Source organism: Uloborus diversus, chromosome 2 (assembly GCF_026930045.1).
Source record: "Uloborus diversus isolate 005 chromosome 2, Udiv.v.3.1, whole genome shotgun sequence".
Classification (NCBI taxonomy): Eukaryota; Metazoa; Arthropoda; class Arachnida; order Araneae; family Uloboridae; genus Uloborus; species Uloborus diversus.
In genome coordinates, this window is record NC_072732.1 from 104,652,710 (window position 1) to 104,788,106 (window position 135,397).

General features: G+C 32.6%; 3 protein-coding genes across 4 annotated transcripts; 2 read left to right on the forward strand and 1 right to left on the reverse strand.

Annotated features, from left to right (window-relative positions):
- The first annotated feature begins 12,823 nt into the window (after positions 1-12,823).
- Positions 12,824-91,322, forward strand: LOC129217210 (splicing factor 3B subunit 3-like). 2 transcript variants are annotated; one of them, XM_054851478.1, is made up of 27 exons: positions 12,824-12,858; positions 13,043-13,340; positions 18,176-18,252; positions 28,733-28,826; positions 29,037-29,209; positions 29,335-29,476; positions 35,949-36,061; positions 36,184-36,246; positions 36,360-36,434; positions 36,785-36,888; positions 38,574-38,835; positions 39,369-39,441; positions 39,521-39,672; positions 41,922-42,077; positions 42,386-42,541; positions 52,052-52,189; positions 52,269-52,391; positions 52,467-52,621; positions 55,055-55,229; positions 60,272-60,477; positions 61,312-61,594; positions 65,347-65,559; positions 82,712-82,810; positions 83,703-83,846; positions 88,934-89,038; positions 90,676-90,771; positions 90,998-91,322. In XM_054851478.1, the coding sequence occupies exons 2-27, from the start codon at positions 13,115-13,117 to the stop codon at positions 91,040-91,042; spliced, it is 3,648 nt and encodes a 1,215-aa protein (XP_054707453.1). In that variant the 5' UTR covers positions 12,824-12,858; positions 13,043-13,114; the 3' UTR covers positions 91,043-91,322. The 2 variants fall into 2 exon arrangements, with proteins under 2 accessions (XP_054707453.1, XP_054707454.1); XM_054851479.1 differs by lacking the exons at positions 12,824-12,858; positions 13,043-13,340; positions 18,176-18,252 and adding an exon at positions 21,294-21,356.
- A 13,579-nt stretch (positions 91,323-104,901) lies between these two features.
- LOC129217211 (delta(3,5)-Delta(2,4)-dienoyl-CoA isomerase, mitochondrial-like) lies at positions 104,902-106,193 on the reverse strand. The gene has a single exon (XM_054851480.1). It carries the CDS (start codon positions 106,099-106,101, stop codon positions 105,169-105,171), a length of 933 nt encoding a protein of 310 aa, XP_054707455.1. The 5' UTR covers positions 106,102-106,193; the 3' UTR covers positions 104,902-105,168.
- Positions 106,194-106,978: 785 nt separating this feature from the next.
- LOC129235312 (pre-mRNA-splicing factor ATP-dependent RNA helicase PRP16-like) lies at positions 106,979-119,425 on the forward strand. Its single transcript, XM_054869048.1, has 2 exons — positions 106,979-107,243; positions 115,109-119,425. The coding sequence occupies exon 2, from the start codon at positions 115,152-115,154 to the stop codon at positions 118,713-118,715; it is 3,564 nt and encodes a 1,187-aa protein (XP_054725023.1). The 5' UTR covers positions 106,979-107,243; positions 115,109-115,151; the 3' UTR covers positions 118,716-119,425.
- Positions 119,426-135,397: the final 15,972 nt, after the last annotated feature.

Consider the following 135,397-nt stretch of genomic DNA (forward strand, 5'->3'; position numbering starts at 1 on the left):
GCTATAATTTACATGGATATTTTTATTTGAAAAAAAGTTATTCAATGTTTTATGTGATTTTTAGCAGTTTTTAGTACTTTTTACACCACAGAACTCGAACCAGTTGCGCCAAAAAAATTTTTTTATACTTAAATACAGGAAATGTATTTTTAAGTATGATGAAAAAAGGGTTTTTGCAGAGAGTGAGTTTTGTATTTTTTATCATTTAAAAAAAAAAAAAATTATTTCGCATTTTTTCCTCGGTTTAATTTTTTCTAAACTCATCCCGCAAAAAATATAAAGGCCTTTTTATGAAATTTAACTATGTAATAGTAAATCCATTTCACCTACTTTTGAAAAAAAAAGGTTTTCAAAAATGCGCAATAGTTATTTTTTGAGCAGTCACGATTACTAATTGTTCTCACTTGACTGTCCTTGATGTTGTGGTTCCTTTTTCAGTTTGGATCAGGGGCCTCTGCAGCCACACCGCCCACCGGCCTCCGGTCCTGAGCACTGTCCCCCGGTAGCCGCTTCTCCTGGTCGGTGACGTCCATGTCCTACACACACGTACGCTCATACACACGCATTATTACGCACATACACACTCCCAAACACAAGCCGTTACACATATACACACACGCCTAAGTGCATATACACACAGGTCTACGCACACACACAAGCCTACACATGCAGCACGGACGTGCTCCTGCACACACATACCCAACTATGCACAAATAACCCCAGGAGGAAGGGCAGGCTTAGGAGGACAGGAGTCGTTTCTAGAAACAATAAGTCCATAATGAGTAGGGTCCTGTCGTGATTGCGGAAAACATAATTTGAATTCAAAATTTCAGAATTCAAATTAATTTCATTCTTTTCTTTAATTGTTCTTTTTTTTTTTTCTATTTTAGGGCCCCCTCTCTCCCTGCACATGAACGTTATTTACAATTTTTTTTTAAATGCAGAGCACTGCAAGACTTCCAAGTACAGCCGCAGTTTTGTCAATCTTCAATTTAGGATGGTTATTACGTCATGGAAATGACATCATGGCCACGCGATCCAACTGCAGCACTTGCTTTTGCCTCTTTTTTATTTCCATTTAGGAATTTAATTCATTACCTGTCCCCCCTCCCACCAAGACGCTTTATTGTTAGCATTTAACGGTACATATTTGTGCATTTGATTCAATAAAATCAATGAGGGTTTTTTTTTTGAACACTGTACGGGGCTCAGGAATTTTTTTTTTTTTTTGGGGGGGGGGAGGGTGCTTTTTTATTTAAATATACAAAGCGAGCGATTTTTTGCATGGTCTTTTTTTTATACACTTGGAAAAAGATTTGTTAATTGCCATCAGAGGAAAAGATATGCATATATCGTGTATAGATAGATCAATAGATAAATATAGAGGTCGCCATAGGTGGATAGTCAGTAAGAGATGGATAGGCCCGTATTTACAGAGCTTCAACGGGTGATCAATGTCCCCCCCCCCCCCCCCCCACTTTGAGAAAAAGAAAGCATATTCTCATAAAAGAGGACGTGCTTTTTGTTATTTTCCGAAAAAATGGGCATTGAGAGTACACCTCCGAGCACCTCTCTCCTTTGGGGCTGTTTGCATAGAAAGGCAACCCAGCTAGTCGCCGCAGCTGGCTGTCTTTTTATATATTTGGAGAATAGTTTTAAAATTCCGAAGAGACGGGAAATCGCAACTCCAACGAACTATAGGGGGCACTGCAGTCACTGTCTAATGGCGGACGAAAAAACTAAAACAAACGCACGTGGTAACGAAGAAAATGCTAATAAGTCTAGTAAATTGTGTTCGTATGCATGATTTTTTCGCTTTATTCTTTTTAAATTAATTTTTAAAGTCTTGTGGATATTCTGGCCCACGTAGAAAGAAATGAGAATTCAAGAAGCATTACTAAAATGTCAAACATTAATGCAAACTACGTAGTTCTTAGTTCTAAGCAGCCATTTCCACGATGTTGAATTCGATATTTATCAATTCTTGATAAAACTAAATAATAATTGTGGCTTGACAAGAGTTATTTCTCTCAAATTCCCGAATCCGTTAATTTAAAATTTTTTCTGTTTCGATGTTTCTAATTTCTGAGTTACGATTTAATTATGTCATGTTATGCAAATCATCAACAAAATTCTCACGGAAATATGGTAGTAATTTTCTTTTCAGTTTGAATGACCATTATTTCTTTTAACTTATCGAATTCTGTAATGTTACTACCATTTTTTATTCCACTCATGATAAAAATTAAAAATGGTTTAACTAAAAACGCGAAATCTCGCCAAGGTTACTTTGTTCGCACAATACTAAAACTATAATCCTAAACAACTTTGGCGAATTAAAGGAATAAAGTAAATTCTTTCTCGGACATTTTTCATTTTGTTCTACGATAATATATTCAAGAAAATATTTTGCATACTGTCCATTCCAACTGAATGCTGCTGTAAAATATGATTAGTTAAAGTAATTTAAGATTAAAAAAACAAAAAACCATATTCTTACAAATTCATACAAAACAATAAAAATTTTTACCTTGTATAACGTTATCCGTTTGTTAATCCAGAGTTTTCGCTTTAACCATTTCTCAATCAACTCACATTTTAGAAGGAAATCAGGAAAACTAACATTATTCTGAGAAGTTCGAGAATACTACTAAGGGACGATACAATTTCTGTATCGGAAAGCTACAGAAATCGAACTAAGACACATCGATTGCGCGAATAAATACTCAGAACAAACTGCCTGTGTTTACGTCAACAGACACACATGGAACGCAACTTGGCAAAGTTTTAGTTTTTCCGGCAGTTTTGTAAATCACCGCAAGGTAGCGTATTAGAGCGCTGGAGTTGCGAATAGGCTTTTTTGATAAGTTGTGTTCACATTTTAGCTGAAGAAAAATGATTATTTCCCATCAGAAGGGGGGGGGGAGGGGTTATGGATTTTTTTATTCAACGTACTTCTTTTTAAATTCTTTGCACTATAACTAAATTTTTACAGAAAATGTGGTATTTTATCGTCACCAACAAGTTAGGCTAATCTTTACAAGTAACCGACTCGCTCCTCTGGCGCCACCAACAATGCAACTCGCATCACGTTATGACGTAATTAATGAATGGCCACTAAGCAATACAAGAATCCAAATTATGAAAAAAATAATCAAATTCTGCTAGGCCAAGCTTAAAATATGAAAAAGAAGAGGCAACCATATCTATAAAAACAATTAGAAAAATAATGATTCATATTAGCTTAATGACTAGCAGAAGATAGTACTATCTTCTGCTAGTACATTCTGATAGTATCTATTCTACTTGTCTGCTACTTCTTCTTCTTCTTCTTCTTCTTCACGGCGTTTGCACGCAAAAAGATAGGCGATATGGAAACAGATTCCTTCCACCCCAATTCACACAGTTCGCACAAACTACGAATAATCCACTTTGGCGAGAGAAAAGAGAGGAGGACCAAACATCCCACCTCTTTAGACGCATCTACGGAACATCTTGACACGGCCCTCCCTGGGACTCTAGCCCTCCCGTAAGAAGGGATCGCTAGAACGTCAGGATGGAAAACATCGTCATGAGAGAAATTTTTAGTGTTCAAGATAGAGATGATACGTTGTCTGTTTAAGGAGTTATCTGGGCAAGTTCACATTAGATGTTCGAAGTCCTCTATAATACAACAAGTAGTACATAGAGGGGAACTTTCTTTGCTTTAGTTAGAACTGATTTACATAGTATTCTATTTAGTTTGACTTCGCTGTACCTGTTAGTTATCCATTTAGGTTTAATTCTGAGGGAGGGAATGAGCTTTTTGTATTTATTATAATACTTTGAATTGTTCCATATTGTGTCTCTTTCTTTGTAGAATTCACTTGTTAAATAATTTTGTAAATCTCTCCAGGAACAGATGGGGATCATAGGTGTATTGTCGTTTTGTTCTGCCTCTTTGGCGAGTGAATCTGCAATTTCGTTGTCTAAGATTTCCTTATGACCTGGTATCCAAATTAAGGAGATCTCTTGATTTTCAGCCATTTTCTTAAGGTGCGTCCTGGTATTTTTAACTAGAAGATCATCTTGCCTGTTTTCATTTTGGAGGGCTTTAACTGCACTTTGAGAATCTCTGAGTAAAATAATAGGTTTGTTTCTTTTTGGGAAAAATTTAGCGAAGTACCAGATTGCTGCAAGTTCAGCAGTAAAAATAGATGCTAGGGGGAGAATTTGTAACTTTCGATGAATATCTTCTTTTAAGTTAACGATTGAGAAGGCTGTTCTAGATTTCTTTGAGCCATCTGTGGCCCAAAACTCCTTATCTCTATTGGAATGCTTGAATTTGTGGAAAGACTGCTTAATTTCTTCTATGATAGTAGAGGTCTGAAAAGTGAAGTCGTCGATACTATATTTAATTTTACATTTGTTATTTATCGAGTAGGGGTTTTCTTTACAAAGTCAGTTGTCTTCGATTTTAAGGTTTCTGATCAAATTCATTATATGTTTGTAAATTTCCTTTTCAGCTTTGTCAGTCTTCCAGTTTTTCCAATTGTCCCACTTGCTTCTGTAGTTTTTATTCCTCTTAAAGTATTGTTTTATATGAAAAACGACAGCTTTTTGTTTTGATCTGATTTTGATGGTGTCAATTTGAGTGATTTCTCTAATAAGATCATTAGGGGCAAAGGTGTTGACGCCCAAGGCTTTTCTGATAATTGTGTGCTCTAGAGTGTTAATTTTTGTGGAGTTCTTCTTGGTATTGTTTAATCGAATGTGGCTGCCATAGTTAGATTGAGCAATAGCGGTTTGTTTAATGATTTGGATAGTATTTTTGGTGTTGATGCCGTTAAACCTGTTTGTTATCCATTTGATGATATTGGAGGTTTTGAAAAAAAATTTTCCTAAAGAAAGGGTATGAGCATTCCATTTAAAATTATTTTGATAAACAATATCTAGGATCTTGTGGTCGGGGCTCCATTTTATCTCAGAACCTTGCATGTAGAATTTATCAGTGTTTTTGGAGTTTGATGGAGTGAAATCAATAATGACGGTTTTGTCAACTGAAATTTGTAATTTATTTTCTCTGAACCAACTTTCCAGATTTTCCATCGTGTTGTTGAGCTTTTGGTCTGCCTCTTGTTTATTTTTTCCAGTGACAACAAAAGAAAAATCATCGGCATACATAGCCAAATATATTAGCATCGGGAATGTAATCAACTAGGTCCGTGAAGTAGCAGTTGAATAAAAAGGGAGAAAGAATGGTCCCCTGGGGCAGGCCGCAGTTTGTAAATTTATATGTAGATTGTACTCCTCTCCAACACACAAAATCTTTTCTATTATGAAGGAAGTTTTGTATCCAACGGATAATAAGGGGGTCGAGACTTAGGGTGATTAATTTTCTTATTAGCTGTGGAATCCAGATGTTGTCGAATGCTCCCTTGATGTCTGTAGATAAGACGTAGATGTGTCTTCTTTTTTTTCTGTTTTCTCTTAATATACTAAAAAAATCGAAATGGTACTCATCGGCTCCTCTTTCTTTGATGAAACCATAAAAGGAGTTTGGAAATTTTTTTTTATCATTTGCCCAACTGTTTAATCTGTTTTGGATGATCTTTTCAAGAATTTTACACGTATTTTGGGTTAAAGAAATGGGTCTGTAACTTGTAATTTTGGACGGGTCTTTATTTTGCTTTCTAACTTGGATAATTTTAGTGGCTTTCCAAATTTTTGGGACAATACCTTCTTTAATACTTCTATTGAAAATAGAGGCAAGTTTGTCAATGCATACAATTGGGATATTTTTCAGTGTTCTTGAAGAAATTCCATCAGTCCCAGGTGATTTATTTTTTGAAGATCTAATGGTAGCAATAATTTCTTCGGTTCCAATGTTATGAGATAAGGTAAGGAACTTATAGGATGGGGATGAATTTACCCAAACAATTGAGTCATCTTCATTTTTTCTAGTTGAAAAATATGTGATAAAAAGATCTGCCTGGTCTTTAGCATTCATTAGTTTGTGGCCTTCGTTTTCAATGATTAAGTTGCTGTTGACGATATCTTTAGTTGTTAGGTATTTAATTTTGTTGAAATTTAAGTATAAATTTTTTGGACTGTTAATGTTGAAATTAATTTTTTTCCAGAATTCCTTTTGAGATTTTTTAACAATTTTTTTAAATATGGCTGTGGCTTTTTTGAAATTAATCCAGTCCTCCAGTTTTTGTGTTCTTTTCGCAAGCTTTCTGTATTTGTCTCTCTCTTTCTTTTTTTTGGCGCATTGAAGGTTCCACCACTCATTTTTGTAGTTTGTACAGTAATTGACAGTATTAGAAGCGGAGGTAATAACGTTTTTGATCGCGTTGTTAAAATTGTTTAGGTCAAGATTCAAATTCTGGATTGGACTGGAACAACTGGAAGGGGCGTCAATTTGACTGTCTACAAGAGCTGGATTCTGATTTCCAAATTTTTGCATTAGGTCTCTTGATACATAATCCCAATTTATGTAACTTTTTTTTTGTTGGTGTTGATGCTCATGTTACCTTTTATTAAAATCGGGTAGTGGTCACTAGTTCCTGATTCTTCAATCCTTGACCATATGAAATTAGTCGCGGAGGTATTATGAGTAAGAGTTATAGTCCTGGCCCCACAATGTAGTCCCGTAAAAATTTTTAGGTCCAGAGATTTTCTCTTTAGAATCTTGATCTTTAGGTGTTCTAATGTGAGAATATCTTGGGTAGACATGTTGAATCCTGCGCGAAATAATTTTACAGGTCATCAAAGATAGCAGCCATTTTGGTCCACTTGCTCATTACGTTTTTCGCAACGGGCGTACCTACAAATTTATTTTTAGTTTTGAACTGCAGTTTTTGGAGTTAAGGAAGTCAATTAATGTATTAATTATGTCATAAAATCCGGTCTAGCTGTTTCTTCAATTTTACGTGGAGATATCACCGACATTTGTTGTTGAATATTCTAGTTACTAAAAAGGGTACAAAAATTAAAAAATACTCCAAAATGCTCATTTTAAACTCCTGTTTATCACATACATGTTTCTTCAACAACACAATAAACGAAAAATACAAGATTAGTTACTTTTAAAAAAGGTTACGATCTGTTTTTGCATTGCATGTTATTGCACTACGACGAACGTCTGTATCATTTGATGCCGCAGCCACTCTTTTGAGCAATTTTTATCAGCCCAGTCAATGTGTGGAAAAATTTGTAGATCTGCATCTTCTCTTGAGTTATTCTAATTAAGCTCTTCAATGATGTGTCTCAAATCTCCTATGAAAAGTATTGCAGATTGCTTCTTCATTAACTTTTAAACCACTAGCAATAGCTGAAAATGTAGCATTTTTGACCTTTCTTCTATTTCCTTGCGTGCTAGTTACTGTAAATTTTCCTTATTTGATACTGAAGACCAAAATTTTTCTACCTGCATAGGTACTAGTGTTTTTCTGTCAATTACAGCAATGTTGTTCTGCCCTTAGTTGATTCTCTTCTCATATTTTCGAATTATTTCACAACATGCTGCAAATAACTATCGAACACAGGATGAAGTTCATGAAAAGAGCATACAGGAATGAATCCGTGCAGAACATTGATGATAACTTCGCCAAAAGTTTTCTTTATTTGGCGGACTTGTGACATGAAATATATAACGAGGGCAGTTTTTATTGGGGATACTTTGCTAAATAAAATATGTTCTGGGAACGGATATTTCTGCAATCTAGCCTGGTAGGTGAATCACCACCGCCAGGGGCGTGCACGGGGGGGGGGATAAGAGAAACCTGTTTACCCGGGCCTGAGCCTGAAGGGGGCCTATTATTTTTAAAACTAGGGATGAAATATGTGCTTAAACAATATGGAAGGGCGGCCTAAACATTTGTGGGAATTTGTGACGGGCCCCAAATTTTCTGTGCACGCCCCTGACCATCACATAATGTGTTCGTTGGAAACAGGTCATGAGCTAAAATATTTTTAATGCATTCTCCCCTTTCTTTCGCTATTTCCATGTCTCTGTACCCTTGTTAAAGTTGATTCTTCCCTATTAGCTTAGAAGTGATATTTTATGAAGAACTGTGTGCCTCAAAGCATGGTAGGTTGACTTTGGAAAGTAAATCAGACAATTTTTGAAACAAAATGTATCCAATCTAAACTGGCGGTACTCTTCTGATCAATGATTCATGATGCTGAGCAGGCGAATCTTGACACTACCATTCACAAGTTGTTTAGTGAGAAAGCTGTAAAGTTGCTCTGTTTCAGAAATATCATAGGGATTTACATGTTGATGGATAAAATCAACAAGTCTTTTCACATTTTCATCAAAATACTGGCTACGATTGCCTATAAAAATAAGGATGCGGGACACTCTCACAGTGATCCATTAAATGAGAACTAGTAAGACCACGAATGCCTGCTCTGCCATTTCTCCGGCACTTTTCTGTGACCGTTGAATCGTTTGTTCCAATTTCATCTCTGGCTTCACAGCATTGAATTTTAACAACAAATTTACCTTGAATGAATTTTTCTTACAATTAGGGACACTCATTTTCTAGCGCCCTTATCCTCTCTACGTACCATGTTTCATATAGTAGATAAATGATGCAATCAAATGCATGAAAGACTGGAAACAGTAATTCAACAGTTTGAACGTATAATTTGTAATTTTCTTCGCGATCAGCAATAATCAAGTGTTTTACAAGTGATACCAGTGAACGAAACACTTCCCAACACTTGCACAGTTCTGATTTGTCACTACATCCTTTAACAAAAACTCGATCTCTGTTTTCAAGCTTTCAATATTTGTGCGTAGCGATTGAATCATTATTTGACTTTTTTCCTCATCCATTGAGCCAAAAGAGCATCCTGAACCGTCTTTACTCGCTTAGCAGAACTTCTCTTGTAGTCTAAAATCAACACCTTATAATGATTTTCTCAAGATTATCAATGATTTTCTGCAGTCTTCACAGCCTCTTGTGAGCTAAAAGCAGCAGCAAGTACTTTTGGAGATAAATGACTAAAAAAAACCAACAAAGGGTCATTCTTTCTTTTGGAAGCACAGAAAAGAATCCTTTCATTATACGTTGTTACGAGAAATAGTTTTGTTTCATTTATAAAAACCAATGCATTTTCATCTACATTGAGCATTAAGCATCAACTCTTTTATTTCTGAAAGAATAAATCCATGCCCAGCATTTAACAGAGGCTTTAATATTTCATTTGCCTTTTTAAACAGTTCAAATTTTGAGGATAGATGTTGCGCAGACTGTGTATTGGTTTCTCGCTCATACTTTCGAATATAAGAACTTATACAGTTTGGATGTGCATATGAATTCGCAGCAGAAACATTCATATCGCTGTTAAGATCTGCTACTCTGTCAAAAACTTCGTCTTGATTTGGACCTAATTCAGTACTTTCTGATTTTTCTAAAATATTGTTTTCACTTTCAAAATAACTTGTCTGCGCATTTTTTTCTACCATTTTTTTTAGCGTTTTTCCTCTCGTGTATTTCTTATAGCACTAGTTGCTGCAATGACACACTATATTTTCTTGCCGCGTTTTTCAATATTGCGTCTTTGCGTATTTCAGCAGCTTCCCGAACTCGTTTTTGGTCGAAGAACATAATTTTTCTCTTGATTCCTTTTGACAAACTACATATTCGTTTGTTAAAACTGTCTTCAAGATGTCTTCAATTGCCTACCAAAACTTTCTGAACTCAGTTTAGAAATATCAGCCATTGCTAAAATGGTTATTGTCACAGAAAAACATGAAACAAAAAGTTTTTGGAACTGTGGAACATTTTTACTCGAAAACAATTACTTTGACAGCAGACGATAAATAACCTTGAACAGCGTGGACCGAGGGGGGGGGGAATCCCTGTAGCCGCTGGTGTTAACATGAATGCAAATTTTAATACAGTAGCTTATGCATATGAAAGGGCTGTTTTGATCAAAAAATCCCCTTCATAAGGTATTTTTGATCAAAAAATCCCTTTATAAGGTATTTTTGATCAAAAAATCCCCTTCATAAGGTATTTTTGATCAAAAAATCTCCTTCAGAAGGTATTTTCAATCAAAGAATCCCCTTCAGAATAATATTTTTGATCGAAAAAATCCATTCAGAAGGTTTTTTTTAAATCAAAAAACCCCCCTTTAGAAGATATTTTTGACCAAAAAAACCCCTACAGAAGATATTGCTGGCTACGCTGGTGACCTTGAAAAATATTGTTTTACACAAAAGTTTTTACACTTTAAAATCGTTTGGTTTTATTAAGAGTTATTAATTTTTGTACACTTTTAAGTAACTAGAATGTTAAACAAAAAACGTTAGAGATTCCTCACTTAAAAATTGTAGAAAAAGCCAGAGCGGTTTTTATGACATAACTATTACATTAATTGACTTTCTAAGGCCCAAAAATTTCAGTTCAAAACTAAAAATAAATTTATAGGTACGCACGTTGCGAAAAACGTAATGAGCAAGTGAACCAAAATGGCCGCTATCTTTGATGGCCTGTAAAATTATTTCGCGCAGGATTCAACATGTCTACCCAAGATATTCTCACATTAGAACACCTACAGATCAAGATTCTAAAGAGAAAATCTCTGGACCTAAAAATTTTTACGGGCATACATTGTGGGGCCTGGAATATTAAGTCTAAAATCCCATCGTCGATGCCTTTGTTAATTCTAGTGGGAATTTTATCATTTAATAACACTAGATTAGATTCAATAACCCAGTTTGATGGTTTTCTTCCACTTGGGCTAGTGAGACGATCCCCAAATGTGCGGCTCCTGGCATTAAAGTCTCCAGTGAAGATGGAGTTCACAGCAACTAATTTGTTCAATTCATTGAGAGTTTCCAGACTGATTATCCCGTGAGGTCTATAACAGTTAATGATGTTAAAATCAAAGTTGTTAACGTGAACCCGAGTGGTGAGGGATTCAAATCCCGGGATGTTATTATTGATGCGGTAGGATGGGAGTTCGTTTTTAATAAAGGTACATATTCCCCCTCCTTTATGAGGAAATGGGCGTTCTTTGGAGTATGACGAGTAACCCCTCAAGTTGGGGAGTTTCGAATCGGGAGTCCAGGTTTCCTGTAAGCATATTATGGAAGGGGAAATCCAGGCAATCAAAAATTTTAGGAAGTCTAAATTGGCTAGCATACCTCTAATATTCCAGCTAAGAATGAAGTTAGACATAGTAGAGAAAAAAAAAAAAAAAAAAAAAAAACCTTAATTACAAGTTATGTTTTCCTCTAAAGAATCTTGGGACTCCGGAAGAGGGTTGATTTGAAAAGGATTATCAGCTGGGGAGATATGTTTATCAACAAGATTTTTTAATTGGAAGATTTCAATTTTAAGTTTCTCGATTTCTATGTTCTTAGATATGCAGTTGTTGCAAAATTGTGAGCAAGATTGAGATTGATTCGTAATCAAAATTTTTAGTTTATCAATTTCAACTTTCAGATCATCAATTTGCTTATCTTTATTCTTAAGCTTATTTTCCAAGTTCTTAACAATATCGAGGACACTGTTGTCGCTGCTGCTAATAGTAACCTTAGGGGGAGGGGCGTCTTGCTTGCGAGCGACACTGGCCCACGTTTTATTTTCTTCTGACGGCTTCCTGTTGATAGAGACAGATTTTTCTTGGGCTTTTGATTTGTAGATTGGGCAGCTTTTGTCGGTTGCTATGTGACTTTCGCCACATCTAAAACATTTCGGTGTTTTATCACAGGTTTCGTGATTATCCCCACACACTCTGCACTTTTTTTTTGCTTTTGCAGTTGTTTTGTTGATGGCCTATGCCCATACAGTTATAGCATATTTTAGGCTTTTCAATGTAATTATTTGTTCTAAAAATTAGCCTTCCTATTTTATAGCTCTGTCTATTTGTTTTCCCTATTTCCTTAACCAGTATTACTGGAATAGGATCTTCTGATCCTTTTCTGTTAAATCTTATAATTTGTGAAACAAAGATCCCTTCTGTTTTCAAAGCATTTGCTATGTAATCTAATGGAATTTCCGTGTCAATATTCTTGACGATGTATTTGCTGCTTATAGTTTCCTCAATTAGTCTGATGCTAACTCCAGTGTTGACCAGAGATTTTATTTTCGTAACTTTGATAACTGTATTGATATTTGCAGTAGAGATAATTAAATTGTTTTCCCCCGTTAAATTAATTTCATCTTCCTTAGTGGTTATTTTTTCTAATTCTTCATTTAATTCTTTAGTTTTGTTAGAAGGGATTTTGTCTGTTAAGCCTGATATTATTATTTTAATTTTATCACAGCCCGTTTTCAAAGCATGTTTAGCTTTTTCAATAGCATTAGCACTGGATTCATATACTTTTTCGTCTTTGCGACGTTCCTTGTCTTTGCCGGTTATGTTAGGGGTCTCGGCTTTCCTTTTACTGGTCATAGTTCAAAAAGAGAAACAAAAACATACCCAACACTGTTGGAATAATCACAACTTGTGAGGAACCGCAAAATAAACCTGAAGAAAATCCTTCGCAAGGCAGTAAAGAAAAGCATCAGCTTCCGCGCTACACGTTCAACCGAAGGTCACCTTGAACCTCAGACCAAAAATACGTAAATACCACACACAAAATCTGTTTCCGTGTTCAAAATCAAATGGCTATCTATTCACACACTTACAGTTCTTAAATGTCCAAAGTGGAGGTACTTCTTGTCTGCTACTTAGCAGACAAATAGGTTTCGTTTTCTATCCTATTTACCAGCGTCACCTACAGCGCCCCTAGTTGCTCGCAAGACTTCCTTTGTTCTGCTTTTAGCAGTACTCTATGTTTTATAATAATTTAACTGATAACTATAACCGCTGTCCCGTTGAATTATTGTTAACTGAAAACTTTTTAAACAGGTGCGTTTTGTAAACATATTTGATAATTATATTATTTATTCTTTAATCTGAGAGGCTACAATTTAGATGCATGATTTTTAATCTCTTATCTAATACAGGCTGAAGTTTTTTCTATTTGATTAAGCTTCAAATGTGTGACTGCAATTTTCTCTAATTCGTGTTTTCTTCTTTCCGTGTTCATTAGGTTTTATTGTGTTTCTGGAAGTATTCCCAGCCATGTTTTGATCTCTTTTCCTACTTACAATCGTAAATCGCTATGTTTTTATACAATCTGACTCTTCAGCGTGCTACCGGCATTACTCATGCCGTGCATGGTAATTTCGCCGGCACGAAACAGCAAGAAATCGCTGTTTCAAGAGGGAAAATACTGGAACTGTTGCGGCCTGATCCAAGTACTGGGAAAGTGCATACTTTGTTAACTGTAGAGATATTTGGTGTAATTCGCTCTATGATGGGTTTTCGACTCACTGGTGGAACTAAAGGTATGAATGTTCTGCATTTTATCTTTGTTTTCGCCATTCTTGTTTATTATTACTTAATGAATTTCACTTGTACCTGGTTTTGCAAATAACTTGTTCGTTGAAATTTCCTATTTCAATAACATTAAGTTACTATTCAAAGCTGCATATTGTCAACTATCATGAAATCAAACCCGTCATTTCAAAGTTTTCCAGGGGGGGGGATGAAGGGTATGAATTCAATCCCTCTTACTAGATAAGTGCATCAAAATGCACTCATAAATGCAATTACATTATATTTTTCAAATCTGAGAGGGGAGGGGCTCAATTGATCCTCCGCCCCCCTGAATGACAGAACTGCATGGAATCTGCTCAAAATCAAACCCATCAGTTTCAGGCATCCAGGGCTCGATTCAGATCAAATTGGGTTTGCTTCGCGGGCCCTTCACAAAATTCTATGTTGCAAAGACCGCCACTTCACAAAACTTCATTTCAGTATTTAGACTTTTTATGAGATAATAATCCAAAACATAGATCTGTTCAATGAACCCGGTCTTCAGAAAAATGACTGTATGGTCAGATGACCTTATAGCAGGTAACTTTCCACTCCTTTATGATGTTCTGGGACTAACCAGTACCCATAAGAAGATTAATACCCCTTTTTCTCCGAAAACAGGAGCCTTTCAAGTCAAAGCTTATGAAAGTTTTTGTTTACATTCATGCATGAAATTCCAGCAAAAAACAGAAGAAAAAAAATATTTCTCCTTTTACACAGTACCTTGCTTAATCAGTTTGTATGGGAGAGGAATCTATATATAAATGAATGTTTGTCTGTATGTCATCCATGAACTCAAAAACTACCCGGCAGATTTGGCTGAAACTTTCACTGTTTGTTATTTTTGGTACTGGGAATGTTTATAGACCAGTTCGAAAAAAATCCGATCGATAGTTCCTTTTTTATTCCAATTTAAGTCACAATCCATTGGATAAATACCAATAAAATTATCGGCTGCAGAAATTAATTCGCGTGAAAGATCTCATTGATAAGAAGTTAGCTGTTGCCATTTTTCTTGAGTTTGAACAAGTAAATTCTTTCCTTATTGTTTTATGGCTTTTCATGCAACGGGGGGATTTAAAACTTTTTCTATTAGATATTTTTAGCGATTGATTGATCTTGCAAACTGCGTGAGTACAAAATTTGAGTATAGTCACGGCTTCACTTGATACCTGGACCAATTATTATGAAAATTGCTATATATATGCATTTTTCCACGGAGAAGGTGCATAATATGCTCATTGAAGCCACTCGCCACCAGGTCGCACTGCAGAGTAGCAACTTCTGCCCCGTTCAACCGATTGTCATGAAAATCAGTATAATGATGTATTTTTTTGTTGGCGTAGCAACGTGCGTCGGGTACAGCTAGTTCATTATAAAAAATACTCTCCTGCAACTTAATGGTATCCCCCCTCCCTTATTTATAGGGCAAGTTCACTTATATTCGCACTACTCATTAATTTAACTTAGAATTATATACTATGTGAAGGTTTAAAATACGACATTAAAATGTCATTGTAAATTCAGACTCCCCAATAGCGGACACTCCCCGTTAACGGACAAAAACTTTGGTCCTGACGGTGTCCGCTATTGGGTGGTTTGATTGTATAATATATCAACATAACTGCAATTTGAAATTTTGACCTACTGGTGAGGCCATGGTAGCCTGATTGGTAAGGCATTGGACTCGGGACTGGAGGGTCTCGGGTTCGATCCTCACTGGTCGAAGACCCACCGTCGTCATTAATGGTGACTGGGCGACGTTAAATATGCTCGTGGTCACAATGTCCTCCAAGTGAAACGATGCCTCTGGGGGTGCCAGACCAGGAAGTTATTCGCCTCTTGGCCTGGTTCTAAATTGTCTCTCGAACTGTCCATAGATGGCACCACCATCTATTGTGTTGTCTTTGTGCTGTCCTGGAAAAACAAAATCCTGGAAACATTGTGGATTAATAGAGGTATAAGCTTCCCTAGTGGAATAGCAGAAACCTCAATCTGTGTGTGTGAAAGAAAAGAAAGAAAGAAAGACCTACTGTTTTCACTTTTCATGGAATTGCCCTATGGCTGTAATACAACGATTCCCAACCTGTGGTTTGTGAACCCCTGTGGGTTCGCGAGAGGTACAAAGGGGGTTCGCGAAAATAATATTGTAATGGTGGAAATTTTACATGTTTGTTTGAGATGATGTCTGAAGTTCAAGCGGTTTTTTTTGTTCATCATTGGTTTGTCTCTGGCACATTCCTCTCTCTCTTTACATAAAAATATTTGCCTGCTTGCTGAAATATTTTGCATCTAAACATTAAGTCTGTCATTAAAAGGCGTAAGTTCTACGGTTTTCATTGATAATGGTAGAATTGAAGCCATGTTGAAAAAGTTCCACTTCTGAATGCAATGTATTCAGATGAAAGAATATGAATGCTTTGGATTTCTCAGAAATTCAGAGCAATTCGATTAAGCCTGGTGGAAACATTACATAGACCATATACAAGTGTCTGAAGCATCAATTAGTTAATTTCGATATTTTGTTTCTTCGCTATTTGCATGTGATAAAGTGCTATCTCACTTCTCTTGTTGTGAAATGGGATCATGCTGTTATTTGTTACCATAATTTTCACACTAATAGACCACAATTTACTTCTAGCGCTATAGCCAAAAAAGAGAAGAAATGGCTAGCAGCTTAGAAAAACTACTGGGGGAGAGGGGGTTGGGTGAAAAATAAATTTTTATTAACATTTTCCTGTGTGAAACTTGCGAGTGTGAGGTACACAGTAAAAAATATCAATGGAATTAAACCTTGCAACTTAATTTGCACTGCACATATGCAATAAAGAGATTCATGAAATTTATTCAGGAAATTTCACTTGTAAGAAATTAGCTTAAAAATGTATTTGTTGGGGAAAAAATACTTCTAATGTAATAATTTTAGTTAATTATAAGCGTTTCTATTTCTTTTCAATATGCATATTTTATTCTGCACTTTTAGTGTATATTACCGTAAATATTTGAGCCGAACTATAAGCTTCTTTATTCCACAAAATATCTTATCTTAAGGTTTTTTTTTTTCAAACTTGACTGAAGCTCAGCAAATTATAATATTTTTGGGAATTTATTATTATTATTTTTTTAAATTAATTTTTCTGCTAGAATTTTAGTTCCGAGAAATGTTTGAACTTCTATCTTTTGCAATTATGTTTTTCTTCTTGTTAGACACAAAAACATTATCCAAATTTTCAATTGTGTGCTTAGCATCTCTCTCTCTCTCTTTTTTTTTTTTTTTTGCTTTTTACTTATTACTTACTGCATAAGGGGTTCGCCAACTTCTTTCAGATATTGGAACAAGTTTGCAAGGGGGAAAAGGTTGGGAACTGCTACTTTAAAAGGTCAATAACATTTGCATACATTTAAACTATAGCTTAAACAATAAGTGAAAAATAGACTTATAAACTGAAAAAGGAATCTCCTATTGCAAACTGAGTACACAATTATGCAAGCAAAGCATGCAAACTTATTGACTGCAACAGATCTAACTAGGTTACACCTAAAAACTTGGGACAGGAGGATAATAGTGTAGATTTCAGTAAGTACGGTGGATCTAAAAATCAGTAATGTAGGATCTGAAGCAGTAGCTAACATGGATCTAAAAATCAGATTTCAACATGTTAAATTTCAGTTACCTTTGAAGGAGTTTGATGTTATTGGAAGGGAGGAAAGCAATGAGAATGTCTAAAAATAGATTTTGCACTTATTAATCTAAAATGTGTGCATCTATCTACTTTCAGTTAATCATCAGCAATTTTTTTTTCTTTTTAAAATGAAATACTGCAGGTGCGGATAAGCCACTCAAGGATAATAGGGAGTTTGCTGTATGTAGGGAAATTTTATGCTTTTTTTGTCAATAAATAAATAAATTCATGAGTACAAATTAAAATCCTTGGTAAAGAAATGGGAACATTTTAGAAAATTATTTTGTTTTCCGATTGAAGTTTTCTATAAAAAATAAATATTCACAATTAAAATTTATTTAACTTAAGTTACGGTTAAGGCTTTTAGAATGTGGTTAAATGGTGGGCTACCAATTGAAAATCCCTAGCAGGTGCCTTGAGTATACTTAATTTTCCATTGGGGGGAGAGGAGGGGGTTAGAAATCAACTTCGCATGCAAAGTACAATTGTACCTTACCGAAGGGTTCTAAATATCTCAGACCTCTTGTTGCTTCCCCCCCTAACCCCCTTCAAATCAAAACCCTAGGTTCATTACTGTATAGATTATTTCTTAAATGAAATTTTAACATAATTTATCTAAAAAAAAATTTAGTTAGCAAAAAGTGGTGATTAAATAAAAAGGATCAGTCTTCCTTTTTTATAATTTTAATTATTTTTTTGAAAATACATGAATAGTTCTCATAAAGAATGAATTGTTTAAGACTAAATGCAAGTAAAATATTTGTGTGTTAAAACAGAAAAGTGAAATAAAAAGTTATATAATTAACAAGCATATAGAAGAATGAGCTAGTGCTGTGCTTAATGCATAATAATTTTACAAATTGTTTATTTTAAGAAAAATGAATGTGTTATGAAGGGTCTTGTGTATTTGAAACAGTGATAATGAAACAGCGTTTCTAAACTTTTAGACTTAAGTTCTAAGTGAATTCTTGAATTAAAATAACTTACAAATTCAATAGTGAAAGACTATTATCTGCTTTATTTCAGTCAAAAGTAAGATACATTTGTAAAATGAACATGTAAATCTAAAATCTCTGTGTTTGTTTATAGCTGTTTCATATATGTATTTTTATTTTACTCAGATTATCTTGTAATTGGGTCTGATTCAGGAAGAATTGTGATTCTGGAGTATAATGCACAAAAAAATGTGTTTGAAAAGGTAGGTGTTCTTAGTTTGACATTTTTTGATTAATTTTTATGACAAAATTTTTTTTTGAAGGGGAATTCCCTACACTACACGATTTAAGCAATGATTTTGTTCCTCTTCAAAAGTCAAAAGTAATATGCTCACTTTCACAAAAAAACTTCTCAAAACTCTTTCATTCTTTTCTTTTATCACAAATAATTAAATGGTTTGCCTCACCACACACTTGCAATGCACATTGATACATGATAATGATACATTCATGTATCATGATAATGATACATTCCTTTGTGTGATAATACTCGGTCTTCTTAGCATTGTTGTATCGAGTTTTTAATGTAATGTGACGGTATAATATTATAAATCTGCTAAACCTTAATGTAAGCATTAAAATTTTAATGTATGGCATTTCGTTTTTTTGTTGAATAGAAAGAACTTCATTAATGAGTGCTAAAAATAAAATGGTTGTTGGGTGCATTTTGCAGCCAAATAATTAATTTTTATGCCCAGGTTTTCAACAACATCAGACCTAGAGGAAATCTTTGAATTGTCAAATAGTGCAGAAGTTCCAACTTTAGGGTTTGAATCTGAGCTGCCGGATAAAAAACTGCAGCACTAACAACTAGAGTAAATGAAGGGCCAAATTCAATGCCTGAAATTTTTGATTGCATCAATAAAGGTGCGGATTAGCGGTCGCCCCTTGTCAATTGGCTACCAACAATGTCGGGGGGGGGGGGGGTTATAACCACCCCCCCTTTAAACCTACAACAGTATTTGAATGATTGCTCGAAAAAATAAAAAAACTTGATTGAATCCATAAGAAGTGGATACAGGGGGGGGGGAGAGTCATGCCCCCAAATTAAAGTCAGGGAAATACTTTGTTATCTGTTTTAATGTTCATTGCATTTCAATTGTGAAAATGACTGCTTGAAAAAAAAGAAAGAAAAGCCGGACCAAAACCATAATAAGAAACAGTAAATAATATTCAGATTCTTTTTTATTATTTTTTTGGGGGGGGGGGGCAGGGGGAAGGTACTAACTGTCACTTTTCTATTTATAGTATGTGCATTTGAAATATGTAGACAGTAAAATAGCTTTTTTTTTGAGAGTTCGTCTGCGGCGCCATGTTCAGGAGTCAGTATAATGAAAAGTAGCTAAGAAGTGTCTAACGCCCGATCGCTTTTTATGCAACAAATTTAATCAAGGATAGTTATTGTAAAACTTTATATAAAGCTGCAGGCATTGCTTCAATCAATAAAAGGTTTGAGCGTGTAAATGTTTTTTTATGTGAAGTTTCTGTAGATTATAATTTCTTTCTGTGGGAATTTTTAAATAGTTTTGTTTTTAGATGCGCTGTCTTTATTTTTAAATGTGCTGTAAGCAGTTAATTAATTTAAATCAGTGTTTTGGGTTTAGTATTGTGCAAGAAATGTAAAATTTGAGCATTGTGTTAGCGCAAAACATCATTATACAAAGGTTTTCGAAAACTAGCCCACCATATTAAATTGGAAACCCTTTTGAAAAAAGCCTCGTTTGTTAGAAAAGAACTACACTTATAACAAAAACAATGAAGCGTTTGGGTGACAAAGCAGAGTGCTGTCTCTTTTTTTGGAAAGTTGAAAAAACTGATAAACCCAAAACCGATGGAAACATATCTGGAGTTCCTGTATCAAACTCTGAGACACCATCGTCAACCTCTGATTTTCTACAATTGGAATTAATCAGTCGGTGAGTAATTTATCAAGTTCGAATTATATTTATTGAATATTTAGTTTTTAATTAGACTTTCGTGGCATTTTTTACTAATATTTTAAATGATGTTTTACTTTTATTTTAACCCGTAACAGGGGATGTGAAAAAGTAGGACATAACAGGAGACGTGACGTCTCAGAGACCGCTCTACTTTCAATTTTTTTTTTAAATTGTGTCATTGAGATACATTCCTGTAATTTTCCTTAAGTGCCCTTTGCACTTTCATTAGCACATAAAAAAATATTTTTGAATTCTGAATTAAAATATACCTTTTCTGAGGACATTTTACTAGAGCCTTAAGATTTTTCACGAAAATTCATATGCTGCAGTAAATAATTTACTGCTCGTAATGAAAAATGAATCTGTCACTTCTTAAGGATTTTGTTTTAATTGTTTAATATATACAGAACATTTTAGTGCAAGAAAATTGATTATATCACGTTACGGAAAAAATTTCCCAGTCCTTTAACTATTAGTATTTCTAGTCGTAATTCCAAGAATAATTCGGCCCTCATTATCCCTAAAACATCATTGCATATTTTTTGTGAACATTTCAAACAACTCCCAACCTCAACAAGAATATTTTGCATTTCTTTCACATAACGCGGATAAGATTAAGGAACCCCTATTTCCGCGGTTCGCCATGTCTACTATTGCTAAAAATTGTAACAGTGAAGAGGAGGTGCAGTCTCACAGACCACTTCTAAAGAATGCAATGAAATTTAAACCAGATGCACTTGCCAAAAGATGCTGATAAGCAAGGGGGAGGTTCAAGATCACAAAACAAAAAGCTATTGGGAAAACCATTCAATCGGACTGAAAATGAAACAATGCTGGTGGTATGAACTTTTGAGCGCTCTGTGAGACCGCACCTCCCCTGTTAAGAGTTAAGTGATGTTATTCTTCTGCATATAAGATGGGTGTGTTGAGTATCATGCAAATTTATAATCTAAAGTGGATATGTGTCGAGTATTATGCAAATATTTTGGGGGTTTTGTGATCCAAAATTTCTAAAAACTTTGAGTTGTCGGTTCTGAAAATTTTAGGTTTACATTACAAAACTGAAAAGTTATTGGGTGAGTGCAAAAGTTCGTGTGGAGTTGCAATAGATGGCGTTAGAACGGGCGTAACGTGTTGTCATTAATACCACTACCTACGTAAGTCAGATCGTTGGAAAGGTGACATGTGCAGCTTTCATTCCAATCACAATAATTTGTGCAGATACAAACTGTTTTGAGAAAGATTACTTTTAAAATGAGTGTTGATAAAGTGCATTTACGGCATGTTATGCTTTACGAGTAATTGGGTCTGATTCAGGAAGAATTGTGATTCTGGAGTATAATGCACAAAAAAATGTGTTTGAAAAGGTAGGTGTTCTTAGTTTGACATTTTTTGATTAATTTTTATGACAAAATTTTTTTTTGAAGGGGAATTCCCTACACTACACGATTTAAGCAATGATTTTGTTCCTCTTCAAAAGTCAAAAGTAATATGCTCACTTTCACAAAAAAACTTCTCAAAACTCTTTCATTCTTTTCTTTTATCACAAATAATTAAATGGTTTGCCTCACCACACACTTGCAATGCACATTGATACATGATAATGATACATTCATGTATCATGATAATGATACATTCCTTTGTGTGATAATACTCGGTCTTCTTAGCATTGTTGTATCGAGTTTTTAATGTAATGTGACGGTATAATATTATAAATCTGCTAAACCTTAATGTAAGCATTAAAATTTTAATGTATGGCATTTCGTTTTTTTGTTGAATAGAAAGAACTTCATTAATGAGTGCTAAAAATAAAATGGTTGTTGGGTGCATTTTGCAGCCAAATAATTAATTTTTATGCCCAGGTTTTCAACAACATCAGACCTAGAGGAAATCTTTGAATTGTCAAATAGTGCAGAAGTTCCAACTTTAGGGTTTGAATCTGAGCTGCCGGATAAAAAACTGCAGCACTAACAACTAGAGTAAATGAAGGGCCAAATTCAATGCCTGAAATTTTTGATTGCATCAATAAAGGTGCGGATTAGCGGTCGCCCCTTGTCAATTGGCTACCAACAATGTCGGGGGGGGGGGGGTTATAACCACCCCCCCTTTAAACCTACAACAGTATTTGAATGATTGCTCGAAAAAATAAAAAAACTTGATTGAATCCATAAGAAGTGGATACAGGGGGGGGGGGAGAGTCATGCCCCCAAATTAAAGTCAGGGAAATACTTTGTTATCTGTTTTAATGTTCATTGCATTTCAATTGTGAAAATGACTGCTTGAAAAAAAAGAAAGAAAAGCCGGACCAAAACCATAATAAGAAACAGTAAATAATATTCAGATTCTTTTTTATTATTTTTTTGGGGGGGGGGCAGGGGGAAGGTACTAACTGTCACTTTTCTATTTATAGTATGTGCATTTGAAATATGTAGACAGTAAAATAGCTTTTTTTTTGAGAGTTCGTCTGCGGCGCCATGTTCAGGAGTCAGTATAATGAAAAGTAGCTAAGAAGTGTCTAACGCCCGATCGCTTTTTATGCAACAAATTTAATCAAGGATAGTTATTGTAAAACTTTATATAAAGCTGCAGGCATTGCTTCAATCAATAAAAGGTTTGAGCGTGTAAATGTTTTTTTATGTGAAGTTTCTGTAGATTATAATTTCTTTCTGTGGGAATTTTTAAATAGTTTTGTTTTTAGATGCGCTGTCTTTATTTTTAAATGTGCTGTAAGCAGTTAATTAATTTAAATCAGTGTTTTGGGTTTAGTATTGTGCAAGAAATGTAAAATTTGAGCATTGTGTTAGCGCAAAACATCATTATACAAAGGTTTTCGAAAACTAGCCCACCATATTAAATTGGAAACCCTTTTGAAAAAAGCCTCGTTTGTTAGAAAAGAACTACACTTATAACAAAAACAATGAAGCGTTTGGGTGACAAAGCAGAGTGCTGTCTCTTTTTTTGGAAAGTTGAAAAAACTGATAAACCCAAAACCGATGGAAACATATCTGGAGTTCCTGTATCAAACTCTGAGACACCATCGTCAACCTCTGATTTTCTACAATTGGAATTAATCAGTCGGTGAGTAATTTATCAAGTTCGAATTATATTTATTGAATATTTAGTTTTTAATTAGACTTTCGTGGCATTTTTTACTAATATTTTAAATGATGTTTTACTTTTATTTTAACCCGTAACAGGGGATGTGAAAAAGTAGGACATAACAGGAGACGTGACGTCTCAGAGACCGCTCTACTTTCAATTTTTTTTTTAAATTGTGTCATTGAGATACATTCCTGTAATTTTCCTTAAGTGCCCTTTGCACTTTCATTAGCACATAAAAAAATATTTTTGAATTCTGAATTAAAATATACCTTTTCTGAGGACATTTTACTAGAGCCTTAAGATTTTTCACGAAAATTCATATGCTGCAGTAAATAATTTACTGCTCGTAATGAAAAATGAATCTGTCACTTCTTAAGGATTTTGTTTTAATTGTTTAATATATACAGAACATTTTAGTGCAAGAAAATTGATTATATCACGTTACGGAAAAAATTTCCCAGTCCTTTAACTATTAGTATTTCTAGTCGTAATTCCAAGAATAATTCGGCCCTCATTATCCCTAAAACATCATTGCATATTTTTTGTGAACATTTCAAACAACTCCCAACCTCAACAAGAATATTTTGCATTTCTTTCACATAACGCGGATAAGATTAAGGAACCCCTATTTCCGCGGTTCGCCATGTCTACTATTGCTAAAAATTGTAACAGTGAAGAGGAGGTGCAGTCTCACAGACCACTTCTAAAGAATGCAATGAAATTTAAACCAGATGCACTTGCCAAAAGATGCTGATAAGCAAGGGGGAGGTTCAAGATCACAAAACAAAAAGCTATTGGGAAAACCATTCAATCGGACTGAAAATGAAACAATGCTGGTGGTATGAACTTTTGAGCGCTCTGTGAGACCGCACCTCCCCTGTTAAGAGTTAAGTGATGTTATTCTTCTGCATATAAGATGGGTGTGTTGAGTATCATGCAAATTTATAATCTAAAGTGGATATGTGTCGAGTATTATGCAAATATTTTGGGGGTTTTGTGATCCAAAATTTCTAAAAACTTTGAGTTGTCGGTTCTGAAAATTTTAGGTTTACATTACAAAACTGAAAAGTTATTGGGTGAGTGCAAAAGTTCGTGTGGAGTTGCAATAGATGGCGTTAGAACGGGCGTAACGTGTTGTCATTAATACCACTACCTACGTAAGTCAGATCGTTGGAAAGGTGACATGTGCAGCTTTCATTCCAATCACAATAATTTGTGCAGATACAAACTGCTTCGAGAAAGATTACTTTTAAAATGAGTGTTGATAAAGTGCATTTACGGCATGTTATGCTTTACGAGTTTCGGAAGGGAATAAACATTGCAGCAGCCGTAAAAAACATTGAAGACGTTTATCAAGATCAAGCACCAGCTAAACGAACTGTGGAAAAATGGTTCGCAAAACTTCGTTGCGGAGATTTTAAGCTAGAAGACGAGCCACGCTCAGGTCGACCTTCCGACATTGATGACGACGTTTTGCGTTCTTTAGTTCAGAATACTCCGCGAATTTCAACAGAGGAAGTTGCTACAGCACTTAACGTTGACCGATCAACCTCTTTTCGGCGTTTAAAAAAAATTGGATTTGATTTAAAGCTCGATATATGGGTGCCATATTTGTTGACCGAGAGTAACAAAATCCAGCGAATTTCTGCTGCCGTATCTTTACTCGGGCGGCTCAAAAACGAGCCGTTTTTGGATTGATTAGTGACGGGCGATGAAAAATGGGTCCTGTACAACAACGTTCAGCGCAAAAGCACATGGAAACAGGCAGGTGAACATGGTGACGCAATGGCAAAGGCCAGTTTGCACCCGATGAAGGTGATGCTCTGTGTTTGGTGGGATTGCAAGGGTATAATTTATTTTGAGTTTCTCCCCGCCGGCCAAACGATTGATTCGGACAAGTACTGTCGTCAATTAACTAATCTGAACCGAGAAATCAAACAGAAACGTCCGAGTTTGTCAAATCGCAAAGGCGTAGTCTTTCATCATAACGCTAGACCACACGTTTCAAGACAGACGCTACGCAAACTGAACAGCCTGAAATGGGATGTCCTAACTCATCCACCGTATTCTCCTGATATCGCACCATCGGATTATCACTTATTCCGGTCATTGCAAAATCATTTAAATGGAAAAAACTTGACTCTTTGAATGCCTTACAAAACGTCGTGTCTTCGTTCTTCGAATCTAAACCACACAGTTTTTATGATCGGGGCATCCGTATGCTGCCAGAACGTTGGAAGAAGATTATAGACAACGATGGAGAATATATCATTGATTGAATAAAGAGTTTTGCTTGCCTAATCACTGTATGACTTTCTTTCACAAACTCCGCACGAACTTTTGCACTCACCCAATATTTTAAAAGAAAACTTTTAAAATGATTGTTATCAATGATTTTTGTAAGCATATTTGAAGAGCTTTTATGATTTCAATGATTTTTGTATGTATATTTGAGAGTTTTTATAGGGGTGGGAGTTTGTAGAAGAAAGTTCTTGAGCCTGACCCCCCCCCCCCCCCCTCCCTCTAAAACGAAAACCTTTATCCGCCCCTTAACCATACTAAGACAAAATATGTAATGTGTCAAAAAGGGAACTTTCTTTGAAGTATCCCTACAAAAGGTACCATCTTCGATTTTGCTGATTTTCTCTTGTGGCATCGCAGCTCACTATAGTTCTAGTTTTTTTTCTGTAAAACTGTTTAGTTTTCTGAAAAATTACAGCATTTAAAAAAACTCCCCCCCCCCATGTTTTTCCTGCTTTTGTCAAAAACATGTCAACCCTATTGAAAGGTATTAGTCAAAGTTGATCCCTCAATGTTCCAAAATTTTGTAGAATAATATTGAATATTAGATTTTTATTGTTATCAAAATTATGCAAATGAATTCTTAAATTAGGAAGAAATTTTTGTACTGAAATCTTTTTTTTACTTTATCCTTCTGATTGCCTTAATAAAAAGGACATAATACTAGTCTTTGTTAACAGTAATTTTATTAATTGCATATGAAATTTTTGCATAACTCCTGATATTTTTTACAGAATTCAAATTTAATCGTTGCCAAATTAATCTTTTTTGTATCAACATAATTACTGCTTACTGGAGCCGAAGACTCTTCTTGTAGCTACCATAAATTGTAAATGGCTAACAAAGCTTTTTGTATTAGTAGCCATTAGCTACCTACCAAAGAAAAATCCCAGCCTACAGCATTCTGCATCAAACCATTCTTTCCCCACTCATGCTTTTGTCATACCACTTCTGCAGTGATTTCTATGATTTTTAAAGCTTTTCCTTAAAGTTCACAAATGTTCCAAAATGCTATGATTTGTGCAAAAAATGTGAGACCTCATTGATTGAAATTTTACTTTCATTTTAATGGCAGTTCATATAATTCCAATTGAATAAAAGGTAGAAATTATAGTAAATTATATATATAAAGGGATTTGAACTTAAAATAATGTGAATTCAATGCTTGGATAAATATTATGAAATATGTAAGCTTTAAAATATTTTGATATTACCAGTGGCATTCCTACCATAGGTGTCGTCACATGGGGTGGTAATTTGTGCCCCCCCCCCCCCCGAAACATCAAGTTCATACAATTTTTGGGAACTCATTCATATAGTGTGAGGATAGTACATATAAAGAGTAGTAAAATGTGAATGCATTTTATTTAAAATTTGTTTTAAACCCCTCAACCCAAAATTGTGCTCAAATTTCAGTGAAATTTGATAAATAAAATATAATTTAATGTCTATTGGCTTAAATTTTTCAAAATTTAAGTATCTTTATTTTTTTCCCCATAAACATTTAAATACATTTTGGGTGTCATCTATGGTGAACCGCCCTCGATGTATTGTATTTATTCTGACTTGGGGGGGGGGGGGGTGTATTCAAAAAGGCTGTGGAATGTGATGATCCTCAACTTGTATTGTGGTGGGAGCTAGTCACGCTATTGTTATAGCCTTTTCTCCCAACTACTCAATCAGGGAAGTTCAAGTAGACAGGGCAAAATATACTTGTGTTTGTAATTTCTTGTTTCATTTTATCTGTGAAATGCATTTTTGTAAAAGATATTACCCTGATGGAAACAAATTGAATTGCATGTGAAATGCATGGAAATAGAAAATATATTAATTTTTTGCTGTTGAAAGTGCCATAAGAGTAATCTTTGCATTGCTTTCCATTTCCTTTCTGTTTTGAAAGTACAGTACACCCTCATTTTATGCTGGGGTTACGTTCCACGGAAATGCTGCTTAAATCAAATCCGCGTAAATTGAGACCTAATACTAGTGTTAAAATAGGGGTTTGGATCCATAGATAACAAAATACTTCATTCTAGTGATGACTAATTGTGCAATAATTTTAATGTGTACTAATCGACTTTTATGCACAACATGCAAAAAGAAAAGTTCGTGTTCTGTTTATAAAGAGGAGCTCTCTATGGTAGTCTTTTGGCAGTCATTAAGAATTTTTCTCTGTAATTCTTTGCAGAGCATTAATGCATCCATGATCACTTGTGTCATTTCCATGATAGAATCTTCCTTCACCAACAAATCAGAAATATCATTTCTATTGTCTAGGAATGGCTCAAAATTTTCAATGTCGATGTTTTTGGTTTTGTGTCACCGATGTCGGTATCCTTGTTAGTTTTGGCCTCCTTTGTCACTCCTAAAAGCTTTTCTTCCAATGACTTCTGAACTGTATGAGTTTAATAACTTTACATCTAGAAAGAGCTCTGGAACAGATGTTATAAAATGTCTACAATGACCCTTTTATCTGTTTGCATCAGGTTTTGCCGATTTATATGAGTCGATCACGATAGATATCCGATCTTTATTTTGAAAATATGATATTTGATATTTTCGATATTTATTTTTTCAACTATGGTATTTTCAATATAAAAATTGTGTTACTCATAGTTATTGATCATTTATTGTTCAAGATAACCAAAGGTTATGTACTATATTTTATAATGCATTAATACATCATTCACATAACAAAGTAATATAATATTCTTTTTTTACTTATATTTTATATTCATAAAATTATAAGTGATGTAACAATTTTAATTCACATTAAGGGTGCCTAATTACATATTAAACATTGGTCATAGAAAAAGAAAATGGCTTAAAACTGCACACAGGCTAATGCATATGTTTTATTTCTGAACCATATATAACTGTGTATAAGTAGCTTACGGAAGAAAAATAAGTAAAACAGCTAAAGCTAAATTAAGTCCATTAAAACTGATTAAAAGGTAAAATGAAATATTAGACATAAATAATGAACTAAACCTTAATTTTAAGTCTATATATTGTAATAATACAAAAAAAAAGAGTGATTTGAGTATGCATTTACTATTTTGAGTTGATCGAAAATACCGTACATTTTTGATATTTTCAAACCCTGGTTTGCAGTGTCCTATCTGCGTAAAGTAAAATAAAAGTGTCTAATCTTAAACCACGTAAAAAAAAGCTGGTGTAAAACGAGGGTTTACTGTATCAGTTAAAATATGACTGGCTGTAAAAACATGAAATTGTCAGCATTTGCTAATACTTTTAACTCATGAAAACAAAAAAAAAAACCTAGTAAATAAACTGGTTGGAATTATGTTTCATATTTAAAATAAAATTTTTCACTAAGGTGCATCTGGAAACATTTGGAAAAAGTGGTTGTCGTCGTATTGTTCCTGGTCAGTATTTAGCTATTGAACCTAAAGGTCGAGCTGTTATGATTGGTGAGTGTTTGAGAATACTTTCTCTTCTTTCTTTTTGGCCATAATTTGCATGTTTTATTAAATATTTCATATTGATGTCAAAAAAAGAAATTGAAAAATATTAATGCATTAGTAAAATTCTGATTAGATTAACCAATGAATTTACAGCCAAATTGTTTTCAGTGGATCTTTGCTATGTTTCATGTATGTATAATGTATATTTTCCTTTAGGTGCTGTTGAAAAACAAAAGCTGGTTTACATTTTGAATCGTGATGCTGCTGCACGTCTTACTATATCATCGCCTTTAGAAGCTCACAAATCAAATACATTAGTCTACCATATGGTGGGTGTAGATGTTGGTTTTGATAACCCTGTTTTTGCATGCTTGGAAATGGATTATGAGGTATGTATCAATCAAATGTTTATCAGTCATAAGCCTAATGCAATGAGTTATACTTCAATTTCATCTCAAATTATCAATCTATTGTTTAATTTATTATTTATTTTGCTTTTTTTTTTTTAAATTAGGAAGCAGATAATGATCCAACTGGAGAAGCAACTATTTCAACACAGCAAACTCTTACATTTTATGAACTTGATTTGGGTTCAAATCATGTTGTCAGAAAATATTCTGAACCATTAGAAGAACATGGAAATTTTTTGATATCTGGTATTTGTTATTTATTAGTTAATATTAGTTATAAATAGTTTTATTTTGACTTCTGTTAACAAAATTTATGTGTGTGTGTGTCTTTTTTTTATATTTTGAGTCATAACTTTTTAGGTAATTTTAATTAGTGATTAGGAATTTTATTTTTCGATCTAACTATTTACAGAAGCATTTTCTTTTTTTGAAGATTAATGTGAAGATTTAAATGTTACTTATATATTTTTCTGAAGCCAGTGCCGTTCTCCCACCCCCTTTCCATCAGTTAAGGCATTTTATTTAACTAGAGAAAAATGGTTTCTTACATGATGGATATCTGGTAAATTACAGCATAGTGTATTGCAACTTCATTGTTTTGAAGACAACCCCAGTGACAGAATCATTGCTACTACATGGCAGAATTAATTCTCCTGCAAAAGATTTTTATTTTGGAAGGAAGTCATATCTTTTTAGAGCTATTATATTCACACAAAGCAAAAAGATTGTTCCTCAAAGTTTTTTTTTTTTTTTTTTAATCTTTTTTCTGCAGTTGGTAAGGTCTGGTGGGGTAAATAAATCCAGGTTTTTCAACTTAAGTAAATAATAAGTTCAAGAATTTCTTTTAAAAATTCATTTTTTTTTTTTGTTAACATTACTTTAATAATGAACATCTTGCACTGAATTTTCAGAAGAAAAAAAAATATTTAAATAGCTTTTCTTTTTCATAAGTGTTAATGACCTGGTGTGGGGTAAAGTGGTTATAGTGAAATAAAACTGATCTAAAACAATCGTAAATAACCATTAATATTTTCAATGCTTAACAAACAAGTTCTTTTGAAGAAATTAACTAAATTTAAATAAATTGCAATTTTTTTATGATCAACCATGGTCAAAAATTGGTTCACCAAAAATTCAACCGTGTTTCACACCTGAATTTCATCAATATCATAGGGGAGCAGGGTTGGGATTTTGACGTCAAAAACATCAAAAACCTGTCAAAAGCTCAAATACAGCCGTTATTGACATTTTTTAAACATATGAATAATATTAAACCTTGTCCTCAAACATGATTTCATCATAATTTATTTTTCTTATCATTTATGTAAAATAAAAATTAAATTAAAAAAATTCATTGAAATAAAATTGATTCCTTAAAATTAATTTGTATGCTGCAAAAATAATTAAACATTAAAACTTAAATCCAGTTTTTAAAGTAGTTCTGTTTAAATTTTTTATTAACTAATAATTAGTTACAAGTAATTTTATCTATCAAAAAATCTTTCTATATAATTACTTACGTATTATCCTTTTTCTTTTGAGTTAAAGCAAAACTAAAAGCAGGCAATGATTAATTATAAGTCAGCTAATTATTTTTAATGTTTTTTTTTTCTTTTATAAATCTAGAAGTTAAAAAAGGTTTCTTTTGTTGAAGAAAATGAATGTCTTCCATCAAAAGGTGCGAGTCTTAAAAGAGTTCATCCCCAGCAAAATTATATAGATAACTATGTTATAAAAACTACTCTTAACACAAAAAATGATAGCTTTTTAAGATGAATCAGCATCATGTCCAGGAAATTAGTTCTCGGTTCAGAATGTCTCTGCAACAATAAGGTTTGAAAGGTCTAAGAAAACCTAATATTTCTGTCAAATTCGTGCAACTAATGGTGCATTTACATTCAAGCTCATGTTGTTCAGCATTTATTGAGAGGATTTTCTCTAGTTTTGGATTGATCCATTCTAAACTCAGAAATAAACTTGGTATGCAAAAGGCTACAAAACTGGTATGTTTCTACCGCATACTCCAAGGGAAAAAATATTTAAAATGAGACTAAATAAAGTAAGTGACAGTTAAATAAAGATATCGATTTTATTAAGTCTGATAGTTTAATAGTATATTAGATAAATGAACTATCTCCTTATAGCATTGAAAAATTAAAGAAATTAATAATAAATAAACTTGGTATGCAAAAGGCTACAAAACTGGTATTTTTCCACTGCATGATCCAAGGGAAAAAATATTTAAAATAAGACTAAGTAAAATAAGTGACAGTTAAATAAAGATATCGATTTTATTAAGTCTGTTAGTTTGAAAGTATACTAGATAAATGACAATCTTCTTACAGCATTGGAAAATTAAAGAAATAATTTGACATTAAGTTTAATTTTATCTATTTATAATTACCTTCTATTCTATTATTATAATAACTCTTTCCAATTTATTTCTCTTTTTTTTCTACAGACGAGCAGCCTGTTGAATTAAAATTATGCTTGGGGTTGTTTACATATCACATTACTTTAGAATTCTGAAACTCCAAAAATGTAATTTAGTGCCTGAAATCAAAAACAATAAAACTCTGATGAATTTTTTTATGTATTTTTGCCATCAAAATCAAACTTAGGCAGGTTATGGACAGAAATTTAGGTTTTTGACAATTTTGTCAAAAACCATGTCAAAAAGGGAGTTTTGACATGACAGTAAAAACCGAGGTTAAAACCGGATAAAACCTCCGACTGTCAAAAACTTGCCAACCCTGGGAAGATGTGATAATTTTTATTTCTTTAGGGATATATTCAAGATAGCGACTGAATAATGTATAATTATCTAAGTTACATAATAAGAAAATGTTACACTCAAATCAAGTTCCGAAAAAATATTACTTCATTAAAAAACAAAAGGGAAAAAATGATCAAGCTTTATCTATTTATTCAATGTACGAGCAATACTTCTAGTTCTAAGTTTCTAATTTTTACTGATATTTAACAGATTTTTTTTTTGGAGAGGGGAAGGGGGTGGCTTAAATTATTCTACTAGAATAAAACGAAAGCTGTTGACAGAGCTGATTGCAGAAAAAAAAATTTCCATGTTTTTTTTAAAAATAAAATAGGAGTACAATCTTGCTTTAATTCAATCAATATGCTATATCAAATTCAAACTCAGTTGTATTTAATTCAGTTTACCTTGAAAACAGTAAATCGTTAGTCAACTTAATATTTAACTGATATTTGCCTTATAAGTAAAGATAAAATGATTTTAAATGGATGATATATGTTAAGCTTAACCTATGACCACTTTATCCCATTTTACTTAAGTTGTTCCAAAATATTACCTTAATTGAATCCAGCTTATCTGATTATACTGACTTGTTCTTGAGACTATTGGGAAGCTGTCTGCACAACCAATCTGCTAAAAATTTTAATAAACAAAATTTTACAAAGAAGTTAAAAGAGGTGTTCATATTTTAAAATGTTTCATAAGTAAACATAAATGTCTTTTATTTTTTTTTTATTTTCACAAATTAAAATATTGCCTGTATTAAAATTTGTAGTTAAAACTTAATTCCTAGTTGTTAAAATCTGAAATAAAAAAATTACCCTCATTCTTTCATTGATTTCGAATTTATAGCTTTTTATTTGATTTATGACCACTTTCCTCCATCAGACCCTAGCGATAAAGATTGGAAAAATTTTCTAATTGCCACATTTTTGTAAACCAAAAAAAGAAAAAAACAAGCTTTCAAAAACTGTTACTAAAATATAAAAAGGCATCAGTTTAAATTAAGATTAATTTTATGTAACTAGTTAATGGCATTACACTTGATTTCAATTATAACAAAACCTGATTTGATGAGAACCCAGATTTAACGAGGAAACCAGAGATACATGGTTAGTCAGGGGTCTGGCCAGAGGATATTTGGGTCCGTTAACGGACCCTTCACAAAAATCCGATCAACCAAAACGAACCTTTCACAAAATCCCGATCAAACAATTCACAAAATTCGGATCAAACAAAACGGACCCTTCACAAAATTCTGATAAACAAGATCGGATCTGTCACAAATTGTTGATTGAAAGAGCAAATCTGAAAGCAAAATAACTCATATTTCTGTATATAAGCCAATAATTTTTGGAACCTTTTTTTAAGTCAAATTAGAGGGATCAGCTTATACAAAATCGGCTAATTTTGAGAAAAAAAAAATCGGCACTCTTGCGATGCTCCTGCAAGGGATAAATAATTGCTACTGCCAAATAAATATAATGATTGTTTTGTAGTAAGTTACTGCCCTAAACCTCCTGATGGAATAACTGAGCTGGAGGTGTATTTTATAATGGTTGTTTGTTTTATCACAGCTAATTAGCAGCGGTGTTGTTGTAAACTTTTCTGAAATGGCATTGGTAAGCACTTTTCTCCGCTCATGATTTAATAAACAATAATAATATATATCTGCGAAATGAACTTAGAACTGCAAAGGGATAGTAAGGGTGTGGAAAAAATATGATCGCTTCGATTAGAAAATATTCTCATCATTTTGCCAGCTTGTCAATATTTGCATTTTTAGGGTGAGGTGCGATGTTTAATTGTTATTTTGGAAGAAAATTATATGGGTTTTGGTTTTTCAATGCTAACGAAGGATGATTAACTCTCTTTTAATTACCGTTTTTTTTTTTTTTTTCTTGTCTACATTTTGAAAAATGCAATCTTTTAACATCCGATAAGAGAATAATATTTCGTTCTTTTTTCAAGCTAACTTCGCTTTATTAGGATGCAAATAAATGAAAAGTCTCTTTATTTCTGTTATAACTCTCATTTCAAGTTTTTAAAGCAAAATTCCATTTCCTGTTATGAGTCAAAAATTAAAATGCTGAATAGATGGTTTTCTTTTTTTTTTTTTGCGTCAACTGTGCCCACAGATATTAATGAAATGTTTATATGTTTATCATAGGACTCTTAAATGAATTTTAAGATAATTTTATCAAAAATATTTCTTTTACAAGCTGTTTTTATGCTTTTGATGCCTTCACTTTGAGAATTGCGATCTCTTTGCATCCGCTATGGGAATCCGATTTTTCGAATTTCTGATTATTATTACGCTTTGTTAAGAGGTAAACAATTAAATTTTTTTTATTTTTGTTAAAATCACGGAATTTATAAGTTTTAAACGAAATTCTGTGCTTTTTAAGAGTGTCTTGGGTCAAAAAGTTGAATGCTGAACCCTATTCTGAATTTTATTTTATTTATTTATATTTTTGTTACAATTATTTTAAATACTGTACAGAAATATATCTAGTATAATTTAACATAATGTAGAATGGTAGATAAATATTGATACTTGAAAGAGCGATGACCCCCCCCCCTGCCAAATGTCAGAAAAAAAATCCAGAATGATTTTCTCGACATAGAAGAGGAAAACACTCAACTTTAAGTTTAATTGATGCAGTTTGTGCCATCTCTAAGTTCTAAAATTTCGTTTTAACAAAAAAAAAAAAAATTTTTTTTTTTTTTTTTTTTTTTTTTGCGAAATTTTTTGATTTTTCATAAAATTATTTGATTTTTCACAAAAAACGGACCTTGTGATAAATCCTGGACAGACCCCTGGGTTAGTACAATGTTAAATCTATGGGAGCCCAACTCACTTTTAACAAGCAACATTTCTGTGACCCATAGAATTTCAGTTGACTTTCAGCTCAGCTTGTACCTTTTCTTTTTTTTTTTTGGGTATATTTTCTTCAATATTCCAAAGTCAAACAAAAGTCATGAATCCTGAAAACAAGTGGTGGCATCAATTTTTTTTAATTAGTGGAGTAGTGAAGTATTTAAATATGATATATATATATATATATATATATATATATATATGTGTATTTACTCAAAAACAATGACACAAGAAACACATTCAGACAGTTCAAAGCAAATTACCTAACTGCTTTGGTGCTGTACAGAGATTTAAAAAAAGAAGAGAAAAGGCAACTGTGATAAATTTTTTGGATTTTTTTCCATGAACTCGCTTTTTACAAGTACTCGGTTATAACGAGCAAATATTGCAGTCCCTTTGTGCTCGTTATAAGGGTGTTTGACAGTACCATCATTCAATAACACATTTTGGAATGGGGGAAATGAAAACTGGGTAGCTAACAAATACCGATATTTTTAGTCTCCACTTTTATATTTTAACTCTGTGAACCAAGTGGATAACGCCATGAACCAACCACTAATCTTGATCATAAGCAGTATGTTGAAATATATTATCTTGTTTCATCCTTGTCAGGAATCTGAATTTTTCTTTCTTTATGTTTTAATATTTTTCCACTATAAAGGGCAAGGGAAGGTAACACCCTGGGAAGATAAAGGGCAGAATCTGCAATTTTTTTTTTTTTTTTTTTGCATTTTTGTCTTCTATTGTACTTTAGCTCACCGGAATTTTCTGTTAGATTTACGCTGAAGGGTTTAGTTGAAACATTTACTTTTAGTAGAAATATTAATTAGTGAGAATCTTGAACTACCAAATTTCAGTTAACTGGGCAAAGCAATTTAAACATTTGTCAGCGTCTTACTTATTTGATACTTTAAAAAATAATTAGTGTTGCTAATTGTTATATGTTGTGTGTGTTATAAAAGTTATTGTTTATGGTTCCTTATCCCTTTAAACGAGATGTTTCTTAGAACTATTTATTTTGATTTGTTAAAGAAAAAAAATGTTTAGTTTACCTTGTTTTCTAGTACCTGGAGGCACTGATGGCCCAAGCGGAGTTCTAATATGCTCAGAAAATTATATTACTTATAAAAATTTTGGAGATCAGCCTGATATCAGATGTCCTATTCCCAGACGCAGAGTATGTAATAGCAATTACGTGTTTCATATTAACTATTTGTATCTGCCTTCTTTTATGTTTTCATTAAACGTATGCTACATATTTATCAAAAGTTCATTTATTAAAATTTATATTTATTTCAGAATGATTTAGATGATCCAGAAAGGGGTATGATTTTTGTATGCAGTGCAACTCATAAAACAAGAGTAAGAATTAAACAATCTTTAACATTATTTTATGTGTATATTCATTGCTATTTTTCAAGTTATAACTTTTAGAAAAAATAATGGGGCTACACTATTGTTTTTCCCCTTTTCAGAGTATGTTTTTTTTCCTTGCACAAACAGAACAAGGAGACATTTTCAAAATAACATTAGAAACTGATGAAGACATGGTAAGTTTTTCTTTTGATTTATCTATTATATATTTTGTATTTCATTGCTAAAGTGTCTTTATGTGCTGCAAATAATAGTTAGCTAGAAAAAAACTCAAGCTATAAAATAGTTTTGTGTTTTGAACAAAGCTTGCAACTCAATGAAATGTTCGTTAATTTGTTCTAAAGACTAGCTACTAAATAATAATTATTCAAAGTAACTATTCATAAGAATAGTTGTGTAGCCTTTAGCAACTATTTTTGTAGTTTTTCAGCATTTGCCTTTAAATTATTTTGTTACATAATAGAAATGAAAATATAATTTTTGTTGCAGTGATTTTTAATAAAACTAATTTTGTGCTTCCCTACAGGTTACTGAGATAAAATTAAAGTATTTTGACACTGTAGCTGTGGCATCATCTCTATGCGTTCTGAAAACTGGTTTTCTATTTGTAGCTTCTGAATTTGGCAATCAGTAAGTATATTAAGTGTAATACAATTTTGTTTTGTGCTTCTCGCAAGGTTCCCGCAGGTCCTTGAAAGTGCTTTATTTCAGTGGCCTGTTACAATGGGCCCTTTTAAATGCTTAATTTTGAACTAAAATTCTTAATTTTTTTGACAAGATATTTGATTTTTTAAATCTTTAAAAAAGAGAAGAATTGCTCCATTTTTCATAATAATCTCTCTCTTTTTTCAAAGCTGATTGCCGATTTCTTTCTCTGAAATTTGCAGGGATGAGATTTTTCCGTAATTCTGGCTTTCTTTAGGCTTTTAAAACCTTTCCTCCTTTTTTGCCTCTTTCAGTCCTCATAGCACTCTTTTTTTTTTCTCAAAAATTTGAAAAGATTCCAATTTTTATTTTTCGGTCCCAGTTTTCTTATTCTTTCTATTTTCCTCTCTTCTAATCTTCATCTTCCGTGACATCTGACAAAAACGTATGCTTAGGAAGTATGCCAACGATGTCAAACAAGAGCTGCACCGAAAGTTGCATGCCTTGTTTGAGATTTCAATCTTTTCAAATCATTTCTTTGAAACATTCAATCCTGCAATAAGCTTAAATAATGCATTTTTGCTCTTAATATTTGTTTAGGCTGTTGTCCTATTTTTTTCATTTCATTTTATGAAAATTTATATGTTTTGTTTTTAAATTTGCCAATTTGTAACTAAGATCTCCCCGAGTACTAAGTATAAAACCCAATAACACATAAACAATCAAAATGTTATGATTTAATAATCACTCTAGTTAGAGGAAAAAAAAAAACGATATTCTGCTGAAAAATATTTGGTATTTGGCTTGAAGTACTGACTGAAGATTGAGCTATTAAGCCAAATTACACTACTTGTTACATTCCAAATATATATATATATATATATATGTGTATGTATATGTACAGGGTAGTCATAATTAAATGACCCTGCTTTAAAGCTGTCTAACGACAAAACTATTGCTCAGAAATTAACGAATTTTTTTTGTGGAGCATAATGAAGGGTTTTGTTTGTGTAAATAAAAAAGTTCAACATTTTGCCGAAAAAGAACGTTTTTAATAAGCTGTACATTTATTAGAAATTTACTATAGTTTAAACATTTTTAACTATCATGCTAAAACCCACTCTACTTGATGACCATTATCTTCAGCTACCTTCTGAAATCGAGAGATAATAATTTCTGCAATTAATCACAGTGTGTTTTAGGAAATGCTAAAAGAACATGTAGTGAATTATTATTATTATTTTTTTAACAGGTAAAGTTCTGGGATTATAATGATTTACAAAATGTTTCAAATACCTCCAAAGCTTCAAGTCATATGAATTAAGATTTGGGGATAAGAAAAGCAGCTGATATCGAGAGTGTTTGCTGATTACACGCTCCTCTGCGAAGTAACTTGTGAGGCCGTCTTTAACACGCTGGATAATGAGTAAAAGAACCGAATCTGGTGAAAAAGATGAAAAAAGTGGGAAAGTCTAAATAATGAAGCAGGGGCGAGTGTGTATTTCATTAAAAGCGCCCTCTGGTGGCAAAATTTTTAACTCACTCAAACAAAGTTACATCCCTACGTAAAGCTCTGAGCAATAGCTTTTTGGCTGGACAGCATTGAGCAATATCGTTTAATTATGGCCGCCCTGTATATACATATTCTCATGTGTACATTTTTTCTATAGTTATTTATACCAGATTGCTCACTTGGGTGATGATGATAATGAACCCGAATTCAGCAGCGCCATGCCCCTTGAAGAAGGAGACACATTTTTCTTTGGCCCGAGGACATTAAAAAATTTAGTTCTTGTGGATGAATTAGAAAGTTTATCCCCAATTATGCACTGCCAAATAGCCGATTTGGCAAATGAAGATACCCCACAATTATATGTTTCTTGTGGAAGAGGACCAAGATCTACTTTACGTGTTTTGAGACATGGCTTGGAAGTGAGTGGCAAAGAAATTCAACATTTATAAAATAAAATAGAGTGCATTTTAATAAATCATTAAATTATTGTTTTAATAATTAATTTTAGACTGATTAATTATTAAATTAGTATTTTTGGTATTAACGATAGAGTTAATTCCTGGAATAAAGTGCAAACATATATACACAAAAAATGATATGCAGTTGTGTGTGTACGCAATGCAACTGGATTGAGCAGGATACTTATAAAAGTTAATTCTTGGTTTATGGATAACTTTTTGTTACTGTTTCTGGGATTAATTTTCAAAACTTCTTATTTAATGTGTTACTACTGTAATGCCTTAGAATTTCTGAAAGCTTTTACACATATGTTTTTATCCTCCTGTTTGTTCATGTTTTTCTTACTTCTTCAGTGAGCTTGAATAGTTCTAAAAAGCCTTGCAAATATGAATTTAGTTCTTTTGAAACTACACAATGTTCTTATTGTTGCTTCCCAAATCATGATTAGTTTGCTTTTTAATTTTTTAAATTATTTTTCTTTTTTAAATGCTAGGTTTCTGAAATGGCTGTATCTGAACTTCCTGGTAACCCCAATGCTGTTTGGACTGTTAAACGAAAATCGGATGGTAAGAGAAGCGTCCATTCTTAAAATTTTTTGACTCGATAATCTTTACTTTTGAATTGAGTTTGAATATTTCTTTTTAGATGAATTCGATGCATTTATTATTGTATCTTTCGTTAATGCTACCCTGGTTCTATCCATTGGAGACACAGTTGAAGAAGTCACAGATTCTGGTTTCTTAGGTACTACTCCCACATTAGCCTGTGCTCAAATTGGAGATGATGCTTTAGTTCAAGTATGAAATAAATTTTTATTATAAAAGTTATTTTTACTGCAAAGAATTAAAGCTTTTCCATTTTTGTAAGAAATGTGTAAAGACTCTGTATTTTGATTGTGTATAAACAAATAGTGGTTGTTAAACCAAAGTTAACTCATGAAACTTTTTTTTGAAACCTTTTGAAACAATTCTAGATTTAACCTCTATTTAATTATCATTTTCTTAGCCTCTATCTATTTTTCAGAGAAGATGTGACACGAACTCATTTGCTCTCGCCACAGTTTAACTCATTATAGGCTCAACATAATCATCATTTACCATTTTGTGTCTTTGTTGCATTTATACAGAAAGTTTTAAGCTGTATTCATACTGACAAAGTTTCTTCAGTATTTGCACAGCCAAAAAAAAAAGTGTAAAAGATGTCAGAGACATTTCTTTACATTTTAGATATTCCTGTGTTTTAGTTTTATTCATACAAGAAATCAGGGGGGGGGGGGGGGTAGGGTTTATTCATACAATTGCAAATCTAATTACATATAATATCAAGATAATAATCTCCAGTAGCCTTACCCTAGTGGCAAGCTTTTTTAAATTGTTTTGATGATTCCAAATTTTATTATTATATTTCTCTCTTAAGCAAGCATTCTAGCCCCAAATTGTGATGCCACTAAAAACTTATTTGAGCATGGTGAAGACAAATATAGATTTTGCTTAATTATTTGAATTTTGCATACCTAGATTCATACTTTTTTGCTAAAAATATTTTACAACTTTTGTAAATTTTTCACTTAGTAGCTACTCCACTTTTAACTTTTAGAATTGAATTTCATGGATTACTTTTTGCCCTATCTTGAGGCCTTAGAATTGAATACAATAAGTTGCCACACAGCACATGAAAAGTGATGGGGTTTTTCCTTTACTTGGGCTCCAGTCTGGGGAACTTGGGTGAAAGGCAGCAATCTAGCACATCACATTGTTCTTTTCATAGGTTACCAAAACCTATGGTAACAGAAGCAGCACGATGCTGTTACGTGCTTCACAGATTCCCGAGAAAGTCTGCAAACTATTTCTTAGTTGGTGAAAAAAAAATCTAAAATTTCTTAAGACAAAAAGATCTCATCTTTCAACTAAAGAAAATTTGCCTCACATTTTCAGGGATATACTCCACAGGTTGCAAGCTTGCATGTACTTGTATTAGCATCTAATTTTTAAACATTCCTTGGTGCTAATTTAGATTTTATGATTGGTCTTTTATTGGTTTACCTTGCAGACCAGACTGCTGAAAATGTTTCTGCTGCCAAACTAGAACCTCTGCCAATAATTTGGGGCTTTCACTCTGACAACCTAGGCTTGATGTCTCACAGGGAAAAAACCCATTTCTTCTCGAGCTGTCTGGTGACCCTAAGGCTTTACATTAAAAGGTAGAGAGATGGTAGGGGAAGGTATTTAATTCAGTAACATTTTGGATAAACGCATTCTTAAAACTAAGTGGATATAGAAGTTTGGCTAGTGGCCAAAACAAGTTTTCTCCCTTCTAGGAACAGTGTAGGGTGTGAGAACAAGAATAAAGAAGTGGTATAAAAAAGATAAAGACATATTTTCCAACAAGGTAAACATATTTGGAGTTATAAAGATAAGTATGAAAACTAGTTAAATTCTTATTTTGTTTATCTTGCTTTAATTTTAAAAAAGGTCTCAGTTGCTTACAAAAAGATTTTTTTCCTGTATTAAAAGTAAACATATAAGTTGGAACCTTTAATTGTTCAAAGTAGTATTTTATACTAAGTTGATTTTTGGACGGTATTTTGATGAAATTTAAAATACTAATATCTCACTGCCAGATCAAGTGTCACTTTGTATGTATTGAATCTAAAGCATTTTAGTCAAATGTGGTTGTCTTAAGCAGGTTTGGTATTTGTGACTTATCAAGATTTAGCAATTATGTGATAGTTTGCATCTGAAACATAAATTTAAATAAATTGCAAAATCAAATTTTATTTATAACAATTACTAAGTAATCTTTAGTTATTAAGATTTTATAAAGTAGTAAAATAAAATACTGATATGAAAATAGTAATATGTGAAAAAATATGTATAAAAATTACCTGATAGTTTTACAACCCTGATCCCTGCATTCCTCCCACACACAAATCTGCTGTTAAACTTTAAGAGTAATAACATTTTATTGATAATGTGTTATTAATTGTACAGTCTCCCCATTCATCATTATAAAAACTATTTTTCTTTTTTCTTATTCTATTTTTTAGATTTATCCAGATGGTATTCGTCACATTAGAGCAGACAAGCGAGTTAATGAATGGAGAACATCTGAAAAGAAAACAATATCTAAATGTACAGTTAATCAGCGACAAGTTGTTATAGCTTTGACTGGGGGAGAGTTGGTTTATTTTGAAATGGATCCAGTATGTCAAATTTTATTTTCATTGCTTTCATATGTGTACATATAAAAAATCCTTTTTTTCTTTTTGCTATTACGTTCTTTTCAACACAATTTAGTTAGTTAAAAAAATAAATTTTTTTGACTTTTTTTCTGTGCTTCTGATGGTGAATTTTCCAACTAGCATTGATAACACATATTTCATATTAGACTAGGCTTAATTTGTTCAGCTTTTCTGAAATAGAATTTACCTATTAAAAAAAAAAAAAAAATGTGATGACTTATTGAATTGATGGTAGTTGAGTAACACAATCATTTTCTCTGAATTTATAGTCTGGACAGCTCAACGAGTACAGTGACCGTAAAGTGATGGATGCTGATGTGATATGTATGGCTTTAGCTAGTGTACCCAGTGGAGAGCAAAGAGCTCGTTTCTTGGCTGTTGGTTTAGCAGACAAGAGAGTTCGCATCATTTCACTGGACCCAGCAGTATGCATGACCTTTATTACTTTCATACATATTAATATTATAAGTATTTTTCTTGGCAGGCAAAAAACTGATCATAGAATGCAAGTAAAAATTCCAAATATCCTCTGCTTTAAATTCATTAAAATATTAAATATTTTTATTTGTGACATTTCAGGTGTATTCCAAAATATCTTCTCAAACTTGTATTAATTCAATATTACATTGTAACCCTGATTTAATGATTGTCAAGGGATTGGACAAATTTATCGTTAAATCGAGAAGCATAGGCATTCAATGCTGTCAAATACAGACCCGTGAAATGTATCATTAAATTGAAAAATATCTTTAAATCAGGTATCTTTGAGTCCAAGCTATACTGTATATGAAAATTACCTAAAACATCCAAATTAATGAAAATGTTTCAAAATTGAAATAAATATTTTAAAGTGCAACATTTTAGTAGTGCCTCAATATAATCTGTGTTACATAAAATTTATGTTTTAAAATCTTAAATAATAAAGAAAACACAATATTTACATTCCTTTTTGCATTATTTTCTAATCTCATGTTTCTTCAATTATCTACTATGTCAGGCCGAGGAGTCAGTCACCTTTCTCACCTTTAGTCACCTTTTGAAAATTTGGTTACTTTTAGTCACCTTTTGCAACTTTTGTCACCTTTCTCACCTTTCTTGAAATGTCTTACGATTTTTTTTTGAATAATTAAATCCTTGAAAAGTATGTAAATGTTAACAGTGAAATTAATTAAAAAAGTAGCATTAAATATGCCCCCCCCCCCCCCCCCCCCCCCCCCCCCCCCCCCCCCCCCCGCTTCACCTTGTTGTTGTTTAAGAAAAATAGCTATGCTACCGGAAAATCCGGGATTTTTTTTTTTTTTTTATTGTTTGCAATTGCACCCTATGAGCAGAACCAGTCTTTCTATCCCCCTTCGATCGTCAGAGGCATTTTCCTCAAGTCTCGTCTAAACGCCATTTTGTTTCCTATCATGTTTCTGGCCATAGAGTGTTGTTCGACTAGAGTTCAGCTGTGCAATTTGTTTCTACACACTTTGTTGAGTGAGTGGTCATCGAATGCAAGTTGTCTTCCGTGTTTATCAAATGACATCATCTGAAGTCATGGAATCTCACACTCATCTCTAGCCAGGCGCGTTAAGTGCTTGTTTTACTTTTACTGACTTCAAAAGTCGCGACTAAGCAGCCACAAGTGGTTCGATTTGAAAAAGGGGTGATGGGTTAAAGAGGCGTGCCTCGATGTCTTCTTTGATCACGGAATAGTGAAAAGTTTGAGTTTGTATTTATAATGTCACTTTGTGTTTGCACAGAAATGGTTAGTTTGGGTTTTATTTTTGCTGCGCAAGTGCAAAATGAACTTGGTCTGTATAAACATTTCTTAACATTTCCTTTTTTGGTGCGTCTCGGAGAATCCTCCGAATTTTTTTTCTTTTTATGTTTCAATGCTTTATATGGCTAGTTCCAGTAAAATTAAAGCTTTTAAAAGCAAATGCTAGCCAAAAGCTTTATTTTATGCAACGGCGAGATTGATTTTATTAAAGTACGGTTTTAACATGGTTTGGTAATGTAATGATTTGGTTCTTCCACATTCATTTCAAAAAGCTGCTGATTTTATAATCGAGAGATTTTATAAATGGTGGTTAGTGTTCATTTATTTATTGAATTGGAACAAAAAAACTGCTGTAAACCTATTTGGAACAAAATGCACTACGACAGTATTTTTGATAAATGCGATATTATTTTCCTAGATTTAACCCTTCAAGCGGCCGTGACGTAAAATTCCTTCACCCAGCGATGTATTGAAGAGCGGCCGTGTCGAAAAATTTGGCCTTGAATATTCTGCTTCGAGAACGGCTGCGGCGTAAAATTCTATGGAAGAATATTCATGGCGAAATTTTTCGACACGGCCGCTCTTCGATACATCGCTGGGTGAAGGAATTTTACGTCACGGCCGCTTGAAGGGTTAATAAGGAATAAATTTATGTTTTTTAAAAAAAAAGAAAAGAAATTAAAAAAAAACAGCCAACCAACGAGTCCTGATTGAGAAAAAAAAAAAAAAAAGTACCCTCACATCGTTATCTTTATCACCCCTATTTTGATCAAATCAGAAGAGACCATGACAGCATTCCTGCTTATTTTTCATTCCTAAGCCTGATAAGTTGGGGATTGCAAATTGACTAGGACCAGTCTAGCTGCGCCCAGAGCCTGTTGCTGGTCGTCACTTTTGTATTTGTAATTATTAATAACTTGATTTAACACTACATTTTTTACCTCCCATGGATATGTCATGGAATATTTTCAGAGCTTGCTAAAAAAATAAAAAATAAATAAAACAAGAAAGAAAAAATCATGAACATTTTCAGGCATATGAAATGATATTTTCATCATTTTATTTTTGCATTGAAAGTACAATTATCGTTTTGTTAAAGTCTGATTTTTCAAATTGGTTTTCTCAGTTATTCTCTACTGTCAAGACTTTCGATTTAATATTTATGCTTTGTATTTACTAAGAAAAAAGAAAGAATGCTGATAATTTTTCAACAAGCTAAAATAAAGAGAAAAAAACAATGCTAAAAATGTGATTGAATAACATAAATTATATATATATATATATATATATATATATATATATATATATATATATATATATATATATATATATATATATATATATATATATATATATATATATATAATAAGCTTACTTTACACTGAAAGTTTTTTGAAAATGTCTTAAAATTTTTATTTTACTACTTCTAGCCCTAAATTATTCATTTCCAAAATTGTAAAGAAATCTTTACAAGAAATATATAGGCTATTTTGGTAAAAGTCAGTAAAAAGGGATAGTCCTTTTCTGTTGTTTGAGTTCTTAACAAATTGCTTTTGGCCACCTTTTAGTTACTTTTTTGTCACCTTTTGGTCACCTTTGTTTTCAAATTTGTCACCTTTCTCACTTTTTTCAAAGGCCATCAGCAGTCCTCGGCCTGTATGTTCAGTGTAATACTCCTGTACAGAAGTCAGTTTCATATTGAATTTATTTATTTCATGTGATGCTTATCTATTATTTAAGCATCACATAATTTGTTATTTTTTTAAAAGAAAAATCAGCTTTATATTTTTGAATCACTTTTATGCTTCATTCAAGAAGGAAACCCCAACGAAAGAGGGGGGGGGGGGCAGGCAGACACATGTTTGGCACAATTGCAAATATTACCTTTTTGTTTGTAGTTGAAATTACCATGTACTTGCCATCCTTAGCAAAAATTATCATAGAAACTATTGTCAAGTGTAACAATTTAAAACATCATCATAGTTGTTTTTGAATACATGGAATATTTAATTCAATCTAAAAGAAAAAAGTTTTTTTTTCTTCCATTTCTTGAAAGAGGCAATTTAATTAAAGTATTACATTATCTTTTCTGAACACAGTAACCCCTTATTATATTGCACTTCTGGGGAGACAATAAAAGATGTGATATTTCCAAAACCGCGATATACCTAGGTGGTTAAAAATATTGACTAAACTAACTTTCAAGAACCTGATATATGCACCTACAATAAATGTGATTTATTCTTACATGAGAATAAATTGCTTTTTTATTTAAAAAAATAAATATTCAAATGGTTTTTTAGTGAAATAATTCCAGCGCATAAAACTGATCAGTATAAGTCAGTAGTCTTCATCTTGGTCAGTATTTGTCAATTTTTTAAAAATTTAATCAGTAAAGTCAGTATTTGTTTGCAAATTTGCCCAAGAATTCATTTTAAGAGAAATATCTGGCAGTTGTATTTTTCCTGCTTTTCTTATAAACTTTATAAAATGTCAAAAAACTGAGACATTGCCAATACTGCAACCAAATTTTGCAATTGTGTAAATTTTGAAGAGAATTTAATGTTAGCTTCCTTTTAGTCTACTCTCCACAAATATTTTTGAGAAAGAAGAAAATGGGTCTGTAGTAAAAAAGTTCATAAAAAGAAATACTTGTCAAATAAATAACTAAGTTAATGAATACTGCAAAGTAAAAATTTGAAAGTAAGGTACTGGGATGGGGAAATGTGTCTCTAATGGTCTGTCTGATCGCCCCTCCTTCCATTGAAAAACCTTTCTTGTTCAAAAAATGTTGGTGAGGGAGCATCATCCCCCCCCCCCCCCATGGCTCAAAAATAAAACATAAGTACTGATGCGGAAAATTGAAAGATCTAAGTCTTTGACTAACAGGGAGATTTGTTTTGAACAAACTGATTTCAAAATAGTTTGACGTATGAAAAATATTTCTCAAATTTGGATATTTTTTGGGTATTTTTTGAGAAAATTTAAAATATTTAAGCATTAATATAAATGCTGATTTAAATCCTTTATTTAAGAATTAACCATGCTAAAAGTAATTTTTTGTTGCAAATATTTACAGCGAGTAGGCATGTGTTTTTTTTTCTTTCTAACAAATGATGATTGATATGTATCTTTACGCAATAAATGTTTAAATTGCTATGAAATTCATTTTTGTTTTGGCAATGATTAAAAAGGATAATCAAGAATTCAGTTGAAAAAAATTTAGTAAATTTTCCAGAAAAACTCGTTTTTACTAAAAAGCTTTTCAGACTTCCTTTTTAGGCTGTTAAGTTTCTTTCTCTCTCTCAATCTCTCTTTGTCAACTTCTTTTTCAAACATAAATGCTAAAAGCTTTTTGAAGCATATACATCTTTTTTCACGATAACAAATATATACAGCTTTTTTTTTCAATTAAAAAATGAACAGCGCTAAGTGTACCATTTATAAATACTTTACCCTCCTCTCTTGTTCTTGATTTTAAAAAATTTTAAAGTAATTTTATACTGATTTTAAAAGAAAAAGTAATGGGAGAACTACTAAAAAGATAGTCTAACAACCAGTTTTTTTTTTTTTTTTTTTTCAGAAGCCATGTTGCACTTAATATGTCTTTAAACTGAATAATAATTTGTCTGGCATCTAAAAAAATTTTCCCCGACTTTTAACTTTTAAAATTTTTTGTAGGTCTGCTCATCATCATATAGAAATTATGTATACTAAACTTACAACTTTTTTTCCGAATTTTATTTTAGGTTTACATTACAAATTAGGTGTTGCCGTACATTACAAATAAAATAAGCATTCACTTTACAACGCTTAATATTGCTGATTATTGTTTTAAACTTTGTCAGTATTTTAAATAAACCATTAGTATTTAATCAGCATTTAATAAATTTTGGTCACTAAAGTCGGTATTTTTGACCTTCCAAACAGTTTTATCCCCTGATACTTTCTCTTTAATTAAGTACATAAATGCCTGAGTAATCTTTGGAAGTAGTAAAATTAATGGCTTTACATATTTAACTAAAATAAAGCCCAAGTATCATAGAAAAATTACTGTAATTTTTTATGCACTACAGTCCCATTGCTCCCATTCACAATATTTTTATATGTATTGTGTGTATAATTTTCCTATTTGTGTCTAAAGTGTAAGGTAAGATGAAGATAATATCAGAGCAATAAGGTATACATGACAACTACATTGTGTAAAACTTTGAGATGAGAAAAAATTTGTTATGTTTAAATTGTTATCTTTATTTGCTGCCTTTAACTTTCATCATAAGTTCGTGCAGTATAAGTGAACTTACTTTCTTTATGTGAAAAAACATTGCTGATTAGTAATCAAAACAATCTTCCAAATGTGCTCTGGGTTTCACTAAAATACATTTTAAACTAAAAATTAACAGGTTTCAGTATACAATTTATAGATTTTTTTTTTTCACTTTGTATTTACTGATATCAGAAAGCTTGAAATTGTGGTTTTCCAGTGAGTTTTCAAAGAAAAAAAATACGAATGAAATATTACTTTTAATCATTTAACTAGCCTGCATGCCCGGCATTGCACAGGCTACTTAAAAAATGAAAGAGCTGTTCAATTGATGTTTTTGTATTATTCTGACATCAGTTTCTAAAGCGCTAAGGAGTAAATAGTTACGCGTAATGCAAGGTTTGCAAAACACCAGTAGAGCATATTTTTGGCAAAAACCTCTTTAACGTTAATCATATTTATCAATAATACAAGTTATGAGTATTTTCAATTAGCACAAAAGATGAAAATATATGCATTCTCAACTATAATATGTGCTCACTTTAAACTGAATTAAATCTGATAGAATATATCTGAAATATTTATGTACAATTACAATCAGCTTTTTACATAAAATGACACACACTTTTTTTGTTGATTACGTGGAACTAAAGCACCAAGACTTATTAAATACCAATAAGCATTAATTTAATATCAAGCCATCAGATTCCATTTAAGCTTTAGTTAAAATCCTTAAAAACAATCTTTTTTGTTCAACTCTTTTTCACTTAAAGAAATCCAAACAATCTTAATTTAACGTGTTCTTTTAACGATACAAACTGTATTGCAAAAATCGAAATAGGAAGGAAAAAGAGATTTATTACAATTCGAAAACTCACCCATGTGACGGAAAAAAGTCCAACAAAATAAACATAATTAGTCGCACATCCTAAATGTACCCAAATATGAGGCCGGTGAATGATAAACTTACACTTCAATCAATAAACATTACTAAAGAAACATTTTTCATATGCTGAAAAGAGTTAAGAACGTTGAATGTGAAAAAATAAGAAAGGACAGACGATAAATGTCCGAATAGAGCAACCAATTTTAAACTAATTAAAAATGAAATTCTAGATGGAAACGTTGTTTTAAGATTTGGACAGCAACCAAAAAAATCTCTTTTGACACAATTATTAGAATTTTATTTGCTCACCCATATGCAAAATGGCAACAGGAAAGAAATAAAAATTCCTGAATAGCGTTATGTTAATTAACGTTTTAATTATTATCTCTGCTAATTAAAGTCGTACAATTATGAGATTGGTCCTATTGTTTTCTTTGGAAAATTTCGAATTGATCGGTATCTCGTTTGACTCCCGATTCGCAGTGGTTCTCGAGAAGATCGATCTTCAGACAGACAGACAGACGGACGCGAACAGATTTTAATATTATAGTGGATAACATTTTAACCAGTTGCAAGATCTTTTAATTTATTTTCCTAGTTACGAAAATTTTTTATTCATTACTCACTAAATATAAAGACTAAACTCACATCTTTCAGTCAAAATTTACCAAATAAGCTTTATATTATGTTGCTGCACATTACAAATAAAGCTAGCATCTATTTCACTAAGTATGATACTCTTTTTTGTTACGCAAAAGTTTGTTAAGTTTTTAAAATTTTAGTCAGTATTTGGCCAGTATTTTATAAATTTTGGTCAGTAAAGTCAGTATTTTTGACCTTCCAAACAGTTTATTCTCTGCAATTCAAACAATTATAATTGAAAGTGCAGCAAATTTAGAAGAATGAAATGCATCCCTGTTTTACTGACTAAAAAGGCAAAGTAAAGAAATTTCTTGAGAAATATAAGGTTTCTCTTGCTTAACACTAGAAAGACGGAAGCGGTCATTTTGGCCGCAAACGATTTTCAAATGCTCATATTTGCTGCGTTTAATTACCAAACTCTTTTTCCTTCATTGACTTTTCCTAACTATTTATTAAGATCTTACAACAGTAATTTTTTTCCCTTTAGGATTATTATTATAGTCGTTATAAATGTTTATACCTAGAAAGACGGACTACGGTCATTTTGACCGCTAAATGAACCTTTCTTTATGCATCCGTTTTTCTTCCTTTTTCTCTTATCAGTTGTGTGTACTATGGACTATTGTTACTTGTCAGGGTGAGTAATGTTCTTTTGAGCTTGAGTAGTACCTGCTGGTCAGGTTTAATTCTTTGAACTGTTAGGAAAATGCGAAACACCTGCTGGTTGCATGGTTTCAGTTTTCTGCTATCTGCACAGGGGGCAAAGTTGAGAAAGGTAAATTTGAAAAGCATGTGACTGGACACGTGAAATTACTTTGGGTCTAAAAAGAAGTAAATATAAACAGGTGAATTCCAAAAATGTTTGCTGGAATTGTTTTGTGCCCCAAAACATGAGTTTTGCTTGAAGCATCGACGTTTATTTTCTTCGGTGATAATGAAGTGCTCAGTCACATAATTATCTTCATGATGTTGAGAAGAACCGTTGACAAGCAAAACTTATAGGAACATTAACTCCTGAAACTGTTGCAGATTTATATCTAAAACAGATTATGGTTCGAATGGACAGTCTGACTTATCTGAAGAGAACTATATTCCTAGCGATGAGAATAGTTTGCTTTCATGAGATTATTGCGAATATTTTTCGGAGCCTAGATTTGCAGAAAAGGATTGTTCTTCTGAGTCAGAATCAGAAGAAACCACGCTAATGAAAACTGATGCTCAAAATATAAAAAGTAGTGAAAGAAAAAGGAAAAAGGGTCCGACGCTGAAAAAAGGGGAACATTTCAAAAACAAAACTCCTATTTCTCCAATTTCCTCCAAGTCACCTCCACTGATCAATTTTGCTGCATATAAATAAGTATCTACTCCAGGAAAAAAAAAATAGTGTGAAATCAAGAAATGCGGAAATAAAGCTACAAGCATTTGTTCTAATTGCCAAAAAAAAAAAAACTGTTAATGGCTAATTTACAGGTGACGCGATAACATAAGTATTTCGAAATACTGTAAAAAATAGTAATGCACTGTATCTTGCGATATTAAGATATTTTTTAAACCAAACACATGCATGGTTGATTATAGTACTTGTTAGTTATTACATGCTAAGAAAATTTCCTCTTTTTTGTACAAATTTGCTCTTTCTCAATGCTAATTGTGTAAAGCATGTGCATTTCACTTGATCGAACATAAAATTAAAAAAAAAAAAGAAAAAAAAGCTGTCTTGAGATTTATTTGCAGACTATATTACGATTAAATTGTTAAATTAAACTCAGATATGATGAAACAAATCTTTTCTACGGTTAAAAATCCCGAAAGGAGGAAATTTCCAATCTTTTATGTATGGCGGTCAAAGTGACCGCTGCTCGTCTTTCTAGGTATACGCAAAATGCCGTCTTTCTAGTGTTAAATGAACTAAAATTTAGAACAAAATTTTATAACCTTTCATGTTTCAGGCGACAGTTGAAAAGCTCAATATATTTTAATGAGGTATCAAACGAGGCGCAATATATCAAGGGGATACTGTACTAATATTCTTTTTAGATCATAAAAATAATCTGAAAATTTGAATTTATATTAATGTGCTATTAATGATTAATTCTTGCCATGCTTTTTATACTTCAAAATACTTACACATGTCATGAAAATTTCATGCTAAGTAAAGCTGTTAAAAGTAGCAATTATAGACTGCTATGAACTATATTTAAACCCCTGAGAGCTATTGTTTCATTTTCCTTTATTGTTCATACAATTCTTTCATTGTTTTGCAATTGATTGCAGATATTTCTTAGTTTGATTTTTTTTTGTTCTAGAATTTTTTTATAATTTGATTGGCTTTTAATGACTGACATCAAAAGTGCTGCTTTTATTTAATATTTTTACAGGATTGTTTGTCACCACTCTGTATGCAGTATTTACTTGATACACCAGAATCACTTGCCATAGTAGAAATGGGTGGAGGTGAAGGTACTGGAAGAGATAGTAGTGGCCAAGGGACATTGTATCTAAACATTGGATTGCATGTATGTGTGTTTTTCTTCTTTATGTATGCATGTATGTTTTGTAATGATACAGTGTAACTTTTTTCATTTTTATATATAGAATGGTGGTTTGTTAAGAACAGTTCTGGATCAAAAATCTGGTGATTTAGCGGATACAAGATCAAGATATTTAGGATCTAAACCTGTAAAATTGTTTAAAGTTAGAATGCAAGGCAATGATGCTGTGAGTATATATATTATTTTTATTTTAAACATTCTTCTGATATTTAAAATTTAAAATTGTGATTGCTTTCATTAGGTTGTTGCCATTTCAAGTCGTTCCTGGCTCAGTTACTACTACCAAAATAGATTTCATCTCACTCCTCTATCCTATGAAACACTTGAATATGCTTCAGGTTTTTCTTCAGAACAATGCCCTGAGGGTATAGTTGCCATTTCATCCAATATGTTGCGGTATGTTTTGATCTTTGATTATTTTCCTTTTTTTAGCCTACTATCCCAGTAAAAGTCAGAGAAAGAAGAAAAAAGCATGAAAGAAGGCTTAATGCATCTTAAAAATATCCCAAAAAACAAAAAAAAGTCAAAAATAAATAAAATAGTTAGATCAATATTGAAAAATTAAAAATTGGAAAGTAGGGTATTGAGATGGGGAAAAATGTCTGTCTGTCTGTCCCCCCCCCCTAATAACTTTTGAATGAATAGACCGATTCGAACAATTTTTTTTTGTTAGAAAGATCTCGGCGAGGACATCTCATTCCCATAATTCATTTTTTGATTTGAACAATTTTTCGTTCTATTTTGAACAGTTCAAAAAAACTTAACATTAGCGCCTACGGGGAAATTCAAATCAAAAATAAATCTTGAACTTAGAGGCAAAGCGGCTCCAAACAAACTTTGTAGGGAAAAGCTTTTGATGAAAAACATGTATCGAAAATATCTTTTTGATTTGAACAAGTTTTCGTTCAATTTTGAACAGTTCAAATCTCTTAACATTAGCGCCTACAGGGAAACTGAAAGTCAATGTAGATTCCGTACTTGAAGGTGGATTTATTTCAAACAAATTTTGTTGGAAATAGCTCTTGACGCCAAACTCCAGACATCTACTCCGAGAATTTAGGGGCACTTGACTCCGACTCCTGTGCTCGACAATTAATCGAACTCCGACTCCCCGACTTCGTAGCTTTGGCAAAAATTTATACACGGAGGACAAATGACTGACTCCGATTCTTAGATATTCGACTCCGACTCCTTTACCCCAAAATGAGGTCGACTCCTACTCTGACTCCGCAGCTATGGTTTTGACTGTGAAATAATTATTATTGATTTGACTTGTTTTTATTTTTACGCTAAAGTTTTAATTTAGGTATTTCGGCGAATAAACTCGAAGTCATTTATGTTTCAACATAAAGATATGCGCAGAGGATTTTTTTTTTTTTTTGACAATGAAAATTATTTCTTCAGTTGATATTTTATTTTTTTATTTATTTTTTTTAAGTGCATTAATTCATTTAAAAAATTGTTTTTGGCAACAGGGGAAAAAGAAACGATTTTTTTTTAATATGATGTATTTATTTTAATGAGCTTATTAATCTTAATTATTGTTTTTTCGTTTTGAAAGCTGTTAAAGATTTTTTTAATGGGAAAAAGTGTATTAGCTGCTTTGTTTAAAAGTTGCTGCTATTTTATTTGTTCGTTTTTTTTTAGATGAGTGAAGAATATTTTATTCCTAGAAATCAGCTTAAAGTATTTTGAAAATATCTTTGAAAACATTTGCGATTTTAGCCATTTTTGAGAATATTGATCAGGTACTAGAAAGTAGTATGGATATACTGGAAAGTAGGCTCCTCTAGTTCTAGACAGAACTTCTTGTTTAAATGATGTTTTGTATTTATGTATTCCTGTAACTAAAAACATGAATGAAAAGATTAGCAACATAAAAGTCAAAATTGTGGCAAACAATTATTGTAGGTCACATTGCAATAAAATGTTCCATCTTGGCTCATTTTGTTTGGAATATGTATACTCACAGTCTGAATAGGTTTTATTAGAGAAACTAAAATTGTTTAAAATGTCACTAAGATGCTTTAATTACACGAAATTTCAGCAACAATAAATGATGACAACAAAAATTCTGTATAGAGTTGTGTTTATTGATAGTAATTTCTTTTTCATAAACAATACCAAAGTAAATCTTTATTAGATAAGACTCTCTATCATTATTTTAGAAAACTAAATTTTTGAAAACTTTTTTTTGGTACTCTTTATTGCTTATTTCTGATGTTTGGATTTTTTTTTTTTTTTTTAAATTGTTATCATCTGTGATTTAAAATGGATTGAAGGAAAATAGTACTAAAAAGTTACACCTCTCAAAGTTAAGTTTAAAAAATCTTGAAAACGATTGAACATTTGGCACCACATTTTAAGTTTTAATTTTTCATGTGGGCATAAGTTAACCTATTTTGGTTCACTTGAGTTTAAGGTTTCATTCCTGGGTACCATCATGTATTTCTCGGTATTAAAATCAGATAACCATATCTTGCATGTGGTGGGATGCTCCATTGTTTTAAATATTTTGAATTGTTATCCAATGAGTGCCCCATAAATGCTGAAAGTGCATATGATCACCGCAATAACTCTGCTGAAGGAATGTGTATTCTTGAACTAACAAAAGCCATAGTTCTGTAGCAAAGATGGAAAACTAGACTTACGTTCTGCATTGTCTGATATTGGGAGTTTTAATAGCCAAAATTTTTAGTACATGTGTTTAAAAAAAATGATCAAGAGATTGAAATTTGCAACATCTATCTTTTAACTTCCTGAATATAAGTTGTACTTCTGACTAACGCAAGTAAATATGTTTTATATGTTAAATTTTTATGATTTCAGAATTCTTGCACTTGAGAAACTGGGTGCTGTATTTAACCAAGTTGCTTATCCATTACAATATACACCAAGAAAATTTGTGATACATCCTATAAGTAATACTCTCATTAGTATTGAAACTGATCACAATGCCTACACAGAAAAAACAAAGGCTATCCGAAAGGAACAGATGGCTGAGGTGAGAGAAACATTTTAACACACTTTGGCAAATTACTATTTTTCCCCCCTCAAATTTGTATATTTTTCTATGACAGTATATGCTTAGTAATTGTAGAGTATTAGTGAATTCCTTATAACCAGATTTCTCGTAGTTGGCATGGTTCATACGCTTTTTAAAAACCTTGAAAATTGCTTGAAATGGAAAGTTTCATTTTCATATGCTTGAAAAATGTCAAAATGTATCTTTAGTCATGATTTATTTAAAGAAGTACTTTAAAAAAAACTTGTAAAAATATTTTTGCTGCCGTTTTTCGTGGAGTTTCTTCAATTTTATTTGTACACTAAAAATCCCATTGTTTTGGGAAACCCTTTTTTTTTCCAGCAAAACCGGCATAAAATTTAGTACGCTGAAGGAATTGACTTATATAAGACTTCCACTTAACTGAATTTTCACAAGTAGAAAAAAATAAAGTGAATGAAAGGGGGGCTTTACCGAACCAAGCAGCACGACCAGAGGTCCATTGTACTAGTCCCCAAACAGAAGTCTTAAAACAGACTAGTAGCTGAAGCAAAATTCAGCAAACACCTTATAGGAATATCATGAATCTACCACAGTTCAAGCAAATGATGACCAATGTGTTCAAACCTATAGGCAGAAAACACACAGAGTCAGCTACAATCACACAGAGTGTGAGTAATAGAGTTAAATTGTAACCTCTGTAAATTGGTTCATTACAGACATCCATTATAGCAAGTGTGAGTAATAGAGTTAAATTGTAACCTCTGTAAATTGGTTCATTACAGACATCCATTATAGCAAGGTGCCACTTCAAGGTGTAAAAACCAGTAAGAAGACCAAAAGCCTTCATAATTCTATTTTTGTTTCCATTTTTGGCATGTGATCCTCAGAGGGAATCGGGTCTGTCCTCTTTTGGGATGACAAGCTAGCTGAATATGATCAATGTTATTGTGAGATAACTTCTCCAACAAGAAGGTTTCTCTCACAACAGACATCTTAAACATACCCAATGCTTGAGCATAGGACTATGGTTGACCTCACCTTACTCTTTAAGCTACAGCAGTTTGCAGGGGAAGGAGTTGAAACCTCCAACCAAAGACGTTTAGTTCTCAGGAATGACTGGCCCAGTGACTTTCGCCTCCTGTAACGACCTCTCCTCTCCTGCCTGCGCACAGTGGTCGATTTCACGAATCTAGCTGGACAAAAATACTTTGGTTTGTCAAACCGAGTTAAAAGTTTTAATTCGGTCGTTATATTGATAGTAAACATAAAACTACATAAAATAAAAGCGTCAGTAACTAGAATTTTCGTCATCTTCAGCAGAACTACTGCCTGAGGAACTGTAGTCTATCTTTTGATTGTTTCTCAACAACAATGCAGCTTTTTTAGATAGTAAATTCTCATGTTTTTTAGAGTTGCTTCTCAGCTTTGTAATTAAAGGGTCAGACGTAATAAGTAACATATGTATTATGTCTTCCAAAGTTTTTTGCCTTGAACATTTTCATGAGAAATGTTCTCGGAAAGCTTTGAAATCTTTATTTCGAGCCTCTTGCGCTTCTTCAGAAAGTTGTCCTATTGGTAGAATGGCATGCTCAATAATTTGTCTTCCATGAATTAACAACTTATGCACACTAGCCGGCATAAAATACCAGTTAAATAGTTGAACATACAGTTTCGCAGTGTCAAAAGTAAACTTTTCAAATTCGTCTTCATTTATTTCTTGTTCACTAGAAACTGCTTGTAAAATTATTGAAAAGCGCTGTATAAGTCCAATGTCTAATCCCGTTACATCAGATAACAAAGTCGGATTAGCAAAAAATCTGCAAGCAGTGTTTTCGTCATTTGTTGTTCCAGAAATTTGCTTTGGCATATCTACCAAAAGACCCATCTCTTTTCTAAATCTGTCTTGAATATATTTTTTACGTCTTTTTACCGTTTCCTTATCTTTTTGATTTCTTACTTGCCATTTTTTCACTTGAAGTTTATATGACAAATGAAGAACTCGAAGCATCTGATCCAAGCATGTAAACTTGATAATCCAAATCTGAATTTTGAAGGATCTATTGATTTTTGAGTATGTTTCTCAAGCACATTCATTTCTTTAGGACAAGCTCCACAAATGTAACATTCTTGATTAGATTGTTCATTTAGAATTTTACAAATTTTCCCATCAACCATAGTCATTACCAATGATTGTCTCACCAAAAATTCTCTATCATTAATTTTTATTTTTGAAGAATAAAGGCTTGCTATTTGAGATTCTATTTTATCAACTTCTTTCTTGATAAATGTTGGAGTCTCTTTTTCAAAAATTACTTTTATTGGTCTGCAATATCTGGTTGAAGATGGCTGAGGATTTTTCCAGAGCTCCTTTTCTTGACTTTTTAATTGAAGTGGTACTAATGAAATAGTAAACACAAATGAATCATTGTAACAGACTTCAGTGCTTTCGAATTGCTGTTTATAAGTGCTTTGACCAGAAGCTCCGTCACATCCCCATTTAAAAATCATATTTATGGAAGAAGTATCTACCGTTAAAAGTTCCTCGAATTTTTCATTCACTTTGAAAAAGCCGCAATATTGTATGATTTATAAGCGACTGAAGATTTATTTCGGTAGAAATGTCAGTTATATATATATCATATGGATAACATTTTTTCTTTGATTCTACTACTTTTTCATAACATGGATATATATTTGCATTCTGATTTTTAGCTAATTTGTGTGTTTCAATGTACTGACTTTTTGTCAGTTTTGTATTTACATAGTAGGCTAAAGCTTGGTCAGGAGTTAGTTTCACCACTTTATTTGTTACGGTTCTTTTTAAAGTCGTTTTAATTATAGTAGCTGTTTTTGGTGACACATTTACTTGTTGTAAGAGTTCTGCAGCATCTCGTTTTCCTGAAGAACGAAGACTAATTTGAGCGGCAAAAACTAATTGCTCTGAACTACTATCTTGAATAACAGATGCGACTTTACGTTTTTTAGTTTTAAGGCTTGAATTTTCAAAAGTTGTTGTAGGTTGACCGCGAGCTGCAAAATTTTGCTGTATTTTTGAAGATTCTGGAAGTCTTATGACAGCTTCTTTAACAACTCTTTCATCAAATATAATATCATTTTTAACCAAATAGAATGTTTTCGCAAGAAAGTTTTCTGTGAGGAAGAGCAAAGCTTCCATTTGTCTTTTACATGTACACAAAAATTATTTACATTATTTACAATACTTTGCTTAATATCATTCTTACAGTCATTCAAGCTTAAAGTTTCAATCACAAAATTATATACACTATTCGAGTCCTTATTTAGAAGCCAAACATCAAAAAGAGTTTGCTTTTTTAATGAAACCATTAAATCAGCATAAAGTCACATGTATTAATGATAGGAAAATATATTTGTTTCACTTACTTATGCAGAGATGAACGTTATTACTACCATCTGCACTGCATTCCAAAAAAAACTTTAGAATAGTTATAAAAATTACTTATAGTTGCCAAAGGCAAAAAAAAAAAGGTTTAAAAATAAACAGCCAACGACATTCAACAGCAGATGATAGTTAAAAAAATATTACTGAAGGGAAAAGGAAATCAAACATGATCATCTTTATTGAATAGAAATTTAGTTTTTGGCACCAGGATTCATGAAAATTGATAATACTCGTATGGCCGGATAGATCCGGCTATAGTATTTTGCCCAGATGTTTTTACATATACCAGGTACATAAAAACGTAAATTAGAAGGCGGAGGCTCATGGAGAATTTTTTTGCTGCTCTAATAACTTTTGATGAAATGGTATATTATTCGTCACTTTTTATCTTGGAAAAAAAATGCATCTAAAACTCGCATTTAATTAATGAAACTGATAAATAATATTAACATTGGATAACACAATGACAATATATAGACATAAATAATTTAAAATTAGGCAGACAAATTTTAACGATAATTAATTATCTTCCATGTAGAAGGTCACAAAATGCACTTTTGCTAAATGCGAACTTGAACCCATTACAGGAAAAAATTCAGGAACTTCCCGTCCAAATTAGACATGGTTCCCTGATTATAGGTATTTAAGTTTCTAATAAAATATTAGTTATCACGAAATAACAATGATGAAATTTTGATTTTTGTCCAGCTAGATTCAATAAATCGACTACTGTGCTGCACTTGTTGCATTTTTGTGCATAAATGAGTATCCCCCATCCTCCTACTGCGAAGTCGGTGGGATCGCAGACTTGCACCCCCTCCAGTTGGTGGGTTGCCTACCTGCACCGTCACTTCCTCCAACAGCAAGGTTGCTGGTTCTTTCCTTCAAGCCAGTATCCAGTTTCATAGGAAATGGGAGATGGTAAAAGGTCAACACCGCACAACCACCCTTTACGAGTGCAAGGCTAATTACAAAGAGGTTTCACCCGGTTCCTCTAGGGAACTGTTTAAGACATCATATAACCCAGATCTTTGGTACCTTTGTCAACATTGGGCTCATGCTTCCCCGTAAATTACATGCAGTGTTTGAAACTTTAATCCTTTTGTATTAATATTCAATTAATTTAAGAGTTGGGAGCTATTTTTACATATGCTGCCAAAACACAAACATTATAATCTTCAGTACAAGAAATTTTAAATTGTATTTTTGGATATGATTTCTTATTATGTACACTTTTAAATTTGCTCAGAGTAATGACACAAAATTCAAAAGCATTCATACTACAGTGAACTCCTGTTACAACAAACTCCAAGGGAACGATAAAGTACTTTGTTGCATCGGCATCGTCTTAAGACTTTGTTTTATTTTTATAAATGTGAATTTCCAAATCTACACTCTCTAATATAATTATATCTACAACATTTACCGTTACTAACGATCTAAAATATTACTAAGCGCATTATTTATTCTGAAAAAACAAAAAAATATTGAACACTGATCTTTATTCATTGGTCGTCTTCACAAAAAGCGTTTTCTTTTATATTAGAGATAATTGCTTGTTTTAAAACTTTTGCTTAGAAAGCCATTTAACTTGAATTAAATTTTGTTCACAACTTAGGAAATGGTTGAAGCTGCTGGAGAAGATGAAAAAGAGCTTGCAGCAGAAATGGCTGCTACATTTTTAAGTGAAAATTTACCTGAAAATATATTTGGCTCCCCAAAAGGAGGATCTGGTATGTGGGCATCAGTAATAAAAATCATAGATCCTATTGATGGGAAGACAATTGACAAAATTTCATTGGAGCAAAATGAAGCTGCTGTTAGGTATTGTGTTTTTAATTTTTAAGCATTAGAATACTTTAGTAGTATAAAATTGAATTTCAGTTTTTAATAAGAGTACTTGCAACTTTCTTTGCAGCAGGACCATATTGGAATGTTGAAATTCTTTGTCCTTTCTCAGTGTGGTTGGCGTTATAATTAAGAGAGTTAACCGCTGATTGATAGAATTTTCATTGTTTTTTTATTTTTTAGTATTATTCTTGTCTATCATTTGGAACTGATTCCACCCCCCCCCCCCCCCAAAAAAAAAAGAAAGTTCATTTTTGAATGTTACATCTTCTATTTCCTTTAAAAAATAGTTTCATTCAAAAAGTTTCCTTTAATTTTTTGCCTCTCTCTGTGCATTGTTTAAATCATCTTTGACTGCTACTTAGTAGCAAAAAGTTTTTTTTTTTTCTTTTTTTTTTGTGCTAAAAAATAGGTCTTTTGCTACTCCAAAGCAGGCGTCGGAACTTTTTAAAATAATTTTTTGTTTTAACTTTGTTTGCTTTTCTTTAATTTTTCTTCTTATGGTTTTAATCTTACCCTAACTAAATATTATAAACTTGTATCAATTGAATATAGTTGAAAACGTAAGATTACTAGTTTATTTGTGAAATTTGTAATTTTATTGCATGTTATTGCTTGCTTATGTTTTTTGAAGTAATTCTGGTTAAAACCTAACTCTACTCATAATGACAATTAGTAGAAAGTTTATATGATACAGGGTTTAATTGTATATGGGTTTTAACTCACAAAATGTTAAATGTTCACATTGTTTTAGAAATATCATGCAATCAAAATTGTTAATAAACTTTATTCATTTGTTTGTTGTTGTAGCCTGTGTTTGGTGAAGTTTATGAACCAGAAAGATGACCAGTTCTTACTTGTTGGAGTAGCCAAAGATATGCAGTCTAATGTTAAACATTGCAGTGGTGGACTTGTTTATACATATAAAGTATTAAATGATGGAAGGAAACTGGAATTTGTACATAAAACTCCTGTTGATGCTGTACCTGCTACTATCTGTCCATTTCAAGGAAGAGTTTTAATTGGTGTTGGTAGCATGCTCAGAATATATGATATTGGCAGGAAGAAGCTACTTCGGAAATGTGAAAACAAGGTACTTAAGTGTTTCAATTTATGTATTTATTAAGTACTTAATAATATTTTTGTGCAATAAGAATGTTTTTTTTTTTTTTTTAAATTATGCATTACTTTCTTTGAAATTTTTGCTGCGTTATTTATTATTGCATCAGTGGGGGAGTCAAATCAGCACAAACTCCGTTTTGTATCTTCAGTTTCTTCTGTAACTGTCTTGAAACCAGTTTTTGCTTAGACCATCTCTATCTCTCTCTCTAGCTCCTTTCATTTAAGAAAAACAACTGAAAACACAGATGTCATATTTTGTTATAAACTATATTTCTAGTTTGTGTTTGTGTGTTATTAATGTTGTGGATACTATTTAATATGAGAGTATGGACAAGAAGAAAACCAATAGAATTCACCTTGTGTCAGGGTTTTGATTACAATCTCATTTTGATTTTTCTCAAAAGGTAAAAGTGCTATCTTGATTATGAAAATGAAGCAAGGCATTACTTTTCTCCTCAAATAAATGAATAAAAAATAGAAATGCAATGAGACTGATAGGAAGCTAAATTTAATGCTTTGTTAAAGCAGATAAACATTTAATTTGTACAGACAAAATACTCAAGAATAAAATAAAACTAATCATTATAACATCATCGTGCTACATTCACCATACATTCATCTGGTCTATTCTGGCATCTTAAGTTGGATTGCATCATTTACTCACTCCACGTTTTGGGCGTTTGTATGAATATTATAGATGTAGTTCGTGAGAATTCAGTTTTTTTTCTTTAGATTTCTTTTTTTTTTCCTTTTCAGTTTGAAAAATGAAATCTCTTTACATCCGGTTTGAGAATCCTATTTTACTCTTTTTTTGCTTTCAAGCTAACTTTGCTTTTTTAGGATGCAAATAAATGAAAAGTCTCTTCATTTTTGTTGCAATGCAGAATTCAAGTTTTTAAAGTGAAAGTCCATTTTTTTTAATGAATCCAAAATTAAAATGTTGAATCAATGGTATAACTTTTTTTGCTTCAACTGTGTCTACAGGTATTAATGATATATTTATCATAGGACTCTAAAATGCATTTATAAAATAATTTTATCCAAAATATTTCTTTTACAAGCCGTTTTTGTACTTTTGATGCCTTCACTTCGAAGATTGCAATATCTTTGCATGCACTATGGGAATCGGATATTTTGAATTTATGATGTTTAGTACGCTTTGTTAAGAAGTATACAAATAAAATCTCTCTTTATTTTTGTTAAAATCACGGAATTTATAAGTTTTAAACAAAACAAAATTCTATGCTCTTTAAGAGTATCTTGGATTAAAAAGTTAAATGCTGAATCCCAACCTGAATTTTATTTTTTTGTTATAGTTATTTCAAATACTATACATATAACATTTGAGGCAGTGAGAAGCGAAGGAATGTAAGTGGACATTTTCAAGTTTGAGTAAAACGTGTTTAAAAATAACATCATAGGTAGGCTTTCATTGAAATTTTTTTCTAAATCATGCTGTATAGCAGCAACTACCAGGGCTACTTGTACCATCTCTTGCCCCAAAATAGAGGAGAGGTTCACCTACCATGTTTACTGGTTAACTCCAAATTTTTAATTTTGCCACTTACAATCCCTTTGCTTCTCACTGCCTCATTTCTGGTATAATTTAACATAATGTAGAATGGTAGATAAATATTGATACTTGAGGGGTGCCCCCAGAGAGCGATGCGCCCCCCCCCCCCTCCCATCAAATACTAGAAAAACAGTCAAGAATGATATTCTTAATAGAAAAGAGGAAAACACTCAACTTTAAGCCAGCTCAAAATTCTAAAATTTCGTTGCTACAAAGCATGCAATTTTGTGTTTCGTTGTTTTTTGCACTAGGGGGCTCTGCCCCCTGCTCGCTAACGCTCACCAACCCTCGAAGATTGCTGTGCAATCTTATTTGATTCGCAAAGATTTAAATCGTTAGTTAGAAAGAAACTGATTAAAAACACATTATGTGCCACCTTTGGATCAAAAAGCACCCCTTCCCTGAGTTTCAAAATAACTTGTACCAACTTGCAGAGCCGTAAGGGCTAAGGGGCTCCTTAGCATTGCAAAACTGCAGTTGTGTATATTCTTGGTCTCAGTAATATATTATGCTCTTTAGCCCGGGGCTTAAATTGAGTTGAGCGTAAGATTTTCCGTTAAAATCAAAACCCTTAAAGTTTGTGAATAAGGGAAAGAAGAAACATGCGAATCGGAAAGACGTAACTATGATAACCCCAAAAAAAACATCAATAATTTTAATTGAGATGAGGATTATTCAAACTTTATTTTTAACGGATTGTAACGTTTTTCCTTGAGACATAGAAACTCAGTATTTTGACCGTAGGTCGAGTCAGATCTGGAGTAAAAAAAAAACCGCTCTTTTCAGTGGTGTCAAAAAGAAAACTGTAGGATGATTCCTTCGCTTTTTGCAGATCGATTTAATGAATAAAGTAGTGCCTAAATTTTAGCTAAACCTAAAAAATTTCGAGCTAAAAACGCAAATAACTCCCGCAGTATTTAAGCAGAAAATTCTACCCTTTCCAGCGATATATAATATTAATGTGTGCAAGTAATTTTTCACCCTTTTAATAGGTAATAATAGGCAATTTACACAAAATTTGAGATTAAAAAATGAATTCCAAAAAACTAATTTGAATTAAGAAAAATAAAATCCCTGTAGGTGCTATGGGATCTCTTGGTTGCACGTCTGCCACAGACTTCCTTCCAGAATTTCTTTGAAACCTTTCTTTTATTTACTACTAGTGGTACCCGCATGGCTTTGCCCGTACTAGAAAAATTAAAAGGTCTTTTGGTTCGCCTGTATATTTACAAATAATGTATGGTGAATCTTCTCGCCAATTGGCTTGTACCCATGTTACAGTTCCACGTTATGATAATTTCGTATCTCGCCAATTGGCTTGTGCCTATGTTACGGTTCCACGTTATGATAATTTCGCAATTTACTCGTCCAGCTTATATTTTTGTTCTTAAAATTGGAATAGAAAAAGAACCACATCGAATTTTCGAAAAATCGCTTCGAGGTGCACACCCCCATGCTACAAACTAACTTTGTGCCAAATTTCATGAAAATCGGCCAAACGGTCTAGGCGCCATGCGCGTCACAGACATCCTCTGGACAGAGAGACTTTCAGCTTTATTATTAGTAAAGAAAGATAAAGAGAAAATTATTTGATTTTTACAAAATTAATTGATTTTTCACAAAATTATTTGATTTTTCACAAAAAACAGACCTTGTGAAAATTCCTGGACAGACCCCTGCATGTACAACGTGTTTTACTCTTTTTAATTTGCATGCGTTCATTTTACCCAACTCAGGGACAAGTTTTGTTCAAAGAATTCTAATATTCTATTATTTTAAATTTGGATTGTGTGTAGTCGACTACTGCTGTGGCAGGTGAAGTACAGTAAAAGCAATTCTTTTTCTGCATTTTTGTCATCTATTGTATGTTAGCTTTATTGTACAAGCTTGCTTATTTTTTTTCTACTGAAAAAGTAGCCCAAGAAAAAACCTCTTAATTACTGCATACGCATATTGTCATTATATTGAATTCATAATGAATTTCTTCGTCAGACACTCTTTTTTGAAAATACTGCTGGGAGCCTGCCTAAAGGAAAATAATATTCCAAAGTTTATTTAAAGTCGAAAAATACTTCTTAGTACATGCATCTGTGTTAGTTTCATTTATTTATTTTTGTAAAATTTTGCTAAGTTTTTATTTTCACTTTTAGCATTTACCAAATCAGATCGTTACCATACATGCTGTGGGAAATCGAATCATTGTAGGCGATGTACAAGAAAGTTTCTTTTATGTTCGCTACAAAAGGCAAGACAATCAACTAATTATTTTTGCTGATGACACAAATCCAAGGTGGATCACAACTGCATGTCTCCTAGACTGTAACACTGCAGCAGGAGCTGATAAATTTGGAAATATATCCATTGTAAGTGCTTTTGCTCTCTTTTTAAAATTTCCGTTATGTATAAATGATTATTGAGTGCTGATCAATTTAGTTTTACTTTTACTTAAAAGTAATGGACTCTGCATAAGTAAAAAGTAACACTGTGCACAGATAGATTTTTAGATTAATAAAATAATTTTAGTGACTAATTGTTTTAATCATTAAAAAATTTAAACAGACCGTAAAAACCTGGGTACGGGCCACTGATCATGCGGGAAAAAGGGTATTTTATCTTTACTGCGGCTTATGTGCAAAGGTGCGACTCTTACGCTAATTATTTTTTCCAAACAAAAATTACAGATTCTGAGAACAAATAAAAGACTGGGAAATCCAGGGTATCTTCAACTAACAATGCTAAGGTTAAAAGAATCTCTCTTTTCCAACCTAAAAATCATCTATGGCAGAAAATCGTCTATGGGGGATGGGACAAAAGCAAATGCCAAAAAGGGCTCAGGGAGCGGGGGTAAAATCTAAAACTGTGTACTGTTGCTGGGGTTTTGGGAAACGCAAATTGTTCACCTCGGGCATAAAGAATTGAAGAAAGAGATGCTCGCTCTCCTCTTCCTCTCCCTTTCGACTTAGCACTCAACTGGTTCGCTTCACTTTCTTGCAGAGCTGATTTTAACTTTACAGCGAGTGCTCCTATTTTTTTTTTAGTTCAACGTACGATTATTTGAAAAACTTATGCCCCCTAAATGGCTTAAAAGTTATACCATACCGCAGAGTTTAAACTTGTTAAAATGCTGTGGAACAGGCGGAGCAAATCGGAAATCGGGAGGCCGCTCGCGAATTTTACGCCGACGAAAAATGCATAAGATGGTGGAAAAAGGATAAAGGAATTTTGTCCATAATGCTGTGGAACAAATGGGTCGATTTGTCAAGTTGGAGGAAAACTTGACTATTTGGATAAAGGAAAGAAGAGACATTGGTGTTCCATTATCAACTGTTAAAATCAGGCTCCAAGCCAAAAAAAATGGCATCCCAAATGAATATAAAGGATTTTGCTTGCAGCCAGTCTTGGTATTGCGGATTTATGAGGTGCAACGGACTTTCTGTTCTGATGAAAACAATAATGGGGCAAGCATTGCTCTCCGACTGGGAGACAAAGAAGGCGGATTTTCTGAAATTTGTGAGGAAGACGATTTCCAAGAAAAAAATTTTAACTGTCACAAATCATCAACATGGATGAAGTTTCTCTAATTTTCGACTGTCCTCTCAACAAAACAGTCGATTTTACAGGGGAAAAAAACTGTAAATATTGTGACAACAGGAAATGAAAAATGTTTATTTATGTGTGCTTTGTCCTGTGCGGCCGATGGCAAAGAATTAAAGCTGCTGATTGTATTCAAGCAAAAAACCTTGCAGAAAGAAGAGTTTCCAATAGACGTCATCATCTGCGCCAATGAAAAAGGATGGATGTGCCAAGAAATAATGCTGGATTGGCTGAATGAAGTCTGGAGGAAAAGGAAAAGTTCGTTTTTTAAGCCGTATAGACTTCTTGTTCTTGACTCCATGTGCCCGCATTTGTTAGATGTAGTTGAGAGCACTTGCAAGAAGTTATCCGCAACAATGGCTGCATTCTAGGTAGACTAACAAAAAAGCTACAACTCCTGGATTTGACAGACAATAAAAGCTTTAAAAGCGAAATTAGAAAACAATGGGAAGATTGGATAACAGATGGTCTCCATTCTTATACAAAAACGGGGAAGATGCGAAAAGCCAGCTATGCCGAAGTGGCCAAATGGGTTAGCCAATCGTGGAAGTGTCTGAAAAAAAGTGTCATCGTGAATTGTAATCGTTTATTGCAGTCTTTATCTCCTCTCTGTTGCAAAGAAAACTGCTTGGATAATAAAATACTCTATTTTAAGTTATTTTGTTTAACAAGTATTTTACAACTTGGAAATATATTCTATTAGTTTCTTTATTTGATGGATTATTTTCATGAAGTTTTTTCAGATTTTATAGCTTATGGGCTATTTTAATCTAGTTTTCACTTTATTTAATGACTTCTTTTCTTAAATTTTACAATTTGTGGGCTAATTCTATTTGTTTTGGTGATTTATCTTTCTTTTTAATGCAGCTTTTATTCTTGTTTAACATATGGTATCGCTAAACAAGTAATGGCGGGCATGAATAAAATAAAAATAATCTCCAAAAGGTTAAAAATAAGCTACATCACGTACCTGTAGCGGAAAGTTACAAAGCCGTCTTCATACTGGCCGGGATTATTTTAATCGAACTTTTCACTTCACTTAATGGCTTCTTTTCTTATCTGGTGGATTATTTTATTTTAACTGCTGATATTAATTATTTGGCGAATTATTTTTCACTTAATAGAACTCTTTGTCTTGTAATACCTTGTTTTGTTTAAAAGTTCATTAACCCATTCCATGATCAGCCCGAAACCCCTTAACGCGCATGCCGCATATAACGAACGGAGGTGCTTTTTGCTACGTTGTAATAGTGCTTTTCTCCCCATTTTGCTCTCGGGATTTTAATGTTGTTTTTGCTGTTCAGCTTGCATTCGAAAAATCGCTTCGCTTTATTAGTTTTTTGGCACTGAATTAAATAGTGCAATAAAATACAAGGTTGCTAATATGTGCTGAAATATTCATTAAATTTACACAGTACGTAACGGGAAAATAATAAACAATAGAGGATAGGACAAAAAGCAATTATTTTTATAACACTAATTATTTTATTGATTTATTTTTCTTTTTGCTTTTATCTCAATATATCATTTTTTTCTTTTTATACACTTAAGAAATCAAAACTGTTGAATGTAAGATGATCTATCTTTCAAAAGGGCTCAACAAAACATTCTTCAAACAATTGACTGATCGATTCAACCTGTGAGCAAGGAAATCTAATGGACAAAAACGCTTTAACTGTGGGAATTATTTTCTCAGAGGATAAAAAGTATTCTTCGGTGCCTTTTGATACATTGTGACCCTTCAAAACAACCAATAAACACAGAGACATCTCTTTGCTTTTCGGTTCTGTTATCGTAATTGCGATGACTTTTAAATCCCTTCTGAGTGTCCAGATATCAGTTGCTCAAGCGTGGGAAGTATTTTAAAGATAAATTATTACAAAAGATCAAAACTTGCGGCTAATCCCCTATTTCCCTAATGGATACTTTTGTGCATGCAACTAAAAGCCCCCAGCTGAGAGAGGAATAACAGAGGCGGCCTGGGCGGATTCCCTAAGGAGGTGTCCCCTTTGGTGTCTTGTGGTCAACCCTTCCACATTATTCTCTTACAACCAAACAGTTTGAATCAGAAATGAATTTCAAAGCAAGCTTTACTGCTTGTATTTGAGAACATGTCTTCAGAAGAAAAAAAAAATCTTGCTTGAAATCGAGTCGGATTGTTTTTCTTTTTTTAAAACATATTTTTATAAATTTTAGTTAGTTTCATAGGATTATTTACTAATTAAGGCAACTTGATTATTGAAAAGAAACCAAATATTTTATTTCTATTTTTAAAATCTCATAAAAGAAGGTGCAATTAAAACACTGGAGCTATTTTAAAACAATAAATAAAATCTGAAAAAGAAAGGAAGAAAAGGAATGTTTTGTTTCGTAGGAGTAAAGCGAAAAGAGCTCAAGATATTATTATTTCATTTGTATTGTAGTATATATTTTATGTTTTGCATGGTCAACTATTACGTATAATCAATGCGGTCCTCATAATTTTTGTTTGTGAAATTAAAAATATTCAAAACTGTATCACTAAAAATCCTTCAAAGGATGCCGCGAATATAAAAAGTTAAAATTTAAGTTTGAAAATATCACGATTTAAAAATAAATGAATAATAAAAAATAATAATAGTATACAAATAAATAAAAGGCATAGTAAACACATTATAATTTAAAAAAAAACATACTCGTACAAAATTAAGATGTGTAAGATAATTTAAAAAAATATTGTGTAAAATAAATTATAAAATTTGAGGATTATGAACAATTTAGTGAAGGATGCTTGTGTAAGAAGGTGGGTTTTTGATAACAGGAAAAGAATATTTCTGTTTATTTGCTTTATTCAGGCATAGAAATATTGTTAAATGTGTAAGGAAATATTTTCACACTTGTTCATCAGGAGTTCAAATGCCAGAATGCTAAGAGACAAAGCTTCCACGAAAAGATAAAAATATAATGCCTGATTATTTGAAGTATAATACGTGTCCCATCCAGGAGTACTTGAAAGGTTAATATCTTGGTAAAATAAAATAAATTACAGCAAGTATCGTGAAATACTATAAGTTACATCCCTTTTGTCTAAGGAAAAGAGCTTGATTACCGCTCCCCTAAAAGCACCAGAACCCAACAGAGAAGCGCAATAACAGGGTTCTGCCCCTGGAAGGATCGCCGACACATATTCGGCCGAAGCAAAAACTGCTAGAAACGCTGTGACGACACAGGTTCGTCAAAGGCAGTTAGGAACCATTTTCTTGCGACGAGCCTGCATCGGCCGGGGCAGTATTAACAAAAACTGCGCTGCCGATCCTGTATCGGCCAGTGAAAAGAATGGGTTAAAAAGACAAAATAACGTATGGTATCGCCAAACAAAAAAAAAAAAAAAAAACCCTAAGCCATTAAATATATTAAACTTGGATGCGTCAGAAGATCAATGCAACTGTTCATTGCCCCACTAAATTTCGGTTAAGCTTTTAGCGCTATCTAGTCAGGGATGGCGCTAAGGATTTCAAATTGTTTGCCAGTAAATTAGCCAAATTTTTAAAGTGTTAACCAAACTTAAAAGTCTTAGTCAAAGACTAACTTTTACTCATTTTAATGTATTTTTATCTGCAAAGATATTTAATCAGAGAATGAAATATAACTTAAAGACTTTGAGGACTTTTGAGGATAAGGACAGGGGTATATCCAGGAATTTTTGTCCGTTTTTAGGAATTTTGTGAGAAAAAAATGCAAATTAAGTACAGTTTTTCCACAAATCATATGTAATTTTTCAAAGGAAAAATGGCTAAAAACAACTCAGTGTGATATTTATCATTCTTAAAAATATTTGAGAGTAGAAATAAAAGCTTTTAATAAAGCAAAGACTGCAATCCTATCTTACTCCGATGTTTCAGACATCAAACACAATGAAACAAACGCTCCATTCAACAAGGCATCCACTAACAATTTCTACTCGGTAGCCACCCTGCACACTCGATATCCAAACAGTGAGAGCCGCAAGTGCAGTGGCGCAAAGAGGCGAGATGCAAATGTCATCCTTCCACTGATCCAATGGACGGTAACGCTCCAATCTGATGCTAACGCGCGTGCGCGCACCTCATTCTGCTCGGAGTGGTCTGAGGATAAAACAACTTTCAGTGATTCACAACTCCAGTGCTCGAATACGCTACTTTGCGGTGATTTACAAAACTGCCGAAAAAACTAAAAAATTGCCACATAGTGTTCCACATTTCCACATTGCGTGCTGTTAACGTAAACACATGCAGTTTGTTCTGAGTACAGTGAAACCCCTCCTAACGGACACCCCTCAAAGGCGGACACCCCTCTTATGCGGACAATTTTTAATTCCCCAGTTCCAATGCAAATAACATTATTAAACCCCTGTTCTGCGGACACCTCTCTACTGCGGACAAAAAAAATTGTCCCGATAGTGTCCGTATTAGAGGGATTTTACTGTATTTATTAACTGAATCGATGTGTCTTAGATTGCTTTCAGCTACAGAAATTGTTTCATCCCTTAATAGTATTCTCGAGCTTCTCAAAATAATGTTAGTTTTCCTTATTTCCTTCTAAAAAGTGAGTTGATTGAGAAATGGTGAAAGCGTTAACACAAAAAAACTCTGGATTAACCAACTTGGATAACATTATACTATAGGTAAAATTTTTTATTGTTTTGTGTGAATTTGTAAGAATATGGGATTTTTTTTTTAAATCTTAAATTAATTTAACTAACCATATTTTACAGCAGCATTTAGTTTGAATAGACAGTATGCAAAATATTTTCTTAAATATATTATTGTAGAACAAAATGAAAAATGTTTAACCGAGAAAGAATTTACTTTATTGCTTTTATTCTCAGCTGAAAGGTTTTGCCAAATTTGTTTTGAGTTATTGTTTTAGTATTGTATGAGCAAAGTACCCTTAGTGAGATTCCGCATGTTAGTTAAACCATTTTTAATTTTTATCATGAGTGGAATAAAATGGTAGAAAGATTACAGAATTCGATTAGTAAAAAGAAATAATGGTAGATCAACTGAAAAGAAAACTACCACCATATATCCGTGAGAATTTTGTTGATGATTTGCATAGCATGATATAATTAAATTATGACTCAAAAATTAGAAACATTTGAAACAGAAAAATTTTAAATTAACTGATTAGGCAATTTGAGAAAAATAACTCAGCTACAAATGCAAAACAGTAAGCGCTAGCCAAGCAAGGCAAAGAAGTATCATCTTCTTTTGATAATAATTCGTAATGACATATTAAATTTTCTAGCATTAATTGTTATTCTTGTCAGACCACAATTATTATTTAGTTTTATCAAGAATTGATAAATATCGAATTCAACATCGTGGAACTGGCTGCTTTGAACTACGAACTATGTAATTTGCATTAATTTTTAATGTTTAGTAATGCTTCTTGAATTCTCATTTCTTTCTACGTGGGCCAGAATATCAACAAGACTTTGAAAATTAATTTAAAAAGAGTAAAGCGAAAAAATCATTCATATGAACAAAATTTACTTGGCTTATTAGCATTTTCTTCGTTACCAAGTGCGTTTATTTTACCTTTTTCGTCCGCCATTAGAAAGTGGCTACAGTGCCCCCTATAGTTCATTGGAGTTGCAAATTGTTAGTCTAGGAGTTTTGTGAAAAATTCGTTTTTAGAGTTCGGAATTTTGCGAAAGGTCCGTTTTTAGGGGTCCGAATTTTGTGAACGGACCTAATTTTTATCTAGATTGACATCTGAAGGGAGATTTTTTTCTTCTGTGTATATTTTAGAGAATTTTCTGTTTGCCAATTAATTCGCCAAATTTGATTTTTTTCGCCGAATTTACGATTTTATCGCATTTGGCGCATTGGTGAATGCTTAATGCGGTTCCTGCTAGTGGATCCATGAACTGTTGGATCTGTTTTAGTCTTCATTGAATTTCATTTCCTAAGACAACTTTTGAATAACTATTAGATCTGTTTCAGCATTGCAATTTCAGTCAGAGATTAACAAACCCTATGAGCAGAGAATAAGTACATAAGAATTTTTGGGAAATTGGTGATTTTTCGACCTTTAATTACTCCAGCCCATGATGTCCCTGGGAGTTGAATTTTTGCATACGTCCTCAATGGCCCTCCACCCCAAGAATATGAATACAAAAAACATAAACAAAGACCCCCAGGGGGCTATTACAGACCCCCGGGAAAGTATGATTTGGGGAATAGAAATGAGGGGGGGGGTCAAAAGGCACATCAGTAGGGCACAAGGAATGTGTGTGCGAAATTTCAGCTCGATCCCTCTTCTCGTCTGGGCTGTAGCTCTGTCAAAGAACATGAAAAGGTTTTTGAATAGCGATTTTCTAACTTAAATTCCTCCTCCTGCTGATGGTCCTGGGGATTGTCGCCAGGGACCACAAGAGATTCAGTATACCAAAAATCAGCTTTGGGGGATCTTCATAAAGCTGAGATACAGAGGGGTAAAAACCTCAACTTGTTCTGTCGTGTGAACTGCCCTTTGTCGCGTGTTTAATTCCTTTCACCTTTCTTGGCGTTGGATATTTGGCTTTGTTGTTGGGTGACATTTAGTTTTCTTGGCGGTAGGCATTTGGTTTTCTTGGCGGCCGGGACGCCGAAGCATTCCGTGATTTGACAAAAATGTCACTGTTGACAATTTTCTGACACTTTTTGAAAACTGGTTTTGGACATGAAAAACCGAACCCTGGTGAAAGTTCATCGTTCTCTGTGTTTGTACGATATGTATTTATGTAGTACCCTCTAAATATTAGGACTCGACCGATGCATCGGCCTGGCCGATGCATCGGCGCCGATGGTTCAAAAATTTAGCCATCGGCATCGGCGGCCGATGCTAACTTGCAGGAAACATCGGCCCATCGGCCTTAAAAACATCGAAAAGCCGATGGAATAGGCCGATGTTTTCGAAAAAAAAAAAGACCTTTGCTGTTTTACTTTTCAATGCAAAGTACAGGGAGTTATTGTTTTCATATTAAATTGTTTACTTAAACTTCAGTATGAATTTCTATTTTAGTCACCCCTGAAAGAGTTTTTAATACTGCATTCAGGTACCAAACAAGTTAATTATTGCGTTGTTTCTTGCGGCTGGATGTACGTATGTATCTCTCCTAAGTCATAACTCAAAAATGGTAAACTGTAAATGGTTAAAATTTCGCATGTGGGGTGTGCGTACGTACCAGTTGTACACTTCCCTTTTTGTTTTCGATTGGGTGTTCTATAAAGCCTATTTGCTCATTTTTTTGTGGCTATTAATTACTTATTTCAATACAAAACTAATATAGCGTCTCAGACTGACGATCATTTGATGATACACTCTATAACAAAAAAATCGACGCACCAAGAAAGAGTGATTCGATTGAGACGAAAATTGGTGGATAGGAAGACAATGCACAGAATAGTAAATGATTAAATTCTTAGAATAATTGAATAATTTATGTCAGAGTTACAGTAACAAGTTCAATAAGGTATTGACCCGCCTCTAGTTTAGATACAAGCTGAAGCACGACGTGGGAAACACTGATAAAGCTCCCGGAGGTTGTCCTGCAGTATTTTCGGCCAAATTCGCTCCAATATTCGGACGAGGTTATCAACATTCCTTGCCAGATGCAATCGCCATCCCATCATATCCCAGACATGCTCGATGGGAGAGAGACCTGACGATCTGGCAGGCCACGGAAGAGTTTGACAAGCTTGCAGACATTTTATAGTAACATATGCCGTATGGTATCTGGCATTGTCCTGCTGAAAACCAGCTTAGAGTACTGCAAAAGAAACGGCAACAAAACAGGTCATAGGGTATCGTCGTCGTAACTCTGTGCAGTAAGTGTACCTCTAATTACGACGAAAGGGATCCAGTTATCAAGGGTACAAGGTCCTTGTTGAGGGCCAGCGTGGCATGCAAAAGTGAAACCAGGATCCCTCCTCTGTCCTGGGTGTCTCCAAACACGTCTTCGATGATCGTCATGACACAGTTGGAAGTGGGATTCGTCGCTAAAGACTATATCCCCAGTCGGCACCATTCCAACCTGATCGAGCCATGCACCACTGTAATTTGGCTCGGCAGTGTGTAGGCGTCAGTGGCAGGTGGCGTAACGGTAGGCGCGAGCGTAGATTTCGTTGTCCCAAACGTCTGTAAAATAGTCATAATGGACACTGGTGTTTAGGTTGAATGTCTGATGGTTCATACAGATGAAGAAAACGCTGTGACAGCTGATCGGACTATCACTCTGTCATCACGATCTGTTGTGACCCTAGGTCGACCGCTAACATCCTGACGCTGAACTCTGTCATTTTCTACCCATCTTTGCCAGCATCTTCGAATCGCCGCATCGCTTCGACTCAATGACGAGCGATTCTCCGATTTGACCAATCGGCCTCTTTTAGTCCAATGATATGACCTTGTTAAAACTCTGACAGTTGTTCGTAATGAGCACGAACCATGCGGCGAGACATTTTTAAGTTGTTAAAAGGTAATCTGAATCGTGATCAAAACGAAACTTTTAACAACTGTTGAAGAACTGCTCTTTATATACATCTGCTGGATAGGCAGTTTCGATGCGCTGGAGATCAAACTATTCATTCATTGGACACCAAATTTTAATCATTTGCACATCTTGTCAAAACAATCATGCACACAAAATTTCAAAGCAATCGGATGATTGTTTCTTGATGCGTCGATTTTTTAGTGCGATTTTTTAGTCGATGCGTTTTAGTGTATATTGCCGAATTGGAGACCATGGAAACAAATATGAGATGGCGAAACCGGTTTTTGTGCCATTTTGTTAGATTCCTGTTGTTCAACCGATGGTAATTTTTACAACACTTGCGTGCCCTCCCCCCCTGTATTTCTGAAATTAAATTCTAGTTGCACTTCCGAGTTTTTTAAAACTAACATCGTTCATAAAATTAGAGATTTTTTTTTTTCAAACTTAATCTATTGTTTAGGAAGAATTTAAAGCATTAATGAAAGAAATTGATTAAAGATGTTTTGAATGGTGACATAATTCGGAAATCAAAGGGACTTTTGAATTTTTTCTTCGGAAGTACTGAAGTCGACTCAGAAACCCTTGCGAGGCGTTGGTGGTAGCGGTTCTGTACTAAAAAAGAAGTTCTGTCTAGAACTAGACGAGCCTACTTTCCCGTATACCCATACTACTTTCTAGTACCTGATCAATATTCTCAAAAATAGCTAAAATCGCAAATTTTTTCAAACATATTTTTAAAATACTTTAAGCTGATTTCTAGGAATAAAATATTCCTCACTCATCTAAAAAAATTAGATGCGTGAAAAAAAAAAAAAAAAAAGCAGCTAATACACTTTTTGCCATTAAAAAAATCTTTAACAGCTTTCAAAACGAAAAATAATAATAAAAATTAATAAGTTCATTAAAATAAATTCATCATATAAAAAAAAATCGTTTCTTTCTCCCCTGTTGCCAAAAACAATTTTTTAAATGAATTAATGCACTTACCAAAATAAATTAAAACAATAAAATGTCAACTTAAAGAAATAATTTTCATTGTCAAAAAAAAAAAAAAAAAAAAAATCGTCTGCGCATATCTTTATGTAGAAACATTGACTTCGAGTTTATTCGCCGAAAACTGAATACCTAAATTCACAACTCCAACGAACTATAGGGGGCACTGCAGTCACTGTCTAATGACCGACTTAAAAACTAGAACAAACGCATAAGGTAACGAAGAAAATGCTAAAAGTGTTGTGATTTTTGTTCGTATGTATGATATTTTTCGCTTTATTCTTTTTAAATTAATTTTCAAAGTCTTGTGGATATTCTGGCCCACGTAGAAAGAAATGAGAATTCAAGAAGCATTACTAAACGTCAAAGATTAATGCAAACTACGTAGTTCGTAGTTCTAAGCAGCTATTTCCACGATGTTGAATTCGATATTTATCAATTCCTGATAAAGCTAAATAATAATTGTGGCCTGACAAGAACAACAATTAATGCTAGAGAATTCAATATGACATTACAAATTATTATCGAAAGAAGATGATACTTCTTTGCCTTGCTTGGCTAGCGCTTATTGTTTTGCATTTGTTGCTGAGTTATTTCTCTCGAATTCCCGAATCGGTTAATTTAAAAATTTTCTGTTTCGATTTTTCTAATTTCTGAGTTACGATTTAATTATGTCAAGTTATGCAAATCATCTACAGAATTCTTACGGATATATGGTGGTAGTTTTCTTTTCAGGTGATTGACCATTATTTCTTTTTACTTATCGAATTCTGTAATCTTACTACCATTTTATTCCACTCATGATAAAAATTAAAAATGGTTTAACTAAAAACGCGAAATCTCGTCATGGCTACTTGCTCGCACAATACTAAAACTATAACCCTAAACAAATTTGGCGAAACCTTTCAGCTGAGAATAAAAGGAATAAAGTAAATTCTTTCTCGGTGAAACATTTTTCATTTTGTTCTACGATAATATATTCAAGAAAATATTTTGCATACCGTCCATTTCAACTAAATGCTGCTGTAAAAGATGGTTAGTTAAATTAATTTAAGATTAAAAAAAACTCATATTCATACAAATTCATACAAAACAATAAAATTTTTTACCTTGTATAACGTTATCCAAGTTTGTTAATCCAGTTTTCGCTTTCACCATTTTCAATCAACTCATATTTTAGAAGGAAATAAGGAAAACTAACATTATTTTGAGAAGCTCGAGAATACTACTAAGGGACGAATTAATTTCTGTAGCTGAAAGCAAACTAAGACTCATCGATTGCGTTAATAAATACTCAGAACAAACTGCCTGTGTTTACGTCAACAGACGCACGTGGAACGCAACGTGGCAATGTTTTAGTTTCATCTGCAGTTTTGCAAATCACCGCAAGGTAGCGTATTCGAGCGCTGGAGTTCCGAATTAAAACTTTAGCGTAAAAATAAAAACAAGTCAGATCAACAATAATAATTTCACAGTGAAAACGATAGCTGCGGAGTCGGAGTCAATCTCATTTTGGGGTAAAGGAGTCGGAGTCGAATATCTAAGAATCGGAGTCTGTCATTTGTCCTCCGTGTATAAATTTTTGCCAAAGCTACGAAGTCAGAGTCGAAGTCGGGGAGTCGGAGTCCGATTAATTGTCGGGCACAGGAGTCGGAGTCGGGGTCAAGTGCCCCTAAATTCTCGGCGTCGAAGTCTGGAGTTTGTCGTCAAGAGCTATTTCCAACAAAATTTGTTTGAAGTAAATCCACCTTCAAGTACGTGACTTTCAGTTTCCCCATAGGCGCTAATATTAAGTTTTTTTGAACTGTTCAAAATTGAACAAAAAATAGTTCAAATCAAAAAGTGAAATATGGGAATGAGATGTCCTTGCCAAGATCTTTCGAACAAAAAAAAGTTTGTTCGAATCGGACTAGTCATTCAAAAGTTATTAGGGGGGGGGGGGGGACAGACAGACAGACCGACAGACAGACAGACAGACAGATAGACAGACAGACCGACAGACATTTTTCCCCATCTCAATACCCTACTTTCCAATTTTGAATTTTTCGATATTTATTCAATTATTTTATTTATTTTTGACTTTCTTTTGTTTTTTGCGATATTTTTAAGATGCATTAAGCCTTCTTTCATGCTTTTTTCTTTTTCTTTCTTTTACTGGGAAAGTAGGCTAAAAAATGAGGCTGAAGTTGGGAACGAAGTTTAATGTTGTGAGTTACTTCAAAATCAGCAGGTGACTCCCCCCTCCCTCGTCGTTTCAAGCATTTCTTAAATATTTAACGATTATTTATTTTGCTCAAGAAATGTCATTTTGCGTATTTCTCATTCTTGTTTCATCTTTATTTCGTAATGCGCCATCTTTTTTGCATCATTTATAGCGATCGATTTTTTTCTTTTGTAAGTAACTATTTTCATGTATTTTTATAAAATCAATGAACGAGTTACTTTGGTTTTCATCATATTTTTAATAATATATTATAGAAAAATTTCAAGGATTTTCTATTAAGCATTTTTTTAAATATCAGCAAATTATTGTTAAATGGAAAAAAATTATTTGAACTTGTTTGTAGTGCTTTATAAAAGATTTTAAACAATCAGTTTGTTCAATATTATGTGTGCAAAAATCAGATCAAGTAGTACATGTATTCATTTATTATTAACTGGGAGTAAATATCGAGTTTGTTTATTGTGGCTGCGTTTTAAGAACCTCGTTCTTTTCATGGCTATTTTTTTTTCAGAAAAATTTATGTCACTGATACAGCTTTTATGAAAAATGCAAATGTTTCTATTCATAAATTTTAAATAAGTATAAAAATATTCCTATTATGATTTAATATCGTAATTTATTTGTTACCTTTTTAGTTTAATTTCATGACTAAAAAATGTCTACGTGCAATCTTTCCACTTTAATTACGTAATTTGTTGACGGTTTCATATTTTTATTCTTAACTTTTTTTGAATGATTAAACAACACAATTTAAATTTTTTTATTTATGTATAGTGTACATAATCCATTCATTATTACAATATTGCTGAAATCTTAGTTATATGTTCAATTAAAAAAAAAAAAAAACAAATCAGTTGGTTATTGAACAGTGTCTTTGTTTTTCTTCCTTTGTTTTCTTTTTTTTTTAGGCTGTTGTTCTTTCTCTATCATCATACAACAGTCAAAAAAGAGAAGCATAACTACATCCTATATAGATTGTACGTAGTAGGATCCAAAATTCCGGGGACAAGCTGTATAAAACTTTACCCAGAATAGTTCACATTACCGAAGCACTTCCATCTTCAAAGGGTCACCTTGAGGGACTATGTACTTCTGCCAGTGTTCATATAACTTTTGGAAACAGTCTTGAAAGTCTTTTTCGCAACCTACTATGATGCAGCTTTATCTTTTCCTGACGGAAGAAAGCGGCGCACAGTGGTTCAAGGGCGGAAAAAATAGCCATTTTTAAGTTTTAAGACAAAAAATATTTCATGCCGTAACTACTTAGCCCTTGAGTTGTAGTAACTTACTCCATAAGAGTTTTTTGAAAAAAAAAAAATCGTTTTTACAAAAATAAGCCCAGATTGCTGAACTATTATGTTTTTACTTTTTTCGGACGTACGCCTTATACTTCAGTTTTAATTCATTCGTTCAATAAGGAGGACTAAAATTTAATAAAAGTCATTTCTGATTGTTTTTTCACACTTATAGGATGCATATTACATTGTAGTTAAAAATTAAAAATTCATCAAAATTGAAAACTACATGAAATAAAAAAACATTATTTTCTTAAAAATATAATGAAAAGTATTGTGGAATATACTTTTACCGGCGGCTTCCGGTGGGCTAAAATTAACATATATCAATAGTTTAATCCTTCCTGTAAATAAACAACAACATTTTAGCTGCGACCACCTGCGACTGCAGTCGTGGCAGATGTTTTTGTTTGATCTTCGTTATTTACGAATACCAATATAATAAGTTAGAAAATAACTCTTAGCGGTATGACGGGGGTAAATTGCTTTTTTATCAAAGAAATTGGTCATCAAATTTGACATGCTCCAGACTAACGTATGTCACAGTTTCACTACTTTTCAGGAGAGCCTAAAAACGTTTGTTTACTGTTTCCGAAAGTTGGGGCTTTTGAAACATTCATCAATAAATATAGAGGATTTTTTAAAACAGATTTACGTGTTGTTATGGTTTAATGCGGAGCGTTATTCTACAAGCAATGCAGTAGTAACCTGAAAATAACAATTTTCGGACCCGTTTGGCTTTAAAGAAGATACATATGAGAAAGAAATTTTTAAAACTCATACAGAATTCTATATAAAAAGTTAAATATTAATTCTGTTCACAAAACAATTAAATTAGAAAATCATTAAACGTTTGAAATTTCTGATTTCGTTTTCGAAATCATTCTAGTATAAATCTGTTCTCAGTTTGTCAACATTGCCAGAAAATATTGTTCGAGGGTATCAATTGCAATAAACATGCAATGCATGCGTGTGGCATACGACAGATTTAATTTATATTTTTCACTAAAAACAGAAATGAATTTGAACTACTCAGAAACCCCGATTTCACGTTTCTCAGAGGCCTGAATCAAACATAAAATACATAAAATGTGGGAAAACGTCAATTCAAATCCAAAAACATAAAATATGGGAAAACGTAAAATACGGGAAATGTATAAAAAGCAAAAATCAGAGAAGGAAACAAAAATAGTAATAAAAGTTGCTACGATGACGCTTATAAAATGTAAAAATGCGACATTTTACGAAAAGAACATTATTGTACACACCAGTTTAGATTATTCTAACACATTAAGTAACGAATTCGAGCGTTTAGGTTGAAAATAGTCAGTAATAATGAGTCATTAAATCCAAAGTAAATACAGCATCTTCCAGGATTGGAACACTTTGCAAAAATTTTTTCCTGCTCTTTATGATAAAGAAAACAGTTTTTCACTATTATTAAGCTCTTAAATGCAGTATCGAAAGAAGAAATGAGTTGTGTTTCCTCATCTTCTTGTTCATCTTCATTGGCGGCCGAAAAGTCCATAAGGTCAGCTACGGATGGAGCAGACGCGTTTCTGTTTTCATGGATTAACTTTCAACAGAGTGGATTATGTTTAAAAATGCACAGAGGGAAACACGTTTCTTAATTTTAAAACATTTTTTCTCTTTTTTTTTAACTTCCAAGGAAAAACGTTAAATGCGGAAAATTCATAAGTAACAAACTTTCCATCCTAGTTAAATTAATATTATTAGTGTACGGAAATACTGGGACCTGATGATAAAAAACATAAAATGTGGGGAAAACGTAGATTCGAGGGACGTAAAATCGGGGTTTCACAGTGAATACGATCAGCAAGCATGAAGATAAATATCACCATGCAACAATTTTAACAATTTTCCAAAGCATTTTTTGAGAATATTCAAAGTTATTGAATTTTTTCCGCTTTTTCGTCGTTTTGAACCACTGTGCGGCGTCCATGCAAATGTTTTTTTTTTGCTGAGAACAGGTAAGAGTCACACGGAGCTAAGTCCGACAAAACGTTATGTTATTTGTTTGTCATATTAGAGCACTGATCAATCAAGCCGTGCATCCTCAACATGAAAGTCGCCTTCTTCCCCACGATTAAGTTAAAGCAGCAGCGCAAGATGCCTTACAGGAGGTTGCGAAAAATGGCTGCAAGGAGTGCTTCTAAAAGCTATACAAACGTTGGCAGAAATGCATAGTCGTTCAAGGTGATTATTTTTTAGATAGATGTGATTCAGTAATGTGAACTATTCAGGGTAAGGTTTTATACTACTTGTCTGCGAACTTTTAGATCATACTACGTATGTATGAGTTTTCAACTTACTATTTCAGAACGTTTCTGAGTGACTCAAGTTTACGCGTATGAAGACATTACAAAAGAACTTGCGATAATTAGCTGAGGAGGTGTTCAAAATGGATATTTTGGTCATTTTTATGTTCTTTGGTACATATGAGCGTACAGATGTGCCGAGCAAGCTCGTGAAGTTTGAATTGGGTGATCGTAAAATAGAAATTAGGTCGACACTTGATTTTTTTTAATTACAAGTCCTTATTCGTAGAAAGGAAGGAAAGTGAAATGAATAAATGATCCTTTAAATAACTGAAAATCTTATCAATTTATTTCTGTTAGATTTTTCTTTTTTTTTCCATCGGCCAACGGCATCGGCCATCGGCCATCGGCAATCGGCCATTTGGAGGAAAACAATCGGCAATCGGCCATCGGCCATCTTTGAACAATCGGCCAACAATCGGCATCGGCCCATCGGCCAAAAAATGCCATCGGTCGAGCCCTACTAAATATGACAACCTTCTGAAATGTTCTATGTCCTAATCAGATAGTTGATTGTTTTTATAATAGAAATTTAAACCTACTCTTAAGTTACATATTTTGTAATTTCATTAGATACGTTTACCAACTGCTATAAGTGATGAAGTAGAAGAAGACCCAACTGGCGTTAAGGCTTTGTGGGACAGAGGATGGTTAGGTGGATCATCACAAAAGGTAATTCTTTTTGATTTCCTTTGAGGTATATTCTGTTGATTTCATTAATGCTGTATGCTTTTTGAGTATTTCATTTTAATTATAAAATTTATTTTGAACTAACTTCGAGAAAATGTATTCAGTTTTACTATTAAAATACAAAAAGTTAAAAACTGCAACAAAGAATCTCTTGTTTTGCAAGTATATATTGTTTATGAAGTATTTTCAGTTTCAATGTTCAAATGACAATTTTAAAGAAGATTTAAAGTTATATTTTAGATCTGCGATGCTCAGCAGTTCAACCTGGGGCGGGGGTAAATTGCATCAAAAAACTTACAAATCATCATATAAACTCATCTATGAGTAAGTGTACACTAAAAAGACTTTTGATTTCCTATTAGGAAATAATTGCAGCTTGACCCATTTAAATCCCAAGAGTAAAGACAAAAAAAAAAAAAAAAAATGTACCACTGTTTTAAACTGTCTGAAAGAAAGACATTGCAAATTTGATATTAATTTTAAAGCATGCTTACTCAATGAACAGTTTTTTTTTAAATTTATATTTAAGGTTTGTCATTAAATTTTATTTTTGTAATACATATGCACTTTTATTCAATTCATTATTTTAAAAATTAAATAGCCATGTGTGAACATTAGTTTAGTGATCTCTTGATTGCTCATTGTTTTTTCATTTGTGATAGTTTTGCATTTTTTCATTAAAAACCTGAATCAGTTTTTTAAAAATCAATATGTAAATTAATTTTTCTACGGGGTCAACATTAGTTCAAAACAAAGTTAAATGAAGAACATTGTTTTTTATCGTGAGGTATATACTTTTAGTAATTTTTTTATTGAAGCAATAAATAAGATGTCTTCCATAAAGAAATTTCATGTGTACTTAACTAAATTTCAGGCTGAAATTATTGCTAATTTCCATGTTGGTGAAGTAGTACATTCATTACAAAAAGCAACACTTATTCCTGGAGGTTCAGAATCCCTTGTATATACAACTTTATCTGGTTCCATTGGTGTTCTTGTGCCTTTTACCACTCACGAAGTATGTATCATTAATTTTATAAAAATCTTTGTTGTGCAAAGTGTGCCTTTTTTTTTGTCATGTGTTAAAGTATTTTGTACTTGAATTACAGTACAGTCTCAAATCCGAGTTAATTGGGGCTCATGTCACCTCGGATTATGAAAACTCGGATCATCTGGAAAATTCTCCCAGAATGAAAATTGACACTATTCGGACGACAGAGGAGGGACATGTTTTACTTCCTTGTGCAAAGAAAAAGAAGAATTTTTGCATGCAAAATTTTTTACTCAAATTTTAACATAAATTTACGCTTTAATTGAAGATTAAACGAATTATGATTTTAGTTTTTCACAATATCAGTGCTTAAGCAACCAAAACATGCATTTTGACTGCGCCCGATACCATTTCGACGAGTTTTCTGTATCTGTAAGTGATGTATATCTTGCATAATACAAAAACGGTTAGTAGTGAAAAATTTCCTTTTTTAAACTTATGTGGCGTCGAGTTGTGCACCTACTTTTTTTAATGAAATCAGATACTCCAAAAGGGGTGTTAACGTGTTCTTTGTCCAAAATCAATGTTAATTTTGCTTATCAAGTCATTATATCCAAGGCATCTTTGAATATATATCTTGTAGTCGTAATACATATCTTTTAGTCATATTTCATGTCTCTTTGGGAGTTGTTGAAACAAACTTCTTAATGTCTTTCCTTATTTTCTGTTGGAGGTTAATTAGTTTTACAGAAGCAACATTTCTATTTTCCGATTTTAATGAAAATATTTTTTGAGCGACTGAAAAATTAAATCTAAAATATGAATGAAGCACCTCGGATAAAGCGAAAGTTTCGAGATTTGGATTTTTGAGACTGTATTGAAGGCTCTAGAATGTTAAGAAACGAAACATGCTTGTGAACATTTTCTGTACTCTATCTATGAAAATATTTGATTTGTAAATGAAGAATCATGCTTCCCAGAAATTCTCTTATCACCATAGAGTGTGGAACTGATTAATCATGATAAACAGAGGCAGACTAAAAATTTACTTTAATGAAGAGTCTCTTGCAATCATTAAATAATTTGTTAACTTTTCCCGCATAAAAATCCAGGTTTTTTTCATTAAGGGAGATAATTAAATACACAAAAACGGTTTTTTTCTTTAAGGGGAAAAAAATATCTGCTTCGGATATGTTTAAAGTTGTAATGTTTTAGTAAATACTGCCAATATATTACAAAGTATGTTGTTTTTATATTGGTGTGTAGCATGTTACATGAAGACAATGTAAGTCCTTAGAACTAATTTAGAAAACATAAATTAGCTAATGAGTAGGAATCATGATACTTTGCTCGGAAGTATAATTCATGTTTTCTTCAATTGTATTCTTTCTATGTTCTAACAAACAAGCATCCTTGCTAAAAAGAAGAAATAACAGTTACAGAAAGTTTTTGCGAAAAATCAAGCAAGTGTAGAAGATTTAGTCTTTTGCAAGTTAAAAAAAAAAAATTCTGCCCCAGGTCAAAAATATTTAAGGAAGTAAAAGCAAAGTTATTAATAATTATGAATTATTATTTAATGCTTAAGATTTATTGAAATGGAAATTTTATTTTTGTGTGAGCATACATATGGGCAATCTTATAATAAAGAAACTTTTGTGTTAACTGAGATTGTATTCTCTCATTTTTTGGCTTTTAGCTTTTACTTACTCTACTTTGCCACCACTAAAAATACATGCACTACTAACAGTAGTATTATAGGGGAGGGGGGGGGGTCAAGAAAGGCAGCTCGCCTGAGGTGACACCCAAAGGGGATTTAGGAGTTGATATTATGATATTAATAAAGCAGATTATATGTGTGTGTAGTGTGTAAATGTGTATGGATGCTCTATGTGTATGGGTGCTCTGTATGAATATCCAGTTTAGGTTAGATCCAAACTTGGCAGAGTAGTGCTTTTGAATAAGTGAAGGGTCGTAGAGGGATTTTAAAAATAGAAAAAAATGGCTCTTTCTACTAAGAATAATAATTATATTTTAGTCTATTGGAAAGCCTATTAAAAAAACCCCGTTAATTTAACAAAAGGTCTTATAAGCATTTTAAAGTAAGTTACATTTGGTTTAAATGTAGTTTTAAATTGAATACATATTTAAAATTTTCTGCACAAGATCAATATTTTTTCATAATGTGAATTTAGCTAAAAAAAATTCTATGCTGTTGCTATTTTTGCTCGAGTATGGACACATAAAATTCTTCAGCTGTTTTTAGGCTTCTTGAATTTGCGGTGGGAGTTTAAAATTTTCCAATTTTATTTTTATTTTTTGCTATTTAATACTTATTTATTTGTATATTGTGCAGCCTAGAGACAATCTCTATTTTGAATTAGTAATAGGAGTTTTCATCAATGTTGTATTTCATCTAATGAGGGCTATGCGCAATTGTAATATTAGTCTGATTTACGGTTATGTGTATTTGGCAAGTTTTCAAAAATCTTCGCACTTCAACCATTTTAAAAGATGCGGTTGATTCCCCTTAATACGATAATTTTTAATACAAAATCACAGCTAAAACAATTATTTTGTTCGTTAAGTTTAGTTTGCCACCTAATTACATTCAAAATTTCACGTATAATACACACAGTAAAGTGAAAGTCGTGGCAAAGACGAACAAAAATTTCTGACCTCTTGATTGAATTCTGTATTTTCTTTTTTAGAGATTATTCCTCATTTTGTTACGTAGTAGAAGTTCAATTGTGTATCGAAAAGAAAATATTAAATATTTTGCATAGAAAGTAAAGCCCGTACATTTGTTTATCCATGGACATTTCAGTTTACTCAATGATAAAACTGTTCATCTTCCATTGTGGATAAAAAACCTATTACAAGATTGTCAATTGTCATCCTCCTTTTTCAGTATTTTCCAAAAATGTACATTTATAAGAAATGAGTAATTTTTTTTTTGAATGTATTAATAGATTACAATGTGTGTATTAGTAGTAATATTTTCTAAATTTATAGGTAAGCATTTCTTTTGTTTTTTCACAGTATTACTCATTCACGGTTGTTACTAATAATGGCTAATGCAAATAAATTCGTGGATTTTTGACATTTCGTATTAGCCAAGTTCAACTGTACCTTTACTTATGAAAACTGTGCCAAATAAATAAATTAGGCCAGAAAAAAGCACTAAGACTTCAATTAAGATATAAAATAATCCACCAAATAAGTAGAAGAAGCCAAGAAATTACTTTAAAATTTCCATTAAAATGTAAAAATATCTGCCTGCCAATTCCATAATTTTTTGCCAATGTCGCCGAGCAGCCATGTTGCGATAACCCAGCCTCATTTATAATTGCCGTGTTTAAGTGTTAAAAGTGAAATAATAAAATGTCTCACTTCTAAAAAATTCCAATTCTTTAAATGCAGAAAAAAATTGAAATATTGTCGCAAAACTTGGATGGATTGAAAATTGAAATTTTGCAAATTTAATGAACTATTATATAATTTTAGATGATTAAAGGCTGAAAAGATATTATTTATGAAAGTTTTAGTGTTTTAGAATAGCATTGTAGATATGGAGAAATTTTCTTTGCCCAAATTTTAAGGATGGTTAGTTTTTCAAAATCCTTGAAATTCTTACCTGCATTTAAACAGAATTATGTCAAAAAGTACGGCTGATTTTTGTAATAAATTTCAGGGTTCGTACGTGTTATGGAAATCCTGGAAAGTCATGGAAAAAAATTTAACACATTTCAGACCTGGAAAAGTCATGGAAAATTAATGTTTTTGTTAAAGGTCACGGAAATTTATTTTAAGTCATGGAAAAGTGTCCTGGGCAGAGAAAGAAACAGTAGCTAAAAAAAACATTTGAAATCTTGAATGAGATAACAGTGTTGCATATTAAAACTGGAAAAATTAACTATCCTAAAAGTAAATCTAAATTTTTAAATCCCATTGCACCCACTTCTGTAGCAGCAGCCGCCTGCCTTGTTTTCAATGAGATTTTACTGCTTCAACATCATTAAATTTCAATTTACCATTATTTATTTTCATCACTTTTTTTATTTTATATTATGTGGTAGCAGACTTGCACATTCTTAATTTTTTACGCCCACTCAAAAAATCTCAATTTTATTGCTTCTGAATTCGTTTCAACTACTTTTAAAAACTTGATTATCAAATTTATCAGAGTTTATCTTAGTTTGCTGAGGAGAATCCTAGTATTTTAAAACAGTAGTACCCAACATATGGCAAGCGAAACTGTGGCCCTCTGCTATGTTCAATGTCAGGAATCGAACATTTTTCTGAATTTTAGAAAAACCTTTTCATTTTTATGCATTTGAAAATATATTCGTAAGAAAAAAAATACATTTAAGTCCGAAGATTTATTCACTACTGAACGGTGTTTCATTATTATCTGGTTTAGAAAAATGAGTTTACTGTAGACTGTGGCTTTGCTTTTAAGAACCAAAACACTGTCAAGTTAAATAGATTAATAGATGCACTGTTGACACCAAAAGACAATGTTTTGTTGAAGCATATTTGTTGAAACTAGTAATGACTCATTTAAGTTTTTTGTCCCATTCTGTATCATTTTGTTCCATTTATTAAATATTTATTAGACATTCCATCAGTATATTGCATTTGCTGTATCTTTACTTTACTTAAATTTATATAATGAAGAAAAATAAAAATAGCTTAGCTTTTGCTGTGTACACTGATATTTTTTCAATTACAAGTAAGTGCTTTGATGAGGTAGAAGCATTGACATAGAAGTTTTGAATGCCCATTTCCAAAAATTAGCGAGTTTGATAGTAAATAGTTCTATCCTCCTCATTTAACAGGGTCATGAAAGTTTTTGTGAAGTCATGAAAAAGTCTTGGAAAAGTCATGGAAATTTTTCATCCAAATAGAGTATGAACCCTGTAATTTTTACATATATATCAAGTTTGTGGAGTTATTTCTGTAGAAGTTAATTAATTAAAGGATCCACCAATTGCAGTTTGACAAAAGATTAAACAATGTTTACCTGGCAAAATCAGATCAATAAGCTATCTTGATAGCTAAAAAAAAAAAAAAGAAAAAGAAAACTACATGCTAATTTTATTGTATGATTCCAGGATCATGATTTTTTCCAACACTTGGAAATGCACATGAGGTCTGAAAATCCTCCATTATGTGGTAGAGATCACTTATCTTTCCGTTCTCATTATTACTCTGTAAAGGTAAGTTTATCTGTTTTTTAAAATTATTTTTACGCATCTTTACTCTTAATCAATTTTAAATCAAAGGCTGTCAAGAACATCCCGTTAAATTGCAAACTTGACTTTAAAAAAGTGAGAAAACATGAAAAAATATGTTTAAAATAAAATATGCCTAATATGTACTAAATGCATTTATTTGAACTCGTTTTTCTGTGAAACAAAAATGGAATGTGTTTGGTTAGCTGGCTAAAACATATTTCTTTAATGCATTACCTAATATTTAAAATGGAAATAGTTTGTCATTGAGGCTCCAAAAATACAATTTTAAGCTATTTTGAAAGTATTAGAGAAAGGGATGGAATATTCGTAAGTTCTCTCTTCAAAAATCTCATTCTAAAGCTATCACCATGATATTAAGTGGAGAAGGGGGGGGGGGGTCTATCTGAAACTGTTTCTAGTTAAAACCTTCAAATGGGCTGAGTAAGCTAATTTTCGTTGAAGAATTTTCCAAATTGAAAACCCAAAATGCAATTTTTGGTTACCTTTTGGGGCATTTGGGGAAGAGCATGGGAAGAAGGGGATCTCCCCCAGAAAAGTTTCAAAATGAAAGTCATTAAAACAAAAATTTAAGCTTTATTTTGTCTTTTGGAACAATTTTTGTACTCCAAGGACAGCAGTTTTTCAGAGATCGTCCAAGAGTCTAAAGTTAGAATTAAGAAATGATGTAAATGATGGAGCAAAATTTTGGAAGTAATAGTTCTGTTTCCAGGAAAGGGACATAATTTCTCTCCCAATTAAGACCTCAAATTTATTTTATAGTTAAACACGTGTTATCTTGTGTTCTTCTCATAATATCTTTATCATAATGATTTTAATGTTTTATAAATGACTATTATGTAAGTAATAAAATTAAGTTTGCAAAATATTAATATGACTAAAATACTCTGGCATTTAATCAATTCAACAAAATTTTAAAGTTTTTTCAAAACAATGAATAGTTTATGCTGTGTCAAATTACATTAGTAATAAATTTAAGTGTTTTGTCATATTTATTTGAATTTTATTTTGTTTCTACATTTAACAAGTTTTTGTACCCAAAACTAATATTGCATCTCTCAAAAGATCTATTCAATTTTGTTTTAAGTTAAATAAATTTCTTTTGCATTCAACCATCTTTTACTTTAGTGTAATGGAGGAAAGTCTGTAGAAATTTAAATATGAGAGAACAGCCTTGTAATACACAATATTGAAAGTTATATTGCATACACCTGTTTTAGGGCTACAGGGAACTTTTTGGTTTCTGCACACTAAAAATGGAGTTTGTTGTGTGTACTTGAAACGTGTGTTTTCAATTCTGTGTGTCACAATATTTTCTCAGCAATAAGCAAGTCATAAAATAAGACTCTTACTTTCTTGTCACTTCTTTGCATAAGAAAAGGCATTGCCTGTCCTAAGATCAGCTTTGAAATGTAACAAATTATGTGAGCTTGTGGATGTTTTCACATCCATTACCTTACATTTTTCTACATTGAAAAAAAAGAGTTCTTAATAACACCAATGCTCAGGCCTACAATTTTTTGCTAGATTGTGCTTTCTTACTGTTGTTATCTATGTTTAATATTTTTCACTTACCTATTTTTTCCTCAAAAAAAATTTAGAATGTAATCGATGGAGATTTGTGTGAACAGTTCAACTCTTTAGAACAATCCAAGCAAAAGAGTATTGCAGATGATTTGGGGAAAAATCCTAGTGAAGTAAGCTTTATAAATCACTTTTTTTCCTTTCTTCCTTCTTTTCTTCCTTTTTTAATTTTTTTTTTTAAATTTATTTATTTAGATTTGTTTTTCTTGTAATTACTTACGAATTGATGTACAGCAAATCATAAAATTTTACAAATGTATCTTTAGTTTTCAAAATGATTACCTTGTTTTATTGAAGTTTATCTCCATTTGTTTAATTAATAAATTTAACCATTTTTAGGTATCAAAAAAGCTTGAAGAAATAAGAACAAGATATGCATTTTAACTGACAATTTCAATTTTATGGACTTGATTTATTTTTCTTGCATGTAAATACCATTGACATTTCTTTTGATTTTATATGGCTTATATTATAATGTAAGATTTTTCTTTGCTTTATTTCTGCTGTATAAGTTTAACTGAACTGTTAATGAATAATTTCATACCCTTCATTGTAAAACAAACATATTGTAAATACCATTCAATATTTTTGGACTTGAAAATTCAGTTTGAATTAAATAATTATGTTTTTTACTGTACTTCATGTTGTTTTATTAAAATATATTTCATTGTAATGGATGTTTCCATTTCCAGTCCATACATGACTTCATATTTATTTCATACTAGCTGCTTTGCACGGTCTACCTCGAAAATAAAAGTTTTGCCGAGTGACGCATGTTCAACAATCAGGCTTCAATTAGAGAGAAAAAAAAAACACTACAAAATTTCCCATCAAAATAATATTCTCAAAGAAAGAAAACAGCAAATCAAAAATTCTTGAAAAAAAATAAACTCAACCCTCTTTAAAGACTATGAAAATCCTTTTAAAAAAAATCGCCAAATAATAATTAAAAGCGGGAAATATTTACCTCAAAACAAAAACAAAATTTTACACATCCACAAATTATCCACAATTTATGTCACAGCCGAGGAAAAAAAAAGTGGCAACCTTCTGAACACTAATTTAAAAAATGAGATTGTGCACACGATAATTTTCCGATTTAAAATTTCTGTTCCATTAAGCTTAGCAGTGCTTTTTAATTTCAAGGAAATAAATGAGCTCGACAGGTGTTTTTTGTGGGCTTTTGAATGGAACCTGAATCAAAGAAATTGGATAAATATTTTGGGTAGAAAGAGCCATTTAATGCCTTTTTGGGCCATAAAATTAAAATTCATACGGTTCCGTACTTTTTTTTTGGCGTTTGAAAACCCTCCTGCATTCCTTCTCAGGTGCCCAAGTAACTCCCTACCAAATTTGGTCAAGATCTGGCAAAAACTGAATTTGTATAGGGAACATACACACACACACACATATATTCTTTGTTTTATTTATATTGATTTGCTTGCCAGATTGGCAAATCCCATAGCTTTTAAATTACATGAAATGAATTTCTTTCCTCGATTATTTCTAATTTCGGTGTTTGTAATATTGAACTAAACAGTTCCAGCATCAATGTTTTTTTTTTTGTTGAAAGAAGGAGAAACTGGCATAGTCATTTAATTCATGGCCAAAGCAACTTCTCTGACATATGGAATTAATTTGAAATGCACTGTAATATGAATTGATTATGTCAGAAAGGGCGTAAGTCTAATGAATACCCGTAGGGCTTATGCCCCTTCGGAAATAATCAATTCAAATGTATTCTTTGTTTTATGTAGAAACATCTTTTTTCATTGTTTCACAATGTTTTGAAATATGTCGCAAATAAACACACAGAAACTCAGTCATGTGAAATGAATTCAATACAGTAAGCACAGGGTAATATCAGCGATTTTGATGAACCATATCTTCAAAAACAGAACAAAATCCAGCATTAACATTGAAAAACTGCTGGATATTTGAATAAAACTACTTAAATAAATCAAACCTGCATAATTCAACATTTCCCACAAAGTGGTGCCTCATTAAAATCTTTTTCTAATCTTTGCTTTAAAATGATATTCTTTTTTTTTTTTTTAGTTTTTGCCAACATTAAAAGAAGGATAGGCAGAGAGCTGCACAATTGTAGTTTTCTTGGCAAAAGTCAAACAAAAAGAGAGATAGAGAGAGATCATGGTGTTCACAATGTTTTTGTGCTTTATCTTGGATAACTTTAACATTGGTGTAGCAAGGTTTGATTTATGCGTACCTGTAGTGTACTTAGGGGGTTTGGAACTTAGGAAATTGCCCCCCCTCCCCCCAATGTCATCCTGATGGGAAGTCACCTGAGTTCACTGTGACCTCCCAAAAACATTTTGGCGGGAACATTTGACTAATTGATTTTCCATATTAAGATACAATATTGTAACCTTAATATTCTTATTTTCTATTTTCAAATTGTTTTCAATAATGTCCAATTTTCCTTTGCAGTAGATGTTATGTATGCATACTTGAATTTTATCATTCGGTAAAATTGGAATTTCATTCGGCATATTCAGAATTCTCCCCTTTCCAAAATATTTAGTTGTCCCCCCAACATTTCATTTAAATTCAATAAAACCAGTAATATTTGCAATTCATTAATAAATATAAATAATGTACATTCTTAAACCAAATGAGAATAAACATTTTTCAGTTCCGTTTACAGCCATGTACTTACTTATTTTATTTTTAATAGAATTTGTTTCAAACCATTAGGAAAATGTACAATAAACATAATTTACACACTTACTAAAAGAAAGAAAGAAACTTTATTTATTTAGTTTTTAAAATAAAAGTCGAAGCATTTAAAAAATAACTTATAACTAGGAAAGCAAAGAAAATACAAAAAACATTGTTTATCTGAAATTGACTAAAAAACAGGACCGTTCACATACTGGCAAATCGCTAACTAAGGCCTCCCAATATTTTGTTCAAATTTTTATTATTTATTATAATGAGAATAAATACTTAGCCTAAAAAAAAACTATACACTTCAAACTATACCCCACAAAATGTCGTCCCTCCCCCAAAAAATGGAATCATCCAACATACAATGCTCTCCCCCACCCCTCCCTGGTGTGGAAATTGTGTGTATAAGTCTTTAGCTAACTAGATGAATCGGAATAGAATTTCACACCACAGGTAAAACTCCCCCCCCCCCTTTTTTTTGAGAATTAAGGATTGTTTAATTATTCCCTCTAACTCTTTTTCTTGGGAGACTTTTTAAAATTTTCTTTTTTACAGTGAAGTACCATTTATACGTTTCTCTTTTATACGTTTTTTAAATTGATCCCTTCAGAGTCAAATACATATTAACGTATACCAAAAATATGTTTCTTCTTTTATACGCTTTTTTCATACAGTCCCTTCAAAAACGTATAAACGGTGCTTCACTATTTATAAAAGCATTTTTCTACTCATATAATCAATTTTTTAATAATTTTTTTTAAATCAGTGGAAATGCTGCGCCCCTGGCAAGAGCCACTCCTGCCAACCCCTTGCTATGCTACTGATGGGGACTAAAGATTCTTTTAAGACATTAAAATAAGTGTGATTAAATTAAATACTACTGCTTCTAAGCAATCAATCATAGATAATTTTTTTTAAGCATAAATAAGTTAATATTTGAATTTTGTAATTGCTTTTTCATGCTGTTTTATGATAGTTTTTAAAAAAATAATCAAGAAAAGATACATGCAATATACTAATAGCCCGATTATCACATCGAAAGACTACAGATTCATCCTTGTTGTGGACTCGTCAGTCTGGAAAAGTGAATAACCAAGCTAGAGGCAGATGTCCTCTCATTGAAGCTGAGAATGCCAACAAACTTATAGATAAAGTAAATTTATCTCATTACCGAGAATCCACAGCAATGGTGCGGTTCAACTCATAAATTGAAGGCAAAACCGGCAGGGTTCGTACGCTCCTTCAAAACTCCTCCAATACTACTTCATTTAGAAAAATGTTTTGAAGGGCCCTTCAAACTCCTTCATTTTTGTTTTAACTCCTTCACTTTTAGAGTTCAAGACTACATAATCTTCCTCTATGACAGTAACTTAAAATACTTCGACAACTTATTTTCGTCACAGGGGCGAAGGTATAAAGGTGATTTTAATGTAGTAATTTCATATATTTATTTTTTTCCAAAAAAAGTGATTTACAAATTGATCATAGAAGTTATAAAAGTTGAAGGTGAAAATATTAGATGACTAAGACATTTCATAAGTGAAGTAAAAGATGCTTAAATGGTGCTTGGCTATTTTTTCAAGTTTTATGATTATTGCTTTTGCCTGCACCACCCAAAGGTCAGTTTGTCTATTATTTAAATATTTAAAAATATATAAGTATGTGTACTATATTAAGTGAGTGTGTTGAAAAAAACAATTGTTTAGTAAATCACAACTTTTATGATATTGTAAAAAGGATCATCCACAAGTGATGTCAGGCCTTAAGGCGGAGACGGGTTCATGAAATTGTGACAAGGGGAAGAGAGAGGGTGACAAAAAGGGACATCACACCGTTAGTATAACAATATGTTTATAAAAAATATGACGTGACAAGAGGAGTCAGGTGAAATGTGACACTTTGTAACAAAGGGGGAAGTGGGTCAAATGTGTTGAAAAAAGTGTGATATCATCACATCATTTCTGGACAGCCCATTAGCACTCCTTCAAAAGCTCATTTTACTCCTCCAAAACTCCTTCATTTTATTTCTGAAATGAAGTAGGAACCCTGACCGGGCGGTCGGTATATTGCATGTAGTTCTACCTTAGGCCCTGGTGTAAGGACGGTAACTTAGTGCTTAATACCCAAGCTTTGCCTTCAATTTAAGAATTGAACCACACCACGGCTGTGGACTCTCGTTGGCGAGATATTTTTACGTTATCTATCAGCTTGTTAGCACTCTCAGCATCATTAAGATGACATCTGCCTCCAACTCGGTTCCGCAAAAAGGACGAAACTGCAGCCTCTGGATGAGATAACCAGGCTGTCGGTATATTGCATGTAGTTCTGCTATAGCTCTGGCTTCAGGGTGGTAACTTACTGCTTTACAAAGAACAGATACTTTGAACAAACGGATACTTATAAAAATGATTCATCTTATTTGAGAAATTAAATTCTCTTAACCATATGTATAGGGTTCCCATGAGTGCTGTAAAGTGCTTAATTTTGCACAAAAAAATCTTAATTATTTTGACAAGATGCTTCATTTTTGTTTTTTTAGCAAGTCTTTAAAAAATGAAAAAATTCCCCCCCCCCCAATTACCTTTTTTTTTTTGTTACTTCAAATTTTTCGGGAAATTCTTTTGGTGAAATTTGAAATTTCATTGAGTGATTAAGTTTATTAATTAATTATTTGTCCATTAGACATCAGTGGATCTTAGGAGATATATTTTCATTAAAATATGCTTCAATGCTAGTTCGAATTTATGACTCAGGTGCAATCTCAGGGTTTTAAATTGAAATTGTTTTATCATATAGTATATAATAAATAGAAATTCCCACAATAAATTTTTCCAGACATTGTTATTATTTTACTGAAAATATTTCAATTATAAAAGAAAATTGATCATGCCTGAGCAGCTCAAAGTGTCATGACAACTGGAGTTTCCCCATAAAATGCTGTTGTAAAATTCAGAACTATTTAACTTTAAGATTAAATGCCAGGGATTCTCAAACTTTTTCGGATCATGGCACCCTTTGAAGAATTTGGATTTTCTCAAGGCACCCTAGTCCATCTCTGTTATATCAGCCAATTGGGCCAAAAAAAAAAAAACGACCCTAAGGCTCATAACCTAATATGTCGCTCATTTATGATTGAATTGGCTTCAGCTTTTGCCTATTCATCAGATAATTCATAACTAGTATGTTGTGGCCATCACGAAACTTTCTTCTATATTTTTCTTTTTTCTGATCCCTCCCCATGCTTGACGAGGAAGCAATATTCCCAACAAAAACAAAATTACACATGCAAAAACTTGACGACCATCCCAATGTCTGAATTATTGCAAAAACAAAACAAAGAGCAAAAATTGAAAGTTACTTTAAAAGCCTTACTTGAATTAATTACAAATATTTTATTTATTAACAAACATAAGATGGCAACAGTTAAAAATTTTAAATCATTGAGATAATATTTCCGAAAATTTCCATACAATTAAAAACACGAGAAATACGCAGACGACAATCTATTACGATTTATCTTTCTTATTGTTGCATTAATAAAACTATTTTTATTCGCAAAAAAAAAAAAAAAATCAACACCTCTTGGAGCGATTGGAGTCAAAATTGAACCAAAGCCTGTTTACATATGGATTCACATACGAGGTATTTTTAAAGTAAGTTCCGTTTTGATATTAAAAAAGAACGAGTGCAGATAGAGCAAAGAAATTTATTGCACAAAAATCTACCATCCTTACGCTATTTTTTGACATTGCTCCCGTGATTTTCCAAACATTTGTCATAGCGTGGTACAGGTTTTTGTATACCTATTCATAGAAAATTGCCGCCTGTGTAGTCAGCCATGGGATAACATGTTCTCTGAGCTCATTATTGCTGTTGTGCCACAGACCACCTTGGAAAGACTTTAGATGCCGAAACAAATGAAAGATGCTGCGAGCGAGGTGAGGGCAGGCCAGAGGATGTTCAAAAACGCCCCAGCCAAAGCCCTGTAAGAGTCCTATGGTTGACTAAACGGGCGGTAACTTTGTACGAATAGGTATACAAAAACCTGTACCACGCTATGACAAATGCTTGGAAAATCACGGGATGTCGAAAAATAGCGTAAGGGTGGTAGATTTTTGTGCACTAAATTACTTAGCTCTATCTGTACTCGTTCCTTTTTTATATAAAAACGGAACTTACTTTAAAAACACGCCTCGTATATTCCAAATTTCAACCAGAACGTAGCATTACTTCTTGAGATAGGGAAAAAAAGAACGGACGATTGCGCTACCCCCCTTTTTAGCTGTTGACACCAAAACAAAATCAGCTCTTATACCCACTAAGGGCTACTTGTCAAAAAATTTTTGTTTGATTCCGTTCGTTATTTCTTGAGATACAGCAGTCACAATTGACGACAAAAAACGTTCTATAACTCAACCCCCGTTTGAGCTATTGACACCAAAATTGAATCAGCACCTGCTCCTGTTAGGGGCAACACATGGACCAAATTTTGTTTGATTCCGCCAGTTACTTCCTGAGGAATAGCAGGCATGCGTAACTCAAAAAACGTCCCATTGCTCCACCCCCCTTGGAGGAATTCGCGCCAAAAACTAATGGGCACAAGTTCACATAGGGGCACCTATGTGTACCAAATTTCGTTCAATTTCATGCGGTAGTTTTTGCTGTAGAGCGGCCACAAAAAACTGGTGACACACATACACACAGACAGACAGACATTTTCCAAAAATAGTCGAAATGGACTCAGTACACCTCAAAACGTTCGAATCCCTCAAAATTCGAAAATTTGCACGAATCCAATACTTTCTTCTATATATTAGATATAGAAGAAAGTAAAAATGAGAGAGAAAAAAAATGAAAATTCAGATTTTAGTTTGTTTTTCAGCAGTTTTAACAAAGAAAGATGATTTGGGTCTCATTCTAAACATAAGTCCCAAATAAAGCCAATTCTTTGCCAAAAATTACTTTATGCAAAAGTAAAGACAAAAAAATTAGAAAGTGCTATCATTTTTTTAAAGGAAAATTCTTTATAGTTGAAACAAAAAAAAATCTAAACCACATTTAAAAACCTTGGAAACATTACCATAAATTCCATATTTACTTCCATGGAAGAGAGAAAGATCACTCGTCACATTCCGGGCAACTGATAAATTCGTTATTATCTGAATATAGTTATAAGGTATTTTTAAAGGTATTTATTTATCTAGTCTACTTGGCCTCTTTTAAGTAATGTGCAAAAGTTACTATTGTATTACTTTAAAGGCTTATATCTCTTTTAGGCCCAAGAAAAACCAAGACAGTTTTTGTTTTGTTTTAAAGGGCAATGTAATGGCTTCTTACCCTAGCATTTTAAAATTTTTATCACCTACCCTACAGGTCGCTTTTGGGTAGTGAAAAAACCCATTTTTTCATTTTCTTAAGCAATTTTTCCATAAAAAACGACTGCCAGTATTGCCTTATTTTTTTCTGTACTTCAAGTATGCACAACCAACTGCAAGAGAAAAAAAATAGTTTCCTACAGTAAGTCAATCATCGTTTTTTTTTTTAGACTCAAAATGATGGAAACGGCATTTTTTCAACCATGATTTGACAACAGAAAATTTCTAATTAGGCCGTTTTCGTCATTTCAAGCCTAAAAAAGCTGATGATGAACTTAGTGTAGGAAACTAATTTTTTTTCCTGTTGCAGTTGTCTGGCGGATTGGCACTGGTTTGTAGAATAACCTACCCGGTCCTCCAGGGGTGCCCACAGGGGGGGATTATGGCGCAAGTTGCGCCATCAAAATTTTTGGAGGGGATTTTTTTCCAGATGTTTTGATTTTCTTTAGAACATGAAATTTTTGATTTTTGGAAGGAAAAAATATTTAATCTAATTCAACAAGAAATAGATGCATAAGTAATACTTTTTTCACGTACTTTTACCAAAATTTAATACCCGTGTCTCTTTTCAATAAAGGGAACATCAGAGACGGGATGGAGTTTGTGCCCGTTTCAAAGCTTGATCAGACGATTTGCTTCCTATTTAATTTATTATAAATCTTCCGAAGTAGAACAATTCTGATTGATGAATATGTATGACAGTGATAAGAGGGAGAGAGAGATCAAAAATGACTAAAATAAAAAGTTTTCTCCTCTCCTTAGTTTATTGTTTGTAATGATTCTGACCACTATGCACTTGTCTTTCATTGATTCATTTGCACCTTGACAATCGTTAAGAACTAGTTTTGATGTTTGCGAATAACATATTTTTAATCCCTCTAATCGACAATTACTATAGTTTTTTCATAAACTAGCTTAAGTTTGTGTAGACTTTTTCATTTCACTTTACTATCATCTTCTCTACCATTTTTAAACGGATTGGTTCAATTTTTCATTAGATGATTTTTATTAAAACTTTCAGTGATGTTGGTTTTCGCCGATGGAAGCATAGAAGGTATCTGATATGCATAGAAGAATATTTGAATCGTTAAAATTCTCGAGTTCTGATTTTCCATGTGTGCTGAATAGCTGAATCCATTTTTAAGGATTTACGAAGGATATCTGCCACAGGGTATATGTGTGCTATCCATCCTTTTTGACTATGTAACTTCAATTTTGGAAAACTTTCAGGAGAACGCCCTTCACTGTAACGCCCGAATAACACCATCTTTATCATCAAGAGTCATCTAAATCTGCGTTTCTAGAACTGCAATTTTGAAAAATTTATAAGAAAGAGCCCCTGATTCCCCCCTCTCTTCTTAACATAATCTAAGAGAATCCTAAAATTGCGTTTTGGAGTATATATTTCGAAAAACTGCCGGTTGAATGGCACTGAAACTCACCTTCCACTAACATTATCAAAATCAGGGCCGACGCCAAGGGGGGGGGGGCGGTGCTACCCCCCCCCCCCAGTTTTTAATAAGGGGAGCCGCCAATTTCCTTTTAGAGATGTAAAAACGAAGAAAAAGGAAAAACTCTTCGTTGTTTTAAAAAATAAAATAGTAAATACAAATGAACAACTGAAATAATAGTGACAAAAAGCATTTTTTTAGTAAAATTTAAATGGAAAAAGTAATGTTAAAATACCATTTAGGAACATCCATGATCTCTTTTAATCAGATTGTCAAAGTAAGGGCCGCGGAAATGTGAGTTTCAAACATTTTTAATGCAAAAAATAGTATTCAGTGCACTATTCACTAGGCCACAGAGTGGGTATGTCTGCTTAAGCGGAAACTATGGACCTGGCTCAAACTCAAGTATTGTGCATGAGTAAAATTAGCATAATAGGAGGGAGAACCGGCGAAAAAACTAACATGGTGCACGCCTCATCTCTCGGCTGCCCTGGTTATACAAAACCATGCTTCATGGTTCTTCAGTTAAAAAAAAAAAAAAAAATAGATAAATAAATAGGATGGCTTCATAGGGGCCGCCGAAACATTTCCCATATGTAATTTTTTTGATGAAAAATATTGTTCTGAAAATCGTTGCTTAGTGGAGAAAAATGCCTGGGTCGCAGAAATATATTTGAAACAGAGAGAGAGGGGGAAAAAAAACAGTTTAATGCTAAGAGAGATTAAAAATATTGTGATGAATGATCACACCAGGAGTTCTAAATATTTGAACGTAAAAATCGTGGGTAATTCAAAGCTTAGTCAAGAGATGCAGGAGTAACATGTAAAGTAAAATGAAGTGGAATAAATAAGACCTAAGGTATCGCACAAAATTACCACATCCGTTCAAAATGTTAAAAGTTCTTTTTCTGGGGCCACAGACGCTTGTGTTTCAAGAAAACAAAAATATTAGGCTGGAAATTGACAATTTTACGGTGGAAAATCCAAGCAAATAATCGTGTTTGGCAAACTAAAATAGGAAGAAAGTATTACCACACTATGTTTACCAATAATTAAAACTTAAAATGAAGACAGGGAAGTAGACAAACTGAGGTGGACAACTCCAATTCTTTCTTTTTACGTCCCAAAAGCTGGTCAGGAATTGAGTTTTTAAAACATAGGCCTTGAAAAAATTTCGGGAAAACGTTCTAAAACCCATTGCCTACTCAATTAATCAATCATCATCATTCACGGCCGAATAAATTTCGTCTTTTGGACTTTAATTTAAAAAAAAACTCCCTGAGGTCTTTCGAACCTGACCTCCTCCTAATATTACTAAAGATCCTCAAAAATTTTATTGTCAAGGCTTCAGAAAATTTTTCTAGGGAGATCTCCCAAACTCCCCACTCCTCTAACAGTATTTAAAATCGCCTACGATTGCGTTAATTGAATTTCAATTTTGAAAATTTTTCAGGGGAGGACTTCGAATCTCTCCACCCATTAACATTAGCTTATCAAAAATCTTCTAAACCAGCGTTTTCTACAGATCGGAAATTTTTCGAGAGAATGCCCCCCCCCCCCTCTATCTCTCTCGCCAACATCACCGAAAAACGTCTTAAATCTCGTTTTTAGTGCTTCAATTTCGAAGCATTTCTGTGCGTGAGCCCCTTCAATACTCCCCCCCCCCCAATCCTCCTTCAGTGAAGTAAGTGAAGTAAGTTCGGTAAAGCTTAAATTACGTTTTCGGAGCTTTAGTTTCAAGAAACTGGCGGTGCACTTCATTTTAACAAAAAAGTCAACAACCACATTTTAAAGCTTTCATTTTCAAAAACTTTTGGAGGGATGGCGTTCGCATCTCTATTCTCCTTAATATCACTATAAATCGTCTAAAACTGCATTTTTCGAACTGCAATTTTCAAATTCCCCCCCCCCCCCCCCTTTACCTGTCGCAATCAGAAATAATTCACAATTACGTGCTTGGAGTTTGAAGAAGTTTGAAAATTTATCAGGGGATGACTTCGAGTCTCTTCCTCCTGTAACATCACCATAGATCGTCTAAATCCGAGTTTTTCAACTAAAAATCTTGAAAAATTGCCGGGGGAGAACCCCCAGACCGCCTTTCATAATCAAATATAACGTACGATTGTGTTTTGGGAACCAAAATTTCTGTAAAAATTATTGGATATATTGGACCTCCTCTCTACTTACTTCCTCTCCAACTTAAAATATATTCTAAAGCTGCGTTTTTATATCTTCAATTTCGAAAAAAATCCAGGAGGTAGCACTTCGACACCCCCTATTTCTGATTGAATATTCTCCTTACAATTAAATTTATATTACTTGTATTAAGGTCCAGTAAAATGACTATCCCTGCTAAACTAGAAGCTAAATCTCTCTCTCTCTCTGCATATTGGAACATGCGTTTTAAACAATTAAGGGGCAGCCAAATGTGTACCCCCCTCCCAGTTTTTTGACCTAACGACGGCCCTGATCAAGATCTATCAAAACTGCGTTTTTACGTAAAGCTACATGTTCGAAAATTTAAGTGGAGCGAAACTTTCGTCAACATTATTAAAGATCGTCTTAAATTTCAATTTAGGGCTTCAATTTCGAGAAAATTCCGGGAGAGCTTCCAAAAACTCTTTTTCTTAACGTCACAAAGGTCGGCTACAATTGTAATATTAGAGGATCAATTTCAGAAAACTGCCTGTCCCCTAACCATAGATAGTCTAAAATATGGTTTTAAAGACTTATCACGAAAATTTTCCGGGGGCGAGCCCCCGAATCTCTTTTTTCCCTAACATTACCACAAATAGTTAAAAACTGCGTCTTTAGAACTACAATTTTGAAAACTTATCGGAGGAGAGCCCCCGAACCTGCCTTTCTCCCTAACACAACGGTAGACTATTTACAATAGCGTTTTTGAAGTTTCAATATTGAAAAATTACCGGAAAGAGGCCATCAAACCTTTCATCCCCCAAACATCACCAGAGATCGTCTAAAACTGGTTTTAAAAATACATTTTCTAAAATATTTCGGGGGAGACCCCCCCCCCCCGTACTCTCTAGCTAACTGACTATTATATTTCTGTTTCAAGGTTCATATTGCATACATCTAGTAATCACTCCATCCCTAAACAGAAAGTTGAATCCATTCTCCCTGTAATTATTCATACCTTTGAAGAAGAAAAAAGGTGCAGCAAAACTCAGGGGTCTCCAAAACTTGTTTACTCAAGGTCCACGTTGCAAATTTTGGGAAGGCGAGGCGGAACAATCCAACAATATTTAAGTTCAAATAGTATTTGTTAGCGCTCCCCCCCCCCCCCCCCCGGAATTCGACTGGAAATTAGATATTTTCAAAATTTATGTTTAACCCGATTCGAAAGCGAGAAAAATTTAGGGGGGGAATTTGCGCCATTCAGCTTGGGGGGGATGGGCACCCCTGCGGTCCTCTCAAGATTTTCGCTTTTCCATGTCCAAGAAAAAAGAAAAAAACACAGCATTATCCAATATATTTTTGCCTGCATTTTGTGATTAATTTCTGGCAGTCCTATGAATGCCAGAATTTTCTATAATCTTTCTTAAATGTTTATTTACTTGTGTATAATTACCATGACTAATCTTTACATTTAAATATTTTTTGTCATAGTTCTTTAACACCAAGAAAAGTTTTGTTTTTTTTTTCCTTAATAGTCAAAAAAAAAAAAAAATTACTGATCTGTGAATTTGCTTCAAGAATTTTTGCTGGTCTGTGGGTCAAAACAGGTTGAGAAATATTTGTTCAGGTAACTTCAACCTGTTGTACTCTTCTTCCAGGTTTAAAAAAAAAAATTGCTTATCACTAAAAGACATTTCATATGTCAACACTATAACTAAAGTCGATAAAAAAAATTGATTGTAGTCGGATACAACAGAGGGGCTATCCTGCACCGGCAATTTTTCCAAATTGATGTTCCAAAACGAAAGTGTATGCCATCTTTGACGACATAGATAAAAATAATGGAGTTTGAACTTTCTTCCCGGAAACTTTTTGGAATTGAAGTTTTTAAAACGGCTATTTCAGATAACCTTGGCGATGTTAGGAGGGTGAGTTTGGAGGCCTTCCCTTGTGTATCTTGCAAAATTTAATGTGAAGCAATTGTAGATATTTCAGCTAGTGTTGGGGGAATAAATGGCTTTCTTTCAGTTCAGTGACTTTCTTCCGGTAATCTTTCGAAACTGAAGTTCCAAAAAAAACGCTATTTTAGACGACCTTCAATATGTTGAGGGAAGGAGGTTTTGAAACATTTCTCAGAACAGAATTGCTATGAAGTTCAAGTTCGAAAACGCATTTTTAGGAAAACTTTCAACGGAAAAGGAAAGGAAAACTCATTGGATCTATAAATTTTAGTTTTGTCAGGCTACGGCGACCCCCCCCCCCCAAACCATGTTATGTGTAAATACTGTATGTAGTAGAGGTAAGTTAAAACATCACCGGCTCCCTCTATGAACAATTTCTGGATCCGCCCATGATTGTAGTAACTGATTTATGAAAATTGTCTGAAGATTTTTCTTTGAATTAGAATTTAGAAGTTTTATCAGATTAGAATGGGATCTTGTAGATGCTTTCCATATGTACAATTGTTCGATCTAAGCTGCATTTACAAAGTCCTAGAGATTATTTAGATACAAGATCCTTTATTTTGTCACCCCCCCCCCCCTCCCACCCAAGTTTGCAGATACGAAATTAAGGAGGGGAGAAAAAATAGAAATAAGACAAGTTGTCTTTTATTTCAAAGAATTCCATCTTACATTTTTAGCAAAATACATTAATTTTTTAACAAGGAAATGATATCAGTCCAACCTTGGCATAAGGCAGAAATATTAAAAAGTATATAAAAATATTCATAAATAAGCAATACTGTGTTTTTGACTTTGACCATTTCTTTTGCGGCAAGATTATTAATGCATATATTATATATAACAGTTACAAGTGCTTTTGGTAAATAACACTATAGCACATAAAAATGAATGACATTTCATAACTTTGAAAATTTAGGTGGAGTTTTAGACCTTGTAATAGTAGCCTCTGCAGCTTTTAAAACATCCTCACTTTGTAACATTGTCATATTCCATAGTGTCATAAATTCCAGCCCTTCTTTAACCGAGTGATCTCTAGAATAATTTAAGGCAATTTTGGTTCCCTGTACAGCAACTGGACTTTTAGTTGCTATAATACCAGCAAGACGATTAGCAGCTTCTAACATTAACTCTTTAGAAGAGAAAATTTTGCTTACAATACCAATTTCCTTTGCTTCATTAGACACAATTTTTTCACAGCTATAAATATATTCGCGCAGTAAACTATCATTGCCAACTGCTTTTGGCATTCTCTGTAATATACCGACATCAGCTGCAAGCCCTATATCAATTTCCTTGATGACAAAGACTGCATCTTTTGTGCAATAACGGATATCACAGGCACAAGCTAAATTGGCACCTGCTCCATAGCAACCATTATGAATTGCCGCAATGACAGGCTTCTGGCAATCTTCTATTGCAGTGAAAGACATCTGATATTGTTCAACAATAGATTGCAAGTATTTGGCTTTCCTAGCTATGTCTTCTTTACTTACAATTTTGGATGTTAAATCCAGCATATCATTAAAATCTATTCCTGCTGAAAACATTTTCCCAGCTCCAGAAATGATACTTACTCGGCAATTTTTATCATCTTTGATTTTCCGGAAACAATCTAAAATTTCATGCCAAAAAATTTTGTTCATGGCATTTAAAGTATCTGGGCGATTTAACTGAACATGTAAGACATATTCCTGATCAGAAGTTACAGATATTGTTTCATACTGATAGCTGGAAATGCTTGACATGTTTTTTCGTAAAATTTGATTGCTGATATTTTTTACATGCAACAAAGATTTTCGAAAACAATTACTAACGACTTGTGAGAACATTTTAATCCAAACTCATCAATTCAATCTTTAGTTTAATGATTATCACACGTCAAAATCAAAACTTCGTCGTGATCAAAACGGTACAGTCACAATTAAAAACTAAACGGTCAAGCGAGGTAGTAAATACATTATTTCTGAAAAGTTTATAGCTGAAGCTTCTAAAACAGAAGAAATGCTTAACAGTTTGTGTCTGAGGGAAACTAATAAACCCATTCATTTTTCTTTCAATGAAATAAAATACTTCATTTTGCTTACGTTCGACGAGCCCTACCGGTAGCGACTGGTTGGTTAATCACGTGGTAGCAATGATGACAGCGGTTACTACCGGTTGTTCACGAACCAATGCTTCATTGAACGCTTTCAGTTGTTTATAATTACATGAAATACACTGCCAGCTCAGTCATTTCCAGCCGAGGACTGCAGTTTCGTGCTTATTAGCACTCATCAGCCCGGCATAGGAAAGTGACTGAGCTGGAGATGGAAAACCTCGTATGGAAACCAAGAGGGCCAAAGCAGTCCTTGGCTGGAAATGACTGAGCTGGCGGTGTATTTTATGTATTTCTGCTTTAGTCCTGGCTAATGGGTGGTAATTTACTGAATATACATGTAATTAGTCAAAAATGTTACGTGGTTCCATCAACGAGCTAGAGTTGAAGTCGACCGGTAGATCAACCGGTGAGGCTCATAACGACATCGGAAGCAACCTGTTAACCGGTGGCTCTCAAGAACGCTGCGGTTAGCAACTGGTTACTCACCTGTATACCGGTCAAGTTCGTCGAATCAAGCATTGAGATATAGTAACTGTATTTGTAACTGTAGTTTTGTTTATGATTGGAACGGAGCTTTAATTTTGCTAAATATTAGATTGAGCTTTCGTAATTCTATAAATGTGATTTTAAAAGATGCTTTATTCTTTTTGTGGAGTTGTTACACAATATTCCTCGGTTTCCCTTCTCAAAAGATGCATGCGCATAACTTTGCGTGACCTGTATTCCAAAACAGCATATTGTTTTGTAGATGTCGAAAGTTGTGCCTAACGTGGTATCATTATCTAGTCTAAGTCCTTAGTTTTTTCTGAAAAGAAATCGTCATTACCACTTTAAATCAAGTTAAACAACTGTATTTCGTTTTCTTTAAGAGTGGTAAGTTAAAATTTTAACATTTTACGACTATTTTTATTATTGAATATACTACAATTGGCTACAATAGATAAAACAATGTAGTTGGTAGGACTATTTTACATTTTAATAAGCTGTTTAAAGTTTTCGAGTGCCGTTTTTTTATTCACAGTCGAACTCGCTTATAACGAATCCTGATTTAAAGAGATTCCGGATTTTAACGAAAGAATCGGAAATATTTGGCTTTTACAATTTTGGAACATAACTCGATTTTAACGCGCAATTCCCGCTTAAAACGAACAATATTTTTACGATTCGTAGAATTTCCACTTATTTCTAGTTCAACTTATCCTTTCTTGGGAAAATTCTGTAAACAAGTGATGGCAGCAGTTTTTTTTTTTTTTTTTTTTAACAATCACAATTGCTAATGGTTTTTATCTGACCATCCTTGATGTCCGGTTCCTTTTTCAACCCCACCGTCCTCTGCAGGCGCGACTCCTCCTGGTAGCCGCTGCTCCTGGTCAGTGGCATCCAGTCTTACATGCACGCACGCTCAATACACACACGAGCCTTTACACACATACACTACACACAGGTCTACCAGGGTTGCCAACTGCTCGGCATTTTGCGGAGTTGCTCCGCAAAAATGCTGAAACTCGGCGGCTCCACAAAAAAATTGTTTTGCCCTGCATTTCCCGGCCAAACGTTTTCAAGCTTAAATTTTACTATTTTATCATAAGAAACTGAATATGGAAAATTAAAGATGCCTTTACTCAAAGATTGAAATAGTATTTGAAGCTGTTTTATTAATTGAAAAATAATTATTTTCATACTAGTGCTTCAAATTATTCTTAAAGCTCTAAAACAATTTTAAATAAGTGGTTTTAGTTATTTGTATTGATTTTTATAGAAAATACCAAACTGTTCCGCAAAATTTTAAATTGCTCCTCAAAATCACCGCAGATGCTCCTCAAATGGTTCCTCCAAGGTTGGCAACCCTGATCTACACACACATAACCGCCCAAGAGCAGGGACAGGAACCGTTTCTAGAAACAAGTGAATGGGGTAGTAACCAATGAGTTGTCCTGTTGCAACTCATGATTGTGAAAAACATAATTTAAATTAAAAATTTCAAAATTCAAATTAATTTGAAAATTTGAAAGGTTTTTTTTTCTCTTAATTTATGAGTAGAGAAGCATTTGATAACTAAGAATTAGTTGAACCTCCAATTCTGGAGCTATCACTTCTGAAATACTTTTGACAATATTGCAGTCCAAATTCAAACTAATGCAGATGAAAGAAAGACTGAAAGCAATGGCTGTAACAACAAATGTGAAGAGTTTGAAGTTGAACTACCCTCAACATATTTAATGGCTTCTGACATGCAGAAAATCTTTTTACGTTTTTCGAAGCCAGGGGGAAAAAAATGGTACGAGAAAGACACAATAAGACTTCAAAACAAATTAATTCATTTGTTTGGGGGAAAAACAGACAAACCAAAGTATGTATGAATATTTATGATTTTTTTTAAATATGAATCCATTTCTTACGAGCACTTGGTTATAACAAGTATATTTGGAGACCCCTTCTCTATCGTTATAAGTGAGTTCGAGTGTATTTGGTTGCTTATTTTACATTTTAATGGCAGTATTTTGTGGATTTATCTATTTCGTAGACTTTTTCAACAATACTATCTATAACAATAACATGTCTATAACAATATTATTTTTTGATGCCAGCAGAATGTCAGCATAATCAAACTATCTATAACGATAACCGGTCTATTACGATATTTTTTTAGGTCCCAACAGTATGGTTGTAGACAGGTTTTACTGTAGCAAGCAAAAAAAATCCATATAACTAAAATTTGAAAGACAAATTTTTAAAATTTGATAAAATATGAACACTAATAGCAGTTAATTTATCACTGCACATGGCGAAAGAACGCAACATTTAAAAGAAACCGTTTGTTTAAAATTCAGAAAGGTATTGGTGTTTTTTAATGAGTCTCATTTCAATTATTCTCCAATAATACTGGATGAATCTTGAGAGATCGTTCAGAAACAACCTGCTGTTATCACGAATCATGGGCATCTATTGCTAAATTGTGAACAATTGCTCACGTTTCATCATCTTTCGGAGAATAGGTAACTAAAATGCAACTAATTAAGTCAACAATATCTAAATTTAAAAGATATTCAACTGGATTTTATTGTTTATATGTTGCAAAATTCATCTCATTGCAAAAATTTTGAAAGTTTTAAATTTGATATCTTTAATGTATGTGCAGTGAGAAATAAACTGCTTTAACTCTTCATGATACATCAATTTTTCGAAATTTTCGTTTCGAAATCTAGTGAAATTATTCATTTGCATGCTATAATTTTTGCTGGAAGTATTGTAAGCCTTGGCCGAAAGCTCTGCATTTTATGAGCCAAAAGCATGAGAAAATAATGATAGTTTTGAAAGCAATTCATATTTTTTCATGAATATAAATAATACTTTCATGAAAATCTGCAAAAATTATAGGACATAGAGTATACAAGTTTCTGAAATTTACAGCTATTTACAAGGAAGAATAATGAAAAAAACCTGTTGGTTTTCTTCAATTTGTCACTGTTCCTCTTAATTCATGGATGATGCAATTTTTATTTGAAAATGCCAGATGGAGCATACTTTTAATGTGACAAAAGTGAATTTTTGCAAGTATATTGATATTAATGAGCGGTAGTGCATGTTTTTTATACTACTGTCCATAGCCAAGTAAGTAGTACCTACTATTATTTAATTGTATTTGGCAACAAGGAGGGGCTCATACTCCCCTTACATGAATTAATATACATATATGTATTAATGAACCCACATGCTGGGGCCTAAAATTGCACTTTTCAACCTTTAATTTTGAAAATTTCATATGACCCCCCCCCCCCCCCCGCCCCCTCCTATGAAAAATTTCTTGGTATACTATTGCTGTGAGGTATTGTTTTTTCTGTATTTGGTAATTTTTTTTTTTAGGTCTGCTTTCCTCTATCTGAATCGAGGCAGCACATTTACAAGCATATCTAATTATGGGTCATTCTCCAGAAAACGTAACTTTTGAATGCAAATATTTTTAAATTTTGAAACCTTTTGTTTTCTTTTTTTTTTCGCATTCTTACATCAAAGTTTTACCTACTAGAAGTATCCATAAACAATGGCCCAGCTAAGTTCCAATTATTTTACTCATAAATAAAAGAATTAAAAAATCCCTTGTTTACGGAAAAAAAAAAGATTTTTAATGTTTAAAAATCGAGACCAATTTAATATCAAAGTAGTAATTTTATTGATTGTGCAAACAATGAGCTATTAAGCTCTCTTAATTAAAGTGGCTTAATTAATAGTTACAGGGCTCCCAAATGGTCCGCTTTTTCCGCCAAAGTCCGTTTTTTAGGGTAAAGTCCGCTTTAGACCGCTTTTTAACATTTTGGTCCGTTTAATCCGCTTTTATAGTTTTTACTCAAAAATCAGATTTTAAAAATTTTCATTACATTAAAAGATACTGTTTGCTGATGTTTCTTACGCCCGAACATGCGGCCGCGGCGCTGTTTTTCTATTAAACCTGACTTTCTGGTATTATTTCGCTTCAGATTGACGTTATTACTCCTCCTTCATGCTGTAACATGGAAATGTTGCGAATGGAAAGGTTTGGAGGAGGAGTTATGACGTCAAAGCATTTTGCTACCAAAATTTCTCATGGGTTTGTATGCCCTTGAAAAACCTTGAAAAAAAAATCAAGAATGTTTCATCAGTGCAATTTTCTGAACTTGTGTTCGATATGTAGCATCGCGAAAAATTACTTCCTGCTTTTGCGAGTTCAATCTTTTTGCATCTTGTTAATATTTTGATGTTTTTGACAATCAGAAGTTATTTTAACATTCATTAACTTAGATTAGCTTAATTTATGTTTAATTCCGATAGATAATCAATTACTTTTTTTTTCCGGAACCATGGTAACATCAAACTCTTTTGGACTTCGCCGAAAATTGCTTGCTGGGTTTTGAGATTTCAATCTCTTTGAATCTTGTAAATATTTTGATATTTTTGGCAATCGGAAGTTATTTTGACATAGCACCTCCTTAGATTAGCTTATTTTTTGGTTAATTTTAATAGACAATTAACTTTTTTTATTTTTGGAACCATAGCAACATTGAACTTTCTTGCACTTCGTTAAAGTGCTTGTCGTGTTTGAGATTTCAATCTTTTTGCATCTTGTAAATAATTTGATATTTTTGTCAATTAGAAGTTATTTTGACACACTCCACCATAGATTAGCTTATTTTTTGCTTCATTTTAATAGATAATAAACTACTTTTTTTTTCTCAAAACCATGGCAACATTGAATTTACTCGCACTTCGTGGAAAATTGCTTGTCGTGTTTGAGATTTCAATCTTTTTGCATCTTGTTAATATTTTGATACTTTTGGCAATCGGAAGTTATTTTGACATACACCACCATCAATTAGCTTATTTTTTGTTTAATTTTAATAAATAATAAACTTTCTTATTTTTGGAACCATAGCAGTATTGGACTTACTCGAACTTCGCGAAGAATTGCTTCTTGTTTTTGAGATTTCAATCTTTTTGCATCTTCTAAATATTTTAATATTTTGCGCAATCGAATGTTATTTTCACATATACTATCCTAGCCTAGCATATTTTATGTTCAATTTTAGTGATGTTTAGTTTCAGAGAATATTTTTTTTTTTTTTAGAAATTATGCCAACAGTGAACATACTTCGCAAAAATTTGATTCTCGTGTTCAAATTTCAATCCTTTTGCATCTTGTAATTATTTTAATATTTTTGAAAATTGGAAGCTGTTTTTACATGTGCTACCTCAAATTATATTGTTTAATTTCATTTTTAAAACTAAAACTTTGTATCCTTATTTTTTTTTAAATACTCATAATGAGTATTTTTAATTTGAAAATATAGCTCTATGAATCTGAAATTACACATTTATTTATTACATTAAGTTATCCAGTAAAAGCAGGCTCAAATTTACATTCAGTGTATTTATCGCTTGAGCAGCATTTGTATACTTTTGGGTGTGTGACTTTAATAAAAAATTTTCTTTCTCACTAATTTTTACATATACATGAAGACAGTTACAATATTTTTTAGTGCCCAAACAACTAATACATACATATGAAGAAATGATTTGGATACTTAGCATACTAATAAATGATTTGCATTCCTCTAATGTTTTTGAACTTAGTCAGTCAGTAGCGTAGCCAGAAATTACCTCTTGCATTGGTGTTTGGTCATAAACTCTCATATGTATATAAACTTACCATATTTAGGCTGAAAATATGTAAAATCCAAAGGGCTGTGGAGGGGGAGGGAACCTCCCGGCCTCTAAACTATATTTTCTTGTCTTGCGGTACCTTATATCAAAATGAATTCTCTTTAAACTGGCTATGTGAAAAATTTTGTAAACTAGTACTATGTGCTAAGGTGTTTACTGTAATAACTGTATCTAAAAAGTCTTTATTGGGTATGCACTAATTCATCGGTCACTTAGGTGATTATTTTTAATTAGCTAGTTTTCACCTGTTAATTAGTAGAAAATTTATTTTACAATTAAAGTTACTCTGTAAGATGGTCAGTTGCTTGCTTGTCACCTCCCCACCATCCAAATGTTTGTGTAAATAACATAATTCAATGGATAAAAAATTCAGTTGTGCAGAAGGCGACAAGGATTTATCATTATAAATCATTTTTATGGTTAATTAACGAATTATCTTCACGTATTTAGTGCCAGGCAGCTAATTTGCATTTTGGTGCTTCCCTGGGTTTAACTATGAATGGTCTTCCCAAGGTCCTCTTTTTAATCCTAACTGGTCCTCTTTGGTCCCCTTTTTGATTCAAAGAAGTCCTCTTTTACCCTTTTCTATGGCTAAAATGTGTTGGGAGCCCTGTAGTTATCCTTTTAGTTCAACTGTGTGTTAAAAATAATTAGTAAATTTGAGAATATATGGCAATTTATAATTGCGGTAGAATGCCTAAGAGTGATATATTTTCCCTCCATCATTTATTTTCATCTCAGAAATAATGACATTGATAAGGTCTGTCATGGAGGTGAGATTCACGGAGGTAAGGAATTTTCCTTTAATATAGGCCTAAAGGATGCATTTTTTAGAGAAATATGTTTTTCCTTCGTTGCTACAATCTGCACATATTAAGCATATGAAAACATGTCCACTTTTTTTACGTTAATTTACATCCTTGAAATTCAAGTTCACGGAGGTGAGAAGTCACAATAACCACACATAGTTTTCAAACAAAATCTATCTTCTTGTTTTTCGACAAAAATCTCAGAACTTCTTTATGGCTGAAAATAAACAAGATGGCTCCCTTGTATTATAGAAAATAAAATTTGATTTCATTACTGCCACATGTTAATGAGGAATGGCATTTTGTGTTTAGCTAACGGAGGTGAGAATTTTTTTGTGTGACACGACTACTTATCCTAAAAAAAAGAACTAAAGCACAATATTAAAAAATTAAATATACTTAAACAATTAGTATTTGAGACACTTGTGAAAGGAATAATAAATAAATATATATATAAAATTTTAAAAAAACAAGTTATTAAGCAAAATAAACAGTCAAACAAGGTGTGTGACATGCCACAGAGGTGAGAGTTCAAATATTGTGAGCCAAAAATATACTGAAATAAAAATTATTATTAAAAAATTGTTGACAGGTTTAAATTGATATATTTTGATGAAATTAAAAAACAGTGTTAATATGAATTGTTACATAAAGTTTTTTCTGTAAAAGGCGTGTGAAAGAAAAGTTACACTTTTTGAAGAATGACCCTTATAAGCTCCATTAAAAAGTTATACAATGGTCGGAAAAATGCTTAGATATATCAGATCAAATTCTGGAGGGATCAAATGAGGCTTGTTTGCTTCTAAATGTTGGAATCCAACAATTCCTAATGTGCTGAAGTCCTGGTGCTACATCAGTTAGCATTTTTAAAATACATTAATGATTTTTAACAAAAAGATGTGTATTGCATTATGAGACTCTTTTTATATGATGCAAAGGAGAGAAAAAAATGCTTTTTTATCCAGCAAATGCTGATGATGCAACTGTGCATAAAAGTGACATATGAGACAGTGAGAAGTAAAGAGATGTAAGTCCCAAAATGAATAAAGCTTTGGAGATAATCAGTACAAATAATGGGGGAACTTCTACGCTTTAGGGCAAGAGATGTTACTAGTAACTCTCGTGGGTGCTGCTATACAGCATGATTTAAAAGTAGAAAAAAATCAGTGATAGCCTATCCAAGATCTGAACTTTAAACGCATTTTTTAAAGAAACTTTTTAAATTCCACTGAGAGTTCAGTGAGAAGCAAAGGGCCCTTTGCTTCTCACTGCCTCTTATGTATTATTCTTAAGGCTAAAGAATTTAACGCAGCCCCATTGAAAAGCCGGGGGGGGGGGGAGGGGTTATAATTTTAATTAAAGTTGTTTTACCTATTATGACTATTTCAAATTTTCCCAGAATTAGTGCAAGCAAAAAACCTTTTAGGTTTCCTGTCAATGTTATCTGCTAGCCTATGCTTCAATTCTCTTTTCTGAATTCGTACCAAATACATAAAATTGTGCCTTGCTTTACAATACTGGAGCCTACCTGCACTGACCAGTTTCTTGAAACCGATGAAAGTGGCTTGCTTATAATTTAGAGTTTCTTTAATTTCCTTGGAGAACCACATAGGCCAACGTTTAGTATCAACACCTTTTTTTTAAGGAACATAATCCCCACCCGTTTATTGTATATAAAAACTATTATTGTTTCATTTACTGTATAAAAACTTAACCGCATTATTTTCCTTCTAGATTTTCCAAGTCAAACAAGTAGTCAAGTACTGATGTGGCAATTATGAGTATTGAACTTTCTTCATCCATTCATAGACTTGAAGGTAGTGGAAATCAAGTTGGTGGTCTCATCATAAAGAAGAAAACAAATAATGATGAGTTGTTTAAAGTTCCAGCTCCTAAAATATCGTTGTTAGGCTTAGATGTTTTAGCTGAGAAGCGGAGAAAAGAAAAAGATTTAGAAGACAGAGAAAAATTAAAAGAGAAGTTTTCTTCAGACAGAAAAAAATATGATGAACAAGATATTGAAAACAGAGATGATGCCAAAAGAAGGAAATACAGAACATCAAAAGATGAAACACCGACACACACTGGTGGTGTGAATGAAGAATACCTAAAGCGGATGCATGGAAGACAAAAGCGTGAAAAAGAAAGAGGATTGTATGTTTCTTCAAAGCATAAACGTCATAAAGATGAGAAAGAATATGAACCAGAAAGACATGATCGTAAACATGGTAGAGAAAGCAGCCGATCTCGAAGATCACAACGTTCAAGTCGTTCGTCGTCTAGGAGACAGAGTGAAACACCATATCGAGACGAACCCCCTTCTCCTCGAATACATCCAAGGGACTCTCCTTCACGTTCTGGCTGGGATGAAGATGACGTTACCCCAAATTATAAATCATCCTGGGATCTTCCCTCACCTATGAGCTCTCCTGACAGAAGGAGCGAGAGGAGTCATCGTAGTAGAAGTCGTCACAGAATTCCAGATTCTCCTACTCCCACTCCAGTTTATAAGTATAATGATTGGGCCCGTGACAGAAAGCATTCGGGAGCAACTCCCATGAATTCTGTGAGAGATGAAAAAATTCCTTGGTCTTCAGAAGAAGAAAAGATGGATTGGGAAGAAGAAATAAAAAGATTGGATAGGGAATGGTATTCTATTGATGAAGGTTATGATGAAAATCATAACCCTTTTGCAGGCATGTCTGCTGAGTATACAAAAAAGAAAGAGGAAGCTTTGGAGCAAAAAAAGAAAAAAAGAATGTCGGCTCAACAAAGGCAAATTCATAAGGATAATGAGAAATGGGAAACTAATCGAATGTTAACTAGTGGTGTTGTACAGAAATTAGATTATGATGAAGATTTTGAAGAAGATAATGAAGCCAGAGTACATTTGTTGGTACAGAACGTTGTTCCGCCGTTCTTAGATGGAAGAATAGTTTTTACTAAGCAGCCAGAGCCTGTAGTGCCTGTGAAAGATCCTACATCTGATATAGCTATTATTGCTCGTAAAGGTAGTCTTGCTGTTCGGACATTCAGAGAACAAAAGGAAAGAAGAAAAGCCCAAAAGAAAGAATGGGAGTTAGCTGGCACGAGATTAGGTGATATTATGGGAATAAAAAAAGTAGATGACAAAGAAGATAAAGATGCTGAAGATAATACTGATTACAAAGAAGAACACAAATTTGCAGAACATATGAAAAATAAGACTGAAGCTACCAGCGACTTTGCTCGAAAGAAATCCATAACACAACAAAGGCAATATTTACCAGTATTTGCAGTGAGACAAGAATTGCTCAATGTTATCAGAGACAATAGTGTCATTATTATAGTTGGTGAAACAGGATCAGGTAAAACAACCCAACTTACACAATACCTGCATGAAGATGGTTACAGTAAATATGGAATGATAGGATGTACTCAACCTCGTAGAGTAGCGGCTATGTCAGTTGCTAAGCGTGTTTCAGATGAAATGGGTAAACAGTTGGGAGAGGAAGTTGGATATGCCATACGATTTGAAGATTGTACAAGTGAGAAAACTATCATAAAATACATGACAGATGGTATTTTACTCAGAGAATCATTACGAGAATCAGATCTAGATAATTACAGTGCTATTATCATGGACGAAGCTCATGAGCGATCACTTAATACTGATGTTTTATTTGGTTTGCTAAGGGAAATTATTGCTAGGAGGCAAGATTTAAAATTAATTGTGACATCAGCTACTATGGATGCTACCAAATTTGCTAACTTTTTTGGAAATGTACCTTCTTTTATAATACCTGGTAGAACTTTTCCTGTGGAACTATTTTTTAGTAAAAATCCAATTGAAGATTACGTTGATGCTGCTGTAAAACAAGTATTACAAATTCACTTACAGCAAACTACTGGTGACATTTTAGTATTCATGCCAGGTCAAGAAGATATTGAAGTAACTTGTGAGTTGGTCGCTGAAAGACTTGGTGAAATAGAAAATGCTCCACAGCTTGCAATTTTGCCAATTTATTCACAATTGCCAAGTGATTTGCAGGCAAAAATATTTCAGAAAGCCCCTGATGGAGTTCGTAAATGTGTCGTGGCCACAAATATAGCTGAAACATCGTTAACAGTTGATGGAATAATGTTTGTTGTTGACAGTGGGTATTGTAAATTAAAAGTTTACAATCCTCGAATAGGTATGGATGCCCTACAGATATATCCCATTAGCCAGGCTAATGCAAATCAAAGATCAGGTAGGGCTGGAAGGACTGGGCCAGGGCACTGTTTCCGCTTATATACAGAAAGTCAATATAAAAATGAAATGTTGATGACAACGGTACCTGAAATCCAAAGAACAAATTTAGCAAATGTTGTACTTCTTTTAAAATCACTTGGAGTTCAAAATTTACTTCAATTTCATTTCATGGATCCTCCTCCTGAAGACAATATGTTAAATTCAATGTACCAGTTGTGGATATTAGGTGCACTAGATAATATTGGCAGTTTAACTTCTTTAGGTCGCTGTATGATTGAATTTCCTTTAGATCCCCCATTGTCTAAAATGTTGATTGTTTCCTGTGATATGAAATGCAGTTCTGACATATTGATTATTGTTTCGATGTTGTCAGTACCAGCAATTTTTTACCGCCCAAAAGGACGTGAAGAAGAAAGTGATTTAGCTCGTGAAAAGTTTCAAGTCCCTGAAAGTGATCATCTCACATTCTTGAACGTTTATTTACAGTGGAAACAACATAATTTTTCATCATCTTGGTGCAATGAGCATTTTATACACGTCAAAGCCATGAGAAAAGTTCGTGAGGTTCGGCAGCAGTTAAAAGAAATCATGTTACAACAAAAATTGCCTCTTGAATCATGTGGTACAGAATGGGACGTAATTCGCAAGTGCATTTGCTCTGCATATTTTCATCAAGCTGCAAGACTTAAAGGTATTGGTGAATATGTTAACTGCCGTACAGGTATGCCGTGTCATCTACATCCTACAAGTGCACTTTTTGGGATGGGTTATACTCCGGACTACATAGTATATCATGAATTAGTTATGACTAGTAAAGAATATATGCAGTGTGTAACCGCTGTAGATGGATACTGGCTAGCTGAACTTGGACCTATGTTCTATAGCATAAAGGAATCTACTCGCTCTCGCATGGAAAATCGTAGATTGGCAAAAATGAGTCAAACTCAAATGGAAGAAGAAATGGCAATAGCTGAAAAAGAAATTCAAATGAAGAAAATACAGGATCAAGAAATAAGTTCTTCTTCACGTAAAAAAATGCAAATTTTCACTCCTGGTAGATCAAATGATTCCACCCCTAGAAGGAAGCCAGATAGATTTGGACTGTGATGTGAATTTAAATTGTAAAATGTGTTTGTACAATATTTGATGCAAAGTGAGAAGTGAAACTTTTCATTATTTTATACTTTCAGCACATAAATATGTATGCTAGTTTGAAGCATGTGGGGTATTTTTGTCAGTGAATAATTTCTTTGATCAATTCAGTATCTATCAGCATGTAATCATTTTGGTGCTATATATCATACTCATCTTTTTTAAGTTCTTTCTGCATCCCTATTTGATTTTATGAACTTGTAAATATAGTTCACATGATATTCATTCCCAGTCTCTGAAGCAAGGCTGAAAACAACCAAAACAGGATGTGGTTTTGAAATCTTGTGTTTTCGAAACTACCCCCTCCCCCCTCTCTATTTTAAAGAAAAAAAATGGAAAATAATTCCTTCTTCAAAATTTCATTATTTTCCCCCATAACCAGTGGCTGTTATTTTGAAGTATTCAGAAGCTGGACTTTTTTTGAAGTAATTTGCTTTTTACATTATTCAAAATTTTCCAAAAATCAAAAATAGAGATAATAGCAGAAAATTCTCATCTCCTCTTTAAAAAAATATCAAATTTTATTTTTCAAGTTTTGGGTTTTAGTGTTTCCTTTGCTAGATTTGGTTTACCAAAGCTGCTGGTGCTATATAGCTTCCCATACACTTGCATCTAAAGTTGCAACTGATATGTAAGAGAAATTCTCTGCTCTAAAAATCATTGTCCATAAATACATCAAATAAAATAAATTAGTAGTATTTTTTGTAAATGTTAAATTTCAATAAACTTGTGTTTTTTCACTAGAGATGTATTATGTCAAAATTGATCTTTTTTTTTTTTTTTTTTTTTGAATATAGATTACTGTAATACAATTCTTAAGAATTGGAAGTTAGAAAATTTCAAACTAGGTAGAAGCATGATTGTTGAAAGGTGGGTGAGGGGGGTGTACTTTCATATGTTACAGAAATTATTGTGACATAATCAAATAAACCAAGACATGCTGCAGAAATAAAACTAGTGTAAGTAAAGAACTTCGTTAAAAGAAAAAAATTAAAGCTGTTTAAAATTTTTCTTAGAACAAGTAAATTTAAGAAGGTTGTTTGTTTAAATTATTCGTGTCTGCTTCCAAGTAATATAAAACAGGAATTATATAACTTTTTTTTTACTAAATTTTGAACAAATTCTAAGCCTTTATTTACCCTAAGATTTCATTGTTGGTCAGGCAGTTCGAGAAATCCCAATGATTTCAAATGTTTTTATGTTGCCATTTTCTATTCGTAAAAAATAAAATTCTTGTAATTGATTTTAGTAGATAAAAGCAAGGCTTTTAAATGGATTCTCAATTTTCCCTCTTCATTCTTCTTCTGTGACATTGATCCTTGAAAAATTCATGAAGTTTTTGAAAATATCTATACTAATATTATAAAGAGAGAGGATGGATTTTTGTGTGTTTATATGTTAGAGGTAATCTCCAGAACCACTGCACCTATTTGAAAAATTCCTTCACTATATGAAAGGTGCATTCTTACCGAGTTACATAGGCTATAATTCGAAAAAAATCTGATAAATAGTTCTTTTTTTATTCCAATTTAGGCCCAAATTTCACAAATTCCAGAATATGGGAGTGAAAAATTACTTGCACATATTAATATTATATATCGTTGAAGAGGGTAGAATTTTCTGTGTTCTAACAGAGTTCATACACTTGTGGTCAAAAAAATTCCCTGACTTTTCCAGGTTTTCCAGGTTGTTTTTAATAAAATTCCAGGTTCATTTAAAATTAAGCTAGAAATACAATATCTTAAAAATTTAATAAAAATTGTTAAAAGTAATGAAATAAAAAACTTCATAACTTGTTAAATATGTAAACTAAGAAAAAAGTCACAAAATGAGGGAATAAACACAAATTGTTTAGACTAAACAATTTTTTCAATGCTTTAACTTAATAACGGCGGGAGTAATTTGCGTTTTTAGCTCAAACTTTTTTTAGGCTTAGCTGAAATTAAGGCACTACTTTCTTCATTAAATATATCAATAAAAAGTGAAGGAATTGTCCCACAGTTTTCTTTATGACACCATTGGAAAAAGTGACATTTTTTACTCCAGATTTCTTTTGACCTATGGTCGAACTTAGCTTCTATCTTCAAAGGAAAAAAGTTACAAGCGTTTTTAAATCAAATTTGAAAAATGTCATTTTGATTCAGGTTGTCAATTTATTTTGTGTTTCCATGGTTACACTTTTAAAAAGTATTTTAATATCTGTCGTCATTGTTTGGAAGGGTAATTTTGCATGGTGTTTTTTTTCTTTTATTTAAGCCTGATTGTTGAATATATGTCACTTGACAAAATTTTTATTTTCAAGATATACCGGGCAACGCAGCCCTTAATATATGAAGATTTGAAAGCTACTGTTAATGTGATTTTATACTTTTGTTTGGCGAAACATTTATTATTGCCAAAGTAAAACCATCCGCTTCACTCGCAAAAAGGCTGAGTTACTGTAACGTGGTCGTTTGGCACATTAGGCTCTGAGCAGTTCAGTCGAGGATTATTGTTTTAAAGCAACCTTATATGTAATTCATTGTTTTGGCGATTTGTTTTGAAAGAAAAAAAACTTTTGATTTGATTTTATCCAAGTGAAATGTACGATATTTTCTTCTTTCTTTCTGATGATGATTTTTGAATGTTCCACTGGATTTTTTTTTTTTTTTTTTTGCTAGACGGATGGATTATGAGAGTGTGGTTGCTGGGCGAGTTTGGCGGTAAACAATAGAGTTGTGGAATTATTTTTACATTTGAAAGATATTATTTGACGTCTTTTTCTGTTTATTCGGCGAAATATTTTAAATTGCAGTAAAAACTGCTTCTCTTGCTAAATAGAGTTTTAAAGCAAGAGTAATCTGCTTTAATGTTTTGACAAAAAGTTTTAAATTCCAAAGAAACTTTAATATGTTTTTTTTTGAAAAGATGTGTATGCATTTGATACAAGGAAAAATGATCATTTCACATCAGAGGAGAGGGGAAGGAGGCATCAATTTTTTTTATTCAACAGACTTCCATTAAATTTTTAGCACGGGCATTGCTGCGTGGGTACTGCTAGTTTTAAATAAAAACGAACATAAAGCTGTTGCTTTTAGCATGTAGATTGTCAAATATAAATTTATCAGGGAACATGTTTGTTTCATAGATCAAACACCTATTACTTTCCTTTGTCTTGCATTATCCCCACCCCCCTTCCTGCCTTCAGATATTTTTTTTTTTCAATTCAGAAAGTCACAAGTAAGTATATTTACAAGTAAGTATTTATTAGGGGGTAGGAATAGGTAGGCACCACTATGCCATTCAGATAAACTTATATTTACACAATGAAATGTAATATATTAATTTTTATTGAAAGCTTTAAAAAATACTGCAGCAGAATAGAAAGAAACAGAAGCTTTTTTTTTTTCTTTTGGCGCAAGTTACAACTTAAGGCTATTGTTAAAATTAATAATAATTCATTTATCTTAAAAAGACAATCCATAAACAAAGTTTTTTTTTGTTTAAATTTTAAATAATATTACTAGCTGCATGCCCAGTGTTGTATGGGCTACCTAAAAAATGAAAGAGATGTCCAGTTGATGTTCTGGTATTACTCTGACATCAGTTTCTAATGCGTTAAGAAATAAATAAATACAAGGTTTGCAAAACGCCAGCAGAGCATATTTTCTGCAAAATCTCGTTAACATCAATTGTAGTTCTCAATGATACAAGTTATATTTTCAATTAGCACAAAAGATGAAAATATGTGCATTATCAACTATAATCTGTGGTCACATTAAAATGAATTATAAGTGAAACTACAGCACCAAGACTTAATAAGCGTTAATAAGCATTAATTTAATACCAAGTCATTAGATTCCAATTAAGCTTTAGTTAAAATCCTTAAAAACAATTTTTGTTCAACTCTGTTTCACTTACTTAAAGAAATCCAAACAATCTTAATTTAACTTGTTCTTTTAACAATACAAAATGTTTCAAAAGTAAAAAGAGAGTTATTACAATTCGAAAACTCACCCATGTGAAGGGAAAAAGTCCAACAAAATAAACATAATTAGTCGCACATCCTAAATTTACCAAAATATGAGGCTGGTAATGATAAACTTACACTGCAATAAATAAACATAACTAAAGAAATCACACGCAGAAAAGAGTTAAGAATGTTGGCTGTAAAATATAAAAAAAAGACAGAAGATAAGATAAAAGTTATGTTCAAATAGAGCAACCGATTTTAAACTAATTTTAGAAATGAAATTCTAGATGAAAACTTTGTTTTAAGATTTGGACAGCATAAAAAAATATTTTTTAAAACAATTATTAGAATTTTATTTGCTCACCCATATGCAAAATGGCAACATGAAAGAAATAAAAATTCCTAAATAACGTGATGTTACTTAATGTTTTAATTAATGTTTCCTCTAATTAAAGTCGTACAATTACGAGATTGGTCTCATTTTTTTTTCTTTGGAAAATTCTGAATCGATCAGTATCTCGTTTTACTCTCGACTTGCAGCGATTCTTGAGATCTATCTTAAGATGGACATACGGACAGACTCAAACAAATTGTAATAGTATGCATAATATGAAAAAACTAATTCTTTTACAAGTGCACCATTTGTCACTTATTTGTATATTGTGCTTTAAATGAAGCATTCTTTTTATTAACTAAAATTATATTGAATTTAAAGAATTATCACATCATAAGGGGTTGCTGAACATTAAATGTTTTAATCAAAGAGAAAAACATTGCAGAAATGATATTAAAAATCATAGAACTTTTTTTGAATGTTAATGTTATAATTTTGTTCATGATTGTAGTTTAAATGTTCATAAAGATCTCAGCTGATGGCTGAGATGTGTCTGCCATGAGATGTATAAATGTACATTATTATAATGAATTTGTAAATACATTTCCTTTTATCAATAATGTCTCTGAGGCTCTTTAATTGAAAGAGGAATATCAGTTAAAACTGACATTTTAACAGGATAGTCCTTTTTATTTTTCTAATGCTAATATTAGCATTTCTACTAGTGATGTTCCGGATATCCATATCCGAGGGAAAATAAAGATCTGTATCCGTTACTTTTTTGACGGATCTTAAACGGATCATTTCTATTCTATAAATTTTTAAATATTTGAATAAAAGACTTTAAAATTCCATTTAAATTACGTTTTATTCCCTATTTAAATTATAAGGTATCATTTCAGAAGCCAGTTTGTACCCCCCCCCCCCCCCCTTGCAAAAAGGAAGGGAAAATAAGTTTTACAAGTGTGTATCAGTGTGTCTTTTTGTGACATCGCAGCTCCTAAACGGGTGAACCGATTTTGATAGTTCATTTTTCGTTCAAAAGGTGACTTGATCGAAAGTTAGCTTGGCCTCGTTTTTGTAGAACTTTAATTACCAAAGATATTAATTAAAAACCGATTTAAAACGTTTTTCACAATTATAGTAGTAAAACTTTAACCCTAAGGGAAAAATGTTGGCCCTAATTGAAAGAACGAAGTTTTCTGCGTTTGATATTTATTTGAAACTTCCAACTTATATACAATAGGAGCTATAATCTTGTTAAGTAAATTTTTAATGCAATTCTAAGCCTTGATACGCGTGATTAGTAGCGATTTCATAGTCGGAAGATAAGGAGAAAAAGCTCGATTTAAAATTTTTACCTGCTGTCAGTTCATATTTGTTAACAAATGTGTGTTCTATCCGCGAAATTCATCTTAATATGCGGTCGGCTCTCTGGGACATGTTTTGTTTTTTTAGTTTTTAATTTAATATTAGTTTTTGTTATTGATTTGGGGTTTCTGTTATTCTTCATTTTGTTTTTCTCGGCATCCTTTAAAAAAAGTGAGACTAAATTCTCTATTTACTGTTTGTAAAGGTGTTCCCGGCTCTGTATTTCGTCCGTCATAGAAGTTCGGTGGAATGGGTCAGTGCTGCATTAATGCTTCGATGGAATGTGAAAAATTATTTTTAGCTTACTCCGTAGATGAAGGATACAGGAATAAGAGTGTAAAGCTGCTACTAGGCAGTAGTAGCGCTGCATTTATGCTGAAATAAAATGGGAAAAATTATTTCTAGCCTGCCCAGTAGCAGCTTTACACTCTTGCTCCTGTATCCTACATCTACCGAGTAAACTAAAAATAATTTTTCATATTCCATCTAAGCATTAATGCAGTGCTGACCCATTCCTTCCAACTCTCCCTCAATTTTAACGGAGATTTCTTTAAAGAGTAAATCATAGTCTTGATTATATTTCTGCCGCAGTTGACATTTTTTGAAGAAACTGCCATTATTCTGACAGGAATACCTTCCGTAACAAATTTTACACTTGGATAGTTGAATTGGCTAAAAAAAATTTGAGATCCGTATCTGTGGATCTTGACACTAATGATCCGTATCCACGGATCTACTTTTTTAACGATCCGGCACATCACTAATTTCTACACATTATAAGAAATTCATGAATTTTAAAATGTAGGGTAGACCAGGGCACATTTACGCAGTGCTCTTTTTTCAAAACAAATTAAAACAGGAGAGCCAACAGTCATAACAGATTGATGCTACTCCCTAGCAAATATTCTTACAAGTTTTTGAGCATTAGTCAAGCTTTGGTCCAGCATGCAGAAAGAAGAATCTCTTTTCTACCAAGGTGAGTAAATTTTGTGTTAAACATTTTGAAGCTCATTGTGAATACATAATACTTAGTTAAGAAAAGACAAATATATAAAAATTAGCAGAATTTCATCCTTTTTTTTTTGAGAATTGTATTTGTATGTGACTGAAATGTTATTACATTTTTTTGCACGTTAAAAATAAATCCAAACTCGGCAACGGGGCAAGTTTATGCGGTGACTTGCCCCTGACATTTTTTTCACTCCAAACTCTCAATTACTTTTAGTATTTTCCGGCTATTTAGTTTTGAAAATTACCATTCAATTTTTATTTAAGTTACATAATATTTATATCTTATAGCTTACAATCATATAGTGCTGTCTTCATGCCACTTCAGCTTCAATTTTATACACTATTCAGTCTGTAATAAATTAGCTTTATTTTAGCGATTGTAAGACATTATGTTCAAAACACTAACAGAACCAGGTTAGGTGTCAAAATAAATATGTGTAAACGTGCCCCATGTCCGGGGCAAGTGTACGCAACCAACTTGAACTCAAAAAAAAATTTTTAACGGTTAAAAACACGAGCTGAGCAACAACTGAATACACCAATTTTGATTCCATTAACTGCTTTATAAAACCGCAATATTGAAAATTTCCTTAGTTAAAACATAAAAATTAGAAAATTCATTGAAAAAAATCCCCGTTAACCTGTCCTGGTCAACCCTACAGCGAAGCACCGTTTAAACGTTTTTGAAGGGTGTGCAGGAAAAAGCATATAAGTATAGGTTAATGAGTTGTGACCAATTTTAAAAACGTATAATTGATAAAAACGTATAAAAGCGAAACGTATAAATGGTGCTTTACTGTGTATCTCATTGAAAATCCTTCATTTTTTTTTTAGTGATAGCATTATTATGAGTTTTGAGATATGTAAAAATGTTATGAACTAATGGATACACATTTTAATCCATCATCAGTTTTCCAAATATTTTGATATCTTGTAAATTAGTTTTGAGTTTTATGAAATTTTATACTATCTCTGATGGTTGTCTGCCACCAATAGTGGTACCCCCATTACTGAAGATCTGTGCACGCCTCTGCGTGTTACTATATAAACATCTGCAATTTTAATATGCAGAATATACTTAAGCGATCTTTCACTTAATGATGAAAATACCACTCTTTCATATAGAAGTGTTGGGTATGCTGAAAGAAAGAAAAAAGGAGAGATATCTATAGCTCATTAATGAGTCACATTTTAAAAATGCATCTTTATTTGAAAAAAAAAAATCAGTTTTTATTTTTAGTACTTAACATCAGGAATAATTAAGTAATTGGAATCTAGTCAACTATTTATTACAAATGACCATATTTAATTGATAGCACAACTATTATTTTAAAATTGCAAGTATAACAAACTCTGTTCAAGCTGAAATCTGCATAAGTTAGAAATGTCTTTGAATAAGTAAATTCTACCAATTCTAACAAGAATGTAATGAAGCAGCAATTCCATAGCTGGATTTTAATGGTAGTTTACAATACACCAGGAAAGCATTATATATAAGAATAGAAAACGTACTAATCTTTTCTGTAGTTACATTTCTGCAGCACATTTAAATCTCAGAAATTGAAAAACCATTTGCACATAAAAGTTGAACCTTTTTATTTTTTGATTATTATTACATACTTATATTTAAAAAAAAAAAAATAAGGGTAACTTTTTAAAAGGATTTTTTCTTTTATTTTAATGACTTAAACGTTTTTCCTGAAAATTAGTATGTTTTTATGAAATTATTTCAAAATTTTATAATTTCTAAATCATTTTTTAGAGTTTGAGAGCTTACTTATAATGTAAAATTTAAAAATTTCTAAGTTTTTTAAAATTGAAAAGGTACTTTATAAGAACTAATTTTGAATAAATTATTACATAAACAAATGATTAATTTTAAAATTGATATTTATTCAAAGAAAAGCGTTTTAGCAACGCAAAATAGTTAGAGATTAATTTTTTAATGACATAATGTAAATATAAAATAAATAATATATTTTGTAAAAATAAAATATATAATATATTTTACAGAAAGGCAAAACAAACAGGAGTCAAGAGTAAGAAATAAATGCACATACAGTGAAATTTCTCTGGAGCGAGTTCAACCACTCTCCATTTCTAAAAATAGTGGTCGTTCATGGAAGTTGGTCGCTCTTAGAGGTCGTTTTTGAAAAAGCAATAACAGCACCAACAGAAATGTTCATTTATGTTCTGCTAACAGTATACAAAACACATTATGGCAAGAATATATCTAAATAGAGAAACTAAGATTGTTTTTCTAAACTATACTTCTTACATTATTTTTTCCATCTTGGAACCGATTCCCTGAAAAATGTGAGAAGAGATTTTGTTTCTAGTTCAGCTTTTAGCCACAAGAATCAATTATTGATGTCATCTGAGTACAACTACACTATTTATTTATCGCCTGTTCAAATCAGCTAAAGATAGATTCCGTCCACTAAAATGACCTAGGAATGCCCTCGTGCCATTAGTGAGCACCAAACAAATTTTGAGAACAATATTTTGAAAAACTACTTGCACTTGATCAACCTCTCATAATGTCGGATGGACGCCTTACCTGCCAGTGTACAAATGTCACCTTAGCTTTCCAAGGGCGCTAGAACTTACACCCTTCTTTTTGTAACTTTTTTGAGGCTCTTTTAAACAGAGGGGCACGAAAGGAATCCGTTTTGAACTACCTAGAAAAAGTTTTTACCCCCTTATTCCGAGTTATTTTCACTTTTATAAACAAGGGTACACAAATATCTGTCCAGACAAAAAATGTTCTGTTGCTTTCCTTTCGTTATGTCTCTAACCGAAAATTCCTTCATTTTTTTTGTGCCCAGTTTGGCAGTTCTCCAGTAGTTAGAAGTTTCAATGGTCTCTCATAGAAAATTTTTAACATTTAAGTAGATAGGTAGGAAAATAGGTGCCTCAGAAAATTGGTCGTTAATGGAGGTGGTCACTCATAGAAGTTTCACTGCATTTGCAAAAAATTAGAAATTGCATCTTTAACCTGAGTCTAGTAGCTTCAAGAAATTAAAACTGGGCAGTAGGTGATTTTCAAATATTTATTAATATAGTCTAGTATATTATTCACTTAATCCCTTCAGCACTAGAAAAAATGATGCCTTACATTATGCTGTTATTCTTTGAGATTAAAACATTTAGTAGCCCGAGCTTTTGCAATCAATATTTCTTCTTTCAACTCATGTTCAACCATCAGCGTAATTAAGTACCAGAGTAAAATCAAGTTACTATGCAAGTCAAAAATACTCATCCCTCTCATAAAAAATCTAAGAATTGCATGATGTATGATATTTAGATTTTTGGTGCTGAAAGCTTTAATGATAGTAAATAAAACATTAGCGTTGGAGCATTTTGTAATATTTGATATCTTAAAAGCTAGTCATTATATGATATGAGCAGGGGAAGGGGGGGGGGGGGGGAGAAAGAACACCTGTTGTCCTGGGCACGTAGGGAGCCCGAGATTTTTAAAATGAGGGGTGAAATATATGTAGGGATGTAGGGTTAACAATAGGGAGGGGATCCCATAAAAGTCATTTGTGAGGGACTGTGCACTCCCCTGGATACGAGTATTTCTCATTAGTTGCCAACCATTCTACCTTACCTGCCAAGGACAAAATAAATAACTTTTAAACAGTATTGAGAGGGTTTTTTTTTTCTTTAATGTCAGAGTAATATAGATTTTTTGTGTAAGTTCTGCTACTGAGTTGGTTAAAAATTTACAATGATTTTAAAATTGGAAAATTCTCATACCAATGACGTTCTATGTGAGCCGAAAAATTCTCAGCTTTTTTTCCCCTCAGAACTTTACTATTCTGCTTTAGACAGAGTTTAATATACTTGAATTATACAAATTAATATCTGTAAAAGAAACAGCATACAAGAAATAAATATGTACTATTACAAAAAATGCTAATTCAAGCTGAAAAGAAAATTTATAGGATTCAGCTGATTTGAGTTCTCATTATTTTACAACAATACAACATTTTTGATTAACTGCATCAAATATGTCACAATAATATTGTGACAAATAAAAAGGTCTGATTTCACAAAAAATTAACCATCAACTTCTTCAAGACCCATACACTAATTAAAAAAAAAAAAAAAAAAAATTGCTATATTTTTCAAAGTAAACATCTTTTAAATTTTGGCTTTAATAACAACTTTTCAAATAGCTTTTAGTGAATTATGATTACTACTTTCTTTCCCTTTTCAAAAGACAATTGTAATATTTCAATATGAAATGCAATATAAAATAATATACGCACAGTTAATTTTTACTCAATCGTTACATTTGGTTCAGTAGAGACTATATTTAGCCTCAATAAAGTCAGTCAATTGGTTCTACTGCATCTTTAAAAGCTCTTTAAGTACACTACAAGAGCATAACTGTTTGACATCATTTTTCAAGCAAGTTCTAAAATTCAGAAAACGTTTACGTGAGCTATAGAATACTCATTATCATTCCACATCAGCAGTTTTCTAAATAAAACGATTGGATTGTATTGCTTATTTTCAGTGTTCTAGATTTTGATTAAGAAAAGCCCAGAAATTCAATAGTTGAGAATGTGAAATACCACACAGCAAACTCTCTACCATGTTTGTCAACATAGTGAAGAAATAACTAACTGCGATAAATCAGGAAATAAAATAACTACCTTCTGATTGTCACAAAATCAATGACGCAAAGATTCTTACTGCCTATTTCCCCAACTACAAAAGCTTTTTTCATTTTAAAAACATCACAATTTTATAAAATCAGATGAAGCTATTGATAGTAAGCAGAAAGAAAAATTCCGATTTGAAAAATCATTTGCAGAAAATATATTTATTCATTTAAATGGGATGGGGGGGGGGGGGGGAGAGGTAACACAGGGTTTCACACTAAGGTAAAATCCAAGGCAGGATTCCCACCTTAACCAAATTAACTTTTATGGGAAAAATATGCAAATGGGTTTTTGTTGAGTGAGATTTTGAAAAGTGTTGTGGGAACTGTGCGAGACCCACGTGATAACAGGCCAGACAACTCCCCTCCCCCCCGCTTCGTTACGCCACCAGTAGTCGATCTTTGAACTTGGCGCGAAACTTAAAAACAGTGCAGTTTACCAGTAGTGTTGCTTGCTCTGGTTGATATAGATGAAATAGGAAATATGTAACTTCGGATGCACATTTTTGAATACAATTCTGTTGGATTTATCTCTTCCTTCCCACGTACCGGAATGTAGAGGCAATTAAAAAATATATGTACTCGTATAATATAAGTCTTAAGTGTTTGCTGAGTGAAAAGTGAGTCAGCAAGTTCCGCTGCCGAACAACCTGCATGTAAAGCAAAAAGCTGGGCGCCTCATGGAATAAATTTTAAAGTTCGGAGGTAAGTACTCTTTTCTCAGATAAACAAATTTACATTTTATGCAGTTAAGATTTCTTAAGTTTTCCTCCATTACACAAACAATTGTCAGTTTCCTTTCCGATATCTTTGACTGTAATTTGTAATTTCAGCATACTGCTTTAATATTTGAAACGGTTAACTTGCAGCTTTTTATTTCTTTATTTTTTCAACTTTGAACACGCATTTATTCGAAATGGATTTTCCAAACTAACAATATACATATGTCAAAATTTTCTGCGAATATACTTGTTGCTATCAGAAGCGTAACTTGGTGTTGATATTCAGTAAAAATGTAAACAAGTTTATTGAAACAGGCTTTTAACTGAACTAATCTTATATTTTCGGTTTCGATTAAATTGTTTTATACGCTAGCATGTGTTATTTTGATCAAAAACCATTCCTTGATGGGTTTCCGTAGTTCTGAGATAAAAGATTAGATTTGAACGCCGGAGGTCGTGGGTTCGATACTTAAACATTTCCCCCCCAACTACGCCCCTGCAATGTTATTCAAACAAGCTGGTTCTGTGCGTAAATTAAAAAATATATATTGTTTTTTTTTTTTCACTGTTGTCTTTAGGTTTTATGATATTTATGCACACATTGTGGTTAAGTTAACGGTATTCATAATTTCTGGGCTTGCGAAAGATTAATTTTGAGCAGTGGATACACAACGTGTTTTTGCCAAATGCTCTATATGCTTGTTTGTTTATGCTTAAAAAGGGCAAAATGTCTTGAACTACATATTTTTTGAACTCCTTGGGTTTTCTGTTAATAAGCTTTCAGGAACTCTGAAACTGTAACATAAATTGAATTAAAGGGCTGTCTATAAAGTATGTTACAAACTTTTGAACAAATCCCCCCCCCCCCCCCCTCCTCCTTGTTACATGTAACGCTGTTCAACATGAGCATATTGTTATAAACAACGCGTGATGTCACACTTCTTGTTATCCCCTCCCTTCCCCCTGTTCACAAAACTGTCACATTGATTTCCTAAAAGAGCATACTTAGCAAAATGTTGATCTAAATTTAACATATATGAGGTTTTAAGTATTAAAGAAAGTTGCTAAAATGGTCATTCTATGAAAAGTTTTTTGAAAAAGATTACTTTGTCATCAATTAATGCTTTTTAAAATAATTTTTCAAAAGCCTAAAATGATGAACAATTAAAGCCCCCCCCACACACACACAAGAATCATTAGCAGCAGAAAAAGCTAAAAATGGGAAAGTAGCCGAATTCCAAAAAAAAAAAAAGGCTGTTTAGATATTGAATACATTTTTTGATATACAACATACAGTATTCATGATGTATCATTCATTCTTTAATTAACGTTTTTCAAGTTGAATTCCTGTGTAATTTTTCGAGAGTGCCCACCGAAGGGGGGGGGGGGTCGGAATCATAATCTCATAGTAATGATAGCTTTTCAACGGCTATAGTTATAAATAACTGTGCCCTTGAAATTTTAAGGGAGATGGAGATGTTTTTTTTTTTTTTTTTTTGAAGGTTTCATAATTGAAGGGGGTAGGGCACCGTCTACTTTGGGGATGGCACCCAAGCATTCACGTCTTTTTAAAAGCATAAATTTGCTCAGCTAAGTTAACATTAATAATCTGGTATTATGTACTTTAATTTGATGTTATGTCTTTGAAACATATTGCAGTCCTGTTTCCCGTTTACTTAGGTAAAAATGTTTATTTATTTTTTAAAATTTCATTTAATTCTTATTCAAATACAATAGTAATATTATTTTTTGTTTTGATGTAATTGTAAAATGAAAGTTCATTTATTTATTTCAATACTTCTTAAGACTTAATGTTTCAATACAATATACGAGTACTTAAAATGCGATTAGTTAAAAAACAATTTCTAATGAAAAATAAAACTGTGTTTATTTATCACTTTGTTTTAACATGATTGTAAAATAAAATCGTGTTTAGTTATTTGAATACTTTGTAAGACTATGAATTAAGCTCAGTGTATTTTTTAATGTATGATTATCGGTTCCTTTTTATGTTTTCAAATGAAAAAGTAGAACTTGTAATGCTACTTGAATAACAGAAGACAATAATAAATAAACCAAATAGTTTTATTTAACCAAAATATTAATCGAAGTGCTCCCTTTCCAATATCATTGTGGATCGACAAACGATGACGTCATTTGCTAGTTGGATGGCCTTCCTATCTCGAAGGCCTCGAACTGTGCAGCACAGCATCCTACCCTGTACCATCAGTAAGGGTAGATCATAAACTTATGTGAAGCAATTTTGTTGTATAAAAATTCTACATCATTCATGTCAAGTATTTTGGTAATTTTAGTGTAATACATTATGTAATTTGTTTTGCAATCAATGATGATCCCTAACAATAACATTATTTTGGTTTTAACACCATAAATATAGAGGACCCTCCGATGTTGTTGTACCCGAGGTTAACTAAATATCTGTGTTATGCTTTTATTTTGATAATTTTACTTATTTAGCCATTACTTATTAGACAGTTATCAAACATGTAGAAATATTTGGGGGGAGGGGATTTTTTTGTAGTCGAAGTACAATTATTTTACTTTCTAGGGCAGTCCACAAGTACTTTCCAAGTTTTTGCATTGCAATGCTATTGGTATTTTAAGATACTTCATATACAATCAAAATAGAAATTATATTCAAAAATTTTCCAGAAAAATCAGTTTTGGCAGTGGTTATTTTTAAAATTTATTTTATTGTATTGCCTTACTTTTAATAAGAAAATCAGTAAGTACATTTTTTTTTTTAACTGGCTAGATGTAATAGAGCATATAGAATTTTCCATTCTTCAACAAAGAATATAATATCAGGAAATCAAAAACCACAATATCTACAATGAGATTTATTGTAAGCACTTGGTGAATTGCTGCTAAATATTAAAGCATGTCACTTCTTAATAAACTTAACAATTAACTAGTCTATGAAGATTTAGCAAAATCATAAAAATCATTTAGTAGTACTAAGGTTCAATGTTGAAAAATGGTGAATACTTCATATATTAAATAAAATAATTTAATCAAGTAAAAAGAACTTGATAGTAATTGTTGTGATTCACACAAGTTGGTTCAAATAGTTATAAAATAAATAATTTAAATAAAGCACTTTTATACTTTATTTTGAATACATAAAAGCTGTAAAATACAAACAGAAAAATCAAATCAATACTTTCAATGATTTAAATTTTTTGAATTGGAAAAGTGAAAAAAAATAATTTAATTGTAATTAAGATAAAATAATTTATATCACTTTTTATCATGAAATGTAATTTTTGATACAAAAGAAACATAAAGAGGAAACTTTAATAATAACTTAAATGTTGAACAAAATAGTCTTTTTTATTTATGACAAAATAGCCATCAGTTTTCTATATTCCGAAAAATGGGCATGATTGAAATATTACTCTCCTATTTAGAGCAGTAATTAAAACATAGTCAGTGTTGCAGCAATGTAAAGCTGTCAAATACTGAATTCACTCTGTTAAAAATAGGAGAATTATGTTTCTGATATTGCCACCATCACTAACATAGTATGGTGAAGGGTATTTTTCTATTTGTCAAACTTAATATAAGAAATAGATGAGCATTTTATTATTGAGTGAAATTAATAATTTAGTTCATTATACATAAATTCTATAATAAAAACAAAACAAATGAATAACGAATATAGAAATCCAAACATTTTGGGCGGATGCAAACATAAACAGAAACAAAAGGTTTTAACTTTATGTTTATAAACAATAATAAGCAACCGTGGCATAATATTTAAACTGAAACATGATTTCTAAACAAAACATTTAACATTAAGAAAAGAATTAAAATATCAGTACAACACACATGAAATACTGTTCCTGTAGTAAACCAAGCTAAACCCGAATTATACTTGTAAGTCAATTGGCTATATTTTTTATCTGAAAATATCCAGGAAAACAAATAATAACTGTAATTTATACTTTACAAAAAAATTTACATATTTACCATGTATATATGATTATAGTTTTAAAGGTCTGCTGTAAATTGAACTGTTGATTGGTTCAAAAGCTTATCCAGAAATTGGTTTCTGCAGAATAAACAAAAGTCAATGTGTATGAAATCCAAACATACATAGTAGCCTAATATGACTAGATTACTTTTATATTTTTGTGCAACTAAATATTTGTAAAGAGGATCACATTTTTGTCATTCAAGTGTTAAATGTTTTATGCTTGGTCTGCTGCAGGAATATATCCATGACAAAGAAACAGATAATATGTGAAAACATAAAAACAATGTGCTAACATAGAATGATACTGAAAAGTAAATAAGTACTTAAATCACATGGCTTTATGCATCATTTTAATATAAAAAATACAGGAACATTCTTTCCACAACGTATATATAATATATTAATAGGCATTTACGATTGTCAACAACATACTTCATGAAAACTTTCAAAATAAAAGGAACAAAAAACTATAACAATGAAATTTATTTAAAATCAACACTGGACATTGAACATTAAGAATATAGCTTCTACCTGTAGTTTAATAATGCATAACAAGATAATAAACAATTTTC

Coding starts and splice junctions, on each gene's coding strand:
- LOC129217210 (XM_054851478.1), top strand. CDS start 13,115: ATGTTTTTATACAATCTGACTCTTCAGCGTGCTACCGGCATTACTCAT. Junction 36,247..36,359: donor GTGCAACTCATAAAACAAGA/GTAAGAATTAAA, acceptor TCCCCTTTTCAG/AGTATGTTTTTTTTCCTTGC. Junction 89,039..90,675: donor CTCATTATTACTCTGTAAAG/GTAAGTTTATCT, acceptor AAAAAAATTTAG/AATGTAATCGATGGAGATTT.
- LOC129217211 (XM_054851480.1), bottom strand. CDS start 106,101: ATGTTCTCACAAGTCGTTAGTAATTGTTTTCGAAAATCTTTGTTGCAT.
- LOC129235312 (XM_054869048.1), top strand. CDS start 115,152: ATGAGTATTGAACTTTCTTCATCCATTCATAGACTTGAAGGTAGTGGA.